Genomic DNA, 144,179 nt, shown 5'->3' with positions numbered 1-144,179 from the left:
AACAAATCAAGAATGCTCTTTATAGACCCTTTTCCTATGACATATTTTGCCTAAGAGTTATTCCCCTTACCCCCTTGTATGGCAACATTCCTAGATCCCTATATTATTCATCCAAGGTCAATTTGTTATACATTTGTTAAAGCCTCTATTTAATCCATAATTTTAAGATTGTAAATATTTTTCTCCATATATTTCTTGCATACATGTTTAAAATTGGCTGCTCAAAGAGGTAAATTCATTACTTTGCCCTACAAATGGTGGCTAAGGGGAATAACTCCTAGGCAAAATATGTCATAGGAAAAGGGTCTAATACAATGAACACTAAAGATTTTTATTAGGATGAGTTCTAAATTGTAAACAAAACTGATTTCCAAGGTCTTTTTAAAATTTTTAGATAAATTATTAAAATTTATTTTGCTAATATAAATTGATTCTACAGTTTATTCTGCAACACTGTATGAAATCAAATAAGCAAGAAAGTTAGTGCTTTCTATTTATTAATTCATCATTCGTATTTAACGGAAATGTTGATAAATGATTGATTTCTTCTGTTGCAGCTTGTGAAAATGTATGGAGAGTATGCCACTTTAATATAAAAAAAAAAAAAAAATGCTGCATGTCCGGGGAATCGAACCCGGGGCGCTGGATTGGGTGGCGGACACGCTACCCCTAGGCTACGGAGGCGTGTGGATTTGATTGATTTAGAAGAGGTACACTCTTTTGGTTTGGTTGTTTATATCGAATCGTTTGCTTCTATATATTCTGTAAAATTCTTTTTTCTTATGTTTATTAAAGTATTCATAAAAGATTTCATCTGTATTTATGTTTTGTGTTTGCAGTCAGGTTATCTACGCTACATGCTATCATGACTGAGGAGGCGGAGCGTAGAACTATAAATAACCCTGTATCAAGCTACATGTAAACAAAATATACATGCGGCTCAATATGTTGTCAGAATGTGTTAACGTTATATTCTAATATTGTTTTTTTTCCCAGAAAAATGGAAAGACTTATAAAGTATTTATAGACATGCGTAATCTTCACCACAGGATTAATAGAAAAAAAAAAAACATTTGTGCGCAGTCGTCTGCGAGCGAGGTTTGGATCATAAACAGAAACATTACATGTATATGCAAATACAATATTTGTTGCTATAATAGTTAAAAAAATATTCTTACCTTACAAAACTTGTCTTGATTCACTTCCTTGTAACATATTGGAACGCAAAGACACGTACGCTGATTGTAAATATCATTTAGTACAGTTGATACATGTATTCTACATGTGCATGTAGATCATAGCATAGGCTCATACGTAAGTTGCAGACGTAAAACAAGAATTTTTTATCATATTTTTTTAAAATTTATTGAAACATCAGGAAATATTAAATAATGAACACATCAAAATTTTCAACTAGATTTTTTTTAATTTAATAAATGGTTTATTTTGAATTATGGTTCAAACGGTACCTGGTGAAAATGGCACCTAGTGAAAACGGCACTTGGATTATGCAAAACGGCACTTGGTGAAAATGGCACTTAGTGAAAACAGCACTTGGTCAAAATGGCACTTATAGAAAAAAGTATATATGCAATGATAATTTGATATATATATATTGATATATTTATGTGTGTGAGTATATATAAAGATAATATTATTTTTTTTTCCTGAGAGGGTCCATTTTTTCCAGGAAAACAATTAATTCATGTAAACACTGTAATAATGTTTTATGAAATCTCAGTGATATATATATGATTAAATTCTGTAAGAACCTATGCATATACATACTTTTCTCCACAGATTCATACATTTAAATACCAAATTTGAAATGATTTTTTCTCATTTTATTCCTTGAAATATTTGTATCTTCATCTTTTAGTCTCCTTTTTTTAATTAATGATATAACAGCTTGTTTTTTTTAATATAACGTTATTTTCAAGACAAGATTATAAAAAAATAACAGCATCATGTTATCATCTATAGAAATTATCATTTGTATCAATATCAACATCAAACTGTATCATCTTAATATTTAATCAATTATTAGATATAAATAAACTGATATTCTTCAATTAAAAAAAAAGAAAAAAAAAAGATTTTGTTCTTCTATGTACAGGTTTCATATTGTAAAAAACTTAATAGTAAATGTTATATGGCTATTCAGATTTTATGTACAGTTTAGAGAGGAATATCTAACTTTTCCTAACTTATGTACAATCCTTTTGACACATTGTCAAGAAATACACAATAGTAACCGATTGCAAATTGACGATCAGCAGATTATTGAAAGAGAGGTGTGAAATGGTCTTTTGTTTCTTATTCCTACAAGTGTATTCTAAGTAAACATACTCAACTGGCTTCTAATTAGTCAGCTGTGACTGGCACCCCCCAAAACAGAGTGACACATACATATTTGCAATACTATTAATTTTTAAATTTCAAAGGATCATAATAATATAATTTGGATTTGATCTCTTTTGTAGAAAATAATAGACATATAATTTAAAGAAGAAGTGCATTTAAAAAATCTAACCACTGTACAAAAGTATAATAATTTTCAAATAAATTAGTCTATTTTTTCTTAAAATGTTTTTTAAAAACATTTTTCTCAATAATAATATACATATTTATTACTATAAATGAAATATAAAGATCCGTTTTCTGTTTAAACAATATCAAATTCTCAAAATAAAAAAAGTGCCGTTTTGACTTTTCTAAAGTGCCGTTTTGACTATTCTCAAGTGCCGTTTTGCATATTTCCTAAGTGCCGTTTTCACCAGGTGCCATTTTAACTTGTACCCTTTATTTTTGTGGAAACGCTGTAGAAATGTAACGGAATGGGAAAATCCGGATTAACAATGAGACGTACTCTTCTAAATTTCACCCACAGCACACCCCACGATCCAAATATTTTCATGTGGAAAAATTAGAGCTTGTGTAGTCTTTTAATTATATGCAAATACTTTTTGGATCGAGGGTTGTGCTCATACTTAAAAAAATGGCACAACTGATTCAAAGTGGCGATTTTTGACGAAAACGTGACCAGTTTCGGTTTTCTTTGTTACAGTATTCTGTTGTTTGAAACACTGGCGGGAAAATAGTGCCTAAACTGGAAAATATAAAGTTTAGACTGTGTGAATAACGCACTGGATCTATGTATCGTCCATCTTTAAATTCCCACAAAACACAGGGCCAAATATGCTAAACATGGCTCTACCTCTTTGACTGTTAAAACACCCCCCTCCCTCCCAGCCATTCAAGTTAAACATGCAAGACAGCTCTAAACAACAATTGCTGCTTAATTTCTACGCTACAATAGGTTGATTAATATCGAGAACTGAGCGAAGGAATTATTCTTTGGCATTTTTAAATGCCCGTTTTTCAGATGATTAGGTCGAATTTTCTCTAACTTAGAACAGTGAAGCCACCCCTGGACTTCCGGTACAAGGACTGTCCTCAATGCATATGATACAATGAAGCGCATTGAAGTGGTAAAATTTTCCGTTCGAATGGAACGTTTTGAGCTATATTTAGAGTGTTTATTGTCATCTTTTGACACGCCCATTTCTTTAGAAATTGATAAAACGGTCAAGTTGTTTCTTCAAATACCTGTATAACAGGTTTTCCATAAATATAATAGCCAATCAAATTGAGGATCTAAATAAACACCGAGTAAACACGTGTTCGACCAAAACATGTGTTGTGGTAACTTCAATAGACATGATAAGTTCAAAAATATGTACATATGCATTGCAATTTGTGTTTAACAGAAGCGGGGAGTATCTAACTCCCTCTTCTATTTTTTTTAAAAGCTCCATTTCAGTGTAACTCATGATGCTTGTCGCGAAGAATGGGATGTCCTAAAACTACGACGAATATTACTTTCTCGTTTCTAAAAATATGGGCGTGTCATTATGTTATAATTGACCTTCAAAACATGACTCAGAACTTTTCATCCAAACGGAGAATTTTACCACTTCAATGCGCTTCATTGTACGTAAGACCCATTTGAGGCGTAATGTAGAGAAATTTCGCATCAGCAACTCTCCATCAGCTTTACATTGAAATTTTCCAGCTAGAGCAATGGAAATGCGTACATAAGCTATTTTCAAGTAGCCCTAGCCTCGTTACGGGAAACGAAAGGAGAGTTTATTTTCCTGAAATATTGCTGCATTACTTATGATGAACAGTAAAAAACTCTTAAAACTCCATAATATTGCCAAATGTTTTGTTGAACATGCAATTTTTGATTTATGTTAAGCAGACTCAAACTTGACTTCCGGTTATGGTATGGAAATCATTCAACCGTTAAATTTCCGATGTTTACCAAATTGAAGACATTCATAATTTTAAGATACAAAATTCTCTACTTTACATAATTATTTCCCCCTAAATTACGGTGTTGCGTTTCTTTTGCGTGTCAGTATATTTGATATCGCTTATCTTCCAGGCGTGGGTTAGTGGAATTCCAATTTTTTTTAAAAGATAACTCTTAAAGGATATTATAACCATGGCATTTAAAACCCATCCCAAACAACGCTAAAACATCTCGTTTTTTTACACGCACAATGAAGCGCATTGAAATGGTAAAATTTCCGGTTTGAATGGAACGTTTTGAGCTATCTTTAGAGCATTGATTGTCATATAATGACCCTATTTCTTTAGAAAGGAAAAATCGGTGAAATGGTTCATTCCAATACCTGTAGAACAGGTTTTCTTTAAATATAATAGCCAATCAAATTGACGGTCTCCATAAACATACAATGAAGCGCATTGAAGTGGTAAAATTTTTCGTTCGAATGGAACGTTTTGAGCTATATTTAGAGTGTTTATTGTCATCTTTTGACACGCCCATTTCTTTAGAAATTGATAAAACGGTCAAGTTGTTTCTTCAAATACCTGTAGAACAGGTTTTCCATAAATATAATAGCCAATCAAATTGAGGATCTAAATAAACACCGAGTAAACACGTGTTCGACCAAAACATGTGTTGTGGTAACTTCAATAGACATGATAAGTTCAAAAATATGTACATATTCATTGCAATTTGTGTTTAACAGAAGCGGGGAGTATCTAACTCCCTCTTCTATTTTTTTTAAAGCTCCATTTCAGTGTAACTCATGATGCTTGTCGCGAAGAATGGGATGTCCTAAAACTACGACGAATATTACTTTCTCGTTTCTAAAAATATGGGCGTGTCATTATGTTATAATTGACCTTCAAAACATGACTCAGAACTTTTCATCCAAACGGAGAATTTTACCACTTCAATGCGCTTCATTGTACGTAAGACCCATTTGAGGCGTAATGTAGAGAAATTTCGCATCAGCAACTCTCCATCAGCTTTACATTGAAATTTTCCAGCTAGAGCAATGGAAATGCGTACATAAGCTATTTTCAAGTAGCCCTAGCCTCGTTACGGGAAACGAAAGGAGAGTTTATTTTCCTGAAATATTGCTGCATTACTTATGATGAACAGTAAAAAACTCTTAAAACTCCATAATATTGCCAAATGTTTTGTAGAACATGCAATTTTTGATTTATGTTAAGCAGACTCAAACTTGACTTCCGGTTATGGTATGGAAATCGTTCAACCGTTAAATTTCCGATGTTTACCAAATTGAAGACATTCATAATTTTAAGATACAAAATTCTCTACTTTACATAATTATTTCCCCCTAAATTACGGTGTTGCGTTTCTTTTGCGTGTCAGTATATTTGATATCGCTTATCTTCCAGGCGTGGGTTAGTGGAATTCCAATTTTTTTTAAAAGATAACTCTTAAAGGATATTATAACCATGGCATTTAAAACCCATCCCAAACAACGCTAAAACATCTCGTTTTTTTACACGCACAATGAAGCGCATTGAAATGGTAAAATTTCCGGTTTGAATGGAACGTTTTGAGCTATCTTTAGAGCATTGATTGTCATATAATGACCCTATTTCTTTAGAAAGGAAAAATCGGTGAAATGGTTCATTCCAATACCTGTAGAACAGGTTTTCTTTAAATATAATAGCCAATCAAATTGACGGTCTCCATAAACATACAATGAAGCGCATTGAAGTGGTAAAATTTTCCGTTCGAATGGAACGTTTTGAGCTATATTTAGAGTGTTTATTGTCATCTTTTGACACGCCCATTTCTTTAGAAATTGATAAAACGGTCAAGTTGTTTCTTCAAATACCTGTAGAACAGGTTTTCCATAAATATAATAGCCAATCAAATTGAGGATCTAAATAAACACCGAGTAAACACGTGTTCGACCAAAACATGTGTTGTGGTAACTTCAGTAGACATGATAAGTTCAAAAATATGTACATATTCATTGCAATTTGTGTTTAACAGAAGCGGGGAGTATCTAACTCCCTCTTCTATTTTTTTTTAAAGCTCCATTTCAGTGTAACTCATGATGCTTGTCGCGAAGAATGGGATGTCCTAAAACTACGACGAATATTACTTTCTCGTTTCTAAAAATATGGGCGTGTCATTATGTTATAATTGACCTTCAAAACATGACTCAGAACTTTTCATCCAAACGGAGAATTTTACCACTTCAATGCGCTTCATTGTACGTAAGACCCATTTGAGGCGTAATGTAGAGAAATTTCGCATCAGCAACTCTCCATCAGCTTTACATTGAAATTTTCCAGCTAGAGCAATGGAAATGCGTACATAAGCTATTTTCAAGTAGCCCTAGCCTCGTTACGGGAAACGAAAGGAGAGTTTATTTTCCTGAAATATTGCTGCATTACTTATGATGAACAGTAAAAAACTCTTAAAACTCCATAATATTGCCAAATGTTTTGTTAAACATGCAATTTTTGATTTATGTTAAGCAGACTCAAACTTGACTTCCGGTTATGGTATGGAAATCGTTCAACCGTTAAATTTCCGATGTTTACCAAATTGAAGACATTCATAATTTTAAGATACAAAATTCTCTACTTTACATAATTATTTCCCCCTAAATTACGGTGTTGCGTTTCTTTTGCGTGTCAGTATATTTGATATCGCTTATCTTCCAGGCGTGGGTTAGTGGAATTCCAATTTTTTTTAAAAGATAACTCTTAAAGGATATTATAACCATGGCATTTAAAACCCATCCCAAACAACGCTAAAACATCTCGTTTTTTTACACGCACAATGAAGCGCATTGAAATGGTAAAATTTCCGGTTTGAATGGAACGTTTTGAGCTATCTTTAGAGCATTGATTGTCATATAATGACCCTATTTCTTTAGAAAGGAAAAATCGGTGAAATGGTTCATTCCAATACCTGTAGAACAGGTTTTCTTTAAATATAATAGCCAATCAAATTGACGGTCTCCATAAACATACAATGAAGCGCATTGAAGTGGTAAAATTTTCTGTTTGGACGGAATGTTTGAGCTACCTTTAGACACGCAAATTTCTTTAGAAAGGAAAATTCGGTCAAATGATTCAATCGAATACCTGTAGAACAGGTATTTTATAAATATAATAGCCAATGAAATTGACGGTCTACATAAACACCGAGTAAGCACGTGTTCGACCGATACATGTGTTATAGTAACTCCAATCAGCATGATAAAATCATAAAATGAACAAAACTGTTGCAATGCGTGTTTTACTTAAGCGGGATCTTTATACATAGCTCTTTCTTATTTAAAAATCTTCATTTCAGTGTAACTCGTGTTGCTTGTCTCGGAAAGTGTAGTGTACTAAAACACTACGAGGAATATTGCTTTCTCGTTTCTTAAGAAATGGGCGGGTCGTTATGTTATAATGGACGTTCAAAACATGACTCAGAACGTTTCGTCCAAATGGAAAATTTTACCACTTCAATGCGCTTCATTGTAGAGTAAGCGTGTGTTCGACCAATACATGTGTTATGGAAACTCCAATATGAAAACATGATAAATTCATAATTATGTACAAATTCGTTGCAATACAGTGTTTTACAGAAGCTGGAAGGCTCTTAATCTCTCTGACTTATAACTTTAAAAATCTCAATTACGGTGTAAGTCATGTTACTTGTCGCAAAGAGTGGGGTGTCCCACTGAAATGGAGCTTTAAAAAGATTAGTAGGGAGAGTTAGAGACTCCCCGCTTCTGTAAAACTCAAATTGCAACGAATATTTGCATAATTTTGAATTTATCATGTCTATTGAAATTACCAGAACACATATGTTTCGGTCGAACACGTGCTTACTCGGTGTCTATTTAGACTGTCAATTTGATTGGCTATTATATTTATGGAAAACCTGTTCTACAGGTTGATTGATTGAATATTTTTTAACGCCGAGTCGGCAATTTTTCAGCCATGTTTCGGCGGAAGGTACTCGAAGAAACAAATTGACCGTTTTATCTATTTCTTAAGTAGTGGGCGTGTCATCCCATGACAAACAACGTTCTAAAGATAGCTCAAAACGTTCCATTCAAACAGACAATTTTACCATTTCAGTGCGCTTCATTGTAAATGGAGATTTGAATGCATATTAATTTATGAAAAAGGAAATTATCAAACAGACATGCAACTCAAGCTTGTTTATTTGGGAGACTAAAAGCTTTAAGAATGCTTGGCACAACCAAAAAAATGATGCATGTGTTGATATAAAATATTTTAGACTGATTTTGAAATGACAAAACAATTAACAATTTACAGAATATAAAGTCATTGAACGTTTTCATTAGTGCTTAAATATACAACTTTGTATCCTAATCTATGTAGTTCTATACAAAATTTTGCACATGTTTCTCACAAAAATCCTAACCACTTACCTAGAAAATATCAATCAGGTAACCTATTTTAAAATCAATCCGCCATTTCTTTAGCTGCAAACACAAATTCCCCTTTGAAAAAAGTTGTGCTGCACGAGGATTTGAACGGATTATATATTACTTCAATTTCTGTGCTCCATATGTTAAGAACAAGCATTTAATGCTAATACAAATGTAACAGGAATATGGATAAAGTCTGATTTTTCCTCTGATGACAGATTTTGTTAATAGAGATGTTTCTGAATATGAAAATCCGAATCTGAAAAAAATGAATATGAAACGAATCTGAATCGGAGGGATTCCGATCCCGATTTGAAAATAGACGTATTTCTAAATCATACACCGAGAATACGATTACTGATGTTTTGTCTTTGGTATAACCTGTAAAAAAAACATTTGTGTTTGTAACCCCCCCACACACACACACACACACATACATGTACATCAACAAATATCCTGCAAGAAATATGTTCATGATTTTAATCGTATTACTAAATGGATGTAACAAAGTAAAAAATCTATGAGTCTATCAAGTTAGCTAGATTTTTTCTCATGGGCTAGGGAGTGTGTTTGAAGTGTCAAAGGTGAACCAGTCGGAGGGGGGGGGGTCATATTAATAAACTCCGCAAAATTACAGTTTGTCTTAATAAAATAACTTTGTAGAGTTTTACTCTCATTAAGAATTAGCTCCGAGACTGTAGTTGCATCCTACAGATACTATATTACATACCTAATGTAGTAATTAGTATGTTATCAATACATACGAAACCTACCAGTTTAGTGAGAAACGTTCAATTGCTCAATGAAGACAGAAGGCAGACAAAAAAAAAACTCTGCGATGTGGTTGACAACTTAAAAGCTTTTTACTACACATTATAACAAGTTATGCCAATCAAGGAAATATTTCGAGAAATTTGTGAAAGAAAGCGATGAAACAAGAAACTTGTTGATATCAAGGCCAATGACCGAAAACATTGGACACAGATTTGGGATGCGAAAAAGTTTATGGCCATGGTTTGTGAAAAAAAATATCCGACATAATTTTCAATTACGTATAAATATATAGGATGACTCGTATGGATACATTTAGACAAAATAAGGCTCAGATCACGATTCTTGCGAGGACCAAGTAATGTAAGCTAATGAAAAATACAACGATATTCCTTTACGAGTAGGTTTTCCCGTGAATTCAAAGGGTACCTGATCTGTCATTCAGTCCAAGGAATTTGATTTGACCTTTTTAAAACAATAACAATCCCATTGACAAAAATAAACACCTTCCACTTTTTATTTCCCTTATCGTTTCATGTACATGACATGTTTAATAGCATAATTAGGAAAATTCTTTTTCTAATTAATGTTTTCTCATTTTTGAATCGGATTCGATTCATATTCAGAAACATCTCTAATATAGACTATGGCCAATATGTTAATGTCCCTGATTGTAACACGACTGTGGCCCATAGATTTGAAGTGGTCGCAAAAACTTAATTTTTTTTTCATTGAAAATATATTACTACTAAAGTATTTATATTAAATTAAAATGCATTTTGCAGTAGTATCAGTAAAAAATAAATAATTTATTTATTTATCATTATTATTATTTTTTTTTTGTCATTTCATTTCTTAGTGAACCTTAAGGAGATCCCATCCTCAGCCAGGAAGGATAACTCCAAAAATTAATATTTAATTTGAAATGCATCAAAATAAGGCTTGAAAATGAAATTTATTTATGCAACAATTTTCATATTATTCATCTTTATAAGATTCATGGTTTTTGGAAGTCTTAGAAAAGGTCTTATAAAAGTTTACATTTTTACCCTATAAAAGGAAAAAAAATTAATACAGTTTTAGACAAATAAGATTTTCTTGAATCCAGCCTTAGATACAAATGCTTATTAGCATGAAATGAAATAAGAAGTGATATGTGGTGTCTTGCAATGATAACAAAAGCCTTTTTCACTATGTATTATAGAACACATGACGGAAATAGAAGACAAAAAATACCAAATAAGTATGAAAATCATGACAATTTCTCTTGTGGATTCAGAGATACTTTTATGAGTAGTTTTGATAATTTAAATGCTTATTTTATAAACCTGAGGATCGGACTACCTTAAGCTAACTTATAGCGTCCAAGTAAACGAAATTGAAGTGGTCTTTTAAGAACTATAAATAATTAAAAGATCAATGGTATTTTTTACATAGGAATAATACTAAATACCGAGGAAATGGAGATCAAGGCTATGTAAATCGGCTTCATTTTGGCAATCATTGCTTTCGTATTCCATCTGATCGGGTTTGCTTCACCCTACTGGATTAATGCAGATATTGGATCACATTCCATACACTACGGTCTTTGGAAAGGTTGTGGTTTAGTGTTAAATAGTGGCTGTGGAGATATTATAAATCCAAAAGGTAATGACAAACCTTGTTTTATGGGCTTATATACAATGAAGAGCATTGAAGTGGAAAAATTTTCTGCTTCGATGAAACGTTTTGAGCTATCTTTAGACAAGCCCATTTCATTAGAAAAGAAAAATCGGTCAAATGATTCAATCGAATACCTGTAGAACAGGTATTTCATAAATATAATAGCCAATGAAATTGACGGTCTACATAAACACCGAATAAGCAGGTGTTCGACTGATACATGTGCTATGCTAACTCCAATAAACATGATAAAATCATAATTATGTACAAAATCGGTGCAATGCGTGTTTTACATAAGCAGGAACTCTATACATAGCTCTTTCTTATTTAAAAATCTTCATTTCAGCGTAACTCATGTTGCTTGTCGCGAAAAGTGTAGTGTCCTAAAACATTACGACGAATATTCCTTTCTCATTTCTAAAGAAATGGGCGTGTGGTTATGTTATAATTGACGTTCAAAACATGACTCAGAACGTTTCGTCCAAACGGAAAATTTTACCACTTCAATGCGCTTCATTGTAGTTGTTGTTGATTGATGCAAGTATTAACAAAAACATTTTTTAAACAATTTGAAAGATTAATCAAACAACGCGTTATTATATGATTGACATAAACCGAAACACCTGATATATATATTTACTCTTTTTTGTTCATAATTAACTTTTTAATTAAAAATTGAAAACATTTTAACATTAACTCTCTCTCTCTCTCTCTCTCTCTCTCTCTCTCTCTCTCTCTCTCTCTCATACACACATAAAACCTTAACGTGATTTTCTTTTTGTATTTTAATTTTTTAACAATAAGACTATTCAAAAATTTAAAAATAATGATTTGTATTTCAGATTGGCTTAAGGCCTCACAAGCGTTTGCCATCCTTGCATTTATTTCCTTTCTAGCTGCCGTTGTGTGTTCTGCTTTAAAGCTGTTTGTCCTAAAAGACAGAAAGATCATCTTATTTGCTGCCATGGGCGCAGTGTTTGTGGGAGGTAAGTTTACAGTTTACAAATAAAAATGATTCCTATGGGTAAAATCATTTTTGAAAGGAAATTTTGCTTTTTTATGTATTTAGTCAATTTAAAATTAACGGTTAAATCGTCTTGAGATCGTGATTTAAAAGATTATTTTTTGGATATCTCCTAGATTTGATTTTAATTTTATTCATTGATTGGCTTTTTTCTTCAACATTTTGGAATTATTTACATGTAAAATTATTAGTATTTTCTAGAAAGAAAAAAAATTCGCATATAATCTCATCTTAATGAAATATTTCAACAACATCCGTAAAAAATGGAAAAATTGATTTTAATTATTTATTTGTATCTTTTTTTCCTTTACAGCGTTCTGTGTCCTTCTCTCAATTGCTACATACGCTGGAAAGATGGAAGGTATAACAGGTGGATCCAGTCTTTTCAACTTTCACTTTGCCTTTGCGTTTTGTATTATTGGAATGCTGGTCGCAATAGCCTCTGGAGTATGTTTTATTCTGGAATTAAAGAACTCATAAAGCAGTAGGCTGGTGGTTTTTTCTTAGATCACTTATAGAATTTTACATTAGGATTTGAAATTGGCTTGCTTTTTTTCTTAGATCACTTATAGAATTTTACATTAGGATTTGAAATTGGCTTGCTTTTTTTTCTTAAATCACTTATAGAATTTTACATTAGGATTTGAAATTGGCTTGCTTTTTTTCTTAAATCACTTATAGAATTTTACATTAGGATTTGAAATTGGCTTGCTTTTTTTTCTTTTGATTGCTTCGTATTTTATATTGTACGAGTGTATGAACGTTTAAGAAAAAAAGGACTACTGGTTTCGGCCGAGATGAATCAGAACGGGGATATCAAGAATTCAAAAAAGAATCTACAATGTATATGTACATCAATAATTTACCAAAAAATCCATCTGTACATAAACAATTTCAGCATTTTAACTCATTTGTTTTCTTTTATAATGACATGCATTTTTACTCTGTAAAATTTTAGGAAAATTAAAAAATAGTTTTCATGCTGCTTTGCTATCGGTCTTGTAATCATTTATCAAGCAATTTTTATATTTAAAGGGGATTGATAATATTAAGTAGTCCTTTACTTGTTAGGGAAAATTTCGTATAGAATTGATCCCACTATACACCATATAACTGAAACTTAGGGGTGCAGCCTAGAACAGACCTATTTAATTCTTGGTATAATTCTACTTACGGTATGTACTCACCTATAAGTTAATCGGTTGTGATTTTTGAGGTAATTTTGGAGGTAGTTGCCATATACAAACTTATAACTCATCTTAAATTTTGCCAGAATCAGTTGACAATTTCAAAACACCACTCTAAAGTTTTAAGCTGATTTTATAAAATAATATCTGTAGAGAATAAGCCAATAATTATTTTCATACCATAAAAACAGTAATGAACAAAAAGATGCAAATAAAGTCAAACAAATTTGTAAATTCTTGTACTTTATGCATTTTCTTAGAATACATAATGATACAATAACCAGACTTTATTCAACGATAGTCAACGGAAATGGCTATAAAATACAATATTTGCCGCCCTAAAAAAAAAACAATGTTTTCCTACAAGTCGGACATAGAGTCACTTATAGGCAAGTATATACGGTATACCACACACCCCTTACCCTAAAAAATAGCGTCGTTCAATATTTTGTCATTGAATTCTTGTTTAAATTGAAAAGTCATTGCACGAACCAAAAATCTAAATAAGCTATAGATTGTTTTTAAAAGAGTCAGTGTTTGCCTTAATGCACAGAACAAACTACAAGGCATGCTTTATGTTTAAAGAGCTAATATCGTTTATCTTTGTACCAGACAATAAGTGAGAGCCATTTTAACCTTGTCATGTTTGAGATTGAAATAGATAATAATTAGATACATACGACTCTAAATATCTAAATTACAATAAGTGTCAGCAAACTGGACAAAATGTTGATTTTTTTCTTGAATAAGAAATTGAAAATACAGACAATTAAAAATTGTTTTTACAAAAAGAGGGTGTCCTCAGGGTCTAATTTCTTTTTAATAAAAAAGCAAACCTGTTTAGTTATAAATGAATACTGGGTAGCATTTATATGGGATATCCTGATTTTAAAAAACAGAGTAAACAAAATGTCTGTTTTGTAGGATCTCCACTTTGTAAAACTGCTACTGTTGAGAGCAAATTAACCAAAACATTAGAAAAAGAAAATTCGTGTAAAATCACTTTTTAAAAAAAGGACAGAAATCTTTTGAAAATTTAGATGTCACTTAATATATCTAGGCTTTTAATTGATAAGACTATTTTTACATTCTTAACTTTTCCTCTACCATGACTCAACCTATGTTCATCAACACGTCCTTAGAATTGAATTGAACCTATGTTATTGAACAAAGTCAAAAGGATCGGACACAAGTTCAGTAACTTAGATAGTCCTCTCCTAATACAACATTTTGTAAAATTGCCAAAATTAAAAAAAACAAACATATATACATAAGGTGTACTACATACATGTACATTGTATACATCGAAGCAATAGAAAAGCAATAGAAAAGAAAAAAAATCTTTAAATGTACAAATATAATAGTAAGAGAATCATCGCCCCATAGCATTAAATGCACATCTATAACATGTGATTCATTAAGGAATTTCTTGCTTTAAAATAATATTTACAAACAAAGGACATATAATATGCATCTTCTGGTAGTCCACAAGAACAATTAGGACTGGTTATTATATTGCAGCGATAGAAGTCAGATTTTAAAATACAATTATGTCTTAATCTTGTATGAATTATGTTCAAAAACCTATTTCCATAAGAAAAACATTTCGGAGGTTTTACATTACTATTTAGCAGATAGTTTTTTAAAAAAATTGATAGAAGTTGCCTCCCTTGGTTGAAGACTAAGGGAATTCCACTTTCTAACAGTATCGGGAATAAATGATTTATTATAGAGTTCTAATCTGTATTTTTGGCAAAGAATAATTTAAAGAATTCCGGGTAGTGTATGCTGAAATTTTGCCTCTTGTATCAGGTACTAAGTTTTGTTAATAATTAGGTACTAAATTATTGTGCATTTTATACATTGTTATTGGTTTTGCCCTATTTCTTGTATATTCCAATGGTTCCCAACCTGTTTTCAAATATAATGAATTTCTTGAGGCAATAATTGTAAGCCCAGTTACTATTCTTGCAGCAAATAATTGTAATTTTTTGAGATTCTCAATATCTGTTTTTGTGCATCCAGACCAAACTTCAACAGCATATTCAAGTTGTGGTCTAATAAAAGATATATACATCTGGGATAGAATATCTCTTGACACAGTAAATTTTAGTTTTTTAAGGAGCCCCAGTTTTTTTCCATAGAAGGACGTCTTTGAACTCTTTAAACCTGAATCACACACTGGATCAATTCTTAGACATTACCATTACTTCTAGGATTGAAGATTTACAGTAATAATGGAAACGTGTACATTTTATGATGATACAACTGTAAGGAAAATAATTCCTTAACAAATAATGCCATAATCTAAACTCATGGATATCTACTAAATGCCATGCTTTTTATTAAAATATTACAATAAATTAAATGGAGTTAACGAACAGTTTTCAAGCTCAAAAGTCAATAAAACAAAACAAAATAGGAGCAGAGAAAACACGGAAATCAAAAACAACAGATGTGAGATCAGGTACAATGGAGGAATGAGCATCCCCTGATGACCGGTTACCCGGCCCGTCTTGTGCTCCCTGTAATGATAGGGAAATAACGGGAAAAATCCGTCGACAATTTAGCGTGTAAATATTGGTCTAACAATAAGTATGAAAAACTTCCATCAGCATTTGACTTTAATGATCGATTGTATTCGCTGACATTATCATTGAATTGACAATTGAACTTGCGAAATGATGACTTCAAACAAAACTGCTTATATTCTTGTTTCATCAACATTTTTATCAATTACTCACCACGTTTTACAAAATATTCATAAAAGGTGCATAATTTTGAGTATCGAATCAACCGAAAGATGTAAACCCCGTATGCAAGTGGTAAAGATAGATTGCTGCATACGTAAGGGAAGTTGATGTAATGATTATTATCATGAAGCTGTGTTGTTAGATTACCATTAACATCTATCTAAATATGAAACAAATGAGCTAAACTCTGTGGTATCTAATATTTCAAGATATCATATCGACATAAAAATGGAGGAAAAAAATTTTGTCAATCAATTGCTAATTGACAATGCGTCGTCTAAATATCTAAATGTCGAGTTAAAGGCAACAAGTGTTATTTTCTTTTCACATACATGTACAGTATAAGTTTTTGAACAAATTTTGTTTCATATGAATACAAAAATAGGTTTCAATTGCTTAGTGTATGTTTATAAAAAACAAATCATGTGAATCACTAACAGAAAAATACTTTTTTCTGGAAAAAATCTCGGATTTAATGGCAATCAATTTCAAAATTTTAGAAGCGGCTCTTTTGCTCATTATGAATGTAAGTATATACCGTTCTTCAATTACTGCTAATACTCAAAAGCAGAGTAAAACATTCCAGGAAATGGTGCATTTTTCCTGAATGCTGAATATAGCACCGCCCTAACCTCAACTATGTACTTAAGAGTCAAAATCAGCAAGCATCGAGCATTTAGTTAAAAAATGTGGAAAGTGGCATAGAAATAGATTTGGTTAAAACTCATATATAAATTTTCAGAACAAAGGGTATGATAGAAAAAAGCAAGCAAAAAATAATTTTTCGCATTGTTGCTATGGAAACCACGCGCCTTTCAGATAGTTTGTTTTGTACTTTATCATGACACTTGAATTTATGGTTAAACAAATACTTTTTAATTACTAGTCATTAAAAAAAGCTTTTTACATTATTATTTTATTTATATAAATATTCTCTATTTTAACAACTGGTGATTTTTGAAATTCTCTTCACCTTTTGATTTATATAACTAGTTTTTGGAGGTTTGTTTTGCTTTAAAAAACAGCACATTTGAAGTACTTTATAAGAAATCTACAACCACATTAAAGCTTATCAACATAAGATATTTATTCAACAGTATTTCTTCTAGAAAAATCAAGAAAAAAATCTGCAGGCAACTAAAGCATTTATATATGATAACTGATTTAAATCCACAATTTTCTGTAACTTTTGCTTCAAATTACCTCCCTTTGGTGTAGCTCTCTAACATAGGAGGAATAAACGGTAGTTTGCTTACATTGTTTTCAATAGCAATGTACAGAAGACTAGCAGAAAATTACAAACTTGGAGCAGTCTGAGCCTCAGTTTTGGCGTTTTCATGAGTCTTAATTACGGTGAGTGATTGAAATTTTTATTATTTACCATTACAACAGTTACTGAAGAATGTATAGCATAAATTAACCATGCAATAAAATATCTAACACTTGGCAAGTGTTTTTGCACATTTTAATTTAATTCTGATTAATTATGTTAGCATAACTTTTAGTATTTTATAACAAAAAAGAAAAGATTATGCATGGCCTGAGGAACCAGGAAGAGGGGGGTATCCCCCCACAAATAAATATAGCCGATATTAAACTATAATATGAGCAAATGAAATTAAATCCCCCAACTTAGATTGTATCTACGGGCCTAACGTGAAAAAGTTGGTCATTATCAGTCACATAACTTTATCCCAAATTTTAAAGTTTAATTTGAATTTTGTTTAATTTTAATTTGTTGTATTCACGGTATGTATGTAGCAAAAGTCACTCACCAGCTATAATAAATTTAACTTTTTTGATGGTCAGGTAAATAAAATTTTGTATATAATAGTAGATATCTTTATTTATTATTTAAAGATAATACCTGCTTTTTACATGAAAAATTATGAATTTATGAAAACCAACACTATTATGAAATATTTGTAAAATGGAATGACCTTTGTTGTGGCGTCCGTAAAAAAGAAAAGGGGGCAGGGGGTTAACTCTGTACTTAATATATTTCAGTTTAGGAAAGGGGATTACCTTGGAAGTATTTTCATACAGACAAATGTATTATGTACTGTAGTGGATTAGTAGTAACTGAATTGTATATATACCACAGTAAAATAATTAATTAAAAAAAAAACTTTTTTAAGCTGTTGTCATCCAGTGTTTACTTATAAAAGAAAATTCATATTCAGCTAGCATTTTCTCCGTACCACTGAACTAATTTAAGTCAACTGGGTTCAAATAATAAGCATCATGCATTAGATTTAAAGCACGTAAATTTATGAAATGAATATCTATACTCCATTTTTTTTCTTGAAGGGGGGGGGGGTTATTGGAAAGAAATGAAAAGCATGATTTAGAGTTTTGACAAAACCTAGAACCAATTGACCTTTTTATTGCAAGTTTTTAAATTTAAAGAATATCTAAAATCAATGTGCCATGGTCTCAACTTTGTGTTGTATACTTCTTTTTTTAGAATGAAATTCGGCACTTTAAAGCCAAACTCGGAAAGAAGCGGAAACAGAGTTGGATGAGCTGATATAGAATTAGACAGGAAAAACATGTAAATAATACATTTAGTAAAAACGTTAACTTTTTAAAATAAAATGATAAACCATTGAGATTTCTTGGAATTTAGTTGATTCCAATAAACATGCTTTGCATTCATCATAATTCCCCAAGCTCAACTAGAAATGGTTCTAAGTATACTATATGACGGCAAAGCTGTATAATAATATTTTTATATTTTAATTTTATCACTTTTTTCAGATTATAATACATTATTACAGTACAGACCATTGATGCTGGAAGTGAGTGGATAGTGTTACCGGAGACTCAGGGATCCAGAAAATAGATCCATAAATTGTACAGTGTATTCATGAAAGTGCATAAAAAAATGTTCAATCCAAGAGTAACATTCTTTGTTTGTCTGTTAGCATTTTTTTATTGATGTAAATCTAATAACTATCAATTTTTAGCATGCAGATTCATAATCATTAGATAGTAGAAGAATCTGAAACATATCTTTATATTCTGCATTTTGAAGTATCATAATTAAAACAAGGTCAATATTAAATGATCAATCAATTAATTTCAAAACTGACAAAATGTTTTTGTGAGAAAAAAGAAAGAGCGCTTATTTATATATCGTTCCTAATGTACCACTGATGTTGGTGTGAGTGAAATGAAAATGATGATGATGATGAACTTGTTTAAAGTCTGACGACACGTTCCTCAAATTTATGTTGTGTCTCTCTAGGTATTATATCTGTAACAGGAAAGGAGAAAATGTATGGCTGGACCGGGAATCGAACCCGGGACCCCTGTATCTCTAGTCAGGTGCTCTACCAACTGAGCTATCCAGGCCGATATCCACGGCCCCAACCATTACATTCCTCCCTCCTTAAATGGTCTTCGCCCTCGAAGACACAACCCAAGTTCTTATTGCCCCTGGCAGGACTTTCACCTGCAATTCCAGGGGTGGTCAACGGCACCAAATCTGTAACAGGATAGGAGAAAATGCGTGGCTGGACCGGGAATCGAACCCGGGACCCCTGCACCTCCAGTCAGGTGCTCCACCCACCGAGCTATCCAGGCTGATATCCACGGCCCTAACCATTACATATATATTATGTGTGAAATATTCATATTTGTCATTCTCTTCTGATTTCTACATTGTTTTCAAAATGTTTTTAAATTTAAATACATTTGTACAACCAAAATTTTGATATATGCCATTTAAAGGATTTGCCCATTAGGGTTATTAATGAATATCTTTTAGGGTCAGTTCAAGTTTAGACATTCATATATATATATATATATATATATATATATATATATATATATATATATATATATATAGCCCTTCAAGATGGGTTAACATCAGGTTATGTTGAGAAAAAAATTGGGTGGGGAATCCCCCCTAACCAACCCAACCTAACCAAACCAGCATGCCTGATTGATATGGTTTACTTTAAAATTATGTGAGCTGTCATAGTGACTCTTTCATAAACTAGAATTATTGTGAGCAAGCTCATAAAATGATACCCACCCTCCTGCTATTTCATTAAATGTTTTTTTTTTTTCAAAAAAGGTCCAAATATTGATTTAAAACCTTTTTAAAATATATACATACCAAAAATGACTATGACATACATGTATACTCAAGTCATAAGTAGTAAAACCGTTGTATTGAGCACAAACTTCCAATTTCTCTTCATTGGAAGTTAAATATGTAAATGTGCCAAACTCATATAGTACACGTTTACTGCAATGACCTTGAAAAAGCTATGTCCTTGAGTCAAGGTCAAACATGTCCAAATGAACTTTGTTCAAGGTCATGACAAACCCACAGCTCAAAAATAATCCCCGAGATGAAACTTCAAGTCTTTTCATTAGAATGTTACAGAATGGGCAAAGATTGCACTATTCTTCTACCAATGACCTAGAACTTGTTCAAATGACCTTGGTTAAAGTTTTTGACACATCTCTAGATCACAAGCAATCTTAATATCAAGTATGAACTTTCAGTTGCACTTCATTGAAATGTTATTGACAAGGCAAAATGTTACATACATATGGATGGGTGAACAAGGTGATTCCTACCCCCCCCCCCCCCCTTTTCCAAGTTTCGTTTGTGAGGAATATAAAATTCCTTTTGAAATTGAGTGTGCATTTATTTATTAACAATAGCAATATTATGAGTATGCTCTGATCAGAACCAATATGACCAATATAATGAACACTGTACATGTATTCAAATTACCCCATCCCTTCAAAAAAAGCTTATTATTGCCAGATTTTCACACATTTTAAACCATTTGTAACTTTTTTCTACTAAAGTTGCCTGTAAATTTTATTGTATAGATATGACATATAGATAACCCCTAACAAGATCACATCTTTCATTTTTCCAGCAGTGGTTGTAGATTTTGTGTATATAGTGATAAACATATGTAATTTTCTTCCAAATTTATAAGCATTGACGCCATGTTCTTTTCCCGTTGTCATGGCAACAATATCACTAAAGAAATTTTGTTTTTCCCTTTTTTGGAGAATAAAGTAATTCCATCTTTAAACATATAAAGTAACCCAAATACCTTATCTTATCACGTTCAGAAAGCATATTCATAGAAAAATGTCTAAAAATCATTGATTTTCATAAGGATTTATGAACCCGTTGCTAAGGAAATGAATTTCCTTGGATACCAGTCCCTTCATACGTTCGAAAAAAAATTTTAATTGTGTTTAAGCATTAGGTAGGACAAAATCTTTCATATACCAAAAGCTTTTGAAAAAATAAAATTTTGACTTTCCATTCAATGCTCGATGCTTGCTGATTTTGACTCTTAATAATTCTGCTCTATACCAAGGAGTAAAGAACACTTGCCAAAAATTAGAGTATTGCATCCCCACTAAAGTTATTTCAATACAGCCCGCCCCTTTACCAGAACCCTTGAAGCAGGGACCATGGATTTTAATGATAGTTTTAATAAAGCATTCTTGTTCATCAAATGTATTCTTTTAGTTTGTATGTTTTACAAAAAGTGGGACAGAAATATATGAATCTTGTGTATCATTAATGCAGTTTTAGAGTATGATTTATAAAACCCATTCCGGGTGATCATTACCACTGCTTTTCATCCATAAGATAATTGCCGATTACAAGATATATAACTGCTACATATCAAATCAGTCAGCAAAGTCACTGAATATAAGTTCTATTCATTTTGACTCGTTATAAGAGAGTTCGAAACAGCAGTACAAAAAGCAAATTTCCTTCAAGGCTCTACCAATTATACAAGGACTGTGAATTATATCCATAAAATGAAACATATAGAGAAAACGAACAGCATTCCAGATCAAAAGTCCATAAAACAATACAAGACAGGAGCAGAGCAAACACGGACCTCCAAAACATCAGAGGTGGGATCAGATGCCATGGAGGAGTGAGCATCCCCTGCCGACAATTTTTTTACATTCATCTCCCCATGTTGAGCAGAGGGAAGAGGTTTTATGCAGAATACAGATTGATTTAAAGTTCAACATAATTATATGTAAAAGATCAGTTTTCCTTCTGTTTGGTCTTATGATCCTTGGGCCTTTTTAATATATAATATCTAATCATATCAACAGTTTTACTGTTAATTTTTTCTTAAGTGAAAAATAAGATTCTAAAGAATACAACATTTTTATGGTTGCGTTTTCTTTAATAATTGGAGGGCGTAAAATTCGCAATTTTTTCCCCTATCACCCATAAGACAAGGGTTCTGTAGACGTTAAAAATGGTCAAAAATTAAAGTTAAAATGAAGGACGAATACTAATAGCAATAGGACATGAGTGTTTTGCTATTTATGTTACATTATCTGAACGCTAGGATGTCATCATTTGATCAATGGAAAAAAGTTTAAACAATGAAAGGAAATTTGCTTTACGTATACTGTGAACAAAATGAATCGTGAACAGGACAAAATCATGGTTTCCTTGTAACGCAAGAGATTGGATCACATGCCGGGGAGAAGCATGCATTTCTTTTCGACTTTTCACAATTGCCATGAGCCCTCGCGGTTAATTGGCTACACAGTGATCCGTTTTCGACTTTGTTTCTAAAAAATTACTTTTCAATTGTAGGAAACATGATGGTCAAAATATACTTTAAACATATTTTATTGAGTAATTCAATCAGGATTGGGCAGCAGGCAATGCCTATGTACACCCTCTCCTTGTATAATTGGTCAAAATACAATAGTAGGTAATAATACATTAACATGATAATCAATGAAATTATAATGAAAAATAAAGATTCACAATCAAGTATTATTTATCAATATTATATTTCAAAAAAAGATGACAACCCCTTAACTGTATACATATTATTTACATACTGTTCCAGCTTAAAAATAATACAAAATATGACCATCGTCTTAATTTTTGACCCATTGGCCTTGACCTTAAAGGCTGACCTTCATCTCAAGAATTCTAACATTACTTTAAATTTGTCATTATGATAAATATAACAATATTAGTCATTGAAAAAAGATTTAAAAACTTTTGAAAGAGGAAAGATAGATCTTACATATTACACATGTAAAATACTGTTGACAAGGCCTTTCGAAATATACCATGATTTTTTACCCTGACCTTGATCACCTATATACTTTCAAAAGTTTTATCTTTAATAATTACTTTTGATTCAGATGAGATACGGCTTACATATTTGACATATGCATTACATGTTTCCGAGGATGCTGTGATTTTTTTCACCCCTTGACCTCGACCTTCAAGTTTGTCCTAATTTTCAAAAAAAATAAACTTTGATGATTATTTTTGAAAAACATATGATAGGGTGTTTATACTTGACACCATATGCCATAATTAATGGCATCTCACCCACTGAAAACCGATTCGAAAGTGGGGGACCACAATCTTTTTGAATTTTTTGCGCAAGACTTCTGTATGATTAAGAAATAACCATAGGTTGTTTTGCCTGCATAAATTGTTAAAGTATTATACCATAAAAATTATCTAAATTTTGCTTCACACATAAACAGACAAATACACTAACGAAGCTTGATAAATATCGCCTTCATTTTTAGGGGATTTGTTGATTATTACTACTTCAAGACAATTTCAAAAGAAAAGATGCGCTGTATAAAAATTTCATATATAAACCGAATTTCTTTGAAATTGAAATGATACTAAAATTATTTTTAAAAATGATTTGATCAACAGTTAAGTCAATCCCTTATTATATTGCATATAATTATTTAGTCTGTAATATATTTCAGTACCTTAGGTACTCTTCTGGTTGCTGCAACAGAGTAAATTGATACAAAATAAAATAAACGTCCGTGAGACAAAAAAGAATGCATTTCCTATGCATTCTATTTACTGTCCTACCTAAAGTTTCCATAAAAAGACTTATACATGTATAAAAATTTTCTAAATATAATCAAAAGACTTCGTACATCATGAACTGGATTTAATCGTGAAAATTGACATTATTGAACGGAGACGTCCTTTTCTGGGAAATCTTACATGGGCATGATGGGTTTATAGACTACAGATGTCCACAGCATGCTTCGTGCCTCAATACAAAGTTCTCACTTCACGAAACTGTGCACCTTCCGTCCGCATATATCCTAACAAACAATACATTCAAGTTTTCGTGATCTTAGTTTCTTGTACAATTAATTAAACACGAGTCATGCAAAAATTCGACGTTTACCAATTTTCCCCTTTGTACGTCACGGTGTCTCTTGAAGTTGAATCAATTTTTCTTTGAACAATCTTTTTTTAATTGTGAGACACAGTGGACAGAAAAATAATGCTGAATATAAACAAAACACATAGCTTATTTTCTATGTTTGTACCTAAATTTAATGTTTAATTCAAAATATTCACAGTTTTCAAAGACACTCATGGTCAGGTAATAATTAAGCTATCATAAACAGGTTCACTTCTTCGTATCTGTCATTAACTTTTCCTATTGGTATAATAAAAATTCATATAAAATACATAAGCTATTTTATTCTGTTTCTGGTGAAAATCAAGAAAGTTCTCGAAGGGAGAAAAATATTGTTAAAACGATATGATACTGCCCAATGATATGAATCGTTGCTATACCTCTTCACATGCCATTTTGAATGAGCTGGACAGGAATAAAAAGAAATTCATATCAATATACCCACTCCATGTGTCTTAAGGACCAATAGAAATCCAACTTTTTTTACTTGATCTTTCATAGAAACTAATAAAAATTACGGCATATGCCCATTAGACAACCTCGCAATGCAAGCAGTTGTAACGGACAGCTGCTTGACAGGTGAAATAAGTTTTTTTAGACATTCAGAGGGGAATAGGGAAATATTTTTTTTTTATGTTATGAATCCTTGAAATGCTTCATTGACTTGGATAACACATAAATTAATATGTATTTTTAAGGAAGCCATATATTTCCGTATAATTTCCTCTAAATAATTCATAATGTCACTCAACAGATACTGATTTGATGGTAAATAGCATTTTCTGAGTATGGGTATTTTTAACAAAACGTGCTAATAACAACGAAGCTGATATTATATACTTGTCAACTAGTTTGTTTAAAGTCGGTATATTAACACTTCGTAAAAAGACCTCATTTTTTGCAATGTGTCGCTGTCATATTTTCACCAAAACACTCCCCCATAAACTGTCATTGTTATAACAAAAGATCGTTCTGTTATATTGTCAATACAGACTTATCGATATCTTTCTATTCATTTGTATTAAAACATGAGTATAACGCAGGGCTTGAGACGGATATTTTACTTCGTTGTTAATATAATGCAATATATATAGATGTTAAGGTTACAGTATATTTTAAGGCCACAACTTAGGTATAACTTTACTTAAAGAATAAGGTATGGCTTCAATATACATTTGGCCCTGTATTTATATAAGATATGAAAGTGATGTAAGAAATTAAAATTCATCATTTCTCAATAATTTGAATTCTATGCAGTAAAATTCTACAAATTCTTTCCCCATATGACCTCCTAAATGTTCACTGTGATGTAATGATTTTCCTCAAAAGGTGCAAAAGACATCAATTTTCAGAGGGGTTTTCTTTCAGAACAGTTGTAGACTATATTTTCTAAAGGAAAATAACCACAGACATAAGTAATTTTGCAAGTTTTCTGCATTAAACTTTTTTCAGAATGGTCATCCGTCATGCCATATACCTTAATGATTTATCATATTCATCTACCCAACTCATAAATGTATTAAAGCGAATTTTATGACTTTTTAAGAACATAAATTTTTAAGGCACAATACAGCCCAAACTGTACCTTCTTCTTCCTAACGAATGCTATCAATTTCTTCCATTTTTATTTAAATATTCAATTATCTCACGTAAGATATTAATATTTTTAGCTAGAAGTTTCATTGTATGTGATGTGATTGAAATGATCTTGAATTTATTCTAAGCGCATTCTACTTTATGTAATTTTCAAGGATTAGTAAGAAAGTTTAGGGATACTGTCTTTCACTTAAACAGGTCGAGGAAATTATTTTCTGTGACGTCAGAATAAATTTACATGATAAGTGAGGAACCAACGTGACTGACAAATCGACCAATCAGCTCAATGAGTTGCATTATGGTTTACTACAAAAATACTACACGTGTCTTGCTAAAAGGCCAATTTTTTAAATCGCTCTCGGAAAAACGTGATGCATTTTTCCAAGCATTTTTTACACTTAATACAATATGAACATAATTATCTACTAATTCCATGCTCACATTTATATACAAATGATTTATAATGACAAAAATTAGGGTTTTCTCCACTCCATTGAACAATCGTTTGTTTACAGCTTTTCCTGTGCCATACTGTCAGTGAAAAGTCAATTTCACGGGATTACTCGGTCCAAAAAACAATCAACTCTGAAGTGTGCTCGCGTATTGTCAATCTTTATTACGTATACATCTCGAAACATATGCTACTCACGTTCTATGATCAACGTGCATCGGGATTTTATATAACAGGTAAATAATAAAAGACTTAAGTGGTTTTTATTTTGTTTATAAAATGCAACTTTTAATTTCTAGTAACAAATAAGTGAGCAACAACTAATTTAACCAGTTGCATGGCAAATTAACGAATATGGAGTTAAAAAACTTGAGTCTTATTTTCTTGTGAAGACTTTGTGAGCGATATTTTAAAGTAGTATTTAACAAGGAAAACTGACTTTGTTTGTTAATGTGAGCATGGAGAATCTTAATTAGTACCTAATCTTCGTATTTTTCATAAACACATCTCAAAAAACTGTAAGCTGACTTTCCCGCAGTCATTTGAAATCGCATTCCTAAATTTCCCAGACCCACGTGTTTGTAGTAAAAATAAACATGTAGTAGACCATCATGCTTTTCGGCTCATTCACTGGATTGGACCATTGTTTGCTGTGAGCACCTCTGTGCGCAATCGCAACAATATCCATATAAGGTAGTTTCCTCGACCTGTTAAATATAAGCAAAGAAAACGAACGGAAACTAGAAATAATTGACAAAATATCTTGTTAAATTACATGTAGCGCATTATCCCATTATTTTTTGATACATGAAGTTTCATTCCATGTGATAGAATAAAACACGAATATGTCGAACAGTAATCATGCTCAAAATTCCCATTCAAATCAGGTGCAAAGCAATGAAGGACCTCAAAAACAGTAGAGGTTAGATCAGGTGCAATTGAGAAGTAAGCATTCTCTATCGACCTGTCTTATCCACCATGTGCTCTTTGTCATAATCGGGAAAAACGGGGGGAAAATCAGATATTTCAAAATGTTAAAACTTAGTACAAAAAACATTTTGACTAAATGACTTACTGTTTTTGCTTAAAAAGTCATTGCAAATTGACTATAGAATTTGAGATATGGTGATGTTAAATGATACTGTTTATATTTCTGATTTCGAAACTTGTTTTTAAATAACTTTTTTAATAACTCGTTTCAGAAACAATGTGTAAGTCATTCCTTTTCAGCATAAAATTTTCTTGTTATCTACATGTAGTTTGCTATTAATGCCTCTTTCCACTTAAATATCAAAACATAAAACAGATGTGTCAGACTCTGTGGTCAGTATTTATTCAAAAGCTGTCTGAGAATTTATTGTCTATATATAAATGGAAATAATGCTCTTACATTGATAAAACGCCGTCGAAATATCACAATGTCTATCAGAACGCCACATCACGTGTTTTCAACTTCTTTTGTACATGTATAAGGTTTTTTGAATAAATTATGCTTTACGTAAATACAAATTTAAGTCCTCTAATAACGGGGCAGAAATGGGAATTCTGAGAGTGATAGAAATCATGCTTTTTAAATTTAAATTTAAGTCACATGCTTTGTACCCATTGAACACACTCATCCAAATTTTTTACTTCATTAACCTAGCGTCGTGAGTTCCTCAAAAATCTAGCTATTTCACGCATGATGGCACAAAACCAACTCGTGAAAACCTTTCCGTATCAGTTGAAATTTATTTTTCTTACAAGTGTTCCAGTAGCATTTTTATTGTCGGTCAACGTCTTTAATTGCTTGTGATCGCTCCTTTCACAGGACCGGCAGCTGTAAAGTATTAATCTATATCTAGGACTTTATTAACTTTTTCAAGTTATTGAACATAATTATAAATAAATTCATTTCCTCACAGATCGCCCTTGTCTGCTACAGTCTCTATCATTATAACGAAAGCTGTGCCATTCACAAACACATCCAGAATTTGCTTTTGATATACAAATGTACATGTATTTCCTTCTTCCTACAGCATTTTCGGAATTTATCTACGGGCTTTCCGGAACATACTACTAAAATGTATCATTTACTGTTACCACATGATATTATACAACTCTATCAATGTTCATTTATATATATATATATATATATATATATATATATATATATATATATATATATATATATATATATATATATATATATACTGTAAAACGAGAATATTTGGCGCACTACTAATTTTAGCGCCTTTGGCGCAAGAGCCCCTGAGCGCTAAAATTTATTGTGCGCTAAAGGATTTCTAAATATCATTTTTTTTGTGTGTGTTCAAAGCTTTTATATAAGTACATGTAAACTGGAAAGCGCGATTACGTAATGTCGAAGGGTCATTGGATTTTATATATACACACTAAGCACTGCACATGTTCGGAAGACAGAAAGTTCTACCAAATTATAATTTAATTAAACTATTGTTACCTCGGTAGTTGTTACCCGATTATTATCATTAGCACCTTCAAAGTTTGGCTTCTCGGCGTGTCAGTCATCTATCGCCTCGAGGTAAACAATGCAATCAAGCATGGCGATTGACCTTGCAGACAATACCTGATTAGGATTACCGTTTTATCTAAGTAATAAATTGTCGATGCATGCAATGTCTTAATTCAAATGAGTAAATACTCCATTTCTTTTAATTGAAAATAGAAATGAAATAAATTTTAACATTGTACCACGTCCCTGTGGTAGCAACACGTACCGCGGTAAAGTTAACGAATGTTTACTGATATACGAATAATGTGTTTCCGTGCTTGACTAACCGAAAAGTCAAATACGGGTGTAGATAAAAAAAACAAAATATAACATTTATATATTTTACTGACAAGTGCAAGCGCTAAAATTTATTTGCGCCAATGCATTCCCACTTGCGTTTGCGCTAAAATACGTATGCGCCAAATTTTATCGTTTTACAGTATATATATATATAAAATCCAAATTCAATTGATAAACTCAAACTTTTATCTAAAGCGCTTTCGCCCCATGCGGGCTCATCAGTTGATTTAGATTATATTAATATCTTTCCAACAAAGAAAAATATTAAAGTATAATTTGGGGATATGAAACTGTAATCATTCTAAATTTGAATGCTTTATTTTTTTTTTATTTACACAATTTTTAAGAGGATATGACTGTAGATATTGTTTAGGATATATATTGTTTTAATTGCTAAAGTGATTTATTATGTATTATACCTAATGCGTATCACTCAATTTTACTGTTGATTTTAGACAATCACGTGACGTCGTGATCCGACTTTCCGGATCACCACACTGTGGTTCACCACTCTCTAAAACTGATGACATAGTACGCAGAAACATGACATTATTTTTCTTGCGCGTTAAAAAAGTCCTTTGCTTTAATGTTTTGTTCATTGGATAAATATTATACCATTGATTTCTAACGGATTATTTTAATATATTTAGCCAGTTATAAGGGGGTATATAATATACAATATTTATAATCATAACAGTAACTTGATCCGAAGAGCCGCTTCGAGTCTCGTTAAGGATGACGTTTACTCAGGTTTCAGAAAACAGAAAAAATTTTATAACGTATATGTTGAATCAAAAATTGTTGTAAATAAAAAAAACATTAGCAAGTTTTAACTCAATATCAATTCAAAAATTTAATATTTTATTATTTGAAGAAAATTTATAGGAACGAAAGTCAATGTATGGTAATGCAGAGGATATTCGGACTAAATTTAAATTTCGAATTTTTCATTTTTGTCACAACTTTTTACATGTTTTATTTTTTGCAATATTAATCACAAAGTAGAGGTTACATGAATTTTTAGACATCATTTTGCAAATATTACATGCATTAAAGGTCATAAATTATTTCAAATAATTGAATGCTGTGTAATAAAGAAATTCAGATATATGTACAACAAGAGGCCCATGGGCCACATCGCTCACCTGAGAAGCTTTGACCATTCTGTTCTTTACCAGGTTTCCCCCTTGTTATACATAATGCATCCCCACCCTACCCCACTGATCATAATTTAGACATTTTGAAATCTACACTACCCCATGATCCTTCCATGGGCACATATGTTTCAGCTTTTTTTGCCCAGTGGTTCTTGAGAAGAAGATTTTCAAAGATTTCTCCTATATATTTCTATGTAAAACTTTGATTCCCTATACTGGCCCCGCCCTTCCCCCGGGGGTCATGATTCCTACAATTTAGAATTTACACTACCCCAGAATGCTTCCACATAAGCTTCACTTTTTCTGGCCCAGTGGTTCTTGAGAAGAAGATTTTCAAAGATTTTTCCTTTATATTTCTATATTAAACTTTGATTCCCCATTGTGGCCCCGCCCTTCCCCCTGGTGTCATGATTTGAACAATTTAGAATCTACATTATACCAGGATGCTTCCACATAAGTTTCAGCTTTTCTGGCCCAGTGGTTCTTGAGAAAAAGATTTTCAAAGATTTTTCCTATATATTTCTATGTAAAACTTTGATACCCTATTGTGGCCCGGCCCTTCCCCCGCGGGTCATGATTTGAACAATTTAGAATCTACACTATACCAGGATGCTTCCACATAAGTTTCAGCTTTTCTGGCCCAGTGGTTCCTGAGAAGAAGATTTTCAAAGATTTTTCCTATATATTTCTATGTAAAACTTTGATTCCCTATAATGGCCCCGCCCTTCCCCCGGGGGTCATGATTACTACAATTTAGAATTTACACTACCCCAGAATGCTTCCACATAAGCTTCACTTTTTCTGGCCCAGGGGTTCTTGAGAATAAGATTTTCAAAGATTTTTCCTATATATTTCTATATAAAACTTTGATTCCCCATTGTGGCCCGGCCCTTCCCCCGGGAGTCATTATTTGAACAATTTAGAATCTACATTATACCAGGATGCTTCCATATAAGTTTCAGCTTTTCTGGCCCAGTGGTTCTTGGAGAAGAAGATTTTCAAAGATTTTTCCTATATATTTCTATGTAAAACTTTGATTCCCCATTGTGGCCCCGCCCTTCCCCCGGGGGTCATGATGTGAACAATTTAGAATCTACACTATACCAGGATGCTTCCACATAAGTTTCAGCTTTTCTGCCCCAGTGGTTCTTGAGAAGAAGATTTTCAAAGATTTTTCCTATATATTTCTATATAAAACTTTGATTCCCCATTGTGGCCCCGCCCTTCCCCCGGGGGTCATGATTTGAACAATTTAGAATCTACACTACCCCAGGATGCTTCCACATACGTTTCAGCTTTACTGGCCCAGTGGTTCTTGAGAAGAAGATTTTTTAATGACCCCACCCTATTTTTGTCTTTTCTTGATTATCTCCCCTTGCGAGGGGATATGTCCCTCCATTTTAACAATTTAAATTCCCCTACACCCAAGGATGCTTTGTACCAAGTTTGGTCAAAATTGGCCCAGTGGTTCTTGAGAAGAAGTCCAAAATGTGAAAAGTTTACAGACGGACAGACAGACGGACAGACGGACGGACGGACGGCTAGACAGACAGACGGACGACGGACAAAATGTGATCAGAAAAGCTCACTTGAGCCTTCGGCTCAGGTGAGCTAAAAACCATTCCATACTGTCAACATATCTCAATAATTTGATCATTGACCCCTTTAATATTAATACTATGAGAATAACAGCAACAAAAGTAATCTGAGGCTATAAATGAATTTGAGTTATTATCATTCAGATTTTTGTTACAGGCGATAATAATGGGGGGGGGGGGGGGATTGAATATGACAGAGGAAATTCGGACTGCAAGAATTTTCACATTTATGGCCCAAACTCTAATTATTTCTTTATACGAAGAAAAGCTGTTCCATTGCTATAATATTTCATTATCTAAAGAGTTTTGTTGCTTGTAATATTTTGTTAGTGAAGAGAAAAATTGGTCATAGTGTGAAAAATTGAGGTATTTCCCAAGAAATACGCAGAGGCCACTAGCATGAAAAATAGGTCATTGACCTAGTTAATTTGAAATTGGAATTTAACACAAGAATCATGGGTGTACAGTAGGTGGTTTTTCGTTCTTATCAGTGGAATTTTTAGTCATGATGATCTTCGGATCAAGTTACTGTTATAATAATATATATTTATACCAAAATCATTTGGGTTTAACTTGATCTTTAACAGATTTAATTCATGGCGTTGTCCTTTTATTGATGTATATTGTGAAGTCATTATACATTGTTAAATGTTAAGTATATGTATATACCTTTTATTGTTCCAACCAGTCTCCTTGCCATATACATTTAAAATAAACTTCACCTAGACTTAATATAACATGGGATTTTTCACGACTATTTGGGAAAGAAGACATATATATGACAGGAAGGATATATATATTCATCGACGACATACAAGAAGACCTTTCATGAAAGCAAGCATCCTCAAAAAAAGTAAGTAGAAAACTTTTAATACATAATTCATTTATTCTGTAAATGAAAAGATACACATAATATGTTTTACGGTGTGACCGTTGGGGCGAGCGCACTTAACCATCAAAAACACTTAAAAAATAGATCAGCCACTTCAAGCATCAAGTAGCAAGAGACATTTCGACTAGCTGTGACGTCACATGACGTAACGGAGCTCGTCGGGGCTTACGCAGACAGCAGAGCGTCTGGTTGAAACTATAGACCTTGAGCAATTTTGGTCGAAAAACATTGCAAGGTTCTTTTTTATTTCTTTGAAAGATTTCTACAAACTGAATGCCTTTTATGCCTTACGTTATTTATTTATTTGCGCAAAGGACATTGGGTAGTAAAGGAACTCTGGGAATGTTTCACATTATATATATATATCACATGGCTTCGAGGGTGTCATGCCAGAATATTTGCCCCGAGTTGACAGGAAAGTCCTGAAGTGTTATGTCACCCGATGCCGAAGGCAGAGGGTGACATAACACTCCAGGGCTTTCCTGTCACCGAGGGGCAAATATTCTGGTATAGTCGCCCGAGAAGCCATGTGGTATATGTTATATGACATTTTTAAAATTAAAAGAAAATTTAAAATCATTCAAAATCGTTAAAATGTACACAAATAATCAAAAAATGCCTTCTTGACGTTAAGAAATACGCTGTGTTGTTTATTTTTGCTTAGCAACCGACGTCATAAAATCTCGAACCCGAACTAAAATGCGTAACGTAAAAACACGTGAAGGTGATCGATAGGCTGACATAACTGTTTCCGTCGGGGATGACATAACTGTTTCCGGCGTGACATAACTGTTTCCGGGACTCAGCATTTTTCAGGGTTTATAGCGAAACTCATTACATTTGTGATATAATAAGAAAACTTATTCAAAAATGTTATATATAAATTTGCCTGACGTATGTACAAATATCATTCAAAATTTCCTCTGTTCTTACACGTTAGTCTATTGAGGTCGCTTCGCGACGCTCGCTATTATAAAAATTAAGAAAGATGTTTGATTTGATTATACTGATACACAGTATACGTAAATGCAAAGATGCTGGTTGTGAAATAAAGTGAGAGAATTATTTCGTATGTAATTTAAGTCATTCTAGTGAACTTTAAGCCCGAAAGGTAAGAGGAAATCTTTAAGTTATTACTTATTGCACGTTTTTGAAGTATGTAGTATACAGAACAAGTTCTTCATATCCGCTGCTCTGAATGAATCTGTAAATGATTAAATGATGAGAGAAACTTTCGACAGTAGGCGAAATACTGGTGCAGTGCTATATATCTCTTTTGATCTGCTCCCTAGTTTGATTTTAGCAGTCTTTATTTCTGGATAACATCGAAAATGCACGATATTTTTTAAACAAAAAAAAACACTCTTTCAAATTAACTTTTATAAACTACAACCAAATTTGCATATACATGTAAAATGCCGTCCACGAAAAACCATCGTACAAACAAGTTATTACATTCACATTTAAAAAAAAAAACATTAAAGAATTGGAGTCGTTCATTGTTTAGTTGAGGAAATTTATCCAATTTTTGAAAAATCATTTCATAACCTGCAATAATTTTAGGAAAAAACAATTATTATGGAAAAATAGAAACAATCTTTTTTTGTTGGAATTTTTTAGTTTTTAAAATTAAGCAATATTTTAAGATTATTTTTTCTGAAATGGTACCTTCCTCGTCCACTGCGATGACGGGAAGTTATTGATATAAAATCCACATAAATTAAAAATTTAAATAGAGTTTGTTCACAATTAAGTTCCTTGCTTGGCAGAGCTGAAATGGAAATTTCTAAGCTGCTTGTTTTTGTATTTTTCATAAAAGGTAACAAAAATTCATAAAAAAAAATTTTGCACCATTTATGTTTATCTTTAAAAATTAATCTGTATTTAAATATCTTATTCTATATTCAATATAAGTAGTGTGAACAAAAGCAATGTATTGAATTTGTTCTTGTTTCTCAGACATTTATTTAAAATAAAATACGAAGAAGCATATATAAAATTAAACATATACTTGTACATTTCGCACAAGAGTGTGAATACATCGGATGATATGTGCATTATTAGCACATTTTATCTTTAACTGAAATCTAGATATAAGAATGATAAATTAAAATTAATCAAAGCAGGGATGCAATTAATTGTGGGGGTACCAAAAACTTGAAAAATAACTTAAAAAAAAACACATTCATTTGCTCTTTAAACTATATTTTTCTCAGTTTGAAATGTTTTTTTTCTTGAAAGATCAAATGCCATAAAAATTATTCACATTTATCTTAAGTTTCAAAATATATGTTCACGTTTCAAAAAACATAATCTTTTCAAAAGCTTATACACAAATAGAAGAAAACATTTAGACATATCGACGACAGAGTATCAACATAATTAAAAATTGTTACTTCCATTCCAACGTCGACTCGATATATCCCAAGCGCTTAACAGATACAACAGAGTCAAAAAGAAAAGTTGCACATATTGATATTTAACTAGAAAACGGTGTTAAGTGTTACCTTACAGCAACACTTAATGACAAACGTGATGACTTTAATTTATCCGTCCTCAACTCCCCTTACTGATGTAGCATTATACGGGTGTCGGCAGGGGATGCTCACTCATCTGTGGCACCTGACCCCACCTATGATATATCTGAGGTCCGTGTTTGCTCTGATCCTATTTTGTATTCTTTTATGGACTTTTGATCTTGAATACTGTTTGTTATCTCCATATATTTCATATACATGTCCTTATATCACGTGCATATTTAATTTATATATCCCCTTTGATTCGATACACAAACAAATACTCTTATGATCCGTTTTTAAAACCCGTTCAGCTATTGAAAAACAAGCTGATGAACAAGGATATCAACAGTCTCATTTCAAGTCAGCTTTCCAAGTTCTTTTCTTACTCTTGACCTTGTAGGCAAATATAGTCTATTTTTATGTTGAAAGCATACTGACGTTCTCCTCACTGTTTGATCATTTCTTACGTACTGAATTGTCTAAGGATTTCCGCTGTTCTGATCATGAGAAGGAGTGCACGGGGAGCTTAATTTGTTGACAGGGGATGCTTACTTGTCCATGGCACCTAATCCCTACTCATTTTTATAAGGCTTGCGTTTGCTCTACTCTCAATTTGTATTGTTTAAATGGATTGTCCCATGTTCTAAAATTTTTTTGCATGTTCAAGATTGGAAGATTTTCTTATGTTCAGCGTCCGTGGAAGGATTGGTTTTGAGGCTCAATCTTTAAAAAAAACAAAAACCACGAATCAAAACTGATAATACAAATCCTTGGGAAAGGTATCTATTTTTTTAATTATCAGATAATGATGAGGGATTCTAAAACTGTGCTTAAAATGTTGCTTTATCCCCTCTAAATTTGTTTGATTTTTTTTCGGGTAGAGAGATACGTTTTTGAATTTAAGGTTGACGCTAAATAAAATAAACTTTAGAAAATGCCCTTATCAAATATTGATTTTCAATGAAATTTAGAAAGATAAAATCATTGTATGTGACAGACACAAACTATATGTGAACAATACAGAGACTAGAGTATCGCTGGGTCAGAGTTTTAGGAAGCATTATTATGCTTTAGGTACTTTATTTTTCTTTTTTGTGAACAAGTAGCCAATCTTACTGGTTATTTCAAAAGTCGCACAGTTTTAAAATTGTCTAATTATTTCATTTCTAAGATAAAAGTTGTGTTAAGTTGTAATTTCAATGGCTAGCAAAAGGGAAATATTGTTATGCCATGTATACTCAACATACTAGGTAGATGTATACTCTAGAAAATAATACTTTCTATCCTCTTAATTTTATCTAATAGGACTGGATGCATACGAAACAAAAGGAATCATAACGTCTCCTGGATACCCTGGTAATTACCCGAAAAATTGCAATGTTACGTGGATGATAGAGGCGCCACTCAATGCCAACAACATTTCCATAATTATAGAAGACCAGGATATCCATAAAACAATAGGATTTGACTGTGATGATTTCTTACAGGTCAATTTATTTACTTATTCATTCACTATAAAGTGAAGTATTAAAATCGCACGTTTGCAAATGATGGTAAAAAGTCTTGTATTAAATATAGATATAGATACAACTAGCATTCGTCTAATGAGATGGATTTAATTTTCGAGTTTAAAGTTTCGTTAGATAATCTATTAATTTAGTTTACTTAGATAATCTATTAATTGAAACTTACGTTATTGAATAATTTCTACTGCACTTTCATGAAACGTTTGCGTTTTTTTCCTACCGTGAGTCATTTACATAGAGTGCTCTAGTCAATGCTACTCGAGAAATCAGTTTTATATTGTTCAATTATTGCAATCATTTTTACCATAAAAAATTGGCAACAAAATTTGTTATCTTAAAGAAACTTAATCTCTGAAAGGAGAATACTATACATTGTCATCAAACTTGACTCATGAATAGATTGCATCCTGAGGATCGAAATATCATTTCTTAAGTGAAATACACTTTATGTCAAATAAATAAGTCACAAACACACAGGAGAATGTTAAGCATGCAAAATTAAGATTTTATACAAATATAAATTCAAAACAATAAAGCTTAAAGCTAGAAGTTCTTCATACATGTAAGTTGAAATTTACATATAATGTATTCTTTGCTTTATTATTCAAGGGAACAAGGCTTTATCTATGTAAAATCATAAGATGAATGATTGAATGAAGCGTATCCAAATCCCAAAACTCGCCAAATCTCCTAAACATTTAAATGGAAAGGACTGATAATTTAATTGGAAACTTACATTATTTTCATTTTAAAATGCATGTAAAATATTATGTTACTATTGCAAAATTTTTTAAGAGAAAGAATTTCTTGTGTGTAATTAGAGTCAATAAGCTTTGGTACGAATTGGGAAAACAATTGTGACGTCACTCTAAATGGAACAAAAACAATCCGGAAACACAATTATAAATTATATTTTCCTTAACACTAAAATACCATCTTTTTTCTTGGAATATAAAATCACGTGCATCATATCTTGCCAAAAAGTTAGTAAAAAGCATATTTTACGTTTGAACAATTTCATATAACATATACCACATGGCTTCTCGGGCGAATCCATTCTACGTAAGCCAATCTCTGGTGGATTTGTAGGAGTTGTACCAGCTATAACATCTATGGGCAGATTGATTTCTCTTCCTAACATGACCAGATTGGGAGTACATTTTGTACTCTCGTGAACCGTGGCACGGTAGGCCATCATCAAATATGGCAAGTGGTCATCCCAATTAGATCTGTTCTCATTGACAAAGATGGATAAATTTGCTGGAGTGTGCGGTTGAATCTCTCTACCATACCGTCGGATTGAGGGTGATATGGCGTGGTACGGGATTTTATCATCTCCAAGAGAGAACACAACTCAGCAAACAGTGCCGATTCGAATTCACGGCCTTGGTCGGTATGGATTCTAAATGGTATGCCTAAGCGGCATATTACTTCCGTAACAAGCTTATCAGCAACCGTCTGTGCTGTATGATCCTCCAATGCAAATGCCTCTTTCAATTTGGAGAAATAATCTCCAACAACCATAATGTATTGTTTTCCTTCTCTAGTTTATGGTAGGGGACCTAAGATGTCGATGGCAAGACATTCCATAATTTCTAAAATGAGACAAGCCTTTGCAACAAGGATATCAATAGTCTCCTTTGAAGTCATTATATTCAAATTTATGGTCAAAACAATGACCTTGACAGCAAATACAACCTATCAATAAGTCAAATACTGGCTGTCGTTTTTCATACTAATCATTAGTCCATTAATTACACAGTGAAATGTCTACAGATTGTTCCGTTTTCCCTATCATGACTAGGAGCACACAGAGGATTTGAGTTGTTGGCAGGAAATGTTCACTCCTCCATCGCACTTGATTCTAAGTCTGATGTTTTTAAAGGCCTGCGTTTGTTCTGCTCCCGATTTGTATATTCAAAATGGACTAAAACTCACATATATCATTCCTTATCTTTATATTTTATTCATGATTATAAGACACTGTTTGGTGGTCCGAATACCCATGTATCAGTTTATCAAACTTATGTACCTTTTATCTTGAAAAACTATCTATTTCATTTTGAATTTATCTAATTAACTATAATTAAACTCAACAGAAGATTAACTAAACGCAGCTATACTGTCAGTTTGATTATAATACTTTGCCTTTGATGCTTATGTCCGGATATCCTCAAATCCGTGTTTGTCATTTTAAATGTATAGAATGATTTATATGAAAGGTTGGCAAGGGATGATCACTTCTCCATGGCACCCCACGTCTGTTCTTTTAGGTCCATGTTTGCTCAGCTCCAGTTTTGTATTGTTAAATGGACTTTTGAGCTTGAAAACATTTTGTAATCTAATAAATCTAAATATATCTTATTTATTCAAATACATTTTTCATTTTATAGCATATGATTGTTTATTTGATTGATTATCTAAATGTTGATTGTGGTTACATGGAAAATCTTACGGAAACTTGTATTCAAGCTAAAATAACTTTTATCAGAGCTCATAACAGGGATTTCGCAATTCTTATATCAATTGCACTTCACAGATAGAAGAGTATGAATCTCAATTCACTATGTACAAACAATGTGGAAACGGGTCTACTCGCAGTTTTATTGCCAAAGGGAGAAAAGTTTTGGTTTCATTCATGATGATGATTCCCATACTGCTAGAGGATTTAAACTGCAATGGTCAGGTATATACCCGGCATCAAATATTGTTGTTATAGCTTCTAGTTTTTTTTTAAGAAATGATATGCATGCCTCGCTGCTCCAGACATCTCTTTTTATTTCAAATACGATAATTAGGAGTTCACGGAATTTATTTCCATGAATGGTGTGTTCCGTTTAATTTAATTTATATCACTTTTTTACACAGAGAATTGTTAACATGGCTATCAGAAAAAAAGGTTTCCTGTTGAAATCAAAATACATTCCTTAAATCATTTTTTGAAATAAAAATCAGTTAATGAATTGATTGATTTTAAAGGTCAACCCCCCCCCCCATTCGACAATTTTTTTGTAAGTCGCTAGAAAAGCGACAATTACAATATTTTTAAAACTTTTTATTTAGTTGCCTCGTACAAAGAAATGGTTTACACTTCAAAAAATACGGTGCCTGTAACAATACCAAAAGGATTAACAACAGTAGCACAAAGCGTACCAATTTCTATAAGGATAATATCACAGCAAACGTCAACAATTACAACGTCTTCTCCACTACTGCAAAGGAAAAGATCTCAAACAGTATCACATTCAACAAAAGATTTGTCATACTTAACGACAGCAAGAGATAGAACACTTGTTAAAGAAAGTGATTTTAAAAAGTTTTCAAACCTCAAACCAATGAAAATGGTGATTATAAGGAATTCCACGCCGACTTCAGCAAACCCTCCACAACTCATAAATGGTTCAAATAACCCTGAATGCAATACTTCTCAAACAATCAAAGACAATAATGTTATTTCGGCAAAATCTACTGAATACTCTACTATTCCAACAGTCGTGACAGAACAACGCTCTCAACCAAATCACATTCAAAGCACTAGACATAATCATACCAAGAAAAATACAAACCCATGGACGATTTTCACAACAAAGTCAACATTTAATCCCATTTTGTGGGAGGAGAAAACTCTGACTCTTTCCACCAACACAATGAATGCTTCAGACAAAACTGAAAATACAAGAATGAAAGAGAAATCAAATCTAGCTTCGTCTGCCGTCAGAGAAACTGATCAGACTCATCAAAATCCATCTGACCAGACACAGTCTGAAGTTTTATCCACGTTGAATGACAAGAAGACTACCATTCAGTCAAGTACTACTGAAATAAAAATCAAGAAAGAAATGTCTTCAAGTCATTTGAATTGTAAGTACATGTAACTTGTCGTCTGCTAATTACCCTAGATAAAAAAAAATATTCAGAGAATATGTAACATGTGTAATCAATTGCATAAAAGAACTTAAAATTGCATCTTTCCAGCCTTTTTGCCAGTTCTCCTCAGTGTTTGTGGATTCTTATTTTTCCTTTTATTCATATTCCTGTTCATTGTTTTTGTCCAGAGACGGAAGATTAAAAGGTATTTATAATCTATTTTTAAAATGACAGGTTTTGTTTTTGGCACATTTCCAAGCAATGAACGAAGATAAATTTAATCATTTATTTTTAATGAATTAAAACTATTTTTTTCGTTCAGACTTCAAAAAGAGCCTCAACTTAGTTATTTACGTAACAATCAAAGGTACAGCACAATTCTTCAAATGGAACATCGACCAATTGAAGGCAATCATATCTACGATCGTGCAGATCGGGTCCTTCCCAGCAGAAAAGAAAATGATTACAAATACCTCTCCCCGGAATCATTCCCAAAGCATAAAAAATCACTAAAAATGAACAGACCTCAAGACAGGGTCAGCAAACGTTACTTCTGTCCTGCAGAACTGTCAGAAATACAAGAGAAAACAAATTACATTGAAATTTTACCAGACGCCAGTGCCGTGTACTATGAACCTGCATCATCATTTGAATCCACCGCAATTTATGCACAAAGCGCTAAAAGAAGACCATACTCAACTATAGATGAAGTACAGCAAAATCTAGACATTTCAGAATATGAATCTTTAGATTTGTCAAAAACTTCATCCGAATCATACAATTCTGGAAAAGGGGCAAGGGATGACACAAATATCAGATTTGAAGAGAAAGAAACATGAGCAAGGCCATTCACATTGTGAAAAATTCAAGATTTGAAAAATATTGCTTTTTCTACAAATTGCCTGGTTCGCCTCTTCTATTTCTTATCTCAAAAGTTCACAGCTTGGACTTTTAATCGGAACATGTATATTAATGAAGAGCAATAACTGTTTGTGTCATTCAACAAATTGTGGAGACCGGTCCTTCAGAAAAAACTGCATAAACCGAGAACTCATGTCGCAGTTGGTGCTGGTACGAAAAATATCCCTCCTTGATCGATGTCCTGGGGTGTCGGGTATAGGTCTAAATTTCCAGCAAAAGGTAGCATCTCAACACGGGTGAAAAATTCCCGAGAGGGACATTAAACAAACATCATTCATTTATTCTCAAGGAAGCGAGTTTTAAAATAAACAAGTAACAGGAAATGATTTTGTGTAAAGTTCACGATACAGTTTTGAAAACATTGCATTTGATAAATAACAAGCCACATTAGTAAGGATAATGAATAAAATTCGCTCAAAGCGGAAAATAAAAGCATTTTCATTATCCGTGTGTTTTCTTTTTTTTCTTTTTTTTTTTCATCGACTTGGAAAACAGTCTTAACCTTGTAGATATTTTTAAATTATCATATTTAAGATTTTTATTCATTCAAGTTTTATTTGATAAATTCCAAATCATCGCTCTTATTTTAATACTCTAACAAGCAGCTTCATCTTTGTATTCAACCGATTCTTAACAGATATATCACTGTATGTTGGGGACTATGGTGATAACAAAGATTTCTAAATCTGAAAAACAGGACAGGAGAGTTAAAATTAAAGCTGTTTATTCGTTGTTGTCCGTCGCAAAAGTGATCGGACAAAAACCCGATAGCGTCCCCTGTCCAGGTGTTGTTATTCTTGCCACTAATTGTTACAAAAGGGCGTTAATCTTCAAGGACTCACACTCGACATCAAACGGAAGATTAACAATAGGGCTTTACGGTAACATACGATTTAAGTAATTAAGAAAACAAAGTTCCATTTGCGGAAAACTAAGAAAAGCACAGATTTTACACGAAAGGATGACATGCTAATTGATTTCACAACTTTTCTCAAGAAAACTGACAAAGGGCCTCAAGTTATTATTTCTACTATATCCCAAGCCATAAAATTTATTGCAGTAAATAAAAATACCAACTGATCAATAAAATTAATAAAATAAAATAATTTGAAATTGATAATAAATTTAAACTAAATTTATACTAAAAATAGAAAATATATCAGAGGGTCAATTTTACACTATGATAGATATATCTTCTATCAAGTTTTGTAAAATATGAAATTCGAATCAATCACCATATTATTAATTATTTTAATTTCTAATTATATATAATGTAGCTCAAATAGATTCAGGTTGTTAACATCAAAGTGAAAATAACTTCCCTCACTGCGTTTTTCCGTTACGCAGTAAGTTAATAAAGTGTTATAGTGCGGAAGATTTGTTTTCCAAGCTCTGCTAAGCAATATCCGGAAAGTTGTATTCTAGGAAATTAAACATCACATCATGATGTAAAAGTGTGCTATGTCAAAACATATATGATACTGTTAACTATAAAAACTGTATCCGTATAATAGGTATTCGGCATTAATGCATTTATAGTTTTCGTGAAAATAATTATCTGTCACAAAATTCTTTGAATCATAGAATTTCTTCCATGCTGGTTCATGGTATATTTATTTATTTATTTGAATTAACTAAGCGTTTTGATAAGTGTTTAAACTAATTGGGCTAGAAATAATTCTCTTTTATCATAGTCAAATATCAAATGCCATTAAATTGTTTCTGCTGAGCATCGCAGTCCTTAATATGTTCAGTTCAATTTATTGAAGTCAAGAGACATACATCTAATAGACAACATGATACATTTTAACACATATAATAATGAAATAAACGAACATCCTTAAATGACTTGTTGCAATCAGACACATGAAACAAACAGTGAACTTGTTTCTAATTATATACAGTTCTGTTGGCATCAATTTTTACAGCTAAAATCAGCACACCGGGAAATTTCTAGTTTCAAACGTTTTAAATACCCGAACAACAAAATAAATTATTAAAAACAAATCGTGTTTTACCCCCCCCCCCCCAAAAAAAAAAGCCGTCTTGCTGAGTGTGCTACACATGTATAATGTGTATATACCAAATCCTGTGTGTCGGTATTCTTTTCCCCAATGGTACGCATAGCTATTCAAAATTGTTTTTACAATGTTCTCCTAGCTTAATTTAAATACATGGAATGCGCTATTATGTTTATGAGCAGTATCTGCTAGGAACTGTAGAAACTAGAAATGCAAACTAAAGGTAAGCTACAGAATGAAACTATTGATGCATCAACTGCAATGTTTATTCGAATCAAGTCTTGTATACATGGAGCAAGTTTTCTCATATATATTCATAATTAATTAATGCATATTTTCGTATTCTTAGTATTGAATGAAATATTTAACACCGCATAAGCTAAGCATCGGCACAAACAATACGTCAAGAAATAAATAATATTTCATATTCAAGAATCTTTATACTTTCCTGTTGTTTTAACTTCAACTATTTACAAAGCATTTTAAAAATAGAATTATCCTTCAACAGTTTGAGCATTTTACTCTACACATAACCTGTATATGAACACAGATTGCATGCCTTATGAAATTTGATTAAAAGTGGATATTAAAATGTAAATCACCGATGAAACCCTTTCAATTTTATTCTTTTGTAGGTTACCTGCACATTCTAAACTGCTAATAATATTGGACATTTTCACTTCGAAAGAATATGTTAGGAACACACGGTTGGTAATATTTTGAAATTACAGTTTTAAAAACATGGAAAAATAAATCGAGAACCGAGCGCACGTTTTTGTGCGCAATAAATATACAGTTTTTTTCAATGGGTGGCACTGTAGCTCTCCGGTCTATCAATATATTTTTTCGGAGAGCTACAGATCTGCAGCTACATGCATGTCTAATAAAATCCAACCAAACAGTAGAAATAGAATTTCAAGAAAAATCTATTTAAAGTTTCAAATGTCAACATCGATTGTTGAAACTTAACAAAAGATCAATAGAATTATTTTCTGAGTATACAGTACGTATAGCCTACTTATATTTAGCTGCAGAACTGTAGCGTTAATAAATACTGCATGACTGAAATTGAATTTTAATGTAGGATGAATAAATTAAGTATTTTTTTTTATTATTTGTAACCATAGTAACACCGTTTGTCACAGTCAAAAACCGATATAAAGTGTTATGTATTTTAACATAGTCTACTCGTGAACCTGTAGGAGAAATGACTTTTAAAAAAAGAATTAAACTCATTTCTATTTTTAATATCCATGACAGCACAATTTGTCAGAATCAAAAACCGATAAATAAAAAGGCGCGTATATTTCAAAGAGAGCTTACAGTATGAACCAGGTATTAGTATTGTCTACATATGTATCTATTCTTATCAAAAGCGGATGAAATTCTTCTGGTGTTTCACAAGTGTAATTAAATACAATAATTTCAGTTCAAGGTTTGCCTCAACTTAGTCCTGGCACCACCTTACTTCAACCAATGTCAAAACGCACAGTCCATACACAGCCAATTGTGCCTAACGTTAATTTAACATGAAAATAACGTTAATTTAACCTTAAATTTTTAACGTTAAATTAACGTCAATCGAGCTTATACATGAATTCAACGTTAAAAAATTAACGTTAAATTCACATTAACATGAAATTAACATTAACTAATTAACGTTAATCTAATGTTAATATTTTGGTTCTAGTTTTTTAAGACAGAACCCAAGCTCACTTAAAATTTTAATGTTAATTTAATGTTAAAAATTAACATGAAATTAATGTTAAGTTAAATTAACGTTAAAAATTAACATAAAATTAATGTTAAGTTAAATTAACATTAAAAATTAACATTAATTTAATGTTAACCTTTTTAATGTTAACTTAACACGAAAGTAACATTAAACTAACATCAAGCTAACGTTAATTTAATGTTAATTGAGATTAACACTAAATTAACGTTAGGCACAATTGGCTGTGTATGCTTTTCGTGTTTGAGTTTCCAAATTGTCAAACAGCTTGAGTAAAACAAATTTCCTGGCTACACAAGTTATATTCCGACCAGTAACATTTCATGAAAGACCGCATTTTACAGAAAACTATGGGTACAACAGTGCCACGTTCAAAGGACTGTTGAGCTAGTCTGATAAACTTATGAACAGTCATGGTTTGTATAATGGGCACTGATTGGTACCCTAACATGTTATGAATTTTAATTTTCTGCCAATGGTATCTGATTAAATCGAGGACAAATGCGCTGAAAATATAGCGGAATCTCACGATAATAGAGATATACCACTATTACAGCGGAATTTACGTTTCCCCCAACCTGATGAATGTTAAAAATATCACAGAGGATAATTCTACAAATATGCTTACCTCTCCGGTCCAGACCATATCCCTTCTCCAAACTCTGTTGGTCCGCCAATAAGTCTTCAAAAACTTCGGTGGCTCAGGCTGTGAAATAAGTCACATTCATAACTTGTTATAAGATTTAATCAATTCATTTGACTGGAACAATCTATCAATAGGTTGGAAAAACATTGCCTAGAAATTCACAAACTGTAATAAGAGTACTACTTTTAAAAATATTCAGTATCGAGTGTATTTCTGAAGAAATAAGAATATTGCTGAAGTAGGACATATTCTGATTAAAAAAAAAAAGGTATTATTCTGGCTGCTGACTTTGATGAATAAGTATACTGAAATGTAATAAGTGTAATTTTGCAGAAATACGTATGCTGTCAAAGAAATCAGTACATTCTAAAGCCTAAACAGTTTTGATTCATACAAATTTTAACAAATCAGCTGGAAATTTAAGATGAATATGATATTTTAGAAAACTTGAAACAAAAACTTACTAATAAGATATGTCATGGCAAATAACTTCTTCTTGAACTTCAAAGGATACTAATAAACTTAAATGTTTAGGTGTGCCGAGTGGAGGTCGTAGGAACATTCATTACCTGTTTGGGTTCTCGGACAGGAGGTGCCTTGGTGGGTTGGTCGCTGGACACTGGGGTGGTGGGTGGTACCCTTGGCTGCTGCTCGGCCTGTTCCTAAGTACAACGTTTATTTCAGTTTTATATATATTATTCATGTAATTCATAATTGGGAAATGTTGATTCATTTCTGCATTAAACCTCAATAATTATTAATGTATCCCTGATCTGTTATCAAATGTTTGTGTTGTTTGTATAATAATTGCAATTTATATATAGTTAGAGAAAAAAATATATTTGTTTTTTTATTGTCCTCCTTTCAAATACTAGTAACTGATAATGAAAATTCACTTCTCTTGTCCACTTCTGATCCCTTGCGAAGCGGATTATGAAAAAGCGTAAACTGACCCAAACTAGGTTATACTCGAATAATTTGGCCAAGAATTAGAGTCATTCCTTATAATTTAATCATAAAATAATTAAACATCTGTGGGTGTAAAATTGTGCTGCTTTTTATGACTTCAAATTTGCCGCTCAATAATACATCCCTAGTAACGGATCGGAAACAAGGGGAGGTAATAACTGATGTACACAGATCGAGCAGCCATGATGTTTATTCATATACCCCAGTTGAGGTTTTTGTCTTAAATAAAAAAAACTTAAACTTAATGTTTGGTTACATGAGGTAAGATCGAGCTACTGTTTAAAGTTAAAGGTACATTTATTAAATCTGGAATTTTCCATGAATCCCAAGGACTGAAAATGAGGGGATTGCATGGATACAGATGATTCAGCTGGTTGTCAAGGGGGGTGTCCCCATATCAAACCAGGTTATTGAGAAATAATTTGCGTTCCTTTTTGGAAATCAACCACTGAGAGACTACAAACAAAATAAAATTATTGTGTTATAAATCCCTTGGCACAGTCATTCAGTTACATTTCCGCAAAATGGAGGCTTAAATTACTTCACAGAATGTGATCTGTTTTGTTTGATTAATTTGTTGGCTTTTTTCTGGTGTTTTTCCCCCATTTTTTTTTATAAATGCTAGTTTTAATTCTTCTTGGATTGATTAATTGCATGATTATATATTGTTTAACGTCCCTCTCGAAAATTTTCACTCATATGGAGACGCCACCACTTGCCGTTGGAGAGCTGCAATTTCGTCCTTTACTCAGCTCTAAGGGCCATTGAGTAGGGAGGGATCTTTTTCGTGCCAGCACCTACTGCGACACGGGACCTCGGTTTATACAGTCTCATTAGAAGGACCGGTCTATACGTCCCACAGTGGGATTCGAACCCGCGACGTAAAGATTAACTCCTTACTCCGCAACTCTAGAGCAGACTCTCTAACCACTGCGCCACGCGGGAATTCTTCTAAAATGGAAAAGAAGTTTCTTTTTTTAATTTGCATGCAACCTCATTCTATTTTTGCTTTAACTTTCATGAAACCCTCTCATCCCAACCCCAAAATTTGAAAATTTATCTTTTTTTAGCCTGCTGAAGAGAGTAATGTGATAAAATTAAGTTTCAAAGGAACAAGAACCCCTATATAGTCAGCAATTACACAATATTATTCTAAATCGAGTTTCCTTTTTTTTCCTGTTCGTCTTGTTTTGCTTTTTACGTTTGGGAATCATATTAAATTTTCTATTCCATTCAGATTCTTATGGAATTTCATAATTACTGGGGGTTCAAGTGAGCTTACAACCACGTGTCAACTTCAAGACTAACCAGAAGTCTCTATCGAGACTGTAGCTCTACTGGTTTTTTACTTGCAACAAATACATTGTAAGCTGTAGTATTCAAATAAACTGTAGTAGTAGCTTTTCATAATTTTTTTTACAGAATTTTCAATTTAAATTACCATGGCAACACCAATCATCAAAATCAAAAACACAAAACTGATAATTATGTATCTCAGTGTAGTCTACATGCATGCCAAATTATATTATAATCAGACTCAAACTGTATTTGGAGGTAGCATTTTGAAAGTATTTCACAGAAATTTCTATTTTTAGTAACCACGTCATGGAAATTCAAAACAGATATACAGAATTATGTATCTTAGCGTAGTCTACTTGTGTGCCAAGTTATATTGAAATAAGACCTAAACTGTAGGAGGAGTTGCATTTCGAATGATTTTCACAGAAAGATCTATTTTTAGTAACCACGGCAACACCGTTCATCAAAATTGAAAACCGATAAACAGAATTATGTATCTTGTGTAGTCTACATGTACTATATTGAAATCAGACCAAAACTATAGGAGGAGTAGCATTTTGAATGATTTTCACAGAAATTTCTATTTTTAGTAAACACGGCAACTCCGTTCATCAAAATCAAAAACCAATAATAGAATTATGTATCTTAGTGTGGTCTACTTGTGTGCCAAATTATATTGAAATCAGACCAAAACTGTAGGAGGAGTAGCATTTTGAAAAATTGTTTACAGACAGACAGACGGACGACGGACGCATTACTATCGCATAAGCTCTTCTGGTCTCTGACCAGTAGAGCTAAAAATTAATATGCTTTAAAGCAAACAAATTACATGTATTCGATCCTGTTTTGTGAAGGTGAGGTACATGTTATATTATATATACCTTGTCAGACGCCAGAGATGGTGATGCGCTGGTTCTGATGGGTTTCCTTGTCTTGATCACCATTTAACTTCTGAAGTATAAAAAGTTTCAAGGTATACAATGCAATATAAATACTTGGACGAAATATCAGTAAAACTTTTTTAAATCTACGATGGGTAATGCATTGCTATTTTTAAATATGCATCATTTTGTGTCGCCTGCGGAGCATAGCGGTACTAATTAAGGGATTACTTTACACGGCGTCTGTCAGTCCGTCCGTCTGTCACACTTGTTTCTTAAGAACTGTAAGAGATATGGATTTGATATTTCACACACAGGCGCTTGTTTCATACAGTGAGCTTAGTTTTCTACTATATAATAACACAAGGTATCCATCTTTCTCGAGACCAAAAATGAAGGTCACCAATTCAAACCCCTTTTTTATTTATTATCCGCAGCTGGCAACAAAAAACCCACATGTAATGGTTAGCGGAATCCCCATTCTTGGACCTCATGTATATTTCCTTACCTCACCCCCTCGCGAACTTTGACATTGACCATAAAATTACACGCTTCGTCAATCGAAAGAAAAAGTACATCTCTAAACAGCTCAGCACTTCCAGTTTGGCAATCGCGATATAAAACACAAGATCTCATTGGCTACAGGTACATTTTGCTCTGGTGTAGCATGTGTAGAGAGGATCCTTAACAAAATATTTTTGCTTTAATAACAACTATCAAATCATCTTAAAAATCACCAACACGTTGTCATCTTACAAAATATTTGACAGAAAACCTAGAACAATATCGATTTTCAAATTTGCGCCAAAATAATATTTCGGTTTTCTCTTGTGCCTTATACAATTGCATGGAAAACTCCCGAGAGTACCAGTAGCCAATGAGAACTTGTGAATCATATCGCGATTGCCAAACCGGAAGTGCTGAGCTGTTTAGAGATGTACTTTTTCTTTCGATTGACGAAGCGTGTAATTTTATGGTCAATGTCAATGTTCGCGAGGGGGTGAGGTAAGGAAATATACATGAGGTCCAAGAAGGGGGATTCCGCTAACCATTACATGTGGGTTTTTTGTTGCCAGCTGCGGATAATAAATAAAAAAGGGGTTTGAATTGGTGACCTACATTTTTGGTCTCGAGAAAGATGGATACCTTGTGTTATTTATATAGTAGAAAACTAAGCTCACTGTATGAAACAAGCGCCTGTGATTTCACAGCAATAAGCTTGGCACTATGGCGTACCCTTTACCTTGTCCTTTGACCTACTTTGATAAAAAAGTTAAAAGTGCCGATATCTATCATTTCTACAGCATATTTTGAAATGTAAGGGGTATTTCTATGCTATTTAGCATGTGCACTGATTGTCATATACCATAAAAAATGATTACGAAAAATACAAGCGTTAAAATTCATTTGACCTTGACATATATACATGAGCTCCGAATACTATTCTTAATTGAAACTGTATGACATTCAGTATACTTAATAGCACAGGCGCTTGTTTCATACAGTGAGCTTAGTTTTCTACTATATTATATAGTAGAAAACTAAGCTCACTGTATGAAACAAGCGCCTGTGCTTAATAGGCTTAATTATGAAAATACCTCGGGATCCCACAACGGATCGTGACAAGTGACAGTGGTGTGAAGACTAAATGAAACCCGTATTAATACACGTAAAATAATAAATACATAATTATTTATAATAATTTCAACTTAATTATTCATTTGAGGGTTGGGAATCCTTTTTTGATTGACAGACACTATCGCAGTATTATACTATGTGTGGATGTTTTTTTGTGCATCTTTGAACTATCATCCTAGATTTTTTGTTGCATGAAATACTGTATATGCTGGTAGCATATAAATAGCAGACCATACTTAGATTTAGTTACATCTTCAAAGAGGCTAAAAGCAGGCGGCACATGCGTTCCTTGGATCATTCTAGTTTCATTAATTATTAGAATACACCCAACCCAGACACTTTCCCATACTATAAATATAGTATAGGGATATTTTTATCATTGAGAGAAAGATTTAAAATGCTAAGTTCCTATGCCCACGTAAAATTTTCTAATTCCCCCTCTCCTTTTATTAACTTGTTCATTTGTGGTAACTCCCCCCCTACTGTCCCGGAAGCAGGAAAGGCTTAGGTTTCCAATGGTGACTGGAAATAATGTAGAGCTAGGAAAATATTTTCTTTCCTTTATATTCTTATCAAATACCAGATTCTATGATCTGAAAATAGCTTTTTTAATAAAAAATGTCCATACATTGTATTTATATTAAAATAATAAATTATTATATTTGAATAATGTAATTATATAAAAGGAAATCATCATTATATGAAAACGCATGGAGCACTCGGATCTACGCACCCATAACAGAAAAACGTTTGCTGATTTATGTTTTCCGCGACAACTCATTTTCCTCAAAGAAATTAAAAATTTACATATATGTATATATGTATATAATTATATTTTTCAGCAGAGACATCCAGAAAAATATGCGGGTGTATGAAAAGAGGGTACCAACATATCTGCATAAAACCATCCGTTTACCCCTCCTAATACTATAAAAATAAATTATAACAAAATGAATAGAAACCGAACATTTTTTTAACTAAATTAAACAAATATTGTGAGGCATTACCCTCTCATCTTTGATTTCCTGCATCATCGTTGCCATGTCTTTCATAAATGCAGTAAAATTTGCAAAAAAAACCGGGAGAGTAAAATAATACGTCCAATGTCTTTGACTAAAGCCGTTGGAATGAATCGTTACTACAACACAACGAAGGTTTACTTCGAAACGTGATGTCACAATACTAATGACGTCAGCGAAATCAGGCAATCCGTTTTGAGACAAGGCGTAACTACATGTCATCCACAACTTCTTCACGATTAATTTTCATAAAATAAACCAAATTTCCCATGTGAAAATTATATTTGGAATGGTGAATAAACTAACATAAGACGTAAAGGAATTATTATGATCGTTTAAAAGTGTTGGGTTTATACGTTACAGTTACTGTTCTGCTCAAGAACATTAAAATCAAAGTACTCAGAAGTACAGAGAGCCGGGCTCATTTACAGAGTAGAATGGATTTCTTACATGAATCACGTTTATATTCCGATGAAAAAATTATTTTAAAACTATCAATATAAATGATTAGACACTGACAGTGAGTTTTTCAATCCTAATACCACGGTCCAATTTTGTCAGAATCAGAATTAATCTGGTACCGCAGCTGAATGTAAACAAACAGGCCAGTCTGGTTCCCTCTCCTGCTTTACCTCGTATGTGTAGAGAACTACGGTAACACTGATTATCAAAAATCCTTACGCTAATGAACTATGTTCTTTGACTTAGGAAGTTTTCAAAGTCATTACTTCTAATGTTTATTTTATATAGATATAACTTCGTTTTATTTTTGTTGCTTTATTTAACGTTTGTATTATCTCAAAAGCGGTTGAAAGTAAGAACTATATTTTTGCACGTAACTTTAAAATGGCGACTATGGGGTCAACACCCTGCCTTGAACAGGATCACATAAGCCGGCAATTGCTCTGAGCAATAAGCCCGGCTAAAAATAATATGTTTTACGGTGTGACCGTTGGGGCGAGCGCAGTTGTACCATCAAAACACTCTAAAGAATTGATCAGCCACCAAATATCAAGCCGCACGAGATATCTCGACTAACTGTGACGTCACACGACGTCACGGAGCTCTTCGGAGCTTACGGAGACAGCCGAGCGTCTGTTTGAAACTATAGACCTAGTGCAATTTTGGTTGAAAAACATTGTAGAGTTATTTTTTGTTTCTTTGAAAGATTTCTACAAACTGATCTAGCCTTTTATGTTTTACGTTATTATTTTTATTTATTTATTTATTTGCGCAAAGGACATTGGGTAGTGCGGGAATTCTGGGAATGTTGCACAGAGAAATTTGGCTGACGTATGTACAGATTTCAATCCGAATTTCCTCTGTTCTTACACGTTAGTCTATTGAGCTCGCTGCGCTCGCTATAATTATTTATTCGAGGTCTAATTTTGTGTAGCGATCTACCTTGAGCGGATCAAAGATCTTATTTTAATCAGATTGGTCGAGGTCTTTTGACATACTGTATAAAAGCTCAAGAATGTTAGTTTATCATGCATGTATGTAAGTAGTTTAACAATTAAAAGGATGTTATAATTTAGGGCCTAATTTTGTTTGTATTTTATCCTCCGATTGGTTATTTCTGTACACCCCCTTGACAAAAAGCTGAATCATCTGTATCCATGCAATCCTCTCATTTCCATTCCTCGGGATTCATGGGAAATTCCAGATTTATAAATGTACCTTTAATTGCAGTAACTTGATCTTCCCCCATGAAAACAAACAACATGGCTGCTAGTTTAATTTTACCTCCCCTTCCTTCCACTTCCTTTTGTAACGTGTAAACCTACTGGGTTCTACAAGGGACAAAGGTTCTTTATTAATATATGTGTTTTTCCTCTTACTCTATCTGAGTTATTATTGATTGGAACTATGTACAATTAATTTCAATGGTAGGCCGTGGTTCTGAGCAAGGTAACTTGCACTGTGTTCCTGGAATAGTCAGAGTTCCTATTGTTAAGTGAAGCACCAGGTTCTTTCACCCTTATGCAGAATTACTTCGCCCTGGTACCTCACCACAATTCCTCTAGACTGTTCTCTTTCCACTAATGCGCTTCTAACCTTTGCTTTATTATTTTTTTTATTTCAAGTAATGACTTTATTACCTTGCGCTTTCTTCTTCTATCTTCCTATCTGAACAACTGATTCAGTCTGATTCCGTCAGAATAATGCCTGGCAGCTGCCATCGTGTCCTTTATATACCTACGGACCATTCTATTTACTCAGAGGGGTGATCAGCCTATTGGAAGAGTCCACTTTCCAATATCCCCTCTGATTCGACTATAGTAGGCATGGCCACATACGCTACCCATTACACTACCCACGCCTCCATGAACATGCGTCTCGCATGGCAAATGATCAACAAACTTTTCTTCACTCACGGCAGCCACACAGCTAGTAACAGTCGCAGATGTGTTTGCTGTGGGTGTAGTGTGTACTCTCTTTTGATGTCGGACGAGAAGTGACGGTTTTGCAAAGGCTTTATCACAAAGGCTACACTCGTATTGTATTTTCTTCATGTCCTCAGAGGCACAGGTGATGAGATGTTCTCTCCACTCTTCATGCGATGGAAGTCGGTGAAAACAAATGGAACACAGGAACCCTGGTTTCCTTGGAGTTACTTTTGTCAAAGGCATTTCTTGGTCAATGATCTGAAAAAAACATATACATGTAACACATTATCATTTACAAATTATAGTCAAACTGATAATCTGAGTGCCAATTTGGCCTTTTTCGCTGTCTTCGACTTGTATATTCTATTTCTATTTCATTCAAATCTGTATTTGGTACGTATTGAACATCGTCTCCCTTTTCACTACCAATATCTTCTACACTTGTATTTTCACCCCCACCCACCGGAAGGCACTCATTTTCACTTTCTGTCTCGAGACTGAGGTTTTGCGACTTATATGGTCTCAACCTATCTATATGAACCACCATTGTTTTCTTTTCACCCTCTCGCTTAACTTTATATGTAAGATCTGTGTGCTTCTCTATAATTTCATAAGGACCATACCAAAAGCTCATAAGCTTTGGAGACTTTCCTACAATTCTTTGAGGGATAAATACTAACACTTTGTTACCAATTTCAAAGTGTTTAGGGGCCACATTCTTATCATGGTACCGTTTCTGCCTTAGCATAGCTTGATTTGTAATTTCTCGAGTGGATCGATGGGCTTCTTCCATAATGTCATGTAACTTCCACACATATTCATGAACACTCATGTTTTCTTTATCTCTGGGTATACCATACATAATGTCCAAGGGAGTGGAAACTTCCCTTCCCAACATTAGCATGTTAGGTGTATACCCTGTACTCTCGTGAATAGCTGAGCGATACGCCATTAGTACGTAAGGCAAGTGTTCGTCCCAGTCAGTTTGATGATCTGAGACATAGGCAGTTAACATTGTAGCTAAAGTTTTATTAAATCTATCAACCATCCCATCCGATTTGGGATGAAAGGCGGTTGTTCGTGTTTTCCGAATACCCAGTAAGCTACAAATATCCTTAAACAGTCTACTCTCATATTGCCGTCCTTGATCGCTATGTATGACTTCTGGCACTCCAAATCTGGAAATAAACTGCTCCACTAGTATTTCGGCTACTGTCTGGGCTTCCATGTTCTTCATTGGATACGCCTCCGTCCACTTAGTGAAGTAGTCTGCGATGACAAGTATATATTTGTTGCCTCTGTCCGTCTCTGGCAATGGACCCATTATATCCGTTGCTTTACGCTCTAAGGGAGATCCGGTTTGATCAACTTGCATGTAGGATTTTCCAACTGAGCGATTATTTCTCTTTCTGCACTGTGGACAACCTGTCACATAACTCCTTACGTCACTTTGCAATCCCGTCCAATAAAACCGATCTCTCACTTTTTCTAGAGTCTTATGGACTCCAAGATGTCCCGAGGTTCTGGCATCATGACATAGCTCTAGAATCTCTCTTCTTTCTGATAAAGGAACAATTATTTGGTGATACATCTTTTTATCAGTTATCCATTTTCTACAAAGAACATCATCCTTAATTTCAAGGTTCTTCCACTGTGACCAAAGGGATTTAAGCACCTTACTTTCATGCTTGATATCAGAATATTCTGGACGTTTGCTATCATTCACCCAGTTTTTGACTTGTGACAAGTCCTCGTCATTGTCCTGAAGAGTATTCAAATCACTGGAAACGGTATCAATCATTGCAATGACTTCATACTCAGTATCGGGAGTAGTAGGTTCCTCTTTAACCACCTCTTTATCCCAGTCTTCTGTAAATCCGCACTGACGGCAGGGAAACCGACTAAGACTGTCTGCATTCCCGTGCTTAGCACCAGGTCGGTGTTTTATTTCCATGTCATATGTATTTAGGAGTTCTATCCATCTAGCTACTTGGCCTTGGGGATCCTTGAAGCTAAGGAGCCATTTTAGGGCACTGTGATCTGTTCGAACAATCACCTTGTGTCCATACAAGTAGTGTCGGAAATGTTTAGCGGCAAACACCACCCCTAAGAGTTCTTTGCGTGTTACACAGTACCGCCGTTCGGTCTTGGATAGCGTTCTACTGGCATACGCTATTACCCTTAGATGTCCATCTATCTCTTGTGACAAAACAGCGCCCAACCCGTACTGACTGGCATCGGTGTCTAAAACGAATGGTAAGGAAAAGTCAAGGTGACATAGTACAGGTCCTGTAGTCAAGCAAAGCTTCAATGTTTCAAATGCAGTTTGGCATTCAGTGGTCCACTTAAACTCTCTACCTTTCTCAGTCAATTTAAACAGAGGCTTAGCAATGGAGGAAAACCCTTTTATAAATCTTCTGTAGTAACTACATAACCCTGTAAAGGATCTTACTTCACTAGCATTCAGGGGAACTGGCCACTTGGATATGACAGAAATCTTCTGTGGGTCCGTCTGTACTCCTTTCCCCGACACTTTATATCCCAGGAATAACACTTCTTTCTTAAACAAAGAGCATTTCTTTCCCTTTAGCTTTAAACCTGCATCTCTCAATTTGACAAAAACCTGTTCTAAATTAACTAGGGTTTCCTCAAACGTGTGTCCAAATACAATGATATCGTCGATGTAGACCAAGCATATCTTGTAATTGAGACCTGATAATACTGATTCCATAAGTCTCTCGAATGTTGCCGGACTGTTACAGAGGCCAAATGGCATAACAGTAAATTGATATAGTCCGTTGCGAGTAGCAAATGCTGTCTTTGGCTTGTCACTTTCTTCCATCTCGACTTGCCAATAGCCGGAGTGGAGATCAAGGGTGCAGAACCAGGTTGCTCCCCGCAAACGGTCTAACGAGTCATCAATCCTCGGTAAAGGATATGCATCCTTTACTGTTTTGCTGTTCAGGGATCTGTAATCCACACAAAACCTTTTTGTTCCATCTTTCTTTTCAACAAGCACTACACCTGCAGCCCAAGGGCTTGACGAAGGTTCTACTATTCCCTTTTCTATCATGTTTTCTACCTCCTTGTCTACGAATTCAGCAGCATGGTGAGGCAATCTACGAGGAGGCTGTTTTGTAGGTTTTGCGTTCTCCGTGTTGATCTTATGTTTCGCGACTGAAGTTCGGCCAAAGTCATCTTTTCTTTTCGAAAAGATGTTTTGGAACCTAATGAGAAGGTTCCTCACCTTCTCTGCTTGGTCTGGGTCTAACTCTTGTTTTGTTTCCAAGAACAATTCCTTTAAGTGATCCGGAATAGCATTGGTATCCTCGACGGTGTCAATATTACAGCTGAGGTCTTTGTTCTCGATCACATTTGCAACAGGTGATGTTGTCCCCACAACGGTATTCTTGTACACAGTCTTGGGATCACTGGACAAATTCATTAACCTTAACATCACCTCCTCTTCAGGATTCACGAGGGATCTCGCAACCAAGGCCTTACCAGATTTCTTAAACTTCTCACTGGCTTCAATGACTAAAGGTTCAGAGTATTCCGTATCAGGTGGAAGTAACAATTGACCTTGACAAACCAATTCACTTCTTGGAGGTATAGAAACAGTTTCCTTGATACTCACACGGAAACATCCTATGTGCCCTTTTAACAAAAGTTCATGTTCGGTATCTCCAATATACATCTTGGTAGATGTCACATCTACCAAGCATTTATTCCGCTTGAAGAAATCCAAACCAAGGATTCCTTCTGCACTTATATCGGCAACCATTACCTCAAAGTGAATCTCACATGTTCCGAGACTTATGTGCAGATTGCATTTCCCTTTTACCTTTAGCATAGCTCCATCCGCTAGAATGATGTTCTGGGTAACGGGAATAAGTTCATTTCTGTCTTCTTTGGCAATCTGTTTGAAAATAGTATCTGAAATAATTGTTAAGGTTGCTCCCGTGTCTACCAAGAAATTACATGGTACCTTATTCACAAGTGCATTTACAAAAAGACCGGCTTGTATATCCATTCTGGTTTGTGTGAGGGAACTTGTAGCTCCTTTGGTACCCTGGACATCTTTGTTCGTCCTTTCAGTTTGTTTTACACTACTGCTTACTGCATACCTCTGTACTTGGTTCTTGCCTTGGTCACCGGTCACCTTGTTCTTTGCATAACAGTTCTTGGCTTGGTGTCCTCTTTTTCCGCAGTTGTGACACTTGTATGGAAAATTACTTGCAGAGGGAGGAATTTTCTGCTTGTCATAAGAGTTCTTTTCTTTTAATTTGGCATCAGCCAATGCCTCCATTTTACGCTCTATCTTCAGAGATGTTCTCAGTTCTTCTCTCAGTTCCTCTAAATCACCCCGTATATTGCTCTCAGGTTCTTTCATCGTAGCTTTTTCTACTAATGCTCCCCTGGCAAATCCAGCTTCTTGTCTCCTTTGACGCTCAGTCCTACAAAATGCCTCAATTTCTACCGCAAGTCGTATGGCCTCGTTAAGTGATTTGGGTCTTGATTGCTGAATTCTTAACCTCATATCAAAATCAGTAAGAGCGTCAACAAACTGATCTTTTGCTATCATTTCTGTCACCTCACATGGAGCTGTGGGGTATGCTAAATGAGTCAACCTTCGTATGCTCTCACCTAGCTCAGGCAAGGTTTCCTTTGGTTTCTGACGCTTTTCCCGTAACATTGCTCTGTACAGTTCGGTCTGGTTGGCTGGGGCAAACCTTGACTCCAGTGCCTCGCACAGATCTCGATATGCACATGCATTATCTGGTCGCATATTACCCAATACCGTCTGGGCTTGTCCCCGTAAGGACGCAGCAAGGTATAGTCCCTTCTGTCTCGGGTTCCACATGTTAATGTTACTGCATGCTTCAAAATGCGCCCTATAGTCTATCCACGAACCATTTCCATCAAATGTAGCCGGTTTCATCACAGTCTTCCCAAACTGTTTACTACTGGTGCTTTGGTTCGGCGTTACCTCGGCTCCCCTACTTTGGTATACACTAGCCAGTGGACTACTGTTTTTTGTGAAGCTCCATGTAACACTTGTTGGAGTTGTCGTAGCCTTGGTTTCCGGTAATTCAGAATGTGGCTTGGGTGTAGAAACTCTTTGGTAAAATTGATAATCTTTATCAAGAGACCCCTTGCTCCAAGTGTCTTTGTGTAGTTCATAACTACCATCCTTTGGTCGATCACCTCGTTCCTCTAGATTAGCAGAGGTATATTTCGGAGTTTCCCATCCTCTGTAGTTAGCCGCTGTAGTTCCTGTGTAACGACCGTAGGTACTGCTGGTGGGGTAAGACGGACGTAAGTACTTTTGACAAAACTCGTCTGCTGTATCGTCTACGTTTTCCTGCTTCATGTCTACACCCGAGTCTCGGATAACAGAAAATGGAGATTACTTGGATTTGTGAATGGACGGTGTTGATCTTAAGGTCTCTAACGTTTCCCTAAGTTTTTGCCTTTTGTCATCTATCTCCTCGAGATCCCCTAGAATTTCCCTTTCCAATATCGGTATATTCATATTAGTGATAGTACTGGGGTTTTCGTAAGTCTAACACTTTATACAACAGTTCTGTACACTGTAAACAGATACCCAGTACCCTTAATCATGAAACAGAACACGGTTCCTGATACAAAGTAACCGAGTACACAGGACACAGTACCCTTGAACAAAGTTCTTTCTTTTATATAGGTACAGTGTCACGGATCCTAAATTGTACGTGGTACCTTCACGGCACTTGGTCTTTTCTAAACAGCCTACCCCAAACAACTTTTTAACAAGTAACAATTACAAAATCAAGAATTTTCTACCAAATGTTATTAATTTCTAATTAAAATCAAACTAAATTAAATACCCTATCCCTTGACCGGCTGCCACCAAAATGTAACGTGTAAACCTACTGGGTTCTACAAGGGACAAGGGTTCTTTATTAATATATATGTGTTTTTCCTCTTACTCTATCTGAGTTATTATTGATTGGAACTATGTACAATTAATTTCAATGGTAGGCCGTGGTTCTGAGCAAGGTAACTTGCACTGTGTTCCTGGAATAGTCAGAGTTCCTATTGTTAAGTGAAGCACCAGGTTCTTTCACCCTTATGCAGAATTACTTCGCCCTGGTACCTCACCACAATTCCTCTAGACTGTTCTCTTTCCACTAATGCGCTTTTAACCTTTGCTTTATTATTTTTTTTATTTCAAGTAATGACTTTATTACCTTGCGCTTTCTTCTTCTATCTTCCAATCTGAACAACTGATTCAGTCTGATTCCGTCAGAATAATGCCTGGCAGCTGCCAGCGTCTCCTTTATATACCTACGGACCATTCTATTTACTCAGAGGGGTGATCAGCCTATTGGAAGAGTCCACTTTCCAATATCCCCTCTGATTCGACTATAGTAGGCATGGCCACATACGCTACCCATTACACTTTACTACGGTTGTATTATTGAGCGGCAAATTTGAACTTCTAAAAATCAACGAAATCTTACAACCACAGATGTTTAATAACTTAATCTTGGCCAAATTATTCGAGTATAACCTGGTTGGGGCCAGTTTACGCTTGTTCTATAATCCACTGAGAGCCCTATGGCTTTGATACATTAATACAGTCAAATACATTATAAAATCAAACGCCATAGGCTTACATTTAGTATAAAACAAGTCAGCTCTAATACGGCCTAATGATAAGTTGTATTTGTTAACAATATCTTTATAGCGATTGTAGAATTGACTACTGCTGACTTTAAAAGAGTTAGTTAAAATACCAATAACATAAACTTCTTTGTCAGTAACCTGCCTTTGTCTAAGAACTAATATAACAGCATACTCTTGATTATCAAGTAAGTTGGAAAAGTAAACCTGCAAGGAAAAGCAGAATATGTTTACATATACATGTATAATGAAATTTGACAACGCTAAAAGCTCTTTTAATTGTCTGCATTCAGTAATTCATCCCAATATGAAACAGATGTTGTGTCGTTTATTTCAAACTCACTGGGATATATTGAGTCGACATATAAATGAAAGTACATGTAACTACAATTTATTTCGGTGTAATCTGTTTTTTTTAATTTCTTATAACGATTTTAATTTGTCAAAATCGATTTGTTAAATTTATCATATGAATTCCAATTCATGAGATTGGCGAGCATTTAAATCTAGAATCACTCTGATAATAGAGTTCAATATTACGGGATTTCATTAGCAGTGTTATTCAAATCATCAGGAGAAACATACTGTAAAGATCAGAAATGTGACATGAAAAAATATGTTTATAATTCCTGAATCCTTTGTGTCTTTGTTGGTTTTAATTCTTGTAACTAAAATCAGTTCAACGAAAGTAGGCACAAGTATTTCCAAATATAAACATATAAGGTATCTGGATGATAAAGTAAGCTTTGACCAGGAATTCGTGTTTTCACCGAAACATCGTCTTCTTGAGTGTGTTCTTCAATGTATATATGTCAAAACCTGTGTATCAGTCTTTTATTCACCATTGATTTGTCGGGGTCATTCAACAGCGTTTTCTCAGAATTCTGCAAGCTTAATCCAAATGCATGGAACGCGCTATTTTCTTCTTGACCAATTCCCGCCAACAACTGCAGAAATGTCAACCCAATGGAGTCAAAAGGATACTACCTATGCTGCGACTGAACCCTCTGTTAGCTCGATGCTAGGTGTGTATATTAATCTAATATATTGATGAAAGAAACGTTTTATGCACTGTTCTTTGTGTTCTCTGATTTAAAAAAATCATATTTAATGTAAACTTTAAATCTGATCAAACAAAAAATGATATATACAATTATATACTTTTAATGACTTTGGACATAACGATCAATAATCAAGATCAGAAGTCCATTAAGATGGGATTCTTCTCTGGTTTCTCACTAGATGGAATATTCAATGTACATTTGTTGATATGTCTTATATATTTAGATGTAAGAGATTTAAAAGACCATATTTATCTTTCCTCATCACAATTATACAATTTTAAATAGAAATGGTCAACTGCGTTTGAAAACTAGCAGGGACTATATTTTTGGCGGAATGGTGGCGTATGAAAATATCTTCTTTTCTGGCTCTCAGAATTATCATAGAACATTGAATTTAGTCATAATTTTTATGCAATGCAATGCAAAGACTAGACGAAATTTTCAAATGTAAGTTAAATTAATAATAAGAGACTAAAGTTTCAAAATATATCAAATAAATAAGATTTTTCATACATAGTAGAACTATGTTGGCTTTTAAATACTTCAAATATAAGTACAGATTTGAGCCAAAAATCCGTAAAAAGTGTTATTTCTCTCTTAGTAAACGATCAAAATTTTTAGTTTTTTTTATCATTTCGTACCTTTATGTGACAACTTTACTATATGTGAAAATGGGGAAAAGTTAAGTATAGGAAGCATTATAAAAATAACTAATTAATCATAAAAATTTAAGAAAAGTAGAGGAAATTCGGATTAGCAAATATCCATTTTATTTAAAATTATCCATGTCAATTTGGTGATATCATCTTATAGGCCCTATATGGTAGTATCTTTCTATGAAAAAAGAAAACATTCAGTCTTTTGAATTACAAGAAGGGATTGCATGATTTGAAACAGTATTTTTTTATTCTTAATTTCCAGGAAAAAGGTAATGACCTTGACCTGACCCTTCCTCTAATATTAAATTAGAACAAATTTAATCTCCCTGATATCATCACTTAGTAATATTATCTTCTCGATTCTGTGAAAATTTCATTAATTTTTAAATACAAGAAATGTGGGAAGAATCCTACGTTAAAACATTACAAATTGGGAGCAGAGCTAACACGGACTTGTTAGAGGGTCTACAGTAAAACTTGACTTTATGGTAACATTTTTCTCATGATACATTAAGTTATGTTTATTAACACGAAGAACTCACTGTGTAACCATCATATTCCTTAACAGGTTTGTGCTATTCACTGGAACAGCTTGGCTATATCTGGGATTTTGTTTATGGTATATGTTATCATCTTCATGGATCCAAACTTAATGTCCTTAATGCCACAGCAAAATGTCAGTCAGAACACGCAAAGAGCCGCCTGTTGCTCGTTGACTCGGATGATACATACAACTTTGCAGTTCAAGTAATAGGTAATTGAACAAGATAACAACATTTATTTCGTTTCTATTATTCAGATAATTTTTTTGTCTGAAGAAAAAAATTAAATAAGTGTTCTGGTTTGTTTTGTTTTATTTTCCATTCTTCTCCATCTACTTCTCCTTAATTTTTCTTCATCTTATTCTTCTTAATTCAAAGGCAAGAGTATCAGACACACCGATTCGTTTTGAGGCTGCGATTTCAATATGGACTAAAATAACATTTACTACTTAAGTTAACATGTAACTGTTTCAAGCTAAAATCTTTTAGAATGAAATGAAATATGGTGGTAACGAAGAGTATTTAAGCTTAAAGAAGATGGGCGCATTTAATTGGCGTGTGATCTGCAGGAATCATTTGTACGAAACATATATGGTTTAAATGTCCAGGATTTGGTTGGCTGAACATAGCTGGTCAGATTTTACAAACACGTCCATAGTTTTTTTTTTTCTTTTAGTTTGAAAGACTTTGTGAGATTGTAACATTTATGTCCGTTTTTCCTAGGGGGTACTATAACATAGTAATGTTTCACAAAAAAATAAACACCTAAATATTTAATGCATAGATGCATGATACGTGTACATTTACATTATAGAATAGACGATTAGTATTGATTTCGCTCGAGAACCAAACTGAACCAAAATTTATCTAATTCAAAATTTTAATACATCATAAGATCAGTACATAAAAAGAAATTGACAAAATAAATGGTTGTTTGCATGAAAAAAAAAATTAACGCCCCATGCAAGGCTCGAACCAAAAACTTTTCGCTTCGAGTGCAGTGAACAGGTAGCCCAACATACTGAGCTATCACCGCTACCCGCATATGGCTGATTTTAAAAGGACAAAGAAGCACCACATTCACACATTTTTGGGGGAAAAGTTCATTTTTCGTGGTCTCTGGGTCTTTGTTCCATTTTTTAAAAATGTGTATTTGTTTCTTTGAATTACAATACACACAAATAACGTTTAAAAATGAAAGAGAGAAGACCCAGAGATAGAAAAATTTTAGATAAACGTGTTTAAAAATGTACCATTTTGTACCAAATATCAGGGGCGCGTTTCACAAAGCCTACGTAGGACTAAGTTATATCTTAGGAAAGAACTTTTTCCTAAGTTCATTACTTATCCGTTTCACTAACCTCGTCTTATCTTAGGATATTCTTAAGTTATGTCATAACTTGTGGACAGGTAAATCGATGACTTAGGAAGAAACTAAATATTCCGACTGCATATCCAATATTTCTTATGGAGAGAGAGAATGTGTTTGGGGAGAGAAAATCCAATGAACTACTAGTATATGGATGATTGTGTTCTCTCCAGGTTAAAACTGCTTTACTTTGCAAGTGAATACTAGGATTTCAATAATTGGCCAACATGTATCAAAATTTGTCCAAGGTATATAAAAATGTCAATTCACAAAATTGAAGTTGGCGAAATAGATGTACACATACTGGAATAATTCCCCATCATTTGAAGAGCACGCCTTTGTTAACAAAAAATAGCACATGATTTGATACTAGTTTACATGCATGCATATATAATGTTTTTATATACATGTACATGTACATATATGTATATATATTATGTATATATTACTAGTATTTTAATGGATATTAAAATAGAATTTGAAAAAGGATATTTTAGATGAATAGAAACACTTGTTCACTTTAGATAAGTATATGGTTTTTGATGAACCCCCAACCAAGCTCCGGATAAATAGATGTTTCTCCAAAGAATGGTTGCATATAATTTCCTCTAGGGCTTTTTTATTGAGAAGACACAACCATAACGCAGTTTAGTTTTCTATAATATTCCATACATAGGAAAAATTATTATTATACACCCCTCCCGTGCTCCTCCAGTTCATACGGCCATGAGATTACAACCAGTTATGCTCCCAGCTTAATACAATGTATAGTTGTGCAAGAGATTTCAATAAATTTCTTTTTTAATTTCTTTTTTTTAGTATTTTCATATCTGTAGTCGCAGTTGGGATTTTATTCTAGCATGGCATTCTTTTTTTATATATGTGAGAAAGCTTTACACAGCACGAACAACTAACGTAGAACAGTCATTAGAAAAGCATTTTTTTATTGACCTCATATGTGTTCACTACGAAGCAATCATTTTAAACTTTCATTCAATAATTGACAAGTAGAAAAGTATAGTATTAAAAAACAATACCTGGGATCGATACCTTATAAAGAGCAAAAAAAGTAAACGTATAAAACGTGGAACAATATTCTTAAAAAATACAAATGTCGTGTGCTCGGAAGGGAAGAATGCTTGAAAGGGTGTGTCTGTGAATGCTCAGTTCTAGCAGCAAACTTCGTAAAGTAAAACTTACTTCTGTCCAAGTCCTTCGAAAGTGGGGATAATCCCCTCCCTTTTTGAAGCTCAAAATATAACCCAGACTGACATACTGAGAGTTGTAGATAGAGCGGAGAAGTTATTACATTAGTCCTTATAAAGGTACAACTTAAGAAATGACTTAGGAAAAATTTAAGATAAGATTGTTTCGTGAAACAGTTGTGACAAATCTTAGGAACTTCCTAAGTTATAACTTAGGCATATCTTAAGTTATGTCTTACGACGTATCTTAGGAAACGTTTGTGAAACACGCCCCTGATCTGGCCAATTTTCAAGTTATTTTTTAGCAAATCAAAGCTCATTTTCGGGAAAATATTTTCCTTTCCTGTTGCACAGGAACCCGATAAATAAAAAAATGTTAGAATTTTATGTGACATGTCGATAGAATTTTCACTTTTCAATTACGCCCAGATTCCTGCCGAATGCCAATCAAAAGCGCCCTCGTTCTTTCAAACAAATAATACAAAGGATCTTTGGAGCCGAGCAAGTACTGAACTCGAAAAACATCAAATGTGGGATCAGGCACCATGGAGAAATGAGCATCCCCGTCGTCAGCTCCTTGTCATGATCGGGGAAAACGTAAATGGATGAAAGAAATTTTCATTATTTTATAATTAAAATGAATTACTTTTAAAAACTTTGTGTTCATTTTAGAAGGAAATGGACCAAGAGCGATTGCACTGTAAGTTTGGATGAAATAAGATAATCAATGTAACAGGGTAATATGCTTAAAATAACCACATTATTTTTAAAACTTGTTACAGATACATACCGTGCGGGACCTATCTACCTGCAGGGGACGCGATCTGGTGGTTCTAATTTCGTTGATGATGACGGACAGTTGATGACCTACTTTAAATGGGACGATGGGGAACCCGGCAGTAATGGCGACTACCTGCGGACGGACAAGGCCACTTGGTTGCAAGAGACTTCTACAGGAACGACATCGTACAAATTCATCTGTCATTTATACTGAATAGTCGGAGGGTTGAGACTTCTTTTTTTACATTTGACTCATAACAGTTGAGAGAAAATAAGTTGGAACCACATGTCTTTTTAAAGATTTCTAGATCTATATGTTTTTCATAGATTCGAAAAATTGTGATTTTTTTTGGCCAGGAAAAGAATAGCACACAAATTTATATTATATGTCAATGTAATACCTTAATGTTTTCTATGTACTCTAAAATTACATATTTTCGAGGGGTCAAATTTTTGTGGTTTTAGGAAAATATATTGGTTCATGTGGATTTGATTTTGAGGCTGAAGAATTGTTCAGTAGAAATATATGTGAAAGAATACATTTTGTGGTGGACATAAATTCATGGATCTCTTTAAACCTTGAAAACCACGAAAATTAAACCCCCATGCACGGAAATAGGTGATTTCACAAAATATTTTTTTTTCATTAAGAATTTTAAAACACCTTACATGTCAGGCTTATAGTAGATCATTTCATTTCTCAATATTGATCTTCCTTAAATGTATGAAATATATGGTAAAGAAAGATTTGTTTTATTTACAACTCCTTTTCAAACAAAATCTACCAAAATAAGCATTGCTATTTTGGATTTCCATTTAGATTCCACATGATTATGCAAGAAAAATAAATTTATCATTGTTTCCAAATCGATGCAGTTAAATGTTGCACTTTTAATGTCGTGGGAAAATCGGGCTAAAAATGAGGTTCTATATGGTACCTTGGAAAGTTATAACATATATATGTATCTGCATTGCAGTCTGACTAAAGCCAGCCCCTTGCAATCCAAATCGGATTATTCATGTACCAGCTCCTGTATTAACGAATATAAGTACATTGTATAAACAGGGAAATATCCCTTTCCGTTTTATTTGCGCGCTCTTCGTCGTAGCCACAAGTGGGCGATTTTTTAAAAAAACGAATTCAAAGAAAACGGTATAATTTCCTAATCAGAGCGGTGACTGGGCGAATCAAAAACCATATGAGAGGGTGAAATAATAGGGGAGAAAATAACATTTTATACAGTATTCTGTTTAAAAGAACGGTAGACTAACCATCTAATGTATCTATATACTTATGTATCACATTAAATACCAGACCGAAAAAAATCTCTAAAAATTAAAGAACTACGAACGCACTCTTAAAAAAAGTTTTACTTAGTAGTCATTTTTTACTTGAAATAACAAAGATAAGTAATAGATAATTACTAAGCATTTACTTTAAATTTTAAACCAATTACTGAAATATATGTCAATTGCTAAATTCAAACGTTTTACTTGATTTTTGTATTTTAAAGAATTGTTTTACTTACACACTAAAAAGTTTTACTTAGTAATTTATATTTACTTAAATTTGTGTATATAAGTAATAACTTATGTCTTTACTTACATTTTACCACTATTTACTTTATATAACTTATATTTTTTTTGCCCCTGTAAACGAAGTTTTGGGGGTGTATAGTTCTTGTCGTGTCCGTCTGTCTGTCTCTCTGTCTGTCTAGCTGTCTCTCTCTGTTTGTCTGTTTATCAGCAAAAACTTTAACCTTGCCCATAACTTTTGATTAAGCAGAGTTATGACTTTCATATAAATTTCACCTGTGTATTTCTTGTGACAAGACCTTTCTTTGAGTATCACCAAATTTGACCTTGACCTTGGAGTTTGACTCACTTTTACACAAAAAATCCAAACTTTTTCTTTAGCCAAATCTTTTGAACAGTAAATACCAGGACATTTATACTTCACATATACATTTTTTGTTGAAAGAACTTTCATTGGATTCCAACAACTATGACCTTTTGACCTTGACCATGGAGATTTCCATCCTTGTGAAAAAACTTTAACCTTGGCCATAACTTTTGAACGGTAAGGAGTAGTGCTTTCATACTTACATATATGTAATCCCTGTAAGAAGACCATTTATTGGATATCAAGAACTTTGACCCTTTGACCTTGACCTTGGAGATTGACCCACTTTTAAAAAGCAATCCTTGACTATAACTTTAAAATAATTAGGGTTAGTGCATTCATACTTTACATATTTCATCCTTGTGACAATACCTTTCTTTGGGTACCACCAAATCTGACCTTTTGTCCTAGAACCTTGGAGTTTGACCTAAATTTCAAAATTGGTAACCTTGACCATAACTTCTGAAGGGTTGGGGCTAGTGTTTCCATATTTCACATATGTATTTTTTGTGGCAAGACCTTTCATTAGATACCAATTACCTTGACCTTGGAGATATCAAGAAATACCAATATATTAAATTTGCATATAAGAAAAGATTAACCTTTGCTATGTTGCCATACAGGGGCATCAGTGTTTCACAAACACATCTTGTTTAATTTGTATTTGATTGATTTATTTAAATTAATAATTTATTTACTAAATCAAGGAGAATTCAGAGCAGTAATTACTTAAATATGGTAGTCTAATCACTATTGGGATTGAATTCTTGAAATGTAAAATAGAGTTTTGGCTGGAATCATATTAATTGTCTTTGAGGAGGAGTTATCTTTCTTCTAAATATTCCTTCATGTGAAAAAAAGTCATACTAATAAAAATGCTGTATTAAGTACTTGAAACATTAAACTATTTTTAAAATGGTCCTTAAAAAGATACAACATATTCAGTTGATAAGGCTTTTGGTGTTGGAATCAAATGATATAATAAAACAATTACAAAGAAATTGGCAAAAGAAATAGAAAGTATAATTGTTTCCGTCAGAAGTAGATCTTGTCTAAGAAACTACTCAGAGGGCTCGATAAGGGAATTCTGATAAAGAAAACTGTGAGTAGTACTCACATGTTGTACTTTCAAAATTATCTCTCTTATCAGAGGGTTGGTACCTTGCAGTGTTTCTAGTAAATAATGTCGATTTTAGTTAATATGATAAGTATTTCATTTACTTAGTATTCTTTTAAGTAATAATATTCTAGATTTTAATAAATGTCAGTATTACATTTACTTAGTAATAATTCATAAAATTTAGTAAATAGAAAGCATATTATCTCTAAATTAAGTAATAATAATTTACCAAAAATGAGTAGTTCATTTACTAAGTAATATAATTCCTATAGTTTAAGTAATTCTATTGATACTTAGTAAATCATTTCATAAGTAAATGAATTCATCCTTATTACTAATTATGTTTACAATTACTAACCATGATAGTCATTTACTTGCTATTCTGACTAAATGGATTACTAATAATTACTAGTTTTTCTTAATCTAATATCTTATTTTAAAAACAAGTAAAACTTTTTTTAGAGTGCGATAGTATTGTTCTCCCGCCTACCTCAAATATATGAGAAACATTAACAGGTAATTAAAAGAAATGCATGTACATTTAGGCATGAACAGTTCCTTTATTCATTCCGGAATTAAAAGTTTAGCAATTTAAAATATGACTAAGAGCAAAATATAAATGGGAAAAAATTTTAGAACATTAATGTTCGAGGACTTATTACCATGTAAGGAAATTACAAAAATTTCATTCATGGCCCTCTCTGACGAGGACTAGGAGGCTCTATGGGGAAAATTTACTAGCGACTGCACAGCAACCCTTAATGAATTGCTTTGTCCTTACTTAGGCATGCAAGACCCAATGGAACTTCCGTCAACTGTTACAAGATTGAAAAACAATTTGTATACCTTGAGTTCATCAAATGGTACAAGATGATTTTTGACAAACTTGTAGGCTCAAGTTACAAGGTTTTTTTGTTTGTTAACACTTTCCCTACGTTACGTCATATATTTCAAAATTTCGTAATTTTTGGTCATGCGGTCAAAAGAAAAAAATCGCATATTGTGCTACCCTGCGTTTCTTTTTCCTTTCAGTATATAATGTGTCTGAAAATTGAGAGGAAAAAGTTGTTAGCAATAAACATTTTAAAAAGCTCAGATGTCACATTCAGTGAACATCAAAAAAAGTTCGGAAAATATATATAAAAAAAAATTGACAAAATAAGTTGCTGAAACAAGAAAGTCAACAACAGACTCCTTTAAAGTCATCATTTCGCAAGTTCTATGGACGATACAATGACCTTGTCAGCAAATACAATATGTCATTAAATCAAGTGCAGACTGACTTTTTTCACACTTATTGTTAGATCATTATTTACACACTAAATTGGCGGCGGATTTTTTCGTTATTTCCCGATCATGACAAGGAGTACACGGCTGGTGTGACCGGTCAGCAGGGGATGTTCACTCCTCATGGCATCTGATCTCACCTCTACTGTATTAGAGGTCTGTATTTGCTCTGACCCTGAACTGTATTGTATAAATGGACTTTTTAGATAGAATGTTGTTCCTTGTCTCCATAGATTTCATGTTGAAGAACATACATACTTGTATTAGTGATGGTAAGGGTAGAAAAGACGTCAATGCAAGAAAAACAATTAATTTTAAAAACTATTGTTAAACATTTCAAGATGAAATCAGCAAGTTAAATTGCAAACTCAACAAACTTCGTTGCAAAGCAAACTTTCACCAACAGTCATTAAGTGATTTTGGACTGGATGGGACGAGAATCTTTAAATTATCAAAAGACTAAGAAAAACACAAAGCTTCAACTCTAGTCAGTAATTTCTTAATCCGTTCCCTCCTAACATCTCTGTCAACGCTTGCTGTAATGTAAATATTCTGTAATAATTTCAAGTACATTTATAATATTTCAATATGAAAATGTCTAAAATATATTATTAAATAACGACCAACCATTCAAAATATTTTTAAAATGCAGATTTTGCAATGTGCACTGAACCCTGATTTTTTAAATTTTATTTTACTGATTTATTGATACCATTTTGTAGTCTTTACTCAAAAGATCAATACCTATGCACTATTAGAGTGCTTTGTCTAAATGTTTTAGTATTTGTACCACATAACATCATGACTTAATGCGTTTTTGTCATCATTTTTTTTTTCTTCTAAAGTAGAAATAAACATATTTTTTAATCTGAAGTATTTTATATTTGGGTTAATTGTAAATGAATTCCATGCTCATCTTGTAAGGCAGTTAATTGCGTTGTAGATATGATCTTGCAAAATCGTGTCTGGTATTAAAATTTCTGAAAAGCCTTGTAAGTGAAACAAAGATATACAAGGGACACTTACTGGGACCTGACTATGTCTAAATACTCCATAAACTTAACTTTCTATTAAAGCATGAAAAGATCTTACGACCTACAGTATAATTCATTATTGTATACTAGTAGCTTAAAGGTTAGCTTTCCTAACTTGAATCATGGCTTTTTCCACAAAAAGAACGTTGGTTATTCGAAATTTAACCTTAAAGGTCTTAGCTTTTTTACTTTCAATCTTGGCTTCTCCAACTTAAAAGTTGAGCATTCACTACAACTTAAATATCGACATTTGCATTTTAACATTTATCTTCGCTTTTTAACTTTAAGTTGAGCTTTTCTACTCCTTTATTGACTTTTTTCCCCTTTACTTCAAATTATTGTCAACTTTAATAACGCCAAATTAATGCACTGAAACAAATTTGTGGACAGTTACACTGTAACAGTAATTTTGCCTTTCTCCTTCCTTGTGACCATACGTATTACTTTCAACTTTATCAATCTTTATACATGTATGTCTCTATCTTATACATCTTTAATAAAATAGAGGATATGGTAACTTATCTGACTCTTTTGGGCTGTCTTACACATGTACCAGACTTATGTATACGGCCAATTAAGTTACGTAAAGTCAGGCGAAAAAGGGCATGATTTTGTTGCAATATTTCAAGAGCAAATATCCTGATTGCACAATTCATACATATAATTTCAACAGTTTGAGAAGTGTCTGTTGCAAAGTTGCTATTAATCACATTGTACTTTTAATGGTGTATCTGATCTCAGGCCAGTTCCGGATTAATGTGTTGTAAGAACATTCCTGCTTGTGTTAGTGTCAAGATGTAGAAACTAACATGGTCTAATCGATTTTAAGGCACTTTAACAGTGCTTGCTTAACAGTCTTTTTTATTTTCGAACTCTACAAACCATAAACAGGATGTATTTATTCCATGGGAAAGGTTTTCCACCCTCTAATAAAAGAAAAGCACAGTTTCTTGATCTAAAACGTTCATAATGTCATAGTTTAGAGGGTATTTGTGTTACAATACAGCAGGAGTACTCTAAGGTTTCCTGTTCTAGCAATTACAAATAATTGTTTCAGAGGGAGCCATTGAGAAAGCACAACAGCAACAAATATATTTGCTCGATAAATCTAAAACTTGTTGCATAGAGAATTTGAAGGACTTAAAACAAGGTGGTGAAGCTGGGGGCTGGAGACACATTTTGAGATTTCAATTTTTTTTTTACTATAACTCCAAAACTACGTGGTTAAGAAAGTTAAAACTTTTACAGTTTATAAATATATCATTGATTAAAAAGATAGAAAATATCACTTGATAATACATATTTATCGAGAAAAAATCATTTTTAAAAAAGCATATTTTTTTTTTTACACCTAATTAATTCTGTACTTTTAGCGAGAGCCATCATTGCAGAAACAATATTTGTTTATCAATGAAGGACAAGTTGGACTTCGATAGCCTCTGGAAAGCTGTTTTCCCTTTTTATTTTGTCCAAATATTAAGATTTGAAACCAAAAGTACATTGCAAATGGCAGATTTTATAGGGGTCTTGTATTTATACATTTCATGCGATCAATAACAGCCTTTCAGAAACTAACTTGCCCTTCATTGATAAACATATATTATCACTGCAATTATGATTTTGATTAAAAGTACAGGATCCGGTTGTATCAATATTTAATGAATGATTAAAGCTTCATTAAACTGATAATTTTCAATGTGTCGTTGATACAACCGGGTCCAGAATTATAAGCAGGTGGATTTTTTTTCGATATTCGAATTTTTTGATATTTTTTTTCTCAAGAAATTTTTTTGTAAATATTTGTTTCCAAGTGATACTTTCTATCTGTTTATCATTGATATATTTATAAACTCCAAAAGTTTTAACAGACGGGGTGTACTTCCTCGTCATTTTAATTGTACAGTAGTATACTCGAACCCTCCTATGTTATTGTACTCACATTTTTATGAATATCATATTCTAAATTTAAATAGAACTATTACTTGTATATCAACAAATTGTTTTCAAAGTTTACATAATTCTTAATATTTACATTTGCAAATGTTTTCCTTTATATAACACTACTGAAAGCAAGCGTTTTTACAACTGTATATTTACATTCAGTGTAATTTTCCTTATGAAATCCATTAGAAATCCACGACGTTCAAATTTCTATAATACACGCGAAACCTTGTCACCGCGCGTTAGAATACACAGTAGGAACTATATGCATTTTCAATACTCTAAGAACACTAAAATGTAAAATGTTTTATTTCAATTTAATGAAAAACTTTTACCCTGAAAAATTTAGGTAAAAATTAACGTAAAGTGCGTTAAGAATTAATTTGTCACTTTTTTCCTCGCAATGTTTGTTTGAGTCATTTAACTTTGCAACGTCATCTAACGTCATTTGACGTCACAAACAGCTCTTACATCTATTAACCACGGCAGTTATGAAGGGCGCTAAATTCACATTTGAGATTAACGAAATAAGCAATTATGAAGAAGGAAAATTAGGGAATGTAAATATAAGCACTGAATTCATATTTTTGGATGTCTTCGGTCCTATAACACACCTGGTCGTGCCGACAAATTATCATACCGCGCTAACAATTTGTCGGCACGGCCAGGTGTGTTATAGGACCGAAGACATCCAAAAATATGAATTCAATGCTTAAATAAATACAGGTACGGGGTCAAGAGGTCATAGATGTGCGTGTGGATAAACGTTCGACGTAATTTCTCAGTGACGTCATAAAGGGTCGACGCGCGTTCAGTAGATTACATACATGCCGTTGGGTTTGAAAAATAATGCATTTCACACGTTAAGGTAGATCGCGGGTTTGCTGACGTCACAATAGGATTTGACGTAAAAAGCTTACCGCGCGTTCAAATTAGCAAGCAAAAAATCTTCAGCAGTACTGTATGCAGCACTGCGTGAAATATATATCAAAGTTTTTTTGGTGTATTTAAATATTTTTTGTATGTAATTGAGAATAAATGATGTTTTGATCAAGCTAGGTTGTCTTTTACATTATAAGTAGTTTTTAACGCTGATATCTGTTTTATGTACGTACCTTTCTTAAATACTATTGTCAAATCATTGATACAATACAAAAACAGATCCACCGCTGGTGTGTCTGGCACCCGTCCTTCAGTTTTTTTTTTTTTTTGTTCACTTTTATGAATTTTGTTTTGTTTGTTTAATTTGGTCTACATACTAATCTACTTTATTTTTATTTGTTTTACAATCATCTCTAACTCATTTTACAAGTTATCCATTTTCTTCGTAATGATGTTCGCCTAAATTGGTAATATTTTATGCGCAACAATATTGTCAGAGCCAAGTACAGACCTGTATATATAAGATTTTTAAATTTAAACGCTGATAATGAACTATCATTTGTACATACGTTTCTCTTACTGATGATTTTTTTTCTTTTGGGGCAGGGGGGGGGGGGGGGGGGGGGAAATTCGATACTGTAATTATCAACTGGAGAGACGTTAATGATTTAGGTTACATCACTAAATAAAATATGTAGGTCCTGTAAATTGTCATCTATAACTCAGACCTATTATTTTTGACAATCAATAGCGATTCGGCTTAAAACTGCAATTGGTGTTTTGTGTGGGAGTGGGGGCGGGGTGTCAAGGCAAGAGTTGCAGGCCCGTAGGAAGCAATTTCAGTTAGGGGTAAAGCTACTCGTATATATTTTCAGTTGGGGGTATAATCAACAACCAATCAGGCAATTTAAAGTATAAATCAGTCACACACGTAAATATAAGTATTAAGGTATCATTTTTTGAGTTTTATTGGGATGATGTGAAACGGATTGGCACATCATCAAATCTTCCATAAAGCCTTTTGATCACGTGACCAACCCGTTTTACATCCCAATAAAACTCAAAAAATGATACCTTATTTCTTAATTGAATTTATGAAATTTCAAGCTTTGAAATCTCAAAATAAGTTTCTGATTAAAGTTTAATTGCAAATCAAAGAATCAAAATATATATTGTAGCTAAAAATAGAAAACCATATTGATTTTTGTTTGGGTTAATTTAATTGACCAAAAAATATGTTATTTACTCAGTACTGTGATTTTTATCATATGTGATTAAAGCAAAGCAGAATATCGCCCTGCCCAGCACAAGAACTCTTAATTCAGTAGTCCATAAAGCACTTTGCAAAAGAACAACTCCTAGTCATGACCTTGGTTTAAACCCATGGGAGAATGGTGGGATAGTTGGTGGGACTGAAAATCCCACCATTCTCCCATGGGATTCTGAGTTTTAGGACTTCATATCTTTAGAAGTGGAGATGTTTGTGAGTTCAACATGAGACCCTGGAATACTGCTAAGAAATCCCACCAAGTGATATAAAAATATTTTTGATATCATAATTAGAAATGGTAGTAAAAAGTCTGGACTGTGTCGTGTCCAGAGTTAAATGTCATACTGTTCTATGTATACTAGTATATGATAGAACCCCGCTCTCACAACAGAACCCTAACCCAGGGGCCGCAAAATTCTTAATTTTGGACAAGGAACCTTTGCTAATTTTAAATATATACTTAACTTGTTTACTTAATAACCAAGAGCAGAGAAGAAAATTGTTAAAGAATTAAGACATTTTCACTTTATAATCAATCAAGCCAAATTCTAACAACAGATCTCACTAACCTGGGGTCATAAATACCATGATTTTGGAAATGACTCTGCTGCTTATAAAACAATATACTAAGGTCGTTTGCTTCAAACAAAAAGCAAAGAGAAATTTTTTATCACAGAAATAATGTTTTTTTCATTATAATATCAATAGAGCCCCGCCCATTAACATTAAAATCTCTAACACAGTGGAAGATGTGCCCAAGCTGATCCAGTCACTTATTTTGCATATTAGGAGGAGAGATGACGATTTTGAATGAATCAATGCGTTTCCAATATTTAATCAATTATAGACTTCAAGGCTAACTTCTGAACCCTTGATACTGGGACCATGAATTTCAAAGTTAGACTGATTGATGTCCAACAGTTAAAAAGATTTTTCAAAAATTATATTGATTTTGTTGCTCTAAGTATCATCACCTTGGCCTTCGAAGCAGGAGCCATAAAATATATTAATAATTTTCGTTCCCCAACCTATAGCTACCAAATATTGATTGAAATGAAAAAAGGTGAAGACGGTGAACAGGGATAGGTCTCATTAAAACATATCAAACAAAACAAATATGTGAACAGACACAAACGCGGACTATGTACTCGTATTATTCAAGTAGACAAAACATTCCGTAGTAAAATTCAGTACAAAAATAAAGGTCGAACAGTTGTATGAAAGAAGTCAGTAAATATACCACCCAGTGAAAGGTTATATTTGCTGTAAAAAAAAAAGTCATCATAATGACCATTGAATTTATAAAACACTAAATTTAAACGACGTTGATGAAATTCCTGTAACATAAACTTATGTTTGAGTAGCCTTCCTTGGTTTAAATATTTATCGTATTCAGAGATTGCACTTGAGTAGCGAATAAGTTAACAGGCAAAGCGAAATATTACTATACATACTGGTAAATAAGGAAAGTTGACGATGGAAAAGCTAAAATCATCTCGTTTGTCATAAAATTTAGTCGCTTCATATCTAGTCGGTAAACATGCAAAAATGAAACAGATGTGGCAGACTCTTTGGGATATATCGAGTCGACACATGAATAAAATGTCGTCAATACAATTGAATGTCGAGTTGTAGCCCATGTCAAATGTCTTCTTATGTAAACGTATTTAATAAAATTCAGTGTATGCTTCAAGAGAGTATAAAAAGGATTGGCAAATAAAAAAGCACAATTAGTGCCCATCGCTATTCCAGCAGATTATTGGAAGACTTGGTCTTCGAAGGCTACGTAATTGTTGTCAATGCGGAACTACAGCATCCTTTTCATATCAACTTCAGAACTAGTACATGCACTTGTGTGAAGAATCAGAAAGATTTTATTGAAGTAATTTTGTTGATGAGTAGTCATATGGTGTGAAAATACCCAAGTTTCCTTTATCAAAAAAGTTATCAAAAAGCCTGCTTTATAATTTATCGCTAGGAATTGTAGTAAATTTAGTGTAGAAAAGTCGTATATTCTAAATTTATAGACGTTTGAAAAAAATTACTGATTTAAATTTTTGAAGTATTTTTTATTTAATCTACATTTGATTTATACACCTGTGAATATGCTTAGGACTTCCAGACGTAGAACTAAAAAAATTATTCTAAAATACAGTTAAATAGCAACGAGTCCTATAGATACAAAGGCGATATTGGAACCATTTGAGTGGTTCCGAAGAAAAAGCTGAAAATGTTCAAATGCCAATGGATAAGAGACGACGTACAAGGAGACGGATAAAACCGATAGCAAAATGTTTTGTTTGTTTTGAACATATTTTATTGACAATATGTCAAGGGGACTGTTCCAAAAACTTAGATAGTCCTCTCCTATAAAAAGTGAGTCAAATGTTGACTGACGTTTTTCATACTATTTGTTAGTCCATTATTTATACACTGAATTGACAAGGGATTTTTCCGTTATTTCCCGATTATGACAGGTGGGTGTGACCGGTCAGAAGGGGATGCTCACTCCACCATGGCACCCGATCCCACTTCTGACAGTGGAGATCTACAAATTCTGACTTATACTCGACACAATTACAGCCATTGAGTAATAAGGGATCTTTTTCGTGCCAGCACCTACTGCGACACGGGACCTCGGTTTATACAGGGTGTGCTTGCATGATTGTAAAGTCAGATTTCAATTACGAGAGTTCCAAAAATTCTACCAATCATGTAAAACTGGAATTGGAATTAGTTCACAATATGGCTGTAGCTCAACAAATAAAGAATTTCTTCTTTTTAAATGATTTATGGAAGATAAAAGTGCGAGTGAATGCTGTACAAAGAACAGAATATGATGTTTGCTGTCTGCAGCTCGTAGGTGAACTTAACAATTAACGTTAACATGATGTATCAGCGTCCAAATACAGGGAAAAACTGCATACATGTTTTAATCGGCACTCTCAGCAAATGTACACAGTAGTCGCCATCTTTAATTCCTTTCACACCACCTCTCAATACGGGATTGATAGAACTGCGCCGGAATTGAATACCGGCGAACTTGATTGTAATTCCGCCAATTCCAAAAATTCAAGCTTACCAATCAAGCACGCCCACGGTCTCATCGTAAGAACAAAGTCGTAGTAAGAAAAGTTTGCTCAGGGAGATTACCTCGTATTGGATGCCTATCACAAATGGATTGCCAAATACACTGTACATGAAGCTAAGAAGGAAGAAATTCTTCAAGATCATATGTCAGTTTTGAATATTTTTAAGATCCCAAAGAATCAAAATGAATTTGAACTACCATATCTATATTGGATTCCAAAACTACATAAAAATCCTTACAAAGACCCAGTAAATGCTCAACCAAGCCCCTTTCTTTACTCCTCACCAAGATATTAACAGTAGTGAATGAGAAACTGCAAGAGTACTTGTGCAACAATGTATTCAAGAAGTGGTGTAAATCAAATGTGGATACTTAAAAATTCAAAGGAACTTTTGGACAATTTGAAATCGCAAAATTTACCAAAATCAACAGCTTTAAAACTTAACGACTCTTCAACTTTATACACAACCATTCCCCAGGATAAATTAAAATCCAGGCTTTTAATATCATTGACTGCTGCTTTTTCAATAAAAATGGAACGCGTAAAGGACAAGATAGGGTAACGGTCGAATCTGGCCCTTACTAGTATTTGATGTAAAAATCAGAACAGTGGTAAAATTATGATAATGTGTAGTAAAGAAGTTGAAATGATGCTTATTTCAAAACAAGCACTAATTTAGAATCAAAGCTTACATGGAAGCGACTAGAGGGTGCAGAAGTAGGACATTTTCCAGAATTTCCGGAAATTGACCTATTTCCTGACCTCTTCTGTGACCTCTGTATATTCTAAATCTTAGAACCAATACTCATTTTGTGGCAGGGGTGACAACAGGTTTTTATGGATAAACTGCTGGATCATTGTAAAAGACACCCAACATCTGGGGCCAAATACCCTATCTTGTCCTTTACTTAAGGACAGATGATACAAACAAAAAATGGATGCCTGGATTGGTATATATTTTTTGGCCTAATTTCATTGCAAATGATGCAAAAAATAAATTTCTAGAATATAAAGAAATTGTAAAGCTTATATGATGTTCAAAAGTCTTCCCTTCTAAACCATTCTTATTAATCTATATATAATTATTTTTCACTTCCAATCCCATTTTTATGAAACTTTGAATAAAAAATCATAAACTACGCGGTGAAACTTATTCATTTTACTCATTAAAACATGACCCAAGTTGTTATTTTCAAATCTTTTTGACAAAAGCTTGTTTGTATCATCTGTCCTTAGTACCTTGTCAATAAACATTTGCAAAACAATATTATAAAACATTCTGATTCGACATACTCTGAAGTTGACATCAAAAAGATCGTTTCTGATTGACTATCTCTATGCGGTTTTTGGAGACCAGGTCTTCCAACAATCTTTTGGAATTCCCATTGGTACTAATTGTGTCCCGTTCTAAGAATACCTATTTTTGTTTTCATATGAAACAGAATTTGGCCAAAATCGTAATACGTGAAAGGAAGAAAACACTTGCTGTGGCCTTCAACTCGACATTAAGACACTAGCATATCGACGACGTATTGTCAATTAACAATGGGAATTTCCATTCTTATGTCGATACGATATATCTCAGTGAGCTTAAGATAAAAGATACCACAGAGTCTGACACATCTGTTCATATTTGGATATTTTACTTGAAAAAAGACGTTAATGGTAATCTAAAAACCAAGTTCTGTAATAAACGTGATGTCTTTATCTTTACAATCGTCTTCTTCCCTTACTTATGCAGCAATATACCTTCATCACCTGCATACGGAGTTTATATATCTCAATTGATTCGATACGCAAGAGCATGCTTTATGTATGAACAATTTCTAAAATGAGGTAAATTAATGACAAACAAGTTGATGAAACAAGAATGTCGGCACTCTCGTTTAATGTCATCATTTCGTAAGTTCTATGGCCAATACAATGACCTTGTCAGCAAATACAATTTATCATTGAGTCAAATGCTGACCGATGTTTTTCATACTAATTGTTAGTCCATCATTTAGAAACTGAATTGACGATGGATTTTCCTGTTACTTTCAGATCATGACAAGGAGAACACTGCGGATGTGACCAGTAGGCAGGGGATACTCACTCCTCCATGGCACCTGATCCCACCTATGATGAATTGGAGGTCCATGTTTGCTCTGCTCCTTTTTTGTATAGTTTATGGACTTTTGATCTTGAATACTGTTTGTTATCTCCATATGTTTCACAAAGGGTCCTTCTTTTTGGAGGCTGACCACAGTTATAGTAACTGACCCCCATCCGAATTTCTAGACAGGTTTTCTACCTGCTAAGCTATCTGTTCAGCACTAGCTGAACCCGTATGATTAAGACGCTACATTTTTTTCTCAAACCACAAATATTTGACCTAAAGAAAATAAGCGATTTAACAGTAACAACAGAACAAATAATCCAAGTGCCTTCACATTTTATTTACAAGTGTATAGTTACATGATTGTCAATGTTTGTACACAGTAATGTTTAATGAATTTTATTTACAATTGTGTAATCAATCTCTAATGTTTTAGTTATTCTGTATAACAATGGACGTCTTTGACTGTATTACGATGACGTTAATTTCTCCTCTTTTTTATCATGTACATGCAGATAATAAAATATGATTATTAACAATGGTAGATTAATAGATATTGCATAGAATAAATATAACGATTTAAAAAAAAACGTGGGACTTCCAAAAAGCATAATATGTAAAAATAGCACTTGATATCTGCTTTAAAGTCAACAAAATGTGTATCTGAAAGACAATCCCTTCATATGTTCATAGGTAACAGTTTCACATTTCACTTATTCTTAGTTAGATATTTTTTCCCAATATACATCTCTTGTTACAATCTGATTATTATTGCTTAAAACAGATTGGGATAAATAGTTACTAGTAGAGCAAGCCAAACATCAAATCTTTTTTATTTCTTGTACGGTTCCAAAGAGAGACAAATCTAGAGATCTCCAAGAAACAGAAAGACAGATCCATAGTATGCTCCTGCAAATATTAGAACTTCATGGATAACGGGAAAAGTAGAATAAACAAACAAACAAACAACACCATTACAAAACATGCTAAACACAGGTTTACATATGCTAAATCTCTACTTGTCCTGTAAATGAGTGAAACGATACTACTACATCTAACTTTATAAACTTTTTTTTTTAATTTCAAGGAATATAGAGTTCCAAAATTAAAAATACAGAGCAAGTCGGCATATTTGTTATGATAAATATTTAATGCATGCCATTCTAATGAATGGAAATCTCAGATGAGTAAGTTTGCACCCTGTCTTACATGTAACTACAATACTAGTATGATAATAATTCATAACTGAATGTTCTGGCTCAAAATGAATGCTGGTATACAAGCAGTTCTATTACAACACTAGCAGTTCTATTAATATTATAAAATCATATTCTAATTTTTACTTTCATGTTATTCATGGAGGTCCAAAGGTCAGAATCTTGACTTTGCACATATTTCTTTATATTATACAAGAAACTATCAAATATTAACAAAAAAGATCTTGTCAGATCACAAAACATCGAGGTTAAGGCCAGTGCAATTGATCAGTTACATAAGTACACTTTTTAGTTTTTTTTACATTTTGAATATACATTCCAACCTTTTCAGTTCTTAAACTACCTGAAGCATGAATCCTTTTACATCCAAATCTGGTTTTAAAATTAGCTTGCACCTCATTAGGCTCTCATGAATTATAGAATAAATGGAGCAAAATGTATTGACAGCATATTAAAACATTTACTTCATTCAACTTCCTTTCAAAAATGACATTCATTATTACAAAACAAGACACCAAATCACCAATTTCCATTTCCCAAGACAATAACCTGTTGGCTATTTAATGCAGAGTATAGAAGTTCAAAAACCATGGATTGCCAAGCTATGAAAAAACATGCAAATGCAGTAAATAATAACACATATAAACACAGTATCTTATTTCTGTGAGAAAAAAAACAGGAAAGTGAAGGATTTAAAAGAAGAAAACATTCACAAGTAAATATGTGACTAAGTCTCTATACTAAGTCTCTATTGAAGTGTCATGACTTACAGATAACAGGGAAGAAAAAATAATCAGAATAATTTGTGCAACACTTCTTAAAAAATGTCTCTAGACCTAACTAATACCAAGAACAACAGAACTTGAAAAAATTAAAATAGCCTGAGGCAGTCTGAAAATGTGTGCATCTGAATTGTGTAGGAGATGCATGCTTTTGATTTGATGAGGCATTTTTTTCACACTGCTACTAAATTAATCAATTCTTATAAAAGCTTAACGTAAATATCTCTTAATGCAAATCCTTTCTTAAAGGGCTCTGCTAAAAATAAGAAAAAAATGTTTCACAAATGAAGTGATTACATTTCCAAAGAGTGAGATCAAAAAACCAAAAAGGCAAAAGATGAAATCTTCCTGTTTCATTTCTCGTTTAAAATAAATCAATTTTGCATCCACTGCATCATGGGAAAGGAAATGTATCATCCTTTGGAAACGCCACACACTGCAGAGTTTCTATCCAGCCATAGCCTGGTTTCATAATCTTCCAATAGTAACCGTCCAGGGACAGATTCAGCATCACTCGCTTTTCATTAATGTAATCACAGCTGGCTTTGGAAACCTAGAGAAAAGCAAGAAAAATTGAACATAAAAAAAATATTTTTTCAGTCTATTTTAATATTGATTGGCAAATTTTCTAATAAATCATGCATGTGTTTCATTATAGTTTAGATGTGGCTATTACAGTGTATTTAGTGCTAAAAATATATTGGAAATATTTCAATATAATCTCTTCTACAAAATAAATATCAATTAAACATATCTGTTCAGGAATGCTCCTTTAAGTTACTTTATTTGAACAAGCAGGAAGCAAAAACAAGAAGAAAGTAATATTAAAAGTTTTGGTTCATCAATAGACAGTATAAATTTTCACTTTTCTGTGATGATAGCACAAAAAAAAGATTGACTCAATGAGGCTTATCAATTAATTATATTAAAAACAACCTCAGGCTTCGTCATTATTGATTTTTTTCAAATTTACATGAAGAGACCTGATTTAGCTAGTTTCATTAAACAACCAAACTGTTTTTTTCATATGTTCATATTAAAATTGAAGCAACATATTCTGTCCTCCTATTTTTTCTCTATAGTACTCATCACCTTTAATTTTTTTTATTAAGCAAGGCTTTGTTTATTTGATCTTATAACTGCACCCTGATGAAACAGATCATGTTTACACATCTGGGAGATTGCCTGTTGTGTAAGAGGCTGTTTCAGTCATTTACTTTAAAGGTAGTTGACTTTATTATGACTATAGATATAATAAATACATTAAAGACTGTACAAAATATGGTAAGTTCAATCATGGTCAAACAATGGGGATCAAAATGTTCACATATTTCAGTTCTTCATGATAAAAGAATTTTAATTTTAAACTTCAGTCAGGACTAACTGCAATAATGTAGTCCTCTCAATTTTTTTATTTCAGGGGAGGGGGAAGAGAAAACATCAGAGAGGACTACATTATTGTAGCTACAGTCTCAATTTAATGTATATGACTTAAATGGGTTAAGGAGTATTTAATTTAAGTACATGATTATCATAGCTTGATTTTGAAGTCTGGGTCTTGGACCATGATAAGCAATTTTATAATTTATTTGGGTCCATTGTATCCATATAAGTTTCAGATTCCTTGCTAATTGATGAGTACTTTCTTCAGTATATATTTTCAATACATAAACAACTAGGCAACATCCTGAGGCTAGCCGCTTGGTTCCTCAATCCAGGAAACTTGAATTTTACGATTTGGTACAAAATAAATCTCACCTGAGCTCCCCATAATTGTCTGTTAGAAGCAATAGATTCCATCAACTTGTAACAAAGCTGTCGCAGCTCATCGAATCCACCTGACTCTGTGCATTTACTGTCTGCTCCTAAGCCAGGGTAGTAGCCATAGGCCATTCTCATCCCATTTACCCTACAAAAAACAGAGATCACATTAGTATTAATACAAGAGATTGAAATCTTTACATCACCAAATGTAATTACATTGTCATAATATTTTTAAAATCTATTAAATTCAAAAGGTTAAAAAATTTTACAAGGGGCCCAAGGGTTACAGCACTCACCTGGGTCTCTCTGAGTCATTATACCCCAAATTGTTTATCAGAAGTTCTTTAGAAATTCTTTAAAAGCTTTTTCCTATATATTAATCATATTCCTGTGTAAAACTTTCCTCTGGGGGTTATGATTTCAACAAAGTTGAATCCACACTAATTGAGGCTTTGCTGTTCTTTAGAGGAATTTTAAAACATGTATATTCCTACGGGGAAAAAATGATCCCTATTGTGACCCCACCCTGGCCCTGAGGTCAACAAACTTGAAATTAGCAAGACTAATTGAGGCTTTGCTGTTCTTTAGAGGAATTTTAAAACATGTATATTCCTATGGGGAAAAATTTTTTATGTATCACACAAACAAAAAGGAAGTTGATTTTGTGACCCCACCCTGTGTTAAAATTTCCCTGGAGTAGTTGCTGAGAAAACTGTGACGAAAATTGGTTATATATGAAATGGACAGACGCACAGACAAACAGGAAGCTGATATCCAATTTGAACAAAAATGTATCCCAACGTATGAATACCTTAGAGAAGATTGTCAAAAAATTTCAAATATCTACGATGAGTAGTTGCTGAGAAAACTGTGACGAAAATTTGTTATGTATGAAACGGACAAGTTGTATGGCATGCCTGAAATTTCAAGCTCTATGGCAGTTCTTCTGAAGAAATTAATTATGTTAAAGTTTACAGACAGATGGATGAACTACTGGACGGATGGATGATATGTGATCAGAAAAGCTCACATGAGCTTCTGCTCAGGTTTGCTTAAAAAAAATTAAATGGAAATTAAGCCAATAAGTGAATTTGCTACTTAGAGTTTACATAGGTATGATAAAAAATAAACCCTGTCAATGAATGTCATTAAATATTTACATATATATAGCCTAATCGCAAATCAAATGAATATTCAAGCAGTTTCCAATTGCATCAGTAGATGCAACATTCAACATGCAAATTAATTTGCTTTTGTAGTAGGCCTTATAGTGAAGAGTAGACCTCCTCCAAAATCATCACAATTCAATATCAAAAAAATTGCCTCCCATTGGCCCCCTTATTAAGTTATTACCACTGTTCTATTTTAAGCCTTACCTAATGTCATTACAGGTCCAAGTCTGGGAGGGAAACAACCCTGGTCTGTGCTCCCCACACGTCACATTCATGTCATAAATTGTCACATTAGAAAAGGATTTATCTGAAATAAAATTAGACAGGTCAATAATGGCGGAGATGTACTTGTGATTTTTTTTATTGCCAGTAGCACCATCATTGAATTTTAATATCAGCTTAGTTTTCAAATCGTACACTACAAGAAAAAAAAGCATGTTAATCTAGAATTTGTCAATAAAACTACAACAAATAAGGATCAGAGAAATAGACTGGGGGTTAGGCAGAAAGCTTGTCTGCTCACATCAAATGTTATCATGACTACTGGCAAAATACTGCATCTTCATCAAACAGATGATAGGCATTGAGGTAGGAACTGGTACTGACTGATGTCAGATCTAACAGGACACACATCAATGCTGATCAATATAGACTTTTTCCCTCAACTGTAGTGATATACTGATACATTTACATTATAAACTGATTTACATATGTAATCTATATTCAAAACCTAATTTCAAATTCCAGATTTTAAATTACAAAAAAAAAACAAACAAGTTTTTTTAAAAAATTTTGTGGTCATGAAAAGTGAGAAAAAACTTCCCTAACATTTCTCTAGATTGTTGCACACTGCTGCTCTCTTGCTCATTCTTTCAATTTTCATGTACTGTGTACTGAAACTATCTAACATTTTTGAATAAAAAAACAGGATATGACCACTGTGATGATTCGCTCAAGTGGCGCAGTTGTTAGAGCGTCTGCTCTAGAGTCGTGAAGTAAGGAGTTGATCCTTACATCGCGGATTCGAATGTCACTGTGGGACGTCGAGACCGGTCCTTCGGATGGGTCTGTATAAACTGAGGTTCCGTTTTGTAGTAAGGTACTGACACGAAAAAGATCCCTCACTGCTCAATGGCCGAATGCCAAATATAGGACAAAATTTGCAGCTCTCCAACTGCAAGTGGTGGTGTCTCCATATGAGTGAAAAATTCTCATGAGGGACATTACAGAAACAAAACTACTGTAATAATGTACAAGAAGGTGTCTAATAGAAGCCCACTGTATAATACTGGTAACGAATTCCAGCAAATTCAAGAAAACAAATTCAAAACATTTTTGGTAGCCAAGTCTTAAATGGGCCTCAGACATCCATATGGTGTCTTTATAAACAGCTGCATACATGTACCTTCAAACAGTATTTCATGCTTTAGATAAATCAACTTTTTCTCAATTAATGCATTCCATTTATATATTCTTAATTAGCATTTAGAGTGGGTTTTCTTCATAACATATTTTATTTAATGCATGATTAATGAAGAACAAAGTTCACTTTATGCATAAAATGACCCTGTACATGGACTAATTAATCAACTGTCACTGAAAGTCTAAATTAAACATTTATCACTTTTTTGTTATACAGACTACATACCAGATTCTTTGAACATGTACTTTATGGTAAAGGTAATGAATTTTACTTTTCTCTGATATAATTCTATGATTCTATAATTTCTATGATATAAACTTCCCTTACAAGATAAATGTACCTGGTACAATAGCCATATACCCTTATCACTTGCATATAGATTTCATGGCTTCAAGTTGATTTGATGAACAAGAGCAATTTCTTCATATGAACAATTTCTTAAACAAGACAAGCTATTGACAAACAAGTTCATCAAACAAGGATATCAACCAATTAATTTAAAGTCAATACATGCGTATTTCGTGAACTTCATGGTTGTCACCACAATGATAAAATTTATTATTAAGTTGAATGCTGTCGACTGACATTTTTCATTCTTATAAATTGTTATGTTATTGTCTACAGGTTCTCCATTTGACCAATTATGACAAGGAGCAAACAGCTAGTGTGACCAGTCAACATGGGTTGCTTACTTCTCCATGGTACATGATCCCACCATTGATGTTTTCAGAGACCAGGCTCTTTGCTCTACTTTCAGTTTGTATTATTTCAATGATCTTGGAGCTTGATAAATGTGTGTTATCTATGTACAGAGTATTTCAATCATGTACATTTAATTTTTTCTCAGGGTAAATGTAATTGAAAACAGGCTTCCAGAAATGCAATCTTCATTATGTTAACAAATGTTAAAAAAAGAAAATGGTGTATTTGAGTACATCTACTACAAAGAATCAAAATCTTGGTACAGCTGTTGATTAAAATAATTTTTCCGGATTTTACAGCCAAACAAGGCCCCAGGTGCTCCTTGGTTTTTGGTATTCATTAAAAATTAATATTTAACAGAAAACATGTCTTTCTTGGTATTGACAATTTAAACTAATGCATAAAACATGTTTTGTCATTTAACATGCATTTTTAATGAAGCCACAGAAACTTCTTATAAGGACAGAGACTCTAGTTTATAGAGCAATTTCAAATGTAAAACTTGAAGATCTAACATGTTATTGCCTTATCATGCAAATATGATTTATTTTCTTATGTACATACAAATCCAGATCTTTCAAACCTGTCAGTCTTTAGTATTTTTACCCCGCTGAAATCTAGTTGCAGATCTGTAGCTTTATGGTTTTATATGTTTGTCTTTGACCATAACGCTGCAGATCCTGTAATGCAAAAAAGGTGCAATTTACGGCGCAATATTTTTTGCGCACTCTTGGGCAGAATTTCTCCACTTTCAAGCATTGGTCAATCAACTATCTTTCACTCACTAATTATAGACACATTCTGTAACCAATATGTATATTTTATCCACCTCCCAACCATTTATAGTTGTCTCTTAACAGGCAATAAACTCACTTGAAGTGAATTTTCAGCAATCTAACAAATAATTTTAATCAAGCGATTTTATCACTTGTAAAGAGACCTATAGAGGGTTGGGAGGTAGATAAAATATATAGATTGGTTAAATAATGTGCCTAGAATTAGGGAGTGAAAGGTAGTTTATCGACCAATGCTGGAGAGTGGAGAAATTCTCCCCAAAAGTGCGCAAAATTATTGCGCCGTAAATTGCACCTTTTTTGCATTACAGGATCTGTAGCGTTATGGTCAAAGACAAATATATAAAACCATAATGCTACAGATCTGCAGCTAGCTGAAATCATGCTTGTACTGCATGGCAAAAAAGAAAAATTCTCCTATCTTTGTAAATGTACCATTAATTCTTATCTATCTGAAAGCCCTGAAAATCTGCTAATGCATATCATATGTTCATATAATATCACTGACAAATGTAGATCATGTAAATAAAACAATTGTTCATTCACTGTTTTTCAATCCAGACACATAAAACAAAGTATCAGAAGCATGGCTATATTATCAGTCATATGTAACTATAATGAATTCTGAGACTACAAAAATTTATAAGATAAGAATTTTATTCATATTGAGTTGAGTAATTACATCTATACTAGCAGATTTTTTTTTACTCTGTTCTAGACATAATACAAATATTATTATATATTTCTGACCTCTCAAGTTCTCTATTAGTTACTTGATTGCTGCAGACTGTATGACTGTACAAAAATCATTAATGGAGTTTTAGTATTAAACTATATTAAACTATTCAAAAAAAATCAAGATTCTATACTTCTATAGGTAAAATATTGACAGAATAAGTAACCTAGCTGAACAGGCTGTTGAGATTCCACACAAAGCCTCTGAAAATGATCCAAAGAATTCTTTAGCCAAATACCCTCTCAAATCAGGACCTTCTAAATTAACAGATACGTGCCTTAAATTCAACCTAATTCAATTCCACGCAAAGGCAGACAAATGTCTAACTGTCTGTGTTACAATGGCAAGGGGATAAAAACATCAAGTGATGAATGTTCCTTAACAGAAATGAGTGATATTTTATGACCTTGACCTTATGACCTAGCTTGACCCAATGTCACTTCTCAAACATAATTAAGACCTACTCTTTGCTTTGCAATAAGTTTTCCACTAGTCATAATAGTACTTTTGGATGTACTGTGCTGAAATAGTAGTCAGAGTTTGACATACATTGCATTTGCCTCCATACACTGTGTCAAACCCTTGGCCTAATTGCTACAATTTTGACATAGTATATCCATATAATATATAAAAGTAACACTTTGAAAGTTTATCATGTCTATGTGCAATTATTATGTATTTTACAAGAAAAGTTAGTTCAGATAGTGATAGCAAGTTTAAAAAATCTCGCAATAGTGCCAAGTACCTTTTTTAAGCACTTAACAGCTGCTGAAGCAATGTTAAGTGCAGAAGTTTGAAGTGTATTTTTATTAAAATTTATTAAAATTATACTCCTAATCTTGGAAACCTGGTGCTTGAGGCAAATATCAATTCACATTACAATTAAGATGAAAACAGCGATCGAAGTAATGATTCTTCAAGATTTTAGACGACACTGAAAAAGACCTGAAAACAGTTTGCTGAACAGGATAAAATTAGAGAATGGATTACGTTGATCAAGACTTCTCTGGGGATAAAAAAAAGGAACGCCTGCTCCCTAAAATACTACGTTACATCTTCCACTTAATAAATAAATACACATGTGACATGACAAAAATGAAAGGCAATATTTCTAAACATAAAAGACTTATTTTGAAGAAATAGAAAATATACCTTGAACCATATGAAATTCCTCCGTGTTGTCTACGGTCTCAGTACACAAACACACGTGTACCGTGGCGATCAAAACAAAACCTGAACACACTCGATAGAAAATATTTCTCAAGTTCCCCATACTGTAAATTGTAGATTACGACATAAACTTTTACCCGGGGTTACAAACTACACTTCGTTTCCACAGTTCAGCCATGTCTTTCAATGACCAAAATATTTTTAGTGATCAACAATATTAGACCTTGACCTTTCCCAATTTAAGCGTCCAATCGGTCGCTCGCGAGTAATCTATACATCGTTTCCAAAAAGTCACGGCTTTTATAGTCTGTTTCAACACCTGACGTGCCTAGGGCAACATGATTAAAAAGGTTGTTTTCGAAATATATGAAACATTGCTATCGACTGGACAACCAGAGGCATAGAAAAAACTTTATTATAACAACTTAATATTGCCTTTTTTTAATCTTTATTATGTTTGTGGAAAGAATGGGCAATCAGTGGTGTTTGTCGCAGTTTTTCATTCTTTTTTTAAATAAAAAAAATAAATGAAGACATGAACTTCACCATTGTCACTGCTTATTTACATGTAGTCATTTAATTTTTCCCGATTATTTTTCTTGATCAAATGGAAATATCTTTACATGCATAACACGGAACATTAAAACCAGTCATAAAACTAATAAATCCTCCGTGTATGGCGCTAAACCACTCATGAAGCGCAGCAAGAACGACCATTTGCTATACATAAGCATTCTACTACTGCTTAGATCAGCTGACTGTGAGGTCACAAGGCCTGCAGATGGGGTCAGCGTGCTATTGCATGTGATAACTGTGACCAATGGTACCACGTAGGATGCCTAGGTATGCCAAGTCAGATGTACCAATACAATGCTCACTCTGACGTCAGCTGGATATGCTGTTCATGTGGCCTGCCGAACTTTTCAACGTCACTCTTTGAGTCCTTCATCATTGACACATCTAACACCTATGACATCTTGAAAACTGACTCCAGCATGAGCAGTTCAGGAGATCCTGGCTCACCATTGCACTCATCCTCACCTAAGAAGGGAACGTCACCAGGTACCACAGCAAAACCGCCACAACACAAATTTCGCATTATCTCACTCAACTTACAGAGCATACGTGCGAAAAAAGCGAGCTTCATGAACCTTGTAGATTCTGCAAGCCCTGACATCGTTGTAGGCTCTGAGACGTGGTTACGACCTGATGTTCATGACAGCGAATTCTTGCCTACAGGTTATGTTGTCAAAGCTAGGAGGGATCGCGAAGAGGCCATGGCTATGGAGGTGTCATAATCATAACAAAGGCAAATATACCATGCGATGTACTCCACATCTCTAAAACATCAGAGATAGTTGCAATATCAGTGAAGAGAGGGACACACCCACCACTGAATATAGCGGGACTATACAGACCACCCAGTAGCAACCAAGAAGAAGCAGAACGAATGTGTGAAGAGCTCCATAGCATCATACAAGCACACCCAACCTCCCCATTTTGGCTGACTGGTGACTTCAATCTACCGGATATCTCGTGGTCAACCAACTCCATTAATTAGCGGGAATCAAAATCCAAAAGGGCTGAACAACGCTTTCCTTAACTTCTTTGCTGATACTGGCCTTCTGCAAACGGTGGAGTTCCCAACAAGGAATGATTCGACCCTCGACCTATTCCTCACAAACAGACCCTCACTAGTAAATCGTCTGAGACCACTCCCAGGCATAAGCGACCACGAAGCAATATTCGTCGACAGTGATGTCCAGGTTAAACTTCAACGACCTATTAGTCGGAAGTTGTATCTGTGGAACAAAGCAGACTTAGAGGGTCTTAGAGACAACATAACTGCCTTTAGCCAACTATTCACAGCTAGACATGACACTCCACACCCAGTTGAGGATCTGTGGTCCAGTTTTAAGAGCGGATGCCTTGATGCCCTTAATAGGAATGTTCCATCAAAGATGACAACGACACGCTTCAACCAGCCCTGGATCACAGGAGATCTAAAGCGCCTGTCCAGAAGAAAAGATCGTGCTTATAGGCAATACATGAAAACCAGATCTACTCAGGACCACTCACGGTATAAGCACCTTAAGAATGCTGTACATGTTCAGTGCAAACTGAGATATCATGAGTATGTAAACAACATCATCATGGATGAAGACCATAAACCAAAGCGACTGTGGAGCTTCATTAAAAGTAAACGAACCGATGCTTGCGGAGTGGCACCATTAAAACGCGATGGGTTAACATATAGTGGTGCCAGGGTGAAGGCATATATCCTTAACCAACAATTCACATCTGTATTCACTACTGAGAATCCTAGCGACCCACTTCCAGATATGGGACCCAGCCCACATCCAACAGTTCCAAGCATCAACGTTATTCAAAATGGGGTGGAGAAACTACTGCAGCAGCTCAACCCCCACAAAGCCACAGGACCTGATGAAGTCTCCACACGACTACTGAAAGAAACTTCCCATCAGATAGCACCAGCCTTGACCCTGTTACACCCCTACTAATGTGTTCGGAACCTTTTATTTATCGCTGTTCTGCAAATTATAAGACCCGATGAGTTCAGAGTAGCTCTGGCAGTGGCTCTGGCGAGAGTTACCGAGACTTCAGCTAGACAGGGTAAATTATTAACGGAAATGTGGCTAGGAAGTGACTAGCACGTGGAGACATGGTAAACAGAAAAGTTATGTTGCGTTTCAGTTTTTACCACCCTAGAATCAGCTGATAATGTCTGTAGAAATGTACTTCAATCAATCCATCTCTCTTCCATTCATTCAAACTTAAATAAGTATTCTCTATGATACAATTTTCTGCAGTCATGAATTAAAATTTCTTTTTGGAAAAATATTTTTTGCATGGGAACCGGGACTATATTTTTTGGCGTCAGATTAGCAAATGAGGCACCAGCATGATTTTAACTGACCAATCAGCTCAATGAGTATTGCATTATGGGTTACTATGAATACTACAGGAATTTTACGCTTGAAAAAAAAGGAAAATCTTATTGTAAATAAAAAAGCATTTTTCAAAATATTATGTTCATGCTCATAATGACAAGCAGTTCATTTGTTCAATAAACGGTGGAAGTCTAGGTTTCTGAAAGTCATACTGCAAAAGCGATTTGCGTCTTTATTAATTCCTTTGTTGTACTATCGGTGAATACAATTGCCAGGTGAATTCCTTGGCCAAACACGTGATCATGAATTTAAACATGAAGCGCTGGTGTTCTGAACAAGACACAAACTACATTTTATTAAACAATTTTTTTCAGTAAACAATAAATTAAAAACGCCCGTAACATATTTAATAGTTTCTTATCTTTGTATTTTGTTCTTAAGGAAATTTTTTTTAAAATTATTTTGTATTCCATTGACATGATCATAGATTGACCTGAACCACGTGTTCGAAGTAAAATGTAAACATGTATCTGGCGTAAACGTTGCTATTCATTCCAACAATTGGTCAGTTGCTCGTGGTAAGATCCTCTGTGCGCATTTATAACAATAGCCATATAAGGCAAACAAAGGTTTGTCAGTGTTGATGATAAAACACATTTTTACCATTTTTACCATTTTTACCAACGAATCGGTCACTAGTGAGCTCTTATTTTCGCCGAAAAGTATAAGATATATTGTTATTTTAACACCCCCTCCTTTAGCCACCCCCTTTCTGTTGAAAATCATGAAAGTCTTTCAGAAAGGTCTGGAAACATTTATTACAGGACATGTTTTCAAAAGAAACAGGCTATAGCAATATCCTGTTTACTGCCGATTTTATTTATAAAACCGGTTCTACCCTATAACCTTTGAATAGATCAACCTAAACCACGTGTCTTGAATTTAAATCATAATAACATTAGTAGGGGTGTGTTATATCAAGCTACATTAGACCAGGGCAGGGTGCCAGATGAATGGAAGTCGGCTAACATCACGCCACTTTTTAAGAAGGGAGATAGGAGTGCAGCAGTCAACTACCGCCCAGTGTCCCTGACTTCTGTTTGTAGCAAGGTCATGGAGCATATAGTCCATAGCCACATCATGTGTCATTTAGACAGGCATGGGCTCTTGACTGATAGTCAGCATGGCTTCAGGAAACATCGATCTACTGAGACACAGCTCATCCTATCAGTAAATGATCTTGCACAGAGCCTAGACATTGGAGAACAAATGGATTGCATACTCCTGGACTTCTCCAAGGCTTTTGACAAGGTCCCCCACAATCGACTTCTGATGAAACTACACCATTACGGCATATGAGGCCAAACACACCGTTGGATCTCAAGTTTCCTGATCGGACGTAACCAGCGTGTTGTACTCGATGGCCAATCATCAGCAGCCACCACTGTTTCATCGGGAGTCCCCCAGGGAATTGTCTTAGGACCACTTCTCTTCTTGATCTTCATAAATGACTTGCCATCAACAGTGTCATCTACCATCCGCCTTTTTGCCGATGACTGCTTGTTGTATAGGAGGATAAGGACAACAGAAGATCAAGCAATTTTACAGAGCGACTTAGATAAGCGCCAGGAGTGGGAAGATAGATGGCTAATGCAGTTCAACCCGGATAAGTGTGAAGTACTGCGGGTTACAAACCGGAAATCCCCACTTCGCGCCGATTATACCATACACGGTCAAGTCCTGAACACTGTCGACTCTGCCAAGTATCTTGGTCTCAATATCCACAAGAACCTAAGCTGGGACACGCACATAGATAAAACCACTAAGAAGGCCAATTCCACCTTGGCTTTCCTCGGCAGAAACATCAGCCGGTGTCCAACTAACATCAAGGCACAGTGCTATTCCACACTGGTACGACCCACACAGTATGCCTCCAGTGTGTGGAGCCCAGCTAAGAAGGAAAATATCAAGAAGATAGAGGCAGTTCAAGAAAGGCAGCGAGATTCGCCATTGGAGACTACCAGCGCACAAGCAGTGTAACATCCATGCTACAGCAGCTCCAATGGCAGCCACTTCAGATCCGTCGGGAAAGGGCCCAAGTTATCATATTATACAGGATAGTTTATCATCTTGTGGACATCCCGGCGGAGAGCTTCTTACACCCAGCATCGTTGAGGACCAGAGGCCACACCCTGCGATTCCTGGTACCACACACAAGGACAGAAGTGTATAAGACCTCCTTCTTCCCTCAAGCCATCCGACTGTGGAATTCCTTGCCAGGAGGAATGGTGGAGGCCAAGACCCTGGACAGCTTCAAGACCCAGCTGTCCAGTGCCAGTCACTAGATGTCACATCTCTGCGCTTTTAATCTTTTAAATTTTTAAATTTCCTTTGAGCACTGTATATAGACACTCACCCCCTCACGCAGAGTGCGATAATACTTAAGTGGTTTTGCACTGGATGGGAAGAAGAAGAAGAAATGGATTCATAGCACTTACTGAAATGAAACACCGTAAAAGAGAGCAAACTTGTCACATTTATCTTTTTATTATCCATATCAGGGTTGTCTGGGTTCTTTTGTTTGTTTTTTTAACAATATGTTGGAAATACCCTGGGTATCAAATGCGCCCCGTTATTAGCAGACCTATTTTTGTATTCACATGAAACAAAATTTGTTCAAAGTCAAGTCATATACATGAAAAGAGAAGAGAACATTTGCCGTGGTCTTCAATTCGACATTTAAATATATCGACGGTGTTTCATTGTGTCGAAACGATGTATCCCAGTGAACTTGAAATAAAAAATAATAATTTGCTGCATCTTCGCTTGCTAAGCCCGGGTTTCTGATACGCTATACTCCCCATAAGCCCTTGACATACGGGTGTTTTAATGGATTTTCTTCTCAAGTTGTGATTGGAGTGGATCAATATCTGCATCCCTGTCATTTAACAGCATCGTATGTCGAGTGTTTATGAGGAGAGTGGCGTATCGGAAGCATTAGCTAGCGAAGACGATTTTTAATTTTACGACAAAGTTTTATGATAAACGTGATGATTTAAACTTTTCAATCGTCAACTTAAAGAATTGAGTTAAGTTATTGACAAAATCAAATAACTTAAGAATAGTAGCATTCTCGTTTAAAGTCATTATTTCATAAGTTTTATGGGCTATACAATGACCATATTAGCAAATACATGTATATTCTATCTATAAAAAATTCATCAATCCTGAATTGTCGGTCAGCAGCGAGGTATTATTCTGTTATTTTCTGAATATGACATCATGATAAGGAGCACACGGTGTGTGGGTGTAACCGTCGACAGGGGATACTCACTCTTCCATGGCACTTGATCCCACCTCTGAATGAGAAGTTCGTGTTTTCTGTGCTGCAAAATTTGTATTGCCGTTTGATTGATTTTTGAGCTTGATACAGTTCGTTATATATGTAAGACTCTATTTAAAAAGTGCGATGGTGACGCCAAAGTCCGATGGTCTCGCCAAACCCCGATGGCTCGCTGTCTTTACGGACCCCAAAGTCCGATTGTCACGCCAAAGTCCGATTGCTCGTTTCCCATGAGACACGCAACGCTAAAATGCGATGGTCGGACACGCCAAAGTCCGATGGTGCGAAGGGACAATCAACGTTTATGACGTCACAATAGTTCGACGTCATGACGTTGTCCTGCATTCAAAATCCAGTGATTTAGTATTTGTCCCGCTTACAATTTTACTGATATTGCTTATTGTTTTCGCCCACCAGAGCTATTATGGTTAGTCCATGTACACCATTCGACTGATTGTGTTGGTTCTTGAACACCGATGTGTTTCTTCTAACTCAGCCAAGAGATTTTATGGTTAGTCCTCGCAGACTATTGGACTGATTTGGATTAGTCCTGCACCCATCTAAGATACCAAGCTTATGGTTGTTACACATTTTTTCGACTGATAAGATTAGTGTTAGTCTCGCACCTATATCCAAAAAAATAGGGTAAGTCTTTGCATTTAATATTTATTTGTATTGGCATGGCGCGACATCGCATTTTTTGTACTATGACGTTATAAACGTTTTCAGCACCTTCGGACTTTGGCGTGTCAAACCATCGAGGTTTGGCGCAGACCATCGGACTTTGGAGTCCCATCGCACTTTGGAGTCCTACATATATATGATTCTTCGTATACATGTATTTCCATAGGCATCGGAACCGGGGGGAGGGGCTAGGGGGGGCATAGCCCTCCCACTTTTTTTTCCAAATATATAGGTTAAAAATGGGGGAAGTGGTGGTTTATGGAAAAAATTTTGGTACTGAAGTTCTGACCTAACTACTCCCCCCCCCCCCCCCCCCCCCCCCCCCCCCCCCCCCCGAAATAGGATTTTCGAGTTTTTTTTTTTTGCTTGTCAGGTTTTTTGAGAAGGTATAATTTTTTTTTACACTTAGCCTCCCCACTTTCAATTTCCTTCCGACGCCAATGTATTTCATTGGTTCTCAAGTGACATACACATGTTTCGATATATAGTTACACTCTTCCCATGAAAAAAGTTATAAAAGTTTTGTTATTAGAATAGAAATTTATACGGTGGTATATTTAGGACAAGCAAATATTTTTTTTAAATACCAGAAAGAATTATCTTGTGAAAACGACAAAATTATCTTGTGAAAACGAGATATTATCTTGTGAAAACGACTTATTATCTTGTGAAAACGAGGTATTATCTTGTGAAAACGAGATATTATCTTGTGAAAACGAGATAATTTCTTGTGAAAACGAGATATTATCTTGTGAAAACGAGATATTATCTTGTGAAAACGAGATATTATCTTGTGAAAACGAGATAATATCGTGTGAAAACGAGATATTATCTTGTGAAAACGAGATATTATCTTGTGAAAACGAGATATTATCTTGTGAAAACGAGATAATATCTTGTGAAAACGAGATATTATCTTGTGAAAACGACATAATAAAATAAGTCGTTTTCACAAGATAATATGTCGTTTTCACAAGATAATATCTCGTTTTCACAAGATAATATGTCGTTTTGACAAGATAATATGTCGTTTTCACAAGATATTATGTCGTTTTCACAAGATAATATCTCGTTTTCACAAGATATTACCTCGTTTTCACAAGATAATATCTCGTTTTCACAAGATATTATGTCGTTTTCACAAGATAATATCTCGTTTTCACAAGATATTATGCCGTTTTCACAAGATAATATCTCGTTTTCACAAGATAATAAGTCGTTTTCACAAGATAATATCTCGTTTTCACAAGATAATTATGTCGTTTTCACAAGATAATTTTTTTCTGGTATTTAAAAAAAAATAATTGCGTGTCCTAAACATACCACCGTAAATTTAAAACATTTCAGTATCAATTTACTTGACTGAAAAAACACAGGATATAATTGTTAAGATCATCTTTCATTTTTCATTTTAATTTGTCCTCTCCCGACCGACTGACTAAAACTGTCCTGAGTGAATCAAAACTTTTTTTTTAATTCAGGGACACAGAATTCTTTCTTTTTTCCCCTGTAACAGTATATCCCGTCAACAAATACATGTACGTTGAAATTTCTGGAGAAAAAATATTCCCACCTACCAACCGATTCCAACAAATTTACCCCGAGTGACAGAGTAGGGAAAGGACAAGCAAATCTTTTCTAACGGTACGCTATAAAGTTAAGCGTATATATTTTAGTCATTCAATAATTTAAATGAGTAGCTAAATTAATAGGTAATTTAGAAATTATATAAAATGGGAAAAAATATTTTTATTTTGACCCCCCCCCCCCCCTTGAGAATCTTTAGAAGTTCTGAGGAACCAAAGTATCCAGTGGCGGAATTAAGGGGGTGCATCCAGCGCGCGCGCCCCTAAAATTGTCAAAGTTAACGTGAATCACAGTTTCGTCTGGAAAATGTTAATATGTCTACTTGGTAGAACTCATTTTTACCCTACAAAATCTCTAGAACCCAGGAGCCTGAGCCCCCACCAGGGCTTTGTCCTGGACCCATTGGGGGCCTCAAGGCGGCCCCAAGGCCCCTTGCCTACTTTTGGCGCCCCCCTAACTTCAATTCCTGGATCCGCGCCTGGTATCCATCGGCATCGTCGTCTGGAACCCATGATTTTGTCATTCAACGTCAACGCGGGTTCCGACTATGTCTTGTCCAGAGTTATTGCCCTTGATATGCGCTCTCCGATCTGTAGAGTTACAAACTGATGTCAACATCCTGTTTGGCTCTCGACACGTTCTGATCGCTTATTTGTTGCCTCTGTGATTCAAAGCAGGGGCTAGCGGGAAGTGTGCTGTCTTCAGCATGTCGGATAATAACTTTTTAGAAAGACTGCGACAATTTGACGCGTACCCAAAAACACTAGAGGACTTCAGAGTTAAAACTTTTGGTGGAGCACTTGGTTTGTAGCCCAACTATTTTGGTATATTCAGCAACTTTTCAAATCAACCCTAATTTCACTGAAAAGCGTCATCTCATATTAATTTTATCATTGATAATTGATATTTCAAATTGATCCTTTAATTGAAAATACATTTATTACAATTATTTAGGCGATCGCAGTTGTACTATTAGAACAATGGATACATTTACAGTTTAACTTTTACACAGCTTACACTTGTATTTTTTATCCACCTCATTAAACAGGTCCAGTCCAAAGATTTTTTTTTACCTACGTAGCTATTTATAGCTACGTGGGTATTTAAACCTACTAAAAGTAGCTAATTTTACTTACTTTTTGCTTTACTTACATTTTGTAGCCAAATGCAGGAATGGCACAATATGATGAGCACCAAATATCTTGATACAGTCACACTAATGATGATAGTTAGAATAATCTAACTGTGTCTCGGGACAAGCCCTTACCACAGTTACAATACCACCCTTCTACCCGCAATGTTGCAAAAACTTGAAGAATCGCTCCGAAACGATTTTAAAGAATACAAAAGGATTTTCACTGGAAATAACTTCAAAATTAATTATAACAAACCTTTTTGAGGTTGCGTATGACTTTAATCCTAAAACAAATCCAAATTAAGACGAAAATTCAACTAATTTATAGGAGTGAAACGGTTGACAGCAATATTGATTCACCCTCAGTATTTTTTCTCGGTTTGATACACGGTACAAAATCTCTATTTTCCATTCTGTTTGTTTTTTGGTCAGGATCGTCATTCAGTCAGGTTTGGCAAAAGGCAAAACATGTTACTTACCCATTTTGCATATAAATGATATGACAATATTAAGTAAAAACAACGGTAAATTTTTCTTCCATCAAAATGTATCATATCGAAAATAATCGAACCGAGACAAAATTTTACAATACGTATCGAACTGTGAAGGAGGCATATCGTTTCACCCCTACTAATTTTCTCAACGTTTATTCTTGCTTCATTTGAAGCTTTTTTTTTCTTTCAAGTTTGCATTTGGAACACTTTGGATTTTTTGTACTAAATGCACTGAGTTTGATTATCGCCCATGTTTATTTTGCTACATAGTGAATACACGGAATGCATTCTATCCTTAAACAGGGTCCGTAGGACATTAATCATTTTAATGATAGAATATTTTATCTATAATGATGAATGCTACAAAACTTTGGCCAAAAAATGATTACTTTGTAATTTTTTTAAATTTTGCATTAAGTACAATGCAAAATTGTTAACTTAGGAAGTAATCATCAGACTTGTATTTAGAATCCTTCGTATACTTGCAGCACTATTCAAAGGTGCTTCACCATGGGAAAAGCCTCATTCCATCATTGCTCTTTTTTTGTAATCAAAAATGTTTATCACTTAAAGATCTTTTAAATTATAGCTGGTCTGATTTAATCAAAAGTACGCCATATATGACTCTACTAGAACTTACTTTCAAGTAGTCAATGAGTTAATATTGTATTATTGAAAACTAGAGTTGCGTAGAAAAGATTAACAGTTTAAAATATTTTAACACCTATGGTATACATAATTTCCTGTGTTATTTTTCAGTGACGGTGATTAGTTCTCTTCTGATGGTCATACTCTTTATCTCTGAGCTGAATTTCTATCTCACAAAAGATGTTCAACCTGAATTATTTGTTGATACAACAAGAGGACAGAAGATACGTATCAACATTGACATCGATTTTCCAAAAGTGCCTTGTGCATGTAAGTGTACTTATGATTTAGAAATGAAATTGTGAGATGTTTGCCTTTAATGTCCCAATTTTTTGGCAATACAATATGCTGAAATTAACGGACAGTAGCAGTTGTTTAAGAAAAGCTTACTCATGCAGGGCTTGGAATTTCAATATGACCATGCATCTATATGAATATGAATAGCTTCGTGAACAAACTGATTAGGCTAATAAAATATACTTCGGTACCTGACCTAGGTACTCTATTTTAACCAATGATCCTACTTTTGGGATGTCTTTGTAGATTTAAGTATAGATGTATATATGTTATAATTTGTCTTTGTAGATTTAAGTATAGATGTATATATGTTATAATTTGTCTTTGTAGATTTAAGTATAGATGCTATGGATGTCTCAGGAGAACAACAACTTGACGTAGACCATCATTTGTACAAACAGAGACTTGACACGAGTGGACAGAAAATTAAAGATATTGAACCAGAAAAAGAAGGTAGATCTACAGCAAAACAATGGCACACACACACCTTTATTTTGGAACATTGTTGTCTAGGGCTGGGAAAAAATATCGATATTTCGGTATATTGCAATACAGTGTTAAAAAATATCGTATTGCAATACGTTTTTGTAATACCGATATACCGGGAAAATGTTTTGACTCAGGAATTCTATCATTTAATATTAAGAAAAGTTGTCAGAAAGGTTTGTGATTAAGAAAAACATTAACTCTTTTCCCCCTAATGCATTACATCCTTTACCCCCTGATGCCACCATTTGACGCTATGCCCCATTTCCCTGATGCCACCATTTGACGCATACACACAACAACCCTAAATTAGCTCTGTGATTTCCCCTGTTTCTAAATAAATTCAGCTCTAATTGATAGCCAATCATGTGTATTACACATTAGGTAATGTTACTATAATTATAGTGAAGTCACAGCTTGGTGTGAATTCACTTGAGATTTACCTGTGTGAAAACAATGGCACCCAGTCTGTTTACAAGAAGAAATTGGGCCTTGTCACAAGCAAAATTCAGCCTAAATATTGCATTTTATGTAACATACCTTGGATTGTATTAGCATTCACAATATTTTAACATCAGTTCTAAAGTTGAATTTAATAGAAATAAAATTTTACAATGAAAATTAGAGGAAGAACATCATAGAATCTTTAACAAGAACAACAATGGGGGCCACAGATTTCCCATGTGTTTTATGAGTACTAAATAATCTACTTTCAGAATTTTTTTCATCAGGGCATTGATTTAGATAAAAACATGTATTAATTTATTTTCCCCAAGACTTTTGCAAGAAGTGGTCAACTAAATATATAAAATATTTATTAACATGCCTGCTTGAACATGATTTTGAAGTTTAGTTGGCTCAAGTCTAAGATGATTACCTATCATTATTAATCTATCTTAATTAATATTAATTAAACAAAAAATAATGAGCCTTTTAATTGGTTTGGTTTTATATTTTAAGTTTACTGGTATATTTTCTAGAAAATTTCTCTCTTGGAAAGGATAATATGAAGATTAGTTGTGAAAAATTCATTTTACCTGGTTTCACCTATAAATTGTTAATTGTAGATTAATTATTCTTAGAAAATTATATGACAATACTAAAGTTCAATCCATTCCTCAAACATTGATATATAATATGTGACACTTTGATGACATTTAGGTACTTAATTAGCATGTTCTAAATGTAATGGTCAGTCATTTCAAGTCAGTCAAAATGGCTTCAGGGGGCAGCCAGATAAACACTCTAGGGAAATCGCAAGTGCGTCAAATGGTGGCAACAGGGGGAAAAGAGTTAAGACAGAAGCTTTTGCATGGGTGTATTTCAGCATATAAGTTTAATTAAATAAACTTGATAATTTTCCCCTTTGGTTATTTCTCAGTTATGTTCAATCTGCATGTAAATTGAAGTTAATATAATGAGAAAAAGCCATTTTCATTACGTTGAAAATATTGCAGTACATATCGCAATACAGTTATAAATATCGCAATATATCGCAATACAAAATTTCTGGCCAATACCCAGCCCTATTGTTGTCTTATGATAATCATATTTTTAATCATGTACATATAGTTGAACTTTGATATCTAGAAAATGACAGGCAAGTCAAAAATCTTAGGTGCGTGAAGTAGTCCGAGTTAATACATTTCTTGGGCATACATGATGTAGCTTGTAATAAATAAAGTCAAACAATATATCTCAAACTCGATGGGACTATCTCGAATGCAATGGGACTATGAAAAAGTTGGAGATACCTAAGTATTCAAGTTATTGAGGAATATTACAGTGTTTGAGACTTCCATTTCACTTTAACATATCCCTGGTATTCAAGGTGTTTGAGTTCAACTGTATGTCACTTAGAATGTTAACTTGTAGCATATTACTAAGCAAATTAAGCATGGAATTGGTGATTGATTAGCCATAGTGAAAAATAATTTTTTAAACTGGCTTTATATTCTAAAAGTTGCTTATTATGGTTAGAAATATCACTGGACAAAGGATTCATAGTTGCTAAATTTATAATATTCTTTTTTCAGACCTTGGAGATAAGTCCAAAGATATTGTGGAGGTATAGAATTTATTGTAGTTGCTTTGCATGTACTTGTATATACCCTGGTATATCTTAGAGTAGAAATTATAATGGAATGTTCATCATGGTGTCTTTTAATTATTCATATACATGAATTTTACTTCTAATCTAGTTTCTTTCAAATGGCCCTCTGTAACCTTGGAATGTCATTACATGTAGCATTATGGTAAAGGGGCATAACTATGGGGACTTTTCACAAAAACCATTAAAGAGTAAATGAAGTAACTGGAGAAGCCATTTTGTCATTTTGGTCAAAGTTGTTAACAACTTAACATGCACATTGGCATTTCTCTGAATATTCACTGATGCACAACAGTCACTAAAGACTTAAGTGTAATAAGAGAGCAACAATTTTAAGTATCCCTGATACATCATATCAAGAATGCAAGAATTACATCTACTATATATTTGATGTTTACATGTATATTTTGTTGATAATATTGAAATTTGATTTCTAGGTTGCAACAAAAAAGTTGGACCCAGATCGCTGTGAAAGTTGCTATGGGGCTGAGTCAAGTGAACATAAGTAAGCTATAATGCTCATTGTTTAACTTCTGTAGGTCTACAAGTTTACATACACTTCATTCACACTTTGTGAGTTATAATGTTTATGTATATGTATATGTGTGGAGACAATGGCTTAAATCATCTGTAACTTTGACCCACCCAAATATACATGTACTATATTCAAAAGTAAATTGCTGCACCCAAATCTGACCTATGCCTATAAAAAAGCTTAACTGTTTCAATTTTATTACAAACCCAGATGCTGTAATACATGTGAAGATGTACGAGAAGCCTATCGCAAGAAAGGGTGGGCCTTCAATTCCCCCGAGGGTATAGAGCAGTGCAACAGGGAGGGTTGGACAGCTAAAATGAAGGCCCAGGAGAAGGAGGGATGTCAAGTTTATGGATATCTAGAGGTCAACAAGGTTCAGGGAAACTTCCACTTTGCTCCCGGCAAGAGTTTTCAGCAGCATCATGTCCATGGTTGGTCACAGTCTTACATTTTCCTAAATGATTGGCTTTAATTTTTTTTTTTTTCTCCATGTGATTTTTAAATGAACCAGTTCAATTTATTTCTCCATTGTCGTACATCCTTTCAATATTGAAATAATAAGTCAAGGAGACATTGACTATTTTGCAAAATCCAAAAAGTTGAATACATCATTACAGGCATAAACTGCATTTCAAGTGTAAATAAATTACATTAAGAGATTCTTTTTTAGCTCACTTGAGCTGAAAATATAGCCCAACATTTACAAACTTGCTTATATGACAGTGGTGGATCCAGAAGGGGGGGGGGGAGGTTGCCACCACCCCTTCCCCCTTTGGATTTGCAAAAAATAGAGAGAAAGAAGACTGTCCCAAATTTTTGTTGTATGTTTGATATAGAAAATATCCAGTAAAAGGCTAATGTTGTAATATATAAAGATTTTTGGTTGTGAAAACAAAATGAAACCCCACCCCTTTACAAAATAGGATTTTTTGTTCATAAATTTATTTTCCTTTCTTTTACAAAAACTTTTTTAAGTTAATCCATACAAGTATTTCTTTTATCAATTTAATCAACCTCCCACTTTTAAAAATCATACTTCACCTACATACATACATACTGCATCCTATTGAGTTATTTAACAGGTCTTAACGATTTCCAAATATGGAAATCAAGAACGATAACCGAAAGTTGCTATAAATGTACATCAAGTACACGTAATTATTTTTCTGTCCAATCAGACAACAGCATTTTTACACACCCCAAAACATATTTTAAAAGAACAAAAAGATAACACGTGCTTTTGTTTTTTTCCTCAAAAAGATATGTTTAACAAAAAATCTGTAGAAGTAAGATGAAAACTTTTGAAGAATAAGGTATTCCCCACATTTTTACCGTGAACAACCTTGACATTTTTATCTCGGTAAAGAAAAAAAAATAATGCACGATACAATGTAATCGTTTACAGAGGTATAGATCGCACCAGCAAGTTTTTATCAAGTTCAATTATAACATTTACCAGAATATATTATATGATGGTAAATATAATTTTGCTTAGCCGTCCGATTTTCATCGATTATGCTTAAATTCCATGTGTATAGATCAACTCACACAAGTGTTTATCGTATGGAGTATACACATATAGTTTTGCATTATCACGGGTTTCACGAGCGCCGAATACTTAGCTATGCAGACTTAAAATGGGCATAAGGAAAGGCGTATAACGTGGAGAAAAGAGAATCCTGTAATTATACATGAATGCGTTTTATCCCAATATCTTACCTCGCATATCAGAAACTGCATGGACTACTAGTATTCTGTAATAAACACTCAAAAATAATAAAGACTGTTATCTTTTCGATAAGATTTTTATGCCAGACTCTAAAAACTGAAAATTTAACGTATTTATATCAATTTTTTAACGTAAGTAAACTTTTGGGATTGGTAACTCCTATAGACAGATTTTTTTTATACCACTTAAAACGTATTCCAAGCTTTCAAGTCGTGTTTGTTCACAGTAGAATTGTCATAAATATTATATTATTCCCAAATGTGCATAAAGTTTACAAAAAGTTTCTTCTAAAAAAATCTTTTGAGCAAAAAACTTAAAAACCACGTGTTTTATTTATTCTCTCATGGGTTTGTCTAAATGCTGTTATCTGATTGGTCAGAAGGATTAGCGCCTTGTTTATTCTGTGTATTAATAGCAATTCACGGTTATCGTTCTTGACTTCCTTATATAGAAATCGTCCAGACCTGTTTAACTACACGTATATGTAAAACCTACATTATAATAACTCTTTTCCTCTCCCCCCTCCCCTCTCATCTTCATCCCCCCTTTGAAAAATTTCTGGATCCACACCTGTATGAATCATCTTGTAATAAAAGCATCCTCATTTGCTCATTTGTTTTAAATGCTGAAGCTTAATTAATTTTTTTGTGGGGGGAGGGGGCACTAAACTCAAAACAAAAAGTTTATAACACTATGAACAAGTCAATTTCCAAGTAAATTATAACTAACAATCCTACCTAGGCCAAGCTTGTATAAATACATGTATGTTGCATCTATATTGGATGAAAACTATCAGAACATTTGTTTAAAGTGAAAATTTGCATTGTTTTTATATAACATTCAGTGAGTTATACAATCATTGATGTTTATTAATACGCACACCTCAATTCTCGTCTTTCTTTTTTTAGTGCATGATCTGCAAGCATTTGGTGGACAAAAGGTGAGAAAATGTATATAAGAGGTTAAGTTAATTAAGACCTATAAGAAAAGAATTTGATAGTTTGCAGTTTACTTGACCAACCTAGCTTCAGATACTAAGCTCTAAAACTTTTTGTTTAAAATAGAGTGTTTTAGTGCCACCAATTCAGTTATGTCGATTTATACATTTTACATGCTTTTATAAAAATCCTTGCACTGTAAGGTGTACTTAATATTTATGTTTTCAGTTTAATTTGAGCCATGTGATTCGACATCTCTCTTTTGGACAAGATTATCCAGGCATAATAAATCCACTGGATCAGACCAGTCAAGCCTCAAGTGAAGGTAGGCAACTAACACATAATCTAGTTGTTCTTCCAAGAACGTATAGTATAGCTTAAAGTGAACAACATATTAGGAAATGACTCTTATAGCAAGGTGACTATCATTGGCTTTGGGTTTCAAAAATATTGTGAATCTGATGGAAATAAATTATGTTGATAACGAAGCAAAATCACCCATCCCTGGCAGTTGTTTTACTGTACAGGGTGTTTCAGAGATCATGCAACTAATATTACATATCTTTTGCTCACTCATGTTATAGGCATGTAAAGTGCCTCATTTGTTCATTTGTATGTATTTGAAGAAAAATTGATTTTAGTATATAATAATTTATTTACAAATATGGACAATGCAGAAAATAGTCAAATGATCATTTTGCAAGATGTGGTAATTGTCTTTATCAAGTGTATGGCAAACCCCACACAGTTTTGGTGTATCAAACATGTTTCTACTGTACTATAACAGTAAATGGAATCAAATACAATCATTATCGTAAAATTCTGTAATTCTTCTTTTTGAAAAATTATATTTTGAGAATGTGTGATTTTTCAGTCGATAAGTGTACAATGAAATATTTAGCACAAAGTTATTTGATCTTTAGTTTTAACATCGGATTCCAGTTCCTACAGCCATAAATGTTCCAAAGGTTCCGCCAGACTGTAACATTGATTTTCCCGTTAGGTGTAACAACTCCCTTCCCCTCACACCATATCTAAAACATAAATTTACACATTTCACATGTAAACAAATTATTTATTATTGGTAAAGTATCAATATCCAATAGCTACAGGCAACATTGCTATAGTTTGTGTCTGTTTTGAATCCCTATTACTGTGGAATCATTTTAATTCGTGGGGGTCTATGTTTGTGGCTAAGCAAAATTTTACCTGTTCGTCGGGACGTGATTTCTTCGGTTACTCATCAATACCATGGTTCAATGAATTGATACATTAACAAAATAAACGTTCAAGGGAATGCAAATTCGTGGATAAGCATGATAAGGGTGACCCACGACATCCATGAACATTGGTCCCCAAACGAACACTGATGATAACATTTTATTTTATCTGGTACATTCTGTCCTTTATAAAATTTCTGTTTTAGTCTAGTCTTTTCATGAGTAATAAAACCTTTTCTAGAAGCCTAAGCAAATAATCTAGAGATTTAGAGTTTACAGTACATGATGTATAGATATTAATTACGGTACAATTATTTAAAAAAACAATCAATGTAGCCATGTTCCCCTTGAATACATTTTTACAAAGTACATTGTATATATGCAGTTACTGAAATTGCACCTGCAGATGTACACTGTACCTTAAAGCTGTGAATCCACCAAAAATTGCCCCCGCAGACATTCCCACGGTGAAACCCATTAGGAATCCCATCTTCATTTTCTGGAAACAGCTAGGACCCCCATGTCCTGACGCAGAGGGTGGGGAGTATGGCATAGCAGTGGCAGTTTATCTAATCATTAAAAATTAATTTTGTTACTTACAGTTCTTAATTTTGAACTTCATGAAGACTTAGAAGAGTGACAAATGTGAAACTTTTAGAAGAGTGACAAATGTGAAACTTTTAGAAGAGTGACAAATGTGAAACTTTTAGAAGAGTGACAAATGTGAAACTTTTAGAAGCCATTATGATTTTTAAGCTTAATTTCAGGAATATACGAGGGCTGTTCTATAAATAGTGTCCTGAACTGTATGACATACAATACTGATATCATATGACATTAAGCTTGACTTTTTTGCGTTATTGAATCTTTAATGAATTTCATCTTTAACAATTTATGTGACTACTTTTCATCACATAGTTTCATTGTGAGAAGCTGGAAAACAAAGTCTATTCGAGACACTGCAATTCAATGATAAAAAATGATAAAAAATTATATAATGGGCATCATAAATGGGTAACGTCCTTGCCAACAAAAAATTTTAACAACTAATGGACTGTTTGCCAAATTTCAACAAATATTTGCTGATGATGTATGATTAACTTTAAGACACATAGCAAATTTGATAGACATCATTTCAGGGAGTAGCTCACACTGTTTTATAGAAATGTTTGACAGTGAAAAGGCTTAGAACTCAAATGTCACCTTATGTTTTGAAAAATGAGTGAAAACAACCGCCTGTCAGAATATTTAAACAAATATTTTAAAATATCAGTAATTGCAGTTATCCACGTTTGTTGGAATTTTTTTTTTTTTTTTGTCATTCTCGTTAGAACATGCTCTTACAAGTGAAGTTAGAGTGTCGGTAAAGGTCCCTACGCTCATTATATACCTCGGACTCTTACAACTGAAGGCCATTTTCTAACAAGCTCATTCTGCCTGAGAATGAATAAACTATAAACAAGAAATTTTTAGGTACCTACCGTACGTGTTTGCATAGGGTATAAAAATCACAAAAAATCATAAAAGCATTTTCATTCAGAGTTTTTCACCAGAAGTACTTTCAGTTTGACTTCTCATTAATTGATTGCTAGTCAGAAAACAAAGATATTGTTACAGTAAACTAGTTTCATCAGATTTTTGGCATTCCATTCTCGAATTTTCAACAGAAGACTTGTTTCAATTTCTGCTTTGATTTTAAAAATAATGGATTTATCGTTTATACGAGAGATTTACCAAATTATGTGTAAGTAATAATGTAAATAGTGAATATTTTATTGTTCTATGTCATTCGTTATTATTCAAAGCCTGAATTTTTCATTGAATAATTTAATGAATTATTTTACTTGGAGGTTCAGAGGCAAGAATTTTTACAATGGATGCTAGCGGTTACCGTTACACAGCGTTAAGTCAAAAGTAGATTGCTGTGAAGCTCCATCATTCTTGAGTAGGGAGAACGTAGCTTAAAGTAGTGGTGCATTTAGGGTCTAAATCACTTCGGGAAAAAATCGTTTGGATTAATGTGCTACTGCTAGTCCGAATTTTCTCTTGGCCCATGCGTTGTCGTTTAAGATCGCACTGCGAGCAGCGCGAAGAACTATTAGAAGCGTTGCTCACTGCGATCGCTAATAAGAAAATTGAAGGAAGAGTATGTTGTTTTTAAAGGCTCGGTGTTTCTGATGTCATCAACTCAATGTCAAGAGTGAAATTTGACATACACAGCTGATACAAGCTGTACAAGAAAATTACATTATAATACGATACTGCGAATAAAGGTTTTACCATTTAATGAAAAAATTAATGCAGAATGAATTATTCTAAATAATTATCTTTTCAATTTACCTCAGCTGATGTAAAAAGGGTTTGAAAAACAAAGTCAGTGTTCTACGATTGTTTCAGTGTACATGTGCAACCATACTGGTTCCGGTTAAGTTACTTCCGGTGGAAACGATTTACACAAATAAATTAACGAGAACCTCTGTATTCAAGTAGAAAATTATACCTCAAGTTTATTAATCTTTAATAATCTACCGGAATTTTTATTTTTTCCTTAGTGGAAGAAAAAATCTTTTTTGTTTAATATAAAGCAGGTTACTGCTCACATTTTGATATGGCCAAGTGGTCTAGGGGTATGATTCTCGCTTCGGGTGCGAGAGGTCCCGGGTTCAAATCCCGGCTTGGCCCAAGAAGATTTTTTTTTTCCTCCATCTATTTATACAAATTAAATTCAGTAGATGAGATATGCATATTTCACTTTACAGACAACATATTAATTTTTTTGCACTGAGAGAGAGAGAGAGAGAAATGTATCTTCATGCTTCATATAAAAAAGAAAATGAATTTGTATTTTAAGAATATGTTATGAAAAGACTATCTCTGTTAAACACAATATTTAAAATCAAAATATATAATATTTTGTCTTTTCAAACGTTATCTATAGAGAACTGTAGTATACATGTGTGTATTAACTTCTTTTTTACCTGGTTCATGTATTACTAATCTAAATTTTATGTTTGCAGAACAAACTATGTTCCAGTACTATGTTAAAGTTGTGCCAACAACATATGTCGATGTGAAAGGAAGGGTAAATACCTGTTTGCATGATATTTGATATTTTTAATATTCAATTTTGACCCCCAAAAATTTTGGTAATCCTGCTTTAATTTATGTTCTCTGGGTTGAGAGAGAGTTGAATTTTGAAATAAATCTTATTTTTATATGCAGGCATTGTATACAAATCAATATTCGGTAACGAAACATTCCAAAAATGTTGGAAATGGATTGGGGGATTCAGGATTGCCAGGAGTGTTTTTTATTTATGAATTGTCACCAATGATGGTTAAATACACAGAGAAACAGAGGTATGGGAAAAATAATTATTATAAACTAAATTTTCAGTTTTATCATTTCAATAACACTCCTCCTGTTTCAAAGTATTTTCTATAACACTATGTTTTTCAGGTCATTTATGCATTTTTTAACTGGTGTCTGCGCCATTGTTGGGGGAATTTTCACGGGTAAGTACTGAAAGTTGTAATTGCAGCATAACATCTTTACTTTGTCTCTAATTCCCCCACCTACCAACTACTTTTGGTCAAATTGTCCTGCTGTTTGCACAATGAAACTTACTACTATGGCAAATAATTACTACTTTCGAATCAAAATAATTTTTTTTTTTGCCTTACTGTATTTAAAGGTGCATGGACACAGATTTGAAGTTTATATTTTCTGTGTAATATCACAACATATATATTTTAATACCATTTCACATAAAAATATATTGAAAATTTTATTTCATATTAAAGTTATTGAAACTTCAAATTTTTGGATGGGTTTGATTGACACATTCTTGCACTCTCACAAATTTTACTTTAATTCTTAATACTTAGAAAAAGTGGCAATCTTGTTGTGTATTAATGAAAGATATATCTTTAATCTAGAAAAATAATTAGATTCAGAGTAGAAATGTTAGAAAGCAAAACCCCTTCACAAGTATCATCATTCTGTGCTAAGTGTACAGAGTTTAGCAAATTAATCACACCCTGAATCGTACACAGTTTTTGTCAACAGGGCACAAACTCCTTTATTGTTGATGTTTACGATTCACGGGGTGCGTTCAATTGTTAAAGTCTGCTCACCACAACTGCATGGACTGACAATATACTGTGTGTATCTTTTGCTTTCGAATATTTCTACTCTGGATTATAGTTTTAATATTTTTCATTTATACACAACAAGATTGCCATTTTTCCTTAAATTAAGAATAAAATAAAAATTTGTGAAAGTGCAAGGATGTGTCAATCAAACCCATCTAAAAATTTGAAGTTTTAGTAACTTTTAGATTAAATTAAAAAAAAATTATATATTTTTGTGTGAAATGATATTAAAATATATGTCATAATATTATGCAGAATTTTTTAACTTCAAATCTCTGTCCATGCACCTTTAATAATCAGTTTAGAGATGTCCATCTCTGAAATCTTAATAATTAATCAGACTAATAAGCAATAATAATAAGGTATTCATTAAAGGCAAGTTTATAGAATTTTAGAAAAATGTCATTTTAAGAGCACTTTTTCAAAAAAAAAATTAATAATCCCCTCCTGTTTTTTATTTTTTAAAAAATTCTTTTACCACCACTTTGAATAATTCAGACTACAGTGGCCAGACTATGCTGACTTTTTTCCCCCACAAAAAACATTTCAATTTCATGTTTCATTTTGAGACTTAATTTATCCAGTAAATGGTAATTCTAGTGGTTGTTCTTGTGATATAGTGATGCTTAAGATTTTACAATCAAATCAGCTGCTTCAGTGGCAGCTATACCCTGTTTATGAAGCTCAATTCACTTTACAATCATACTTGTTATTAAAGAAGTATAATATAGAAATGGTAAGAAAAACAAACTTTTAATTTTTACTTTTTGTTTACAGTTGCTGGTATAATAGATTCCATGATTTATCACTCATCTAGAGCTTTACAAAAAAAGATAGAACTTGGGAAAGCAACTTGATGAAAGGAACTATTTTAATCTTATTTTTAAATAATGCATAACTGCTGAATGAAGAAAGTGAGTGTTAGATTATGGTGTATGTGTTTTGTATTAAATTTTGACACAATAGAAAACCTGGTGTTTTACAAAGTATGCCAATTAATTAAAATACATGTATTATGTTTCATTTATTTAGTTTCTTTCTCAAATCATTTGTAATGTATACGTATGTCATCACGTAAAGCAGTTGTGCAAATGATAATTTTGTACAAGACTCTCACAGATTTCCTGTAGAAGTACATAAAATATTCCATTGATCCAAAAGTGACATTCATGACTCTGATACTTTATATACATATGTACATGTACTTGAAACTATGAGCTTTCATGCTTCTCAAACAACTTGCAATCTATACATGAAGTTACAGAATTTTTGAAGCATTATAGTGTAAGCATTTAAGTCAACTACAGCAAATTACAAATACTAATCAAGTAATAGTACAGAAGATCAAGAAGCATTTTTTTAAGGGTGGGGGGTTGGTTGTTGGGAAAAAACATTCCACATCATTATATTCATTCTCACAACTGAAAAAAAGCTGGAATTTACATAGGGAAAAAATCATAAAAAAATTAAATCCACATTTATTTAATGTATATGTACCGTATGCTCAACTTTGTTTGGAATCTATTTTAAACATACAGTTTAAGTATTCATTTTAAAATGCACCTATATATTTAATGCATTTGAATGCATAAATAACATATACACGTACTACATTGATCATGGATATATTACATGGTAAATATGCATTTAAAATGTTAAAAATATTATGTATGTTGCTCTTTTTTTTTACGTTAAGCATAATTATGTTGAACATGCTCTTTAATTATACATGTACCTCATCTTTGCTAGTCAAAGGTTTCGCATCTGCTGTTCTCTAATTAGAAGAATTATCAGTGGATCAGCAACCCTTGGCTAGTAAAGATGACCTGTATACATATGATATTTTACTGACCCTTAGGAATCTATTTAACTACCAAGCAAAAAAATTCTTGATATGCACCCCCTTTTGAAACAGTTGTTTGTTTATACAATATTTCATTATGTTTAAACATAACAGGATTGGATAGCAGGCACTGCCTATATATTTTGTGGCAGCATTTTAAATTTTGATACCATTTTGGATTTAAATCTGAAAATTTTCTGACTTTTTATGAAAATAAATGTTTTTGTATTTCTGTATGATAGAGGACACGAAGATCGGTAGGGGTCAAAAATTAGGACACGAATCATGACTGATTTTGGGAGACATTTTGCATTGTATCTTTTAAAGTTGAAAACCTATATAGCTTAAGATATCTCTTCTTACATTTGTTAAAGTGTAAAAATACTATGAAAAATATATTTTGCATACATTTCATATAGAAATTTGGATAATGATACTGTTGATATAAACTTTTACCTGAAGTAAACTTAGTATATAAAAAACCAATTCATCCTGGGATTCATTGTTCATCAATATTTGAGACATGATTTGGTCATTTATAATCATTGTTAAGCTTGATATGTGGATTTGATATTAAAATTTTTGTGTTTGCATGTATTTATGCAGACTATATACAACCATTATGTAGCTTGTTTCACCTTTCACACACTACCAGTGATTGTGTTAAGAATTTTCTGCTTTTTAAATTGTTCAAGGCTGAATATTATGTGTTGGTGTGATTTTATGACAGTGTATCATGGTGTATTGCTGGGTATTATTAGTTCAACAAATTTCAACAAATTTCTTCATAAATTTCATTCAAGAATAACACACTACTCGCAGCAATCTACCCATTGCTTGTTGAAGCAAATTTCACGAACTCTTACAATTTAATCAACAGTCAATACATTAAAAGTTATTGAAATTATTTCATTTGATAATGTGTTAACACATTGATTTGCAGAAAAAGATGCTCAACCAAAGTTGATGAAAGGTCATTTTTGAATGCAGAAATTGTCTTCATGTTATATGAATTAAACTGATAATAAAGATTGTTACCTAATTGTTGTGTAAATTTCTTACTGGGGAGAGAAAACTTCAGAAGAATCCTGATTTATAAGCATTCATACAGCATATTTTGTTAACTGTCAGTAGTTTTACAATGTTAGAGACACAAATGTAGTACATTTAATTAATGATTGAATATTAATTAAAAGTACTTGAGAAGATGGTTACAACTGGTTAATTTTGTTTTAAGCCTGCATCCCTCATTGCATTCTGCTTCTCAGTATTAGCTTTAACATAAATCAAATTTGTATCCTTTAAAAAGCATGGAAACAAATTTTATGTTTATAATCTTCAAAATTTACAAAGAAGAAGGTACAGATTGAGCTTTAATGTGCCCTAAAAATTGAATGTTCTTAAAAAGTTATGATATTTGCTTAAACAATACTTGAGTAGATGAATATGATAAATTATGAAAGAATATGGCATGAATGAGGACCTTTCTGGTAGTATGACGTCATTAATTTGGTGCATTTCTAAGTTTAATGCAGTAAAGTCTCAAAATGACTCATTTCTGTGCTTATTTTCTTTTGGAAAATAGTGTCTGCCATCGTCGCCCACTTTAATTTCTAAATATATTATGTAAACTGTTATGAAAAATCACATATCTCAAAATCTTGCCGGGCAACGGTGGCAGAGTATGTTTTCTTGAAGAAAATTCCACTAAAAGTTGATGTCTTCTGCAACTTTTTAAGAAAATACGGGAAAATGCACAAGTTAATGACGTCACAATTAGCATTAAGGAGGTCATATGAGAAAAATTATTTGTATATTCTTGGTGCAGGGAATTTCTATGATTAAGAAAGAATGCATTTTCTTTTCTTATATCACTTTCATATTTTAGAAAAATATCGGGCTTACTTTGTATTGAAACTGTACCTTCTTCATCACTTCCGTTTCTCACATACCAAGCTTAACATACCCCACAAACACACACATAAACGATTGGGTTACAATATCCCCTACAACTGCGTTGTGAGAGGATAATTTAAAAGAAAAATCAAGTCAGCACATAATAGGAAAAAAACAACTTCCTGATGTTGCTGCTGTAAAAGTTTAATATGTATAACGCAGTTCTGTCTATCTTACATCTTATCCAACTACCTGGGGAGGATCTCTGAAATTATAAAGCAAATAAAAAAAGTTTCCTTATATAAAACACTGTAAAACATTGATTGTATTGCATAAAACATAGAATAAAACATATTTGGTTGGATATGATTTTTCTCCAACCCGATGTTTTTTATCGTTTTTTTCTCCCCGAGCCCTGACATCGCCTTGCGATTTATAAAGCGTCAACTTCTCTAGCCCAGTTTAAGCAATAACACTTGGGTAGTTATCAAATTCATTATAGTTAAATTGTTATAGTATTTATAACATTTAAATTGTTATAGTATTTATAACATAATGGGTAATGTGAAATCGTTGTCGTATATCATTCAGTATATGCGCTTACCCATTATCGATTTCACAAACAAAGTTAATCATTTTATTACAGAAATAGTCTCCCCATTTGCCGTGAAAAGGCTGCCACATAAGCATGCAGTTCTCTTCTGTATGCGCATTTGGTTCTCCAGGCTGCCACAAGTCAAGTGTTACACGATCATGTGTAGACGAATACTCCCACCTACCCTCCTCCACTAAATCTGACATCCCCATCCAGAAACTTTTACCTTTAAGGAAAGTTGGTCATTAAGTACATTGAATAAAGTGAAGTTTCGAAAGAAATAGACTTAGTGTAGCATATCTTTAATGAATAATGAAGCTACAAAGCAGGCGAAACATGCTTAGTTTAAATAGATAAGATAATTTTAATTGAATTTTAAAAATAATTTTTTTTATCAATCATTTGCCAGAACTTTTGAAATGCCCCTCGTATTACAAAAAGCAGATGTGCTGTATTTGAATTGAAAAAGAAAACTGTTTAAACAATGTTACAGTATTGTTTAAATTCACATATTCTTTCGTCATAAATGTTTTTAACTTTGTTTCTTTTGATATTTTTTCAGCTCTCTTTAATTAACAACAGAAAACAGAATCTGTCTGATGCTTTTTATAGAACATATTATATGACCATATGTGTGCCGAATTTCATTTTAATTTGAATAGTGGTTTTGTAATTAAATATAGATAGTTCGAGAATGTTTGGTCACCCCTCCTATTTCTAATAATTTTAGTTTACTGTATTTATAAGCAGTGTGTGCAAATAAATTGGGTTATGGAAATTTGTTTGCACATACCGTCATACATATGAAACAATACCTTTCAAATACTGTATACATGGTTATTTTTCGCCCCGTCTTATTTTCGCCCTTTTGCACTTGCAAACTATTTTGCCCCGTTTTGAATTCGCCCAGTCTTAGTTTTGTTTAAGTAATTATGCCGTATAATTTGCATTCGCACAGTTTTAAATTCGCCCAATCAGGAAGAGGGCGAAAGGGGCGAAAATAAAACGGGGGCAACAATTTCCCTGTATACAGTAATAATAATTTATTACTTACATTTACATTTTTAAAAAAAACTCTTTGTCTTGACTGCAAATGTGATTTATATTTTAATACCCAAGTATTATCCTTCAAGTAAGCTACAGTTAATGGAAGAGCCAACATAACACTTCCATACACAAGTACAAAATATTGTTTGTCAGATTCTTGATCGTGGATTTTCCTATAGGAAATAAATTTTTGCGAGCAGATATTGCGTAACAACGCCTAAACAAATGCTTCAGGTGGAACGTAAAAAAAAGGGAAAGTAAAGTACCAACAACTTACTTTACCTAAATTCTGGCTGTGGCTGATAAGAAACCAGGCCTCCTCCATTGTTTTTGGTTCAACGAGTTTAGAACCAAGCTGTGTACAAGTACTCTGTTTCGAACAAAGTTTATAACTATTGGAATCTTTTTAATTAGTTGGGATCAATATGCATAGGATATTCAAAAATTTCTTAATTGTTAGGATGATATTTTCCTGATAAAGGTCCGATTGTGACAGATTTAGTTAATATATCAAATTTTCTGTCAAAGGGTTAAACAATAAAATTAACATAAATTCACATTTCTTAGAAATAACTGATTTAAAAATCATAAGATGTTGGAACTTAAATTTTCTTTGAAAAGTCAAACGTGTATACATTATTTGTCAAACGTGTATACATTATTTGGAAAACATCTACATCTATGGTCGCTATCAGTATCTTACTCCAGCATCTGCCCAAGAGGCCGTAGTATGGCTAAAGAAATAGCATTTGTCCTGGAATCCCAACCATCCCACAAAACAACCTGAAATAATGGAAAGTGATTTATCATAAAATTATGGATTAGTATTCAATTATTTATAACTTAAAATATGTTCATGATGTGAATATTCTATTGATTCACTGATATTTTATAAATTTTGCACAAGTCATATTTATGAACATCAATTTCTGATCACAATTTTTTTAATAATACAGGTTGATTTTTATATTTCCCCCCTTTCTCTTATTTCAGATAAATTAGATGTGATGAATATATTAGCTTTATTGTCCATGAGCTTATGAGAAATACTGTATCATATGTATTATTGAAATCTAATAATTTTGAAATATTATTTTATTCTATAATATATCATTGCCCGTTCTTTAAGGTTTATCATCCATCCGCTTACCATATATTTTGTTTTAACCTAAACATGATTTTTCAGGAGAAATATTAATTATGATTTTAAAATAAAATCAACAGACTTTACCTTTGCGGAGCAAAATTTGAATGTAGTGGACTTTTAACCTGACTTTGATAATATGTAGTATAGCTACCGGTATATCAGCAGAGGGTAAATGAACCTTATAAAGTTGAACTATACTTTTATGGTATTGACATATTGTTTATCATGTTTATGAAGGAAATAAAGTTGCCCATTCAAGATCTACAATTAATACCATCCAGTCAAAAATAATTTTGAAACAAGAAATATATTTTACTGGTTTTTTTTTTTTTTTTTTTTTGTTTAAATGCTATTAATACAGATTCAGATGCATTACTTTAACTTTAAAAAATAAAGACGCAAAAAAAAATATCCTACCACTGATGAAAGGCAGTGAACACAGAATAGTTAAGGACTTCAAAGACACGTTTGCCATTGTCTCTTTAAAAATAACAACTGACACACTTTACCAAGCAACAACTTATCTATCATTCAGATAAAAAGATAATTTTTAACCTTCGTCCTCTCTGCCAAAATACAGTACATACAGCTTAATGATCGGAAAAATCAATGGAAAAAAATTACGAGAATCGGTGTTTCATGTAGGTCTTTTTCCTAATACAATGATTTGTTTAATGTTGAAAATTTAAAATAAATGGACTTCAAAATTTTTAATACCTGACCCAGCAGCTATTTTAATATATAGCAAATTATCTTTTAAATATCTACATAAAAAGATAAAATGGATATGAGGATTCTCTTGAATTTCGCGGACTTGATTAAGTATTCAAGCTCAAAAGTCTGTTACACTATCAAATTTTGTAGCAGAACAAACACGAACCTCTTAAACATCAGAGGTGGGATTATGTGCCATTGGGGAGTGGCCTGCCAACCGAAGAAAACAGGTGCTGAAGCCTTCAACTCGACATTTAGATAACCTGTATACGACGTTTTGTCAATAAACAATGGTTATATCCATTCTGATGCCGATACGATATATCCTGGTGAGCTTGAGATAAAAGATACCACAGAGTCTGACACATCTGTTTCATATTTAGATATTTTTCTTGAAAAGACGTTAATGGACAGCTTCATGATAAACGTGATAACTTTAACTTTTCAATCGTCAACTTCCCTTAATTATGCAGCAATATACCTTCATCAACTACATACTGGGTTTATATCTCTCTGTTGATTCGATCCGCAAGAGTATGCTTTATGTATGAACAATTTTCAAAACGAGGAAAGTTAATGAGAAACAAGTTGATGAAACAAGTATATCAGCAGTCTCGTTTAAAGTCTCAATGTCTCAAAGTTCTTTGGTTGACATAAACTGTAATGCCCTTCTCAGCAATTACAATTGATCATTGAGTCAAATGCTGACTGACCCTTTTCATTCTAATTGGAAGGCCATTATATACACACCGTATTGACGACGGCTTTTTCCATTATTTCCCGATCATGACAAGGAACACAGGTCGGGTGTAACCGGTCGGCAGGGGATGTTCACTCCTCCATGGCACCTTATCGCACCTCTGATATTATGAGGTCCTTGTTTGCTCTGCATCAATTTTGTATTGTATAAGGGACTTTTGAGATTGAATACTGTTCGTTATTTAAACAATAAAATGCTTTCTTTGTTTATTATTACTGGAATGAACGGAAGCAGCTGTTGCAGAAAAAATACATAACCCGCGTAATCGGGTTATGTAATTTTTTTCTGCAATAGCTGCGACCGTTCATTTCAGTAATAACAAACAAAGAAAGACATTTTATTGTTTATATTTGTTTATTACACACTTAGTAATAAATACAGGTTTTTTGCATATGCGATATGGCTGACGTCACAATAGCCGTATCAACCCTGCAGGGCTGATATGGATTTGCGGGGCTGATATCCGTATCAGCCCTGCAAATCCATATCAGCCCTGCAGGGCTGATACGGCTATTGTGACGTCAATATCACACCCTTAGTAAATTAAACCACAATAACAGTACTTGTACTCATACACAATTTTTGGTGGGTTCATATTCTCTTAATTTTAACTTTTTGAAAATAAGGTTAATCTTAATTTACAAATACATGTAATACTATAGAATATTTTCAAATTGCATTGAAATAGAAATAGAAACAAACCCAAATCTTATGAGACATTAGACTATGTACATGTATGTAAGAAGTCCATGCATGATTATTTACTTATTTTCTTCTCAACTGTATTTTATTACTAAGTATGTAATAAATATAATAAAACATACCCTTTTCCACATCACATCCTGTATCAGCCCTCGACCAATATCAGCCCTCGGGCCTTCGGCCCTCTGGCTGATATTGGTGTCTCGGGCTGATACAGGATGTGATATGGAAAAGGGTATGTATTATTCTCTATATCTGTTTAAATTATCATTTTTAGTAGGATTAAAAATATTAATTATTGTGTTAATGATGCGAACGTCTTTGTACGTTTCATTGATGGAACGGCCACTGATCAAGAAATCTGTACAGGTGATACGCCTAATGTAGTTCAGGCAGTGATGAACGCAATGGGTTTTCTTAAGAAATAAAGAAGAAAATATTCAGTGGATGTGAATATTTCTATATATTTTACTGGCCAGATATCATATTTTGGGATTTAAAAAAAAAACAATAACATGATAACTATGACAAGTTATTTTGCAATAGGGTCCAATTGCGCAAGTTCCATTCTAAGGTTCTCGAGTCCATGCAGCACCCGTACAGACCTTATTTTACTTAACAATCATAGGTAGGACAGTAACTTTCAATACAAAAAATATATCTGTGGTAAGATGCAAGTCAAACCATGCTGCTTTTAGCCAAAATGGCAAGTCATAAGTCTCATCTATATATCTGATGAGGACTTCGATGCAGATTTTTTTTAGGGGGAGGGAGGTGGGTATTCTTTGGGAGGAACCTTCCGAATACAGATTCAAAATTCATTTGTTGTCGTTTTCTCATTAACATTTACAATATAAACAGGCGAAACAGATTTTAAATATGTCGTACTTTAAATAAATCTGTACATGCTAAAGCCGCTAGCTAACGAACGATGCATCGTAGCGGTAATGTCTACTTTTATTTGGAATGTTTAAAGTGACACAATGAGTAAAAATCATATGTTTTTTAAGATATCTGTAGCATACAGAGAGAGACTTATGAAAAGTATGAGTATATAGCTAAGATATGACAATTTAACTGCAAGAAATGACTGCACAGTGTATAAGTGCCGGCCGGAAAAACAAAGGTTATAATTTTCTTATATAATAATGTCTACAACGGCAATTGTAAACGATGAAATTATATATAGACAATAATTTAGCAGATATTAAAATTAAAAGAATTCATACTATTTTACGGACGATTAGGGTGTAAAATACTAGTACTCTACTCAAGCCACACGGTTCAGTCTAGCGTAAAGCTCATTTTAATAGCTCAGTGCAATAATATTTATACATAAACCAAAATCCATAATATTTGTAATTAGGAATGAATTAAATAGCAACCCAAATTATACTGTTTTAACCTGGGTTGGGGCAGTTTACGCTTTATAAACCGCTTTTCGGTTTATAAAAAAGCGTAATCTGCTCCAACCCAGGTTATAGCAGTATAATTTGGGTTGCTATTTAATTCATACCTTATAATTTAAAATTCATTCATTAAGAACATAAAACAAGTAAATTTCTCTCCTTAAAATGCCTTCAAATTGTTCATATTTTAATTGTTCATTAAAACAAGCATTTCATTGAAAAACACATTTTTCTAAAATATTATTGCAGTGTCATTTGTTGTTTCTTTTTAATGTCTAAAACACTTTAAAATGCAGAATTTGTTGTAGTTTCTTCATATTATTTCAAAATAGTTTTATCTTTATGCATTGCCGTGAAATCACAGGTCAAGTGCAAAGCAAAAATTTTAAGACTTCAATTTGTTAAGAAATCATAGTAATTTGAGGTTAGAAAACTTTGTCTTGACAATATTTTATAATTTATTCTCAATAGTTTAAGTATCATTTTGTTTATCATTTAAGATAAGAAAATTAGAATATTTCTGCATGTTTCAGTGAAAAAAATCATGAAAATTGAGCTAAAATTGACTTCACAACAAGTTTTTTAAAAAATAGGGTTTTCAATGAAATATATAGTGTAAAAATAAAATTATGACTCACTTATGGCCAGGTACTGTAAGTCATTGTGATGTAAGCAAACCAGATTATACAATTTAGATTAATTTTTTATCCAATCAGATGACGCGTTACAACCAAAATAAAATTATTAAACGATGACCTAAGAGCGTCACAATATGAATAGTAAATACTTCGTATATTCAAGTTACACAGCCTAATCCGACGTCGGGCCTCAGTGAAAACAACGTCTTTTCATCGTACAAAACTCGTTTCCATTTCTTGTTGTGATTCTGAAATTTCACACACAGTTGAAAAATAGTATACAGCAAATTAAAATTAATGAGCTAAAACTATTCTAATAATTTCAAGTTGATTGAATAAATACTTCATCTCTGACGTCGTTTGAACATATCAGAACGTAATTTATGACGCCGTTTTTTCCGTCAAGTTTTGAATGTCAATGTACAACGTACAATGTCATGTATTTTTACTTCCTTTATAGTAAGCGATTCTGAAGATATCAGATGATGATATCCGCTTTTTTGGGACAAATTCAATTTTTATTTCTGTATAAGGAAAATAATCTGAACGCTATATTTAAAAGTTTATGGTCTTTTTTATCGTGGGCCGTGCGCACTATCTGCGATTATGTAAGACTCCAAATTTTACATTAATTTAAATTCAAACAAAAAAGAAATATTTTGGTATTAAATAGGTTTATCTAGAACCATTCGTTTGGACAAAAACGTCTTTCTTCCCGAACTTGTTGGACAACCCTCTTTAATCATATATATACAAACTCATAGATTTGACATAAAACATATGATTTCATGACATGCTGATAGGATTTTGAACGGTTGTAATGTGGTAATTTCAAAAGAAAAATCAATCATCAACTTTTTTCAAATCCATGTGACATGAAAGAATTTATTATGTATTTTTAGTAATGCATATGTAATAAAACACAGAAATAACCCATTTCCTTTGTTTCTTTTGTTGTATTTCGGGTAAGGCAGTCACAAATTGGTAGTTTAACCAATTATACTCCCTGGGTCCGATCTTCAATGAAAAGAAATACAAGGACCATTATTAAAATGAATGCCATTTCAAGGGAGAAGAATATAATTACAGTGTACGTGTTACTTTTTATTCTTTCGAAGTCAAGAAATGCTATAGTAAGTCTCAACATTATTAAACAGAATTATATAAAATAAAATATTCATATCTTACGGAAAATCAGCTTCACATATAAAGTGAAGAGGCGCAGAGCATGTATGGTCTGCCCACTGGCCATGGAAATCTCTCCACAGAGCCACACAGTTTTGTGCTGTGTGAGAATTGGGTTCCCCGGGACCAAAGTCGGTCTCCTTGACGATCTCCTGTGTTGATGAATACTCCCATATGTTTTCCTCTATAATGTCTGATATTCCAATCCAGAAATTAGCATCTTTGTAAAAAAAAAATCATCTGAATCATAGTCATTGTGGTTTTTCAATATTTTTGTTAATTTTAAAAAGGAAAATTGTGAATAACTTTCTAAATAATTCAAAACATTTTCTTTATCTATAAGAAAGAAATATCTATTTTATCGTATTCAAAATAGAATAAATAGGGCCGTTTAAATTTATCTTCTGATCGATGACAATCTCACAACGGGCAAATATTCTCCTATACAGTTTACCGTCACGGTAGATCAGTTGGTAGAGCACTCACTCCGTGTTCGAAAAGTCTTGAGTTAGAATCTCGTCTGCGACTGTTCTAAGTCGATATAAAAAGGTAGCAACTTTTCCTATGCCATGCGCTCGGCACCTGGTCCGTCGGATGAGAGCTTAAATTTGAGGATCCGTTTCAAGGTTTTAGACGCTGACACGATAATGATCCCTCACTTCTCTTTGAATGAAAGTGACAAGTTAAGGTCAAAATTTGAAGCCCTTTGCCGGTATATGTTGACGTCTATATTAACATTTGCATATGTTTTCCGTTATATAACACTATTTGAACAAGGCGTTTTTACATCTCTGTAAAACACGTTCGTCATGTGACCATAAACTGAATGTTTAGTCATAAGCGATCTACATAATTTAAAAGTAACGCCATAAGCGATCGACTCATTCAACACATTCAATTTATACCGTTCAGTTAAAAAAAAACCTTTATGCATGTATAAATATTGATTTTTTGCCAATTCTTATGTCAGACATGATTTCTACTTCATTTTCGTTAAACAACATACAATCAATCTATTCTAGTGATACAATGGAGCTAATTATTTTTTACAAGGTCCGCAACAGCTATGTTATATGCAGTAACATACTAACGACTAGTGATTCAGAAGAGCTGTGTGGGGTTTTGAAAATTGAATGAAGTTATTTCAAATCCGATCGTAAGGTGATTGCAAATATTTACACTTCGCGTAAGTCTTGCGGAAAGTACAATTTTAAACGAAATACTTTGGATAAAAACATGAGGAATAACAAAAGGACATTAAATAAAACCATACTAGAAAGACATGCTTGAGTGTCTATCTTTCGCACCAGGAGAATGCCAGCAATATTTGAAGCAATTGCAAGCACAATTATTAAATTATATGTATTATTTTCAATAACGGGTAACCACAGAGCATTTACAAAAAGTTAACAACATATCATTGCTTGAAATGTTACTCAGTGCCTGGCTGTGGCTCTTCAGATAGTTTGAGGCTGTTTGGGTTCTGGGTTCAGCTAGCTTAGAATGGAATTGTGCACATGCCCCCTGAAAGGAAAAACCAGTCCTTTAGTTTTATAATAAAATTTTATTGTCATTGACTTCTGGTCTGGTTGTCAATAAGGAAAGTTTTTTTTTTTTACAAAAGTCATTAACTAATTACCGGCTGAGCAGAATTCAGTTTTACATCCATTTAGAGTCATGTGCGCATGCGTGAGGAAGGGAGGCAGCTTTAAAAATCGTAGAGAAAATTTTCTCGAATTTAATACAATATACATCATGGTTTGTATATAAGATCACCTGGATTTGTTGTTTAAATGTGTAGTTATGTGTGTGGAAACCTATCTGAGACATAGCACTGGGAAATGCCTAGAAAAGGGAAAAGGAAAAATCAAGCAGTAAACACGAGCGGTGAAAGAAAACAGAAAGTCCATGTGAGTAGTACTCAATCATTGCATGTTCCTAGTATCCATGATATGGAGAGTCAATTGAGTAACAGTAATAGTAGTATCAGCCTTAGTGCACCAACGGCAGTTGCATCTACTATACACCAACTGCAAACTTTCAAAACAACTGTCAAGGTAATAATTTTCAAGGAAATTAGTTCGTTCCCTATGGGCCCCCGGGACCACAGAGTCAATTTGCTGGGTACTTATCCCCTATACCACCAGTACCAAACCCCCCACAACACCAATATCAGCACGTTGATACAATGAAGCGCATTGAAGTGGTAAAATTTTCCGTTTGGACGAAACGTTTTGAGTCATGTTTTGAACTCAATTATAACATAACGACACGCCCATCTTAACTTAACTTAGAAACGAGAAAGGAATATTCGTCGTAATGTTTTAGGATACTACACTTTCCGCGACAAGCAACATGAGGTACACTGAAATGAAGATTTTTAAATAAGAAAGAGCTATGTATAGAGTTCCCGCTTATGTAAAACACGCATTGCAACGAATTTGTACATAATTATGATTCTATCATGTTTATTGGAGTTAGCATAGCACATGTATCATTCGAACACGTGCTTACTCGGTGTTTATGTAGACCGTCAATTTCATTGGCTATTATATTTATAAAATACCTGTTAAACAGGTATTCTATTGAATCATTTGACCGATTTTTCCTTTTTAAAGAAATGGGCGTGTCTAAAGTTAGCTCAAAACGTTCCATCCAAACAGAAAATTTTACCACTTCAATGCGCTTCATTGTATTCTTGAGACTTTGAAAGTCACGTCGAATCGATTAGAACAAGTATCTACTAAACTAAACAAATTAGATCATATTGAAAGGAGACTCAATGAACTGGAACGGAATGTCAACACAGAGTTAAAAGAAATGAAGGGCAAGGTCAACGGGATGGAAGAGTGTGTGACACATATTAGTAAACAGTATGATGATCAAACGAGGGAAGTCAAAGAAATGAAGAAATCTGTTAGTAACATAAGGAACGAAAATGAGATGATCTTGAATGAATTAGAAATGGTGAGGAATAAATTCGAGGATTTGAACGAACGCCACTTAGATCTACAAACCAGATCGATGAGAGACAACCTTGTATTTAGTGGTATACCGGAGACTGAAGAGGAAAATACAGAAGAAGTACTGAACAGGTTGGGACCAATCGCCCAAATGGGATATAATAGTTCGTTTGGGATATAATATCCCAAATGGGCTATAGATTTACAGTGCAAAAATTGAAATTTTTTATTTTGGCTATAAATATCATAAATCCGCATCACAACACTTAAAAAGGAATCACTTTTGGTTGACAAGTTTTCCTGTATGCCCATTGTTTAGGAGATTGATCCCTCGGAAGTTCCTTAACTTCTTGGGGATCAATCTAACAAACGGTATGATTTCAGAAAAACTTGCTTACCAAAAGTTATTCTATTTTAAGTGTTTTGATGCGGATTTATGATATTTATTACCAAAATAAAAATTTTCAATTTTTGCACTGTAAATTTATAGCCCATTTGGGATATTATATCCCAAACGAACTATTATATCCCATTTGGGCGATTGGTCCCAACCTGCTGAAAGAGTTCATACGTGCAGAAATGAATATCACAGAAGTTCCACAGGGTACACCGAATGGGGAAGAGACTACCGGATAAACACAGACCAATCGTCGCAAAGTTCGTGCTGCATAAAGAAAGAGAAATAGTGAGAAAGGCCGCCCCATCAAGCCTAGAGGGAAAGGGATTTGGCGTTAACGAGCAATTTCCTAGGGAAATTAACGAGCGCAGGAAAGTTCTATATTCCCACTACAAAAAAGCGAAACAACAAGGGAAGAAGGCTGTGATGATCGTGGACAAACTTATCATAGATAGCAAACGATTCTTTCCACCAACTGGTAAATTCGTGGCTGATCCAGGCTCCAATAAAGTTCCGATGTAGGTAAACCACGGAGAGCAACAACAAACAATTATTAATGAAAGTAAAAACTCAAGTAACTCTCTCAGATCAAAAGACACTTTGAATGCAAGATTTGTAAATTGTTAAACATTATAATTGAGAGAGTTAGCTCTCTTGGTTGATATTACTCTGTTATCCTTTCTTCATGCATGTATTAGTAATATTTCATGTTCATTGTACTGTATATATCTTCTCTTTACTGTTTTGTCAGTTATGAGAATAAAGTTCAAGTTCATATATTTATAGTTGTGAAAATTGTCGATCAATTAACATGCATTATATAGATCCCTTTCAAGTGTTTCCACCTCACATTATCTCACTAACCAATGAAAACGACAAACATTTATTAGAGATGTCATTTATTATTAGTTAAAATAAAGAATATATTTAGAAAAAATACATGGAGTATATTTGTTTAATTAATTATTTCTTCAACAAAATAATAAGCAATAATTTGTACCTAATTTTTCATTCATTTAAACAAGCATTCCGTAATTTATTTTCAAAATTTTTAATAATGAAACATATAAAGATGACAAACAGTATTCAAGATCAAATATCCAAGAAAAAATACAAATAGGAGCAGAGCAAACACGGACCTCTAAAACATCAGAGGTGGGATCAGGTGCATTATAGGAGTGAGCAAATTGTTCATACGTAGAGCATGCTCTTGCGTATCGAATCAACAGAGATACATAAACTCCATATGCAGGTGATGCAGGTACATATTCCTGCATAAGTAAGGGAAGTTGACGATAGAAAAGTTAAAGTCATAGAGCTTGGTTGTTAGATTACCATTAACGTCGTTTTCAAGTAAAATATACAAATATGAAACAGGTGTGTCAGACTCTGTGGTATCTTTTATTTCAAGCTCACCGAGATATGTCGCATCGACACCAGAATGGAAATTATTAATTGACAATACGTCGTCGATATATGTCGAGTTGAAGGCCACAGCAAATGTTTTCTTCTTTTCATGCATACGATTTTGCACAAATTCTGCTTCATATGAATACAAAAATAGGTCTGCTAATAACGGGACGCAATTGTACTCATGGGAATTCCAATAGATTGTTGAAAGACCTGGACTTCAAAAACAACACAGATATTGTCAATCAGAAACTGAAGCATCTTTTTGATTAAGTAAGAAATAAAAATCTGACACTTGAACTTCCGTACTTTTTTCCTCTTGTTAATTTTTTCGTAGAAGGAAATTTTGCGATGCTAAAATCGATATAATCGGTGTTATAATAATGTATTTCCATTTACGTCGTAAATCAACTAAAAGTTTAATAACGATCTACATTTGTCTTAAAACATAATCATATCAAACTGTAAGAATTTTTAGTGGAACTGACTTCTACTTTGAACCTTAAAAATGAGAGGTTGAAGACACCTTAATTCAGATTACATATAATCTAGCAAAAATAAATTATTACAAAGGAATAAACACAATGCATTGCAAATTGTCCAATGCTATTAACAAAGTTCTCATTAGATATCATTACTCATTTAGGCTTTCTAAATCTATTGCTTACCCCTGCATCAAACCAGCTAGCCGTCGTGTGACTGAAAAAATAACATTTTTCCTGGAACTGCATCCATCCCACATGACAACCTTTGAACAAATTCGAACGAAAAGGTTTGATAAAGGAACACCAAAAATAAACGTAAACGTCTAATATTACTTTTGAAATACAAATTTGTAACCTACCTTCGAGGGATTCAATTATAAAAGCAAATACAACTATGATAATACATAGAACCTTCATTGTTCTTGAGAATTACACATGCGAAATAAGATAAGAATCATGGTCTCAGATATTGACATTTTGTTCGTTCATTAATGGTTTGCAGTGTGAGTTTGTTCAAATGAATATTCTACATTCTTTAAAAAGTCTTGTTGTTATTAATCTCTGTAAATATTGTCTTATAATTTTTTTTAATTACTCCTTTAACAGGAATATAAACATTGTAATAAACAATAACTTGTTCTCAAAACCATTACGTATATCGTGCTGAAATTGGGTTTTTCGTGGTTGTTCTAAATTAATTCAAGCATCCATTCCTTGATATTATAAGAATGATGGAGTTCATTATGTATAGACTTCGGAGATCAAACATTAAGCAAACTATTTAAATATAAGCCAACTTGTTTTTGTATTTCTATGAAATTTTATTTTTACCAAAACTTCTACTTGAGAAGAAACTTGATGCGGCCTTTGAATCGACATTCAGATTTATCTAATAACAATGTTAACTTCCATTTATAGTTTGACTCGATATATCCCGGTGAACTTGAATAGACACCACATAGTCTGTCACAACCATTTCGTATTTGGAAGTTTTACTGACTATAGACGATATAGGCTAACTAACAATTAAATTGCATGATATACGAAAAGGTTTTCCATTTTCATCTTTCCTTATTTGTATAGAAATATGGTTTATGAACCCAGCGTATTCGCTACTCAAGAGCATGTTCTGTGTACGATCAATTTTTAAACCGAGGTAAGCTACTTACACATAAGTTGACGTTATAGGGATTCCTTGTTTAAAATCAGTATTTTGTAAATTGCATGACTGTGATAAGGATATTGTTAGTGTTAAATGCACTTTCATTTCGATGAAAAAAAAGGAAAATAACAAGCAGCGGTCATTTTAAATAAATTATAAACAAAAGAAATATTAAAAAGGTCAAGATAACACTGACCATTCTAAAACAAACTTCAAACAATACACATATGTGAACAGGTCATAAATACGAATCCCCGGAAAACTCCAAGGATGTGATTGGTTTCCCGGAGGAGTAAGCATCTTCTTGACCAATCACACCCGCCGTGAGCCCTATATGTATTGTTCAAATAGATAGAAACAAATGGTAGCCAAATTCAGTACAAAAACAAAGGCTTGACAATTGATATAAAACAAATCAGCCAAATTTGACGACGGAAAAGGTTATATTCTGCTTCAAAGTGTAAGGGGGAGGAGAAAATGCAGCGGAACAGACCAAGATCCGACCCCCCCCCCCCTTGAAACTCCGGTCAAGTACTCTACCAAATGAGCTAACCACCAGCGATCGAACCTAGCTGACCGCCACATTCCTCCCTCCTAAAAGGTCTTTGTGGCCCTCCAAAGACCGCAATCCAGACTCATCCCTGACAGGTCTTTCACCTGTCAATTCCAAATCCTGGTCACGACATCAAATGTAATGGGAGAAGAGAAAATGCAGCGGACTAGGCCAGGGTTCGAATCCTGGTTTGGTCCGCTTCATTTTCTCCTCTTCCATTAGAATTTAAAACAAGTAGACGGATAAAATACATCGGTTTTCAATTTTCTAAAAGTTCTATTGAGTCTTTGAGACTTTTCTTGCTTTCAAGGAAGTCGAAAAAAAACTGCCAGTTTTTCCTATCCATATAGTATTGCATTTGAACGTTTAATTGAGTTTTGACATGTTAAATTCTATGAACTACATGTACATGTATATACCGTATCTTATGAACAGTGCTCGTGTTTGGACGGTAAAGCAAGACAGTATTTTGATCGTCTTCAACCTCCGACCGGGGTATTTACAGTTACGTTCTTTCGTGTAGGACTTAGTAATGTGCATTTTATTATCTATAGCTTTTCACTATTTGCCTTGGAAATAAAACAAAGGTATTGCAGTAAGATCTCTGCTTTAAATTTTTTTTCTTCATTCACCAGAATAAAAGTATCAAATTTACTTTTAATTAAAAAAAATAAAAAATCCAACAACATCCGTCTCAAGAGACCTGTAATTCAAAACAAATGTCCACTGTATACAAGTATATATCACAAAAAATAGGACTGAGAAAGTAGACATCCATAACCCGTAGCTTACACTTAGTCTTTACTGAAAATTCTTTACTAGATTAAAAAAAATACATGAAAAAAGGGCAACTTACCCTACGTCTGTCTGACAGATGAATTTATTTGGACTTGAGCAGTAATAATCCCCCACTGTCCGTGAAAGGCCGCTCACAAAATGAGACAATTTCCCGCAATGTGTAGAGAGCGACAGTGCCAACCAATAAAAAGAGTACATTGACTGCAAACCAAAAACCGTACTATTACTAATAGTGTGTTTTTGAAATATTTTCTTTTACTATTTCCAAAACAAAACTGCATGTACAAGCGCACTGGACCGAATTAAGCATGCATACAACATATGAAGTCTCTATCTCTCACGGTTCAAAACCAATGACATAATAAGATTGATCTTTTACTGAAGAAAAACGGCATAGTTTCCTGAACAACATCAAATATCAAGTACTTACGCCATAGCTTTTGAACCATAAGAGATAGAGACGTCATATTTGGGATGCATACTCCACTAATTAAGTTCTTTCAAATTGCAACTAGGTCAATGACTTTGTGGCCTTGACTGTGATATACGAGGGGCGTTCAATAAATAATGCCATTGGTGCTCAGAAAGAAGCAAACGACGGTTTTCAATGATCTAGTCTTCATAATTTTACTTATTATTCTCTTTTAATTCAAACACATGTCCGTAACATTTTTTATACAATTTCTGATTGTTTTTAGAACTCATTTTTGGGTATGACCCTTGGTATACTGGAAAATGGCAGATCCAATGATTTCTTGGACTTGTTTTTTCCTTCCAAAAGGTGTTTTGTCAAGTTTGGAAATAGAAACTAGTAAAAAGGTCAAAGATCTGGCAAATATTGTTAATGTGAAAAATCAATAACTTTCTGTTTATCCCGAAAACCCCTTTACTCTTTAGGGCATGCGGGTTTGAACGCTGTCATGAAGAAATTCAATGTAGTGGATTCATGATTCTGGGTCCTTTATCTGATAAACCTTTCGATTTCTTTGCAAAAACACTCCTTTCTAGACATCTCCAGATATTAAACTGTCTCCCCGAATACGAATTTGAACAACAATACAACTAATATTTAAGAAGATTGCATATTAATTTGTCTTTGTGCTCTTGCATATCTTTGCTCTTGACAGACCTTCGCCGTTTTTATCAAGTACATCTTATGTTAAATTTTGTTTTAATGGTTTTAAGCAATAGATTCCTGTTCCACTATCTGTTTGAATATAAAACAAACGTGGATTACTACAATTACTGATATTTTAAAATAATTGTTAACACTTTTGAACACGCTGTCGTTTTAACTCATTTTTTAAAATACAGGGTGACATTAGAGTACCAAGCTTAATTACTGTTAAACGTTTCTTAAAAACAGTGTAAACTACTCCCGATATGATGTCTATTAAATTTGCTATGTGTCTTAAAGTCAATCTTACAACATCAAATATTATTTGTTGAAATCTGGCAAACAGTACATAAGTTGTTATAATTTTTGTTGGCAAGGAGGGTAACGATTTTTGATGCCCATTATATAATTTTTTATCATTGAAATCCACCTGCTCTTTTGTCTATAAAACAGGCAACGGTTGCTGTAAATGTCACATATTTCAGTGAATATTTCTTTGGGATTTTTAACAAGTTTAACAGCAGCTTCAATATAGCTTTTATTTTACTCTAGTTTACTGATTCTTTACCATTCATTTATAATGCAGTGTCTCCAATAGCCCTTGTTTCCTAGCTTCTCACGAAAAAACTATGTGATGAAAAGTGGTCACATAAGCTGTTATAAATTCATTAAAGATTCAATAATGAGAGAAAGTTAAGCTTTATGTCATATGACTACTATGTTGTATGTCATCGAGCTAATGACATTATTTATTGAACGTCCCTCGTACATGTATACGAAAAATAGCTTTTTCCAACTTTAATGCCGCCGGGCGCACAGTGTTTCACAAACACATCTTGTTTCCGATATTTTTGTTTCATGTATGATACTGAAAGTTATATCACAAATGCATTATTCACACATGTATTTGCCTTATGCAGGAGTAAAATTAGCACAGGAGCCAAATTTAAACATAAACTTGTTAAGAGTTAATTGTACATTTGAAACATTGCAAGCAGCGTCCATCTCTAAAGCATTCTCAATTCCATCAATAGGAGTTATTTGTTCTTTAATCAACTGCATCCTAAACATATGTACAATTCAAAACGATTTTTCTTCAAACTTTTATTTAAACTATCCTGTGTGCAAGTTTCGGAAATAAAGACAAGGTGAAGAAGGTGACACTTGGAAAATATGCAAAGCTTTATACCCTAAGTATCCATTTTGACAATAAATAAAGAATAGGAAAAAACACAATTTCTATTGTTTTTCTTTAATTCCCCATGCTTTTAATAAAGTCATATAAATAGTTCATTTTTATATAATCCCTGAAATCTTCAACCAATTACATTTTCTGGACCAGTCCTGAAACAACAACCGAGGAAAATATGCTACTATTCTTAAGATTTTTCATAAGTACAAAATTTCTTAATTTCTTAATCATATTTATTCATATAATTGAGAAAATAACTGTTCTTTATTCATTTTTTAAGCATACAATCAATTATTGTTTTATTTGACTTTAAAAATGGATATAATTACATTTTCTTTTGTAAAAAAGCTTTTTAATGAACATCAATTTATGCTCACAAGAACTTAAAACTCAAGAGAGTTTTCTCAACATTCCTTCTCCAGTGCCCGTCTATCCGTCTGTACTTTTGTCTGCCTGTTCGTCCGTATACTTTCTACATTTTTCGTTGGCTTTTTCTAAAATTGTGTCCTGATACTCCTTAATTTATTAAGCTTTAATTCAAATGGAATTAGAGTTTATTAAAAGAATTTGTTTTTAAATTTGAGAAATCTGCATGAATTTTTATTTACTTGATCTTGACAATTAAGCAAGGAAATATTTTTTCCCCAAAGTCTTTTAACTGAACTGATTATGCTTTTATTGAATAATGCGCTTTCACTGCTTTTATTTGCATTTTTAGCTCTCTGTCTTGGGAACATGATTAAATATCCTTGTGTTACTCTTTGGTTAAGTTACAGTAAATGAAAAAGCTATTGTACCATCTTTTATTTTGACGTACGTTATAACACGCCATGTAATTGTTCATTTTTACCGTTAAACTGTTCATTGAATAAAAATTTTACTCTGGCTCTTCAAAAATGAAGCTACGTCATTGTAAATTACGTTCAAAATACATGTAAAAATAAACTTACTGATCTTGTTCACAGACAAAGTAATGTGAATACGAACACCCCTCATCTCCCCATTCACTCCCATGAGGGTACCACATAACCATGCAATTCTGAGCAGTTCCTTGATTTGGTTGTCCACTGTGAAACATGTTAAATTTAATTTCAGTTTGAGTAGAAGAATATTCCCATCTTCCTTCTAACACAAGATCAGACATCCCAAGCCAATAGTTGTGCCCTGTAAATAATTATCATCAGGCCTGTTAGTACAACACATTCACATCTTAATGTATTTATTTTGTAGCAAATTTTACTTTTTCAGCATTTAAAGCACATGGTAATAACTTTATTTTATTAATCAAAATTAAATTTTAAGTATAACCCTTTTAGAGATCTTATCAAAGACAATACCTAGGTTTTGACTGTGCCTGATAAGAAATCTCGCCTGTTCTATCGTCACTGGCTCTGCCAGCTTCGAATGAAGTTGAGTACAAATGCTATGGTACATAGAAAAAGAAATAAAAGAACAACTTGAAGTTGAAAAATGATATTTTTTTAATAGATAAGAATGTATGTTAGGAAAACCCATAGCATATTTCATTGAGGTCGTTCTAGTAACTTATTATATTCGTACTTATCTTGAAATACAGTTTTCATGCGCATTGATTCAGTAATCTTATATAAAAATCTACTTTAAAGCAAGACAAGATATATTCCATATATTTACAAACCATCTTGCAAAAACATTTTTGATAAAAATAAATTTGAATTTGTAAATTGATTCCATGTTGAAAAGACATTCTTCTCATTTCGAAGAATGTCTTTTAAGCCAATTTTCAATCATAAACAAATATAATGTCGCTTAAAATGACTTGAATATTGTTTGATAAAATGTAAATTGTTAAACGGAACTTGGTTTTCAAAATAGCATCTGGATAATGTACATGTGTTGTGATATTACGAGAATATTTTTTGATGTATCAGTTGACTCCTGAAATGACATAATGTGTACGAATAACAAGATATTCATTGGGAACACAAATTTTTTTTAATAGATACTGATTTTTTATAACGTCTTGCAGCTTTAATTCAAATACATTAAATACCGCATAAAAGAAAATGAATGGTAACATACTTGACTTACTTGTCAAGATGAAATGTAGGAGTACAACAAACAACAGTAATCAAGAAAAAAAAAACATTTGAATAAATATAAAATTTGGGAACAAAGCCAAAACAGACCCTTAAACATAAGTGCTGAGTTTAGGTACCATGGAGGAGTAAGCATCCTCTATCGACCGGTTACACCCGCCGCCTGTCTTTGTATTGTTTGGGCAAATGGAAAAATTCTTAGATAATTCATTGTAAGTAATCGTATAATAATAAGAGAGGAAACGTTAGTTAGTATTGTGCTTAATCATGTATTTGTTGACGAGGTCATTCGTCAATTAAATTAGTTAATCCCCTCAGTTCATTCTTTTCACAAAGACATGTTCTACGTACGAAAAATTTCTCTTAAACTTATAATGAAACAAGAAAATCAACGGTCTCTTTTAGAGTTATCATTTCGCAGGTTCTGTGGTCGATACAATGATTATGTCAGCAAATAAAATCATTTAGTCAAATGTTATTGGCATTTTTAAATGCTAATTGTTAGACCATTATTTCAAGGCCGTAACTACCATTGAGGCAAGTGAGGCAAATGCCTCACTTAACTTTTAGAGTTTTCTACATTGTACATATGTGTGTCTTCGTGTTAAATTAATATTTTCAACTTTTATTTCCATTTCTGTAAATCTTTCATCTCACTAAGTGCTTCATTTTCATTTAGAACGCATGTTAAATATAATTTAAAATGTTTGTTTTGTAAATTGTTCGATTATTCAAAGGTAATTGGACACAGATTTGAAGTTTGTATTTTCTCTATAATATTACGACTTATATATTTTAATAGCATTTCCCACAAATATTAATTAAAAATCTTATTTCATATAAAAGATGAAATTCCTTTAAAATGCTACTCCTCCTACAGTTTTGATCTGATTTAAATATAACTTGGCACACAAGTAGACTACACTAAGATACATAAAATTGTGCATTTGTTTTTGATTTCGATGAACAGTGTTGCCATTGTTACTAAAAAAGAAATGTCTGTGAAATTCCTTTAAAACGCTACTCCTTCTACAGTTTTGGTCTGATGGCAATGGCTTCTTTTCTCATCCTTTGTTATAAGTACAAACCACTAGAGCTACAGTCTCGACAGAGACTTCTGGTTACGGTCTCATCCGAAGGACCGGTCTCTACATCCTGCAGTGGGATTCGAACCCGTTATGTAAGGATCAACGCCTTAGTCTGCGACTTTAGAGCATAGCATATGCTATAACCACTGCGCCATGCGGGCGACAATTCAAAATGTAAAAACTTTTTAAGATTAAATCTTTTATTTTCTAATACCCAGATTTCAGGACTTCCTTCCCCCTGGAAACCTTAATCAATGGTCATGAGGTACTACCCTTGTCATGTCTGGGACTAGGAATGCCTAGCACCCTTGCCTCACTAAAAATTTGAGCCTAGGTACGGCCTTGTTATTTACACACCGATATATCTAGTTTTTTCCGTTATTTCTCTATCATAACAAGAGGCACATAGCTGGAGTGATCGGTCGGCAGAAGATGCTCAATCCTGCATTGCAGCTGATCCAGTCTACCAGACAGTATCTAACCTGATATTTAAGGTGTTTGCTCTGCTACTGATTCGTATTGTTTGAATAGACTTAAGAACTTTTTAATACTTTTCGTCACCATATTTTGTAGAACTTTCGAAATGTTGCCTTTAAACAAAATTGTTGAATCCTTGTTTGATTGATTTGTTTGTAAAGAGCTTGCATCTGTTGGGAGTATTGCTACACAAATGGTGGAAATTGATGATAACATAGCTGCAGAACTGTAGCTTTCTGCTTGAGAAAATTCGGACAGATAAAGCAGAGAGCTACAGATCCAAGCGTTGTGAAAACCTTCGATTTATGCCGTTTATTTTCTCAAGCAGAGAGCTACAGTTCTGCAGCTAATGATAACAGTGTTGAAGCCGCAATCGTTTATTATGAAGGGTTTTTTTGTTTGCTTGTTTGTTTGTTTGTTTGTTTTTTGATGAACTGGGTAGTGAGACTCTGAGGTAACTTTTATTTCAAGTTTACATAGATATCTTATCTACATGTGACTGATGTAACTACCGTTAATACATAATGAAAATTATAGTTGTCAAACGTTGTGTTTGACAACTAAAATTGTCATTATGTATTTCCCCCTGGTTTACATTTGATGACTTATGTTGAGTTTGAATTTAGAAATACGTGCAATTTATCGAAAAGCTGTAAAATTTTAAAAAGGAATACATAAATCTGATTTTGAAATGCATTTAAAATGCATGCCAAAAAACATAGGCAATCTTGTCAATGGGACGTTCAAAAACTTTAAAGCTTAGCTTACGCCTGCATCAGCCCAGGTGGCAGTTGTGTGACTGAAGAAGTAACATTTTTCATGAAACTGTATCCATCCGATGTGACAACCTAAAAGTTTGTCAAAAATTAAAAATTGCTTCTACAAGCCCAGAGATTTTTAATTGATAATATCGTTAAATTGACAGGATTTATATTGTGAAGAAGTTTTAGAACTTAATGTTTATGCAAGGAATTGCCAACAAAATAAGTAATAAATTTGATGACATTCTGTTGTAAGCTTACTCTTATACAGAGTAATGCATAGAACTGACAAAGGTCAGACGTTAGATAACCTTTACAAGAACTCAAGATATGTTTCTAAGCTCTTCATGGTTTAATGCCTTAATAATTATTTAGACAATAAAATACGTTCCTTAGTCGTGCAATTAATGTTTCGCAGCTTTTGCAGAAAAAAAATACATAACCAGTGCAAGTGGGCTAGGTAATTTTTTTCTGCAAGAGCTGAAAAGTTCATTCTCAACTGTTAACAAAGAAAGAAAGACAATTTATTTTTTATCAATGCATCTTTTTTAAATAAACATAAAAAGAAGGATTAAGTAAGTTAAATTTTGTATTATTGAAATGCACATCATTGTATGCATCATCATAGACATTTGCTTTAGGTCTATGGTTTCATTGATGGAACAGCAGCTGCTAAAAATCTATGTAGTAGGCTTGCTTAGCAGTGTTTACTGAACCATAGTATTGTAGAATTAGAAATAAAGGTGACAACATTTAGTGGATGTAAACATGTAAATACCCACCAGAAATGGAATAAATATACATATATGTAATCCTGAGATTTTGAGAAACGACAGTCATCATTATTACACAAGAGTCACTTTTTATGATTTTTTGTAACGTTCGTGTATTTTTCGGTGTGAGGTGTTTCTCAGACTACTTGAATTTTTCTGCAGTGACATAGAAATCGTATGATTGTTAATTATAACTAGAATAAATTCTTGGAGATCTTTATGCATTACAGTATGATTAAATGTGTGAGAAATATATACCATATCTTTGTATGATTATTGTCTTTGAAACTTAGCAAAATTATGGGATAAGGGTACATGTGTATTACATGTATATAGAAAACTTACTTTAAGGTATGTCACTCATCAGCTTTTTAGAACAGTTTACACAGAAGCTTTTACTTCAAAACTACTTATTAAAATTCAATTTTTATAATATATTTAAATTCAACAATGTAAATTTTTTAACATTCAACGAAAAAACTGCTAAAAAGTCTACAAAGAAGCAAGATTTACGAGGGACTATTTCTTTTGGTGTAAGGATATTTAGCAGAAAATTCTGCAAATCTGCACATTTATAAAATTTAATATAATGGAAATTTAGCCTCACATAATTTTACTCGGAGAATATTTTCCGTTTTGATGTTGTTAAAAATATTTGATATAGGTCTTAATTTATATTTTTAGACTAAGTTTTATACCTTCCCTCAGCAAACTGTTCCAAAAAATGAAGAAATTTCAAAGAAGTCAAGATCAAATTTACACAATTTTTTTGCCTAAAAATCACATATTTTGACAAATTTTTCAAAATTAACATCACTGACCCACTTTTTTCTTTAGTTATTTTAAACTACTCGATACTTGTGACTGATCAGCACTTAAGTCGTAAAAAGTTTGATACAAGAAAAAATTTTATTGCCTGTTAAGTTTTTTAATACCCCAAATATGTTATTTTTTCGTGCAGAAAAGTCACACAATAATTTACGCGCATTTATTTGCAAGATCTGTTTAATGATAAATATTATTCAAACTATTTTACGTAAAATAAGATTATATTTATTGCCATGCTTACATCTGATAAAATATAATAAGGGTTAAAGTAATTAACCAAACAGATGAAATTAAAGTGCAAAAAGGTCAACTTAAATGTACCGTAGATCAGTAGGATGCACACAGACCCCCTATTTTCTGTGCGATTTTGAGTTACACTATATGAGTACTTATCCAAAATATACTTCTCAAAAAAATCCTTGATTTAACAAATTTCAGGAGTGACTTACCTTAAAAAACGTCTTCTTTTTCTTATATATTTCCATAGCTTTTAATTTACAAATGCCTTCTAATATAAAAACTCACTAATCAATAAATAGCTAGGATATTCATTTTTTTACACTCGTTAATATACTATACAGTACCAGGTGAGTATTTTTTGCCAAAGGAATTCATACACAGTCTAATACTTTTTCATAATCAATGAAAGAATGTGCAAAAGTCAGTAATTATTAGGAAAGAAATCATAGAAAATTAGCAGGTTGATGAGTTCTGTACATGTTAGAATGGGTTGATAAACATTAAATGATCACAAACTAGATGAGTCCGTCTGTTTTATGTAAGATTTAATTCACAGGCAACAAGCTTAAGACAATACAATATCCTTCAATGTTTGTTATTTTAATGACAAAAGTTTTAGTACTGAATCATCTCTACGTAATCAATTAACATAGCTACGTCATCACCATGCCATGTACCCAGCCAGCTGCTTCGTTTTTCCCAGAAGTCCCTCATAGGATGTGGAGATCCGCTGTGCCAAGGTTTAGGTACATCGAACTGTCCGTCACTGAAGTAGCCTCCTCCTACGGCCACGTTCAGAATGAGGTGGAACTAAATCAGAAAAGTGTGGGAATATCAAAACTTACAATTAATGAGTTTGTAGATGTCACAATTGTTACGAGATGAATACAATCTTTAATTTCCTCAATTTTCTAGCAATTGACTTTGTCTGCTAACTGCTGGAATGTAATGCCTATGTTACAGCGCATGTCATTCCATTTTTAGATTAAAATTCTATTTTCATAATTTATTATTTTGAGCATTAAGAAAGAGAAAAGAAAGAACAAGATACTTTACTGGTTGATCAAATGGCGCATTGTGTGGTCCGTTTCTCCAGGGGTCCTCAATGTTGTGGAAAGGACAGTAGTTATACATACCATTCCAGGGAGTGTTCAGTTTGAACACCTCCTGATTGTCTACCAAGATGCTAAAACAGTTTTATATAGTTAATTTATTTTCTTTACATTAAGAAAAATAAGAAAAAGGAATAAGGTATTCTAAATATTTTCAAGGATGAAATTCACTTTTTATTTTTAGAAAATAGTCATCCAAAGAGAGTTCGATCTACCCTACCTGTACTGAATTCCTAAACATCAGATTTTAAATCAGCCATTTTTCTCGTTTCTGTACTAAATAAGACAGCGGGTGATCCATTTGAATATGATCAACTTGAATATAAGAATCCCGGTGGGTATGGCCGACCAAAAGGGGATGTTTCCCCTCCTAGGCACCTGACCCTACCTTTGACATTTGCGGGGGTCTGTGTAAATGCTCTGTTCAGTGAATTGTATTGTTTTTAGTTTTAATGAGCTTGATAGGATAGCTCTCGCCATCTTTGACTTTTTCATTTCAGTCTATTTACCATTTCCTTTTAAAATAACTACTCGTTCCCCAACTCAATCATTCTTACAGCTGGATACAGGAAGATTTGTAAGATTTCTCTTTCTTTTATTTAGTCCTCAAGATTCAAACATTTTCTTATTGAAATGTACCCAAATACATCTGAGATTTTAGATGTAGTTTAATGAAATACTTATTTACCGGAGGTGATCTTGATTCCAGTCCAAAGAATATGTATGCCATCCGTGCCATCCATCAGGCTGGTTCAAATACCTGGAGAAATTTATTTGTATGAAGGATATGGAGGTAACGAACAGTGTATATGAGTTTAACATTACTCTCAATGTTTAATATGCACTAATTACCCAGAAATTTAGTATATTTAACTTGAATGTTTTTAAATAAGGTTTTCTCCATTCATAAAATTGAAGGGACTCCTTCAGAGCATCACTTACTTTTCAGCATGGGTCTTTTGGAAACAGTTATGTCCGGAATCAGGGCCCCAGTGTAAGGTAGAGGCCATAGAACGAATACCATGATCACCTCCCCATTCGTTAGTCCAAGCATTTCCTAAAAAGGTTCAAGTTGTCAGAAAATTTATACTAGAATTGATTAAACAACAAAAACAACCGTTCCTAATCATTTCACAAGTAAATTCAATGGAGCTCTAATGCTAATGAAGAATAATGTTTTTGGAAAATCATTTAAATATTTATTTTCTATATAATTAATATATATTTTATATATCATTAATAAACAAAAGTTAATATAATAAAGATAAAATGTTTTGAATAAATGTTGGTTCACAGATATCTATTTATTACTAATGTTTACTTAATGCAGTCAATTATTTACCCCTTATATTATTATAAGGTTAAGAATACTTAAACTAAATTTATTTCAAACAATGCTATTCACTGTTCATTTTATGTTCCATGTTATATCAAAGTTAAAATTTTTCAGATGCATAAACCTATCTAAAATACTCACCTTTTGTCTCCATGAGATCTATTTCTCCAGATCGAGGCCAACCTCCATAGTG

The 144,179-nt window shown here is 33.3% G+C and overlaps 7 protein-coding genes, 3 long non-coding RNA genes and 1 other non-coding gene across 13 annotated transcripts in view; 7 read left to right on the top strand and 4 right to left on the bottom strand.

Annotated features, from left to right (window-relative positions):
• LOC134228782 (uncharacterized) overlaps positions 1-809 on the top strand; it is a 6,605-nt gene extending 5,796 nt beyond the window's left edge. For both annotated transcript variants that reach the window (XR_009984073.1, XR_009984071.1), the window contains one exon: positions 1-809. This exon is cut by the window's left edge. This is a non-coding gene — a long non-coding RNA (uncharacterized LOC134228782).
• Positions 810-10,965: 10,156 nt separating this feature from the next.
• LOC134283661 (uncharacterized) lies at positions 10,966-13,210 on the top strand. Its single transcript, XR_009995518.1, has 3 exons — positions 10,966-11,180; positions 12,038-12,181; positions 12,533-13,210. It is a non-coding gene; the product is annotated as an uncharacterized LOC134283661 (long non-coding RNA).
• Positions 13,211-17,446: 4,236 nt separating this feature from the next.
• On the top strand, positions 17,447-19,050 carry LOC134283655 (uncharacterized). Its single transcript, XR_009995515.1, has 3 exons — positions 17,447-17,512; positions 18,627-18,713; positions 18,920-19,050. It is a non-coding gene; the product is annotated as an uncharacterized LOC134283655 (long non-coding RNA).
• Positions 19,051-36,604: 17,554 nt separating this feature from the next.
• On the top strand, positions 36,605-41,952 carry LOC134283643 (uncharacterized). Its single transcript, XM_062766148.1, has 5 exons — positions 36,605-36,908; positions 39,487-39,633; positions 40,011-40,808; positions 40,923-41,019; positions 41,137-41,952. Exons 2-5 carry the CDS (start codon positions 39,525-39,527, stop codon positions 41,651-41,653), a joined length of 1,521 nt encoding a protein of 506 aa, XP_062622132.1. The 5' UTR covers positions 36,605-36,908; positions 39,487-39,524; the 3' UTR covers positions 41,654-41,952.
• A 19,761-nt stretch (positions 41,953-61,713) lies between these two features.
• LOC134283635 (uncharacterized) lies at positions 61,714-66,832 on the top strand. The gene is made up of 3 exons (XM_062766138.1): positions 61,714-62,024; positions 63,291-63,476; positions 66,621-66,832. Exons 1-3 carry the CDS (start codon positions 61,901-61,903, stop codon positions 66,830-66,832), a joined length of 522 nt encoding a protein of 173 aa, XP_062622122.1. The 5' UTR covers positions 61,714-61,900.
• Positions 66,833-81,564: 14,732 nt separating this feature from the next.
• LOC134228761 (uncharacterized) lies at positions 81,565-91,235 on the bottom strand. Its single transcript, XM_062710458.1, has 4 exons — positions 90,988-91,235; positions 86,385-86,487; positions 85,003-85,153; positions 81,565-83,797 (listed from the first exon to the last, which is right to left on the bottom strand). Exons 1-4 carry the CDS (start codon positions 91,106-91,108, stop codon positions 83,639-83,641), a joined length of 534 nt encoding a protein of 177 aa, XP_062566442.1. The 5' UTR covers positions 91,109-91,235; the 3' UTR covers positions 81,565-83,638.
• Positions 91,236-100,134: 8,899 nt separating this feature from the next.
• Positions 100,135-114,648, top strand: LOC134228750 (endoplasmic reticulum-Golgi intermediate compartment protein 3-like). Its single transcript, XM_062710450.1, has 12 exons — positions 100,135-100,334; positions 101,920-102,078; positions 102,436-102,558; positions 104,628-104,659; positions 105,139-105,206; positions 105,447-105,670; positions 107,877-107,908; positions 108,135-108,231; positions 112,144-112,208; positions 112,349-112,485; positions 112,586-112,641; positions 114,058-114,648. The coding sequence occupies exons 1-12, from the start codon at positions 100,238-100,240 to the stop codon at positions 114,135-114,137; spliced, it is 1,170 nt and encodes a 389-aa protein (XP_062566434.1). The 5' UTR covers positions 100,135-100,237; the 3' UTR covers positions 114,138-114,648.
• Positions 111,737-111,808, top strand: Trnap-cgg (transfer RNA proline (anticodon CGG)). Its single transcript has one exon. It is a non-coding gene; the product is annotated as a tRNA-Pro (tRNA).
• Positions 114,649-117,242: 2,594 nt separating the features above from the next.
• LOC134283604 (perlucin-like protein) lies at positions 117,243-120,629 on the bottom strand. 2 transcript variants are annotated; one of them, XM_062766114.1, is made up of 5 exons: positions 120,226-120,629; positions 119,365-119,444; positions 118,928-119,031; positions 117,624-117,833; positions 117,243-117,284 (listed from the first exon to the last, which is right to left on the bottom strand). In XM_062766114.1, the coding sequence occupies exons 1-5, from the start codon at positions 120,281-120,283 to the stop codon at positions 117,260-117,262; spliced, it is 477 nt and encodes a 158-aa protein (XP_062622098.1). In that variant the 5' UTR covers positions 120,284-120,629; the 3' UTR covers positions 117,243-117,259. The 2 variants fall into 2 exon arrangements, with proteins under 2 accessions (XP_062622098.1, XP_062622106.1); XM_062766122.1 differs by having other exon boundaries at positions 117,624-117,840; positions 118,944-119,031; positions 120,226-120,623.
• A 4,273-nt stretch (positions 120,630-124,902) lies between these two features.
• Positions 124,903-130,899, bottom strand: LOC134283623 (perlucin-like). The gene is made up of 5 exons (XM_062766126.1): positions 130,831-130,899; positions 130,655-130,734; positions 126,653-126,740; positions 125,220-125,436; positions 124,903-125,048 (listed from the first exon to the last, which is right to left on the bottom strand). The coding sequence occupies exons 1-5, from the start codon at positions 130,886-130,888 to the stop codon at positions 125,021-125,023; spliced, it is 471 nt and encodes a 156-aa protein (XP_062622110.1). The 5' UTR covers positions 130,889-130,899; the 3' UTR covers positions 124,903-125,020.
• An 11,172-nt stretch (positions 130,900-142,071) lies between these two features.
• LOC134283593 (beta-1,3-glucan-binding protein-like) overlaps positions 142,072-144,179 on the bottom strand; it is a 3,973-nt gene continuing 1,865 nt past the window's right edge. Inside the window, exons 8-12 of the mRNA XM_062766108.1 lie at positions 144,128-144,179; positions 143,593-143,707; positions 143,339-143,410; positions 142,595-142,724; positions 142,072-142,348 (exon numbers count right to left, since the gene is read on the bottom strand). The exon at positions 144,128-144,179 is cut by the window's right edge and continues 26 nt beyond it. Of these exons, the coding sequence (XP_062622092.1) occupies positions 142,154-142,348; positions 142,595-142,724; positions 143,339-143,410; positions 143,593-143,707; positions 144,128-144,179 (564 nt within the window). The 3' untranslated portion in view covers positions 142,072-142,153. The remainder of the gene's footprint in view (positions 142,349-142,594; positions 142,725-143,338; positions 143,411-143,592; positions 143,708-144,127) is intronic.

This window comes from Saccostrea cucullata, unplaced genomic scaffold, assembly GCF_032062105.1.
Source record: "Saccostrea cucullata isolate Sc308-1 unplaced genomic scaffold, CSIRO_AGI_Scuc_v1 ctg146, whole genome shotgun sequence".
NCBI lineage: Eukaryota > Metazoa > Mollusca > Bivalvia > Ostreida > Ostreidae > Saccostrea > Saccostrea cuccullata.
Note: the sequence above shows the minus strand (reverse complement) of the source record. Positions and strands in the feature narration are given on the sequence as shown.

Coding starts and splice junctions, on each gene's coding strand:
- LOC134283643 (XM_062766148.1), top strand. CDS start 39,525: ATGTGGAAACGGGTCTACTCGCAGTTTTATTGCCAAAGGGAGAAAAGT. Junction 39,634..40,010: donor ATTTAAACTGCAATGGTCAG/GTATATACCCGG, acceptor CTTTTTATTTAG/TTGCCTCGTACAAAGAAATG. Junction 40,809..40,922: donor GTCTTCAAGTCATTTGAATT/GTAAGTACATGT, acceptor GCATCTTTCCAG/CCTTTTTGCCAGTTCTCCTC.
- LOC134283604 (XM_062766114.1), bottom strand. CDS start 120,283: ATGGCAAACGTGTCTTTGAAGTCCTTAACTATTCTGTGTTCACTGCCT. Junction 117,834..118,927: donor TTAGGTAAAGTAAGTTGTTG/GTACTTTACTTT, acceptor TAAAGGTAAAAG/TTTCTGGATGGGGATGTCAG. Junction 117,285..117,623: donor GTTTGTGAAATCGATAATGG/GTAAGCGCATAT, acceptor TTATAATTTCAG/AGATCCTCCCCAGGTAGTTG.
- LOC134283635 (XM_062766138.1), top strand. CDS start 61,901: ATGCATGGAACGCGCTATTTTCTTCTTGACCAATTCCCGCCAACAACT. Junction 62,025..63,290: donor CTCTGTTAGCTCGATGCTAG/GTGTGTATATTA, acceptor ATTCCTTAACAG/GTTTGTGCTATTCACTGGAA. Junction 63,477..66,620: donor CTTTGCAGTTCAAGTAATAG/GTAATTGAACAA, acceptor AACTTGTTACAG/ATACATACCGTGCGGGACCT.
- LOC134228750 (XM_062710450.1), top strand. CDS start 100,238: ATGTCGGATAATAACTTTTTAGAAAGACTGCGACAATTTGACGCGTAC. Junction 102,559..104,627: donor TATTGAACCAGAAAAAGAAG/GTAGATCTACAG, acceptor TTCTTTTTTCAG/ACCTTGGAGATAAGTCCAAA. Junction 112,486..112,585: donor AAATACACAGAGAAACAGAG/GTATGGGAAAAA, acceptor TATGTTTTTCAG/GTCATTTATGCATTTTTTAA.
- LOC134283623 (XM_062766126.1), bottom strand. CDS start 130,888: ATGAAGGTTCTATGTATTATCATAGTTGTATTTGCTTTTATAATTGAA. Junction 130,735..130,830: donor TATAATTGAATCCCTCGAAG/GTAGGTTACAAA, acceptor ATTTGTTCAAAG/GTTGTCATGTGGGATGGATG. Junction 125,049..125,219: donor ATATGTGAAGCTGATTTTCC/GTAAGATATGAA, acceptor TTTTCATTGAAG/ATCGGACCCAGGGAGTATAA.
- LOC134228761 (XM_062710458.1), bottom strand. CDS start 91,108: ATGGGGAACTTGAGAAATATTTTCTATCGAGTGTGTTCAGGTTTTGTT. Junction 86,488..90,987: donor GGAATTTCATATGGTTCAAG/GTATATTTTCTA, acceptor ATTTTATTTCAG/ATAAATCCTTTTCTAATGTG. Junction 83,798..85,002: donor GACAATTATGGGGAGCTCAG/GTGAGATTTATT, acceptor GCTTTTCTCTAG/GTTTCCAAAGCCAGCTGTGA.